Source organism: Nycticebus coucang, chromosome 12 (genome assembly GCF_027406575.1).
Source record: "Nycticebus coucang isolate mNycCou1 chromosome 12, mNycCou1.pri, whole genome shotgun sequence".
In the NCBI taxonomy this organism is placed as follows: domain Eukaryota; kingdom Metazoa; phylum Chordata; class Mammalia; order Primates; family Lorisidae; genus Nycticebus; species Nycticebus coucang.
Window position 1 is genome coordinate 69,589,157 of NC_069791.1, and position 137,146 is coordinate 69,726,302.

General features: G+C 41.6%; 5 protein-coding genes and 4 pseudogenes across 20 annotated transcripts; 5 read left to right on the plus strand and 4 right to left on the minus strand.

The window, feature by feature from the left end:
* Positions 1-1,133, plus strand: part of LOC128561983 (zinc finger BED domain-containing protein 5-like) — a 1,920-nt pseudogene extending 787 nt beyond the window's left edge.
* A 15,723-nt stretch (positions 1,134-16,856) lies between these two features.
* On the plus strand, positions 16,857-35,501 carry ZNF789 (zinc finger protein 789). 5 transcript variants are annotated; one of them, XM_053556719.1, is made up of 6 exons: positions 16,857-17,060; positions 19,684-19,759; positions 20,411-20,555; positions 22,885-22,970; positions 24,867-24,980; positions 26,119-27,235. In XM_053556719.1, the coding sequence occupies exons 3-6, from the start codon at positions 20,536-20,538 to the stop codon at positions 27,126-27,128; spliced, it is 1,230 nt and encodes a 409-aa protein (XP_053412694.1). In that variant the 5' UTR covers positions 16,857-17,060; positions 19,684-19,759; positions 20,411-20,535; the 3' UTR covers positions 27,129-27,235. The 5 variants fall into 5 exon arrangements, 3 of the variants coding, with proteins under 3 accessions (XP_053412694.1, XP_053412692.1, XP_053412693.1); XR_008373367.1 differs by lacking the exons at positions 20,411-20,555; positions 24,867-24,980; positions 26,119-27,235 and adding exons at positions 34,059-34,129; positions 34,218-35,501 and having other exon boundaries at positions 22,832-22,970; XM_053556717.1 differs by lacking the exon at positions 20,411-20,555 and having other exon boundaries at positions 22,832-22,970.
* A 5,631-nt stretch (positions 35,502-41,132) lies between these two features.
* LOC128561984 (zinc finger BED domain-containing protein 5-like) lies at positions 41,133-43,195 on the minus strand (annotated as a pseudogene).
* A 3,472-nt stretch (positions 43,196-46,667) lies between these two features.
* LOC128561985 (zinc finger protein 394-like) lies at positions 46,668-62,226 on the minus strand. The gene is made up of 3 exons (XM_053556621.1): positions 61,157-62,226; positions 55,074-55,200; positions 46,668-47,752 (listed from the first exon to the last, which is right to left on the minus strand). The coding sequence occupies exons 1-3, from the start codon at positions 61,610-61,612 to the stop codon at positions 46,668-46,670; spliced, it is 1,668 nt and encodes a 555-aa protein (XP_053412596.1). The 5' UTR covers positions 61,613-62,226.
* Positions 51,711-52,785, plus strand: LOC128562105 (ADP-ribose glycohydrolase OARD1-like; annotated as a pseudogene).
* A 2,323-nt stretch (positions 62,227-64,549) lies between the features above and the next one.
* On the plus strand, positions 64,550-86,524 carry ZKSCAN5 (zinc finger with KRAB and SCAN domains 5). Of its 7 annotated transcripts, XM_053555369.1 has the most exons (8): positions 64,550-64,692; positions 65,503-65,546; positions 65,808-66,325; positions 70,828-70,966; positions 76,698-76,780; positions 77,058-77,193; positions 79,593-80,201; positions 83,538-85,793. In XM_053555369.1, the coding sequence occupies exons 3-8, from the start codon at positions 65,912-65,914 to the stop codon at positions 84,644-84,646; spliced, it is 2,490 nt and encodes an 829-aa protein (XP_053411344.1). In that variant the 5' UTR covers positions 64,550-64,692; positions 65,503-65,546; positions 65,808-65,911; the 3' UTR covers positions 84,647-85,793. The 7 variants fall into 7 exon arrangements, with proteins under 7 accessions (XP_053411344.1, XP_053411342.1, XP_053411346.1 ...); XM_053555367.1 differs by lacking the exon at positions 65,503-65,546; XM_053555371.1 differs by lacking the exon at positions 64,550-64,692 and adding an exon at positions 85,921-86,524 and having other exon boundaries at positions 64,737-66,325; positions 83,538-84,530.
* A 5,436-nt stretch (positions 86,525-91,960) lies between these two features.
* Positions 91,961-92,276, minus strand: LOC128561326 (cytochrome c, somatic-like; annotated as a pseudogene).
* A 9,755-nt stretch (positions 92,277-102,031) lies between these two features.
* FAM200A (family with sequence similarity 200 member A) lies at positions 102,032-108,089 on the minus strand. Of its 2 annotated transcripts, none has more exons than XM_053555380.1 (2): positions 107,990-108,089; positions 102,032-103,947 (listed from the first exon to the last, which is right to left on the minus strand). In XM_053555380.1, the coding sequence occupies exon 2, from the start codon at positions 103,845-103,847 to the stop codon at positions 102,123-102,125; it is 1,725 nt and encodes a 574-aa protein (XP_053411355.1). In that variant the 5' UTR covers positions 103,848-103,947; positions 107,990-108,089; the 3' UTR covers positions 102,032-102,122. The 2 variants fall into 2 exon arrangements, 1 of the variants encoding a protein (XP_053411355.1); XR_008373237.1 differs by lacking the exon at positions 102,032-103,947 and adding an exon at positions 107,202-107,911 and having other exon boundaries at positions 107,990-108,087.
* Positions 108,090-116,656: 8,567 nt separating this feature from the next.
* On the plus strand, positions 116,657-133,720 carry ZNF655 (zinc finger protein 655). Of its 5 annotated transcripts, none has more exons than XM_053555376.1 (6): positions 116,657-116,787; positions 117,778-117,940; positions 119,141-119,226; positions 119,622-119,748; positions 129,310-129,414; positions 129,901-133,720. In XM_053555376.1, the coding sequence occupies exons 2-6, from the start codon at positions 117,805-117,807 to the stop codon at positions 131,292-131,294; spliced, it is 1,848 nt and encodes a 615-aa protein (XP_053411351.1). In that variant the 5' UTR covers positions 116,657-116,787; positions 117,778-117,804; the 3' UTR covers positions 131,295-133,720. The 5 variants fall into 5 exon arrangements, with proteins under 5 accessions (XP_053411351.1, XP_053411349.1, XP_053411352.1 ...); XM_053555374.1 differs by lacking the exon at positions 116,657-116,787 and adding an exon at positions 116,802-117,043; XM_053555377.1 differs by lacking the exon at positions 116,657-116,787 and adding an exon at positions 116,802-116,967.
* The last annotated feature ends 3,426 nt before the right edge of the window (positions 133,721-137,146 follow it).

Below are 137,146 nucleotides of genomic sequence, written 5' to 3' on the forward strand. Positions count from 1 at the left end.
CTGTTTTTGCAACTGTGCAACAAGTTGGATGCACCGAACAATGCTCTGCGATTTCACACTGAAGGGAGATGGTTGTTGAGAGGAAAAGTTTTAAAACGTGTTTTTGAGCTTCAGGATGAACTCAAAACGTTTTTTAATCAGAAAGCAAGACTGCAGTTCAAAGCACTTTTCAGCGATAAAAGTGAACTGCAGAAAATAGCCTACTTGGGTCTTTTGCCATCTTGAATGAGTCAAATTTATCACAGCAGACACCAAATGCAACATGCCTCGATTTGTCTGAAAAGATTCGATCAGTCCAAATCAAACTTCAGCTTTGACCAAAAAAATTGGATGAAAATAAAATTTACAGGCTCAGCGCCTGTGGCTCAAACGGCCAAGGTGCTAGCCACATACACCTGAGCTGGCAGGTTTGAATACAGCCTGGGCCTGCCAAACAACAACAACAGCTGCAACCAAAAAATAGCTGGGCGTCTGTGGTCGCGGCTACTTTGGAGGCTGAGGCAAGAGAATCGCTTAAGCCCAGGAGTTGGAGTTTGCTGTGAGCGATGATGCAACGGCACTCTACCGAGGGCAGCACCTTGAGACTCTGTCTCAAAAAAAAAAAAAAAACAGATAAAAAAATAAAATTTACATGTTGCCTACCTCATCAGCTTTCTTTGAGGAAAATGACATTGAACCAGACAAAAGGATTATGATGATAATTTCTGTGAAAGAACACTCGCACATGCTTGCAGACGAAATTTCATCATACTTTCCAAATCTACCTGACACCCCATTTGCTCTTGCCAGAAGCCCATTCACAATCAAAGTTGAAGCTGTTCCTGAAACAGCGCAAGAGGAGTTCATTGAACTTATTAACAGCAATGCGCCGAGAACTGATTTCTCTACAATGCCAGTTACAAAATTCTGGATCAAATGTTTGCAGTCATATCCTGTTCTGAGGCTGTGTTGCGCCTCTTCTTCCATTTCCAACAACATATCTTTGTGAAACAGGGTTTTCCTGCTTGTTGGTTATCAAGTCGAAATACAGAAGTAGACTTGTTGTGGAAGATGATCTTCATTGTGCTCTTGCAAAGACTGCCCCGAGAATTTCTGATCTGATGAGAAAGATGCAATCTCAACCTTCGCACTGACGTTGGCTGTTTACGCATGCTGTTGCAAAAGGTAGCAATGTAGTTTACTCTTGTTATATTAAGACTGTTACCCATGCTACACCACTCTTCAAGACAAAATGTCCTTTATGTATAATTAGAAATAAATATTTCACAATATATAATTATATACTGATTTTGTGATTAATCACTATGCTTTAATGATGTTCAATTTGTAACAATGAAAATATATCCTGAATATCAGATATTTACATTACGATTCAGAACAGTAGCAAAATTACAGTTATAAAGTAGCAACGAAGATAATTTTATGGTTGGGGGGTCACCACAACATGAGGAACTGTATTAACTGTATTAAAGGGTCCACGGCATTAGTAAGGTTGAGAACCACTGATCTAAGTGAATGTAACTTTAGCATAATTTTTGTTTTCTCTGAATTTTTATTCCTCCCATCCTTCTTTTCCTCTTCAACCTTCTGCTACAGATATTTGCTGTTGCCTTGTGTACCACTTGAATTCTCCATATTTCCATGTATATACCATTGGTCAAAGGGCTCCCTCTGTTTGGAATCTCAGCTCCCATTTCCAACCCGATAAACCACCAAATTAACAAAAGAAACATTCCACTCATAAAAGTTTTCAAATGTTGCTTCTCAATCATTCTGCCCTAAAATATTTCCTTTACTAAACTATAGCATTTGGCTGGGTGCGGTGGCTCATGCCTGTAATCCTAGTACGCTGGGAGGCCAAGGCAGGTGGATTGCCTGAGCTCAGGAGTTTGAGTAAGAGCAAGACTCTGTCTCTAAAAATAGCTGGGTATTGTGGAAAGCACCTATAGTTTCAGCAACTTGGGAGGCTGAGGCAAGAGAATCTCTTAAGCCCAAGAATTTGAGGTTGCTGTGAACTATGATGCCATGGCACTCTACCAAGGGTGACATAGTAACACTCTGTCTCCAAAAAAAAAAAAAAAACAAAAACAAAAGGCTTAGCACGTGTAGCTCAGTGAGTAGGGTGTCGGCCACATACACCAAGGCTGGCAGGTTCCAGCCCAGCCCGAGCCTGCTAACCAACAATGACAACTGCAACCAAAAAATAGCCGGGTGTTGTTGTGGGTACCTGTAGTCCCAGCTACTGGGGAAGCTGAGGCAAGAGAATCACTTAAGCCCAGGAATTTGAGGTTGCTGTGAGCTGTGACACCATGGCACTCTACCAAGGGCAACACAGTGAGACTCTGTCTCAAAAACAAAACAAAACAAACTATAGCATTGTCTTACTCCAATAGGGCTTCTACAACAAAACACCTTAGGCTTGAGAAGTTATTTAAAAAAAAATGTATTGCTTACAGTTCTGGAGGCTGGGAAGTCCAAGATCAAGGAGCCAGTAGATCAAGGTGTCTGGTGAGGGCTGGCTCTCTACCTCAAAGATAGTGCCTTGGTGCTGTGTTCTCACATGGAGGAAGGGACAAGGGAGCCCAGTGCAGCTTCTTCCATGTAGTATAATGCCATTTCTGAAGGTGGATAACTTCCCAAGGCCTGCCAGCCCACCTACTAACACTATTGCATTGGGGGTTAGGTTCCAAATACGAATGAGCTGGGGGACACCAACATTCAGACCATAGCCAACACTATCTTCATGCTTACCATGAATGTGAATATGCCATCTCTGATCTCTAGATTGTAAAGGATATCTCAGTTGCCAGGAGCCAAAACATCTCACAAAAATGCCCCTTGCTAGCCTGCTTGATTTGCGGTTTTACGAGCAAACTACTCTCAGGAATTCAACCATAACAGCAACGGTACTTTCCACTTGCGTATCTCTTCAAAAATGCACCCCCATGCCTTACGGACCTTCTCCTAGTAATTTTCCAGAAACTAGCCCCCTCCCCACCCTGTTAGGAATAGCCCTTAGTTACTTCCTTGTTTGTGTGCTTATAAGTCCAGCTGAAAAATAAACTCGACGGAGCTTGATCAGACTCTTGACTTGCTCTCATTCTTTCATGTCTCTTGTCCCCTCATTCGACTGACCCCTTTGTTTCCCAGGTCCCCGCTGAATTCCCCACGGGCCGGGGCACTCAGTCTGTTCATACATGTCAGTCTGTTCATGCTGCCATAACAAAATACCATACATGGGGACTCAAACAACAAACATTTATTTTCTTACATTTCTAGAGGGTGGAAGTCCAAGATCAATGTGTCAGCCAGGTAGGTTTCTCATGAAGCCTTCCTAGTTTGTAGATCACAGCCCTCTGGCTGTGTCCTCATATGGCCTTTCCTGTATGTGTATAGAGACATCTCGGATGACTCTTATGAGACAGCATATCCTATAAGGATCAGGGCCCCCTTATGACCTCATTTAATTTTTTTCTTTCTGTTTTTATCACATCATTGAACCTTATCTTCCTACTTAAGGCCCATCTCCAAATACTCTCCCACTGGGGGTTACGGGTTCACATAGGAATTTTCAGACAATTCGGTCCATAGCAGTGAGGCAACAGTCTTATTATTCGTTCTATTGTCTCACAGCATCTAGTACAGAATCCAGTTTAAGGGGACATCGAGAGTGATAAAAGACCTCACTGCCCCAGAAAGGGTTATAAAGTCACTTGCAACTACTGTCTTAACACATTTATTCTAATAATTTTAAAGTTATTGAAGATAAGCATGCCATGCTTTGGGCTTCTAGGTCCCAAGGGCAGTGGCTGAGAATTAAAAGGAAAGGTTGCAGGGCCCAGGGACAGGATCCAAGAGCTGTGAAGCCTTCTTGGTTCCTAGAGAGGCTGCTGGGTGGGGCTCTCCACTAGGCAGCAGAGGTGGGGAGGAGGCTGGGCTGGAAGCTCCCAGTCCCAGTTCCTGACCCCCTCTTCCCATCCTCCACCCTTGTGGAGACCACTGTGGTCCCCAGAGATATGACATGAATCCTGAGATTACTTGGTTGTTGACCAAGGCAGCATGACCTAGGGCCCTCATACCCATTCATCATGGGTATTATCAAGATAACTAATGACTTCATTTTAATGTAATTTCCTCTCTAAAGTAGTAAAAATGATAAAAACAGATTTTATTGAGGAATATTGCAAAAGGGGTCAAGGAGAGAACATTTGTCAGTACCCAGATAATGACACTGCCACTTTGGGTGGCTGGACTAAAAGCCTCTGTCTTGGCACTCCTGTCCCTTTCAGACTCCACTAGTGGAATCTGTTGGTGAGCAAATGACCTATCACACTTGGGCTGTCCCACTTTTAACTTTTGATCACTTTTAATTGCTCCAGGCATACTTGCCAGGCTATAAGGCTGATCCAGGGCATAGCCCAGGAATCCATTGAAGGATCCTCAGCTTTCAATTCCTAGCTCTTTATAGTCTTTAGTTTTCCTGTCTCAGTCCTCCTCAGTGGACTGTTTGTAATTCAGTTTTCCATCAGGCAAAATTGCTGCTGATTTCCAGGTCAGTTTCCATCCATATGGCTAAGAGCTACCATCAGCAAACCAAGCTGCCATTTTCTGCTCTATCGAGGAGAGACTTGTGGCTCTTACTTGGCAGTGGGGGAAAGAAATTCCTAGGTCAGGTAATTTTCAGTCCAGCAGTGACACAAGACCCTCTCTAGGTCTTTCTTTTGTGGGTATGGGGAGGTTAACATTACCTGTAGCTTTAATGTGCTACATACAGGTCCACAATCCCATATGGATTATAAAAGGCCATATGTCTTACAAAAATCAGAATTTCTTAGTTTTCAGAAAGATAAGGTATATTACATAACACTGCAGGGGGTTTGGCTAGTACTCCATAATTCAACAGTATTTCTGGAACAGCATGTAATTATGTATGCCAATCAGGTTAAAGACTAAAAAATCGTTTCACCAACAGAGGAGTTCAAGTCAGGTTTGATAACCTAATGGGTTATGAGAAAACATTGTTGCCCTCAAAAATTTCAGTATTTGCATTTGAAAAAAGAATGGTGGACATTATGTATAGAAACACAGGAACAAGGTCCGATTGTAAGGACAGAGTCCTCATCCAGGATCATCATTTTCCTATAATTCTCTAGGATTGTATCTTTATAGATGTTCTTCTGAGCACAGTTGAGTCTTTCCACTGGTCTCTGGTGAAGTACACAACCACTTCCTCAAAGGAACAGTGTGAAAGCTGGTCACATGAAAGGGTTCATTCTTGTCAAATCCTACTAAAACAGAGTTTAGACGCCAGGGAGAAAAGCACTTGAGTCACATAACATTGCTCCAAAAATGTCATTCTCTGCAGGTCCCAACTTGCATTGGTTCAGGATACAGCTGCATTTGAGGATGTCAATCTGGACCTCATGTAGGAGGAGACACCATTCAGAGAAAGATGTAAAAGGAATGCTACTGACAACATGGTCTTGCTTGCTTGGTTGGAAAAGGACATTCCCTACATGACCTAAAATCTACTTTTTAGCATTCTTTGTTTGCAGTTGCGAATTTTGATTAAGGTCACTTCTAGGCCCTCTTCTTCTATAGAGGGCCTTCTTAATATTTTTTTAATAAAATGTAAGAAATTTATTATCTTATTTGTTCTCCCGGACTTTCAAAACATTCCTCAATCTGCTCCTCTTTGCCACCTAAACTATGCTTGGCTTTGACCTGAGTCTAGCCAGTTTGAATCATGAAGTCCCTTTTGCTTTCCCATGAACAAGATTCTTATTTCCCATTTGTACCTGCTACGATCACTCAGCTAGAGCAAGGAGAGAGAGATAAGGGTCCTGCATATGCAGAGGATTGAAAACAGTGGGGTTGAGATAATGTCTATCCAGGTGACTGAGGAAGAGAAGTGACACAGGAATTGTAAGGACCATGAGGGCTTAGGTATTCCATGAGAAATAGATATTATTATAGTTAGCTTGACAGATTTTTTCCAGAGTCATCTTTGTTTTCTGAGAAGGTACATTAGTTTTTTTTTTTCTTTGAGACAGAGCCTCAAGCTGTCGCCCTGAGTAGAGTGCCATAGCATCACAGCTCACAGCAACCTCCAACTCCTGGGCTCAAGTGAGTATCCTGCCTCTGCCTCCCAAGTAGCTGGGACTACAGGCACCCACCACACCTGGCTATTTTTTGGTTGCAGCCCTTATTGTTGTTTGGTGGGCCTGGGCTGGATTTGAACCCGCCAGCTCAGTTGCATGTGGCTGGAGCCTTAGCCACTTGAGCCACAGATGCCCAGCTGAGAAGGTATATTAGTTTTCTAGGCCTGCCATAACAATGTGCCACAAACTTGGTGGCTTAAAGAACAGAAATTAATTTTATCACAGCTCTGGAGGTTGGGAGTCCAAGACCAAAGTGTTTGCAGGGTAGATTCTTTCTGAGGCCTCTCTCCCTGGCTTATAGGTGGTCATCTTTGTCTAATTTCCTCTTTTAAGACACCATTTATTTTGAGTGAGAACCCATACTAATGAGCTCATTTTAATGTAATTACCTCTCCAAAGACCCTATCTCCAAATAGTCACATTCTGAGGTGCTGGACGTTACGACTTCAATATTAGAATAATTCTGCTCATACCAACCAGATAGAAATCGCCAAAAGACCGAGTTGAGTTATTCATTCAATAATTTATTCAGTTCTTTTTTTTTTTGTAGAGTCTCACTTTATCGTCCTCGGTAGAGTGCCGTGGCCTCACAGCTCACAGCAACCTCCGACTCCTGGGCTTAGGCCATCTTCTTGCCTCAGCCTCCCGAGTAGCTAGGACAACAGGTGCCTGCCACAATGCCCAGCTATTTTTGTTGTTGTTGTTGCATTTTGAGTGGGGTCGGGTTTGAACCCGCCACCTCGGCATATGGGGCTGGCACTCTACCCACTGAGCCACAGGTGCTGCCAATTCATTCAGTTCTTTACTAAAATGCTTTTGATTGGCTGGGGGCCTGTGGCTCAAGCAGCTAAGGCGTCAGCCTCATGCACCGGAGCTGGCGTGTCAAATCCAACCCGGGCCTGCCAAACAACAATGACGGCTGCAACAGAAATAGCCGGGCATTGTGGTAGGCGCCTGTGGTCCCAGCTACTTGGGAGGCAGAGGCAGGAGACTCGCTTGAGCCCAGGAATTGGAGGTTGCTGTGAGCTGTGATGCCACAGCACTCTACCCAGGGGGACAGCTTGAGGCTCTGTCTCAAAAATAAGTAAATAAATAAATAAAAATGGTTCTGATCCTTTGGAAGAAACCCTAAGAGATATTGTTCTGGCATCAGATTAACAAAAAAAAATTTTTTGAGGCATGGTCTCACTGTTACCCAGGGAGGACTACATACCTCATTGCACCTACAAATGCCAGGTTCAAGCAATCATCCTGGCTCAGCCTCCCAAATAGCTAAAACTATTGCCATGGCCACTATACCTATTTTTTTTTTATAGTTTTTGGCCAGGGCTGGGTTTGAACCCACCACCTCTGGCATATGGGGCTGTTGCCCCACTCATTGAGCCACAGTCACCCTACTGTACCTAATTTTTTGTATTTGTTGTAGTGACAGGATCTCACTATGTTGCTCAAGCTCATCTTCAGCTCCCAGCCTCAAGCAGTCCTCTCACACAAGCCTCCCAAACTGGTGAGATTGCAGGCATGAGATTCCACACTTGGACAGATTAATGGAACATTTCTTAAACAAAACATGTAGTAAGTTAGCTTAAAGATAACAGCTCTGACAGACTCTAAGGTGTGGTTGCTTAAACACAATACAAATTTGGTTTTCATTCCTGTAACAGTTTGATGCAAATGTCCATGACTGAGAGTGGCTCTCCTCCAAGGAGGACATCTGATGGCACCTCTGCCATCTTCAATATATGGATTCCAAGATTTCCTGGGAATTTCTGACCTAGTCACCTGGAAGACAGAAAAGAGATTGGAGATGTGAGATAGTTATGAATATTATAGGCCAAACCAAGAAGTGGCATACATTCTTTGCACTCATGTTCTATTGGTTGCAACACAGGCATGCAGCCGGGTTTAACACAATATTGCTATAAAATGGAGTCACACCATCTGCCCAGGAAGAAGAAAAAAACTTTTGATAAATTTGTAGCAAACTACAACAAAACTGAAACAATATTAACTAGAAAAGATGAGTAAATTCAACTATATTAAAATTAAGAAAATACAAATAAAATGGGAAGGATAGCCCATTAAGATAAAAAGATGCGGTGAAGCAGGAGGGAGAGATTAAAGATAGCGGCCGAGTAACAGCTTCCCTGCAACTGGGCACAGTGAGTCTGGGGTGATAAGACTCCAGACATCTCTGGCTGATGGGATCTGCTTATAATCATCCCTTTGAGGATACAGGGAGTCAACAAGGGACTTCTGGACCCCAAGAGGAGGACAAAAACAGTGGGAAACTGGCAAGTGATTGCGTGTGTTCGATCGACCTAATCACGCTGGCAACCATAAGTACAAGCAGCAGTGAGACTGCAAACCAGGAAGGCCTTACCTGTGAACTGTTTCAGTGTTTTTGGACTTGGCACTCAGTTGAACTGCCTTGGGGAGAGCTTGAGCAGGAGTGCGGAGAACTTTGGGCATTTTCTGGGGCCCCAGACAGAGCCACTGAGCTGGGTGGCAGGGAGCCATTGTGTGAGAGAACTGCACCGGTAAGCTCTGCCCTCAGGGTCCCAGAGCAAGGATCAGGCAGGACCTAGTAACCTAGTGACAGAGCAGCTTAAAGGCGGGGACTGAGCTGCCTTATAGCCTTAACCCTTAGGGGCAGAGTGAGAGGGTTTTGGCACACTGGAGGCTCAGGTTGTTGGCCTGGGTAGAATGCCGTGGTGTCACAGCTCATAGCAACCTCAAATTCCTGGGCTTGGCAGTACCTGGACCTCCATAAGATCTGTGCCACGACCCCGCACCAACTGGGCCTCCACATGCCCTGACCAGGAACTGCGGGAGCTGTGCAACCCTGCGTCCTCCCTCCTGTTTCCTCCCAGCCTCCACACTGGCCCGCTTGTCTGGCCAGGGATACTGGTAGCTGCGTGCCCTCTGGAGCTCTCCGTGACTCTGTGCAGAGCCCTTCCCCTGGCCAGAGACTGCTGGAGCCTTGGGCTGTCTGTACCAAACTCACTCACTGGGTGCCAGGCACTCCCAGAACAGTGCGCACCACCTCTCGCCCTGTTGCTGGATCCAGGTATGTCCATGCCGGAGCTGCTTCCATAGCCAGAACTCCCTAGCTGGAGCAGCCCCAGAGGAACTACACAGGGTTGCTCCCTACAAAGATCAAGCAACAATAGAGTGATCCCGCTGGGATCTAATCTCGGAGAGACACCTCCCCAACTCTGAGGATGGCCAGAGGCAATAGTGAAAAACAATCATGCGGCGGAATCAACAGAAAAACTCTGGCAGTTTAATTAGAGTAGAATAATCAGAGTAGATCAACTCCCCCAGGGATCAATGGGGCAGACACAGCACAAGATCCCATGCACAAACAAATAGCTGAGATGTCAGAAATCGAATTCAGAATCTGGATGGCAAATAAGATTGAATTAGAACTCCAAGCAGGAACCCAAAAGATATCTCAGGAATTCAACAAATTCAAAGACCAAATGGCCAAAGATTTTGACACATTGAGACAAGAAGTTGCAGCCCTCAAAGATCTAAGAAACACAGTAGAATCCCTCAGTAACAGAATGGAGCAAGCAGAAGAAAGGATTTCTGACATTGAAGACAAAGTTTTCAAACGCTCCCAAACTCTCAAAGAGGATGAGAAATGGAGGGCAAAAACAGATCACTCTCTCAGAGAGCTCTGGGATAAATTGAAGAAAATCAATATTCATCTTATAGGGATCCCTGAAAGCGACGACGTGGCTTCACAAGGCACAGAGTCCCTTCTCCATAAGATTATGAAGGAGAACTTTCCAGACATGCCAAGAGATTCTGAAATTCAGATAGCAGACAGTTTCAGAACTCCAGCACGACTCAACCCAAATAAGACATCCCCGAGACACATCATAATCAATTTCACTAAAGTTAATATGAAGGAGAAAATTCTGAAAGCTGCCAGATGAAAGAAAACCATTACCTACAAGGGGAAGAATATTAGAATAACTGCAGATCTCTCTGCTGAAACCTTTCGAGCTAGAAGAGGATGGTCATCGACTTTTAATCTCCTAAAACAAAATAACTTTCAACCCAGGATCCTATACTCAGCTAAATTGAGTTTCATTTATGATGGAGAAATTAAATACTTCAATGACATCCACATGTTGAAGAAATTTACCATAACTAAACCAGTTCTCCAGGATATTCTCAGACCTATCCTCCATAAAGACCAGTGTAATCCTCCACCACAAAAGTAAACTCACCCAGAAAATTTTGATCAAATTCCAACTTCCACAGTCACAAAAGGATTAAAAATGTCCACTGGGGGCGGCGCCTGTGGCTCAAGGAGTAGGCCGCCGGTCCCATATGCCGGAGGTGGTGGGTTCAAACCCAGCCCCAGCCAAAAAAAAAAAAAAAAAAATGTCCACTGGACTCTCAAAAGGCTTATCAATATTCTCAATTAATGTGAATGGTTTAAACCGTCCTCTAAAGAGGCATAGGTTGGCTGACTGGATACAGAAACTCAAGCCAGATATCTGCTGCATATAAGAATCACATCTTACATTAAAAGACAAATATAGACTCAGGGTGAAGGGATGGTCATCTACATTCCAGGCAAATGGAAAGCAGAAAAAAGCAGGTGTTGCAATCCTGTTCACAGACGCAATAGGCTTTAAACCAAACAAATTAATTAAGGATAAGGATGGACACTTTATATTTGATAAAGGTAATACTCAATATGATGAGATCTCTATTATTAATATTTATGCACCCAACCACAACGCACCTCAATTTATAAGAGAAACTCTAACAGACATGAGCAACTTGATTTTCTCCACTTCCATAGGAGTTGGAGATTTTAACACCCCTATAGCAGTGCTGGATAGATCCTCCAAAAAGAAGCTAAGCAAAGAAATCTTAGATTTAAACTCAACCATTCAACATCTGGACTTAACAGACATCTACAGAATATTTCATCCCAACAAAACTGAATACATATTCTTCTCATCAGCCCATGGAACATACTCCAAAATCAACCACATCCTAGGCCACAAATCTAACCTCAGCAAATTTAAAAAAATAGAAATTATTCCTTGCATCTTCTCAGACCATCCTGGAATAAAAGTTGAACTCATAACAACAGGAACCTGCATACCCATATAAAAAATGGAAGCTAAACAACCTTATGCTGAAGGATAGATGGGTTATAGATGAGATTAAGAAGGAAATCACCAAATTTTTGGAACAAAACAAAAATCAAGACACGAATTACCAGAACCTCTGGGATACTGCAAAGACAGTCCTAAGAGGGAAATTTATAGCACTGCAAGCCTTCCTCAAGAAAACAGAAAGAGAGGAAGTTAATAAATTAATGGGACATCTCAAGCAACTGGAGAAGGAAGAACACTCCAACCCCAAACCCAGCAGAAGAAAAGAAATAACTAAAATCAGAGCAGAATTAAATGAAATTGAAAACAAAAGAATTATACAACAGATCAATAAATCAAAAAGTTGGTTTTTTGAAAAGATCAATAAAACAGATAAACCTTTGGCCAACCTAACCAGGAAAAAAACAGTAAAATCTCTAATTTCATCAATCAGAAATGGTAACGATGAAATAACAACAGACCCCTCAGAAATTCAAAAAATCCTTAACGAGTACTACAAGAAACTCTACTCTCAGAAATATGAAAATCTGAAAGAAATCGACCAATACCTGGAAGTATGCCACCTACCAAGACTTAGCCAGAACAAAGTGGAAATGTTGAACAGGCCTATATCAAGTTCTGAAATAGCATCAACTATACAAAATCTTTCTAAAAAGAAAAGCCTAGGATCAGATGGCTTTACGTCAGAATTCTACCAAACCTTTACAGAAGAACTAGTACCCATACTACTAACCTCTTCCAAAATATAGAAAAAGAACGAATATTACCCAACACACTCTACAAAGCAAACATCACCTTGATCCCCAAACCAGGGAAAGACCCAACAAGAAAAGAAAATTATAGACCAATATTACTAATGAATATTGATGCTAAAATACTCAATAAGATCCTAACAAACAGAATCCAACAACACATCAAAAAAATTATACACCACGACCAAGTGGGATTTATCCCAGGGTCTCAAGGCTGGTTCAATATACATAAATCTATAAATGTAATTCAACACATAAACAAACTAAAAAATAAGGACCATATGATTCTTTCAATTGATGCAGAAAAAGCTTTTGATAATATCCAGCATCACTTCATGATCGGAACACTTAAGAAAATTGGTATAGAAGGGACATTTCTTAAACTAATAGAGGCCATCTACAGCGAACCCACAGCCAATATCGTATTGAATGGAGTTGAATTTAAATCATTTCCACTTAGATCAGGAGCCAGGCAAGGTTGCCCATTGTCTCCATTGCTCTTTAACATTGTAATGGAAGTTTTAGCCATTGCAAATAGGGAAGAAAAGGCGATCAAGGCTATCCACATAGGTTTAGAAGAGATCAAACTTTCACTCTTCGCAGATGATATGATCATATATCTTGAAAACACTAAGGATTCTACTATAAAACTTTTAGAAGTGATCAAGGAATACAGCAATGTCTCAGGCTACAAAATCAACACCCATAAATCTGTAGCCTTTATATACACCAACAATAACCAAGCTGAAAAAACAGTCAAGGACTCTATTCCTTTCACAGTAGTGCCAAAGAAAATGAAATATTTGGGAGTATACATAACAAAGGATGTGAAAGATCTCTACAAAGAGAACTATGAAACTTTAAGAAAAGAAATAGCTGAAGATGTTAACAGATGGAAAAATATACCTTGCTCATGGCTGGGAAGAATCAACATTGTTAAAATGTCCATACTACCCAAAGCAATATACAATTTTAATGTAATTCCTATTAAAGCTGCATTGTCATATTTTAAAGATCTTGAAAAAATAATACTTCGTTTTATATGGAATCAGAAAAAACCTCGAATAGCCAAAACATTACTCAGCAATAAAAACAAAGCAGGAGGAATCATGCTACCAGACCTGAGACCGTACTATAAATCGATCGTGATCAAAACAGCATGGTACTGGCACAAAAACAGAGAAGTAGATGTCTGGAACAGAATAGAGAACCAAGAGATGAATCCAGCTACTTACCGTTATTTAATCTTTGACAAGCCAATTAAAAACATCCAATGGGAAAAAGATTCCCTATTTAACAAATGGTGCTGGGTAAACTGGCTGGCAACCTGTAGAAGATTGAAACTGGACCCACACCTTTCACCATTAACTAAGATAGACTCTCACTGGAGAAAATATTTAAACTTAAGACATGAAACTATAAAAATACTTGAAGAAAGTGCAGGGAAAACTCTTGAAAGCATTGGCCTGGGTGAATATTTTATGAGGAGGACTCCCCAGGCAATTGAAGCAGTATCAAAATTACACTACTGGGATGTGATCAAACTAAAAAGCTTCTGCAAAGCCAAGAGCATTGTAAGTAAAACAAGCAGAAAGCCCTCAGAATGGGAGAAAATATTTGCAGGTTATACCTCCGATAAAGGTCTAATAACCAGAATCCACAGAGAACTCAAACGTATTAGCAAGAAAAGAACACGAGACCCCATCTCAGGGTGGGCAAGGGACTTGAAGAGAAACTTCTCCAAAGAAGACAGACACACAATCTAGAAACACATGAAAAAAAGCTCATCATCCTTAATCATCAGAGAAATGCAAATCAAAACTACTTTGAGATATCACCTAACCCCAGTAAGAGTAGCCCACATAACAAAATCCCCAAACCAGAGATGTTGGCGTGAATGTGGAGAAAAGGGCACTCTTCTACACTGCTGGTGGGAATGCACACTAATGCGTTCCTTCTGGAACCGTTTGCACCTGTAACCCCACCCCCGTGGAAGGCTGAAGCGAGAGGATAGCTTGAGCCTTCAAGATCAGGAATTGGAGGCTGCAAAGAGCAGCGATCATTGCAACAAAAAATATGCTTTAAGGGAAATTTATAGGTGCCACTGCCCGCAGACCTGGGCGACACAGGGAGACTCTTCTCAAAATATAAAAAATTATAGTATGACTAAGGGTTGAAGTTTTATTTGGATGTGTTTTTAAGGTTGTATCTATTTTGGCAATGTCAACACGAACTCCTGGCTTTTGAGGGGGTGGGGGACACAGTCTTGCTCTATCACCCTGGGTGGAGTGCAGTGGCATCATCAAAGCTCACTGCAGCTTCAAGCACCTGGGCTCAAGTTATCCTCCTGCCTCAGCCTTCCGCGTAGCTGAGACGGCAAGGCACCGCCACCACGCCAACTAGAACGAATGACTTTATTTTATTTATTTATTTATTTTTACAAATATGTCATTTTAAGTTTTGTCATGAAACATTCTTACAACAGCATCACTTAAGTGACGTCTTAGAAGTTAGGAGAACGTTCTGATATTCCTCCTGACATTCAGAATTCAGCATCCAAAACTATTCTTGAAAGGAACTAGAGCTCCTGGTAGAATAGCTAACCCCATTCTTGTAAAGGGCAGGAAATATTCATGTTAGGGCTAGAGTATCTTGTTGCCTGGAATCTCAAGACAAAGGGAAGGAATAAAGCAGAATATCATTCAAGAAGCACAGAATGCTGTAGAGACAATGGTGCAGGAGAAACAGAAAGACTAGGTGACACAATTTCATTACAGAATCACAGAAATAAAGATGCTGGGTTTAACTGCTTCCAGATTTGATCAAAAAGGATATAAAGTGTTTCCAAATAAAGGCAAGTTGATGCTAAAATCATATATGTTGTACAGCTATTAAAAAATACTTTAACCAATATATTTTCTTCCAAATGACTTTTCTTATAAGTCATTTGTGAAGAGAAAAACTGCTTTGCCAACTATGAAAAACAACTATGTTATATGAATGATTTATTTAACCATTGTAGACTCTCATTTCCTGATAAAACTGACTTGTAAATTCTATAGAATTATGGAAAGAGAAAATTCTAGTAATATCATTGGAGCCATTGTTGTTGTTGTTGTTTTTGAGAGACAGAGTCTCACTGTACCATCCTCGGGTAGAGTGCCATGACTTCACACGGCTCACAGCAACTTCTGACTGTTGGGCTTACGCGCTTCTCTTGCCTCAGCCTCCGGAGCAGCTGGGACTACAGGCGCCCGCCACAACGCCCGGCTATTTTTTTGTTGCAGTTTGGCCGGGGCTGCGTTTGAACCCGCCACCCTCGGCATATGGGGCCAGCGCCCTACTCACTGAGCCACAGGCACCGCCCTGGAGCCATCTTTTTTAAGAGGAACCCCAATATAGTAGGTAGTGATTTGGGGAACCAAAGTATGGACCAAAACGTATATAATGGTACGTGTGCCCTTAAACCTGATGAAAAAAACCTAGACTGTATAAAATAATTTAATAGCCAAATCTGTGTGACTGTGGTTCAGGGAGCCATGCCCAAGAAGTCTTGAGCAAGTGGTTCCCAATGTGGTCAGGTTAAAGTTTGATTTTATACATTTGTGGAGATGTTAGTAGCTGCTTTTAGCCTGAACAGCCATTTCATGCAGGATGCTGCTGGTCAAGCCTTAACAAGGCCGATGAGTCTACGTGCCAATGAGCTTACACGCTGACATCTGAAGATTGGTTATTCACTTCTAAGGTCTACTGTCATGAAGAAGCTGAGAAACTGGACTCCATGATACCAGTTAAGACCCAGGGAACTCTGCGCACTCATTGAAGTGTTGACTCACTATAAAGTTAGTCTAGAGTAAATATGCTTTGAAGATATAACCACTTTAAGCTGGGAAGATATTATGTAACCTTGTAACCTATGAAGAAAAATCTGTTTAACATTTGCTATGATGAGTAATAACATTGCTGATGTTTACTTTTACCTTGAGAATAAAAGTAGCAAGGGTAAACGGGAAGGCAGAACAGCTCCTTGAAGAGATATTCTCGCTGTTTTCCAGAATTGCTGGCTTTTCTGTAAATGAAAATGAAACTGTTGATTTCTCATCCGTTGCTCCGTTGACTGGCTTGGGTGACAGGTGGACAGACTCCTTGGTCTTGAAGCTGCAGTGAGCTATGATGATGCCACTGCACTCCACCCAGGGTGATAGACTGTGTCCCCCACCCCCTCAAAAGCCAGGAGTTCGTGTTGACATTGCCAAAATAGATACAACCTTAAAAACACATCCAAATAAAACTTCAATCCTTAGTCATACTATAATTTTTTTTGAGACGAGTCTCCCTGTGTCGCCCAGGTCTGCGGGCAGTGGCACCTATAAATTTCCCTTAAAGCGTATTTTTTTGTTGCAACGATCGCTGCTCTTTGCAGCCTCCAATTCCTGATCTTGAAGGCTCAAGCTATCCTCTCGCTTCAGCCTCCCACGGGGTTGGGGCTACAGGTGCAAACGGCTTGGTCTTTTTTTACAATCACATAAGCCACACAATTATCCCTTTAACGAAATCTAATATTTCTTTCTCTTCTTTTATTTGAGAAATCTTCTCCCCCTCCCCTTTGCGCAGGCAAAAGATAAATTACTTTGCTCTCGAATCACTTTGAATGATTTTTTAACTCTTTTACAAGCAGAAAAACCGGCCCGGGCGGGGCCTGTGCGTCACGTGGCTGGCGCGGCGCTCTCTGCGGCTGTTGATTGGTGCAGGCCAGGGGGCGTGTGCGCGAGCCGGGAGCCCGGCCCCTCTAGGTCCCACCAGAGAGTTGCCAAGCTCCGCGATCCTAGAAGGGACGCGGGGAGAGGGACACTTAGCTTGGCGTCCGCGAGTCGGCCAGAGGACGCCTCCGAGACTGAGGGGGGATCTCCGGTCAAGCCAGGGAACCCGAGTGGGGAGCCCAGCCCCGTGGCTGCCGCGGTGGAGGAGGCGCGGCGGAGTGTCGAAGACGACGGCAGGTTCGGGGAGAAAGAAACGATTGTGCTGGGAGGACTGGGGTCCGCGGGAGCCCGCAGCGGAAAGACCCCCGGTTTTCGGGGGACTTTGCAGGGCTTGTGCGAGGCCCTTCGGGGACTGTGGCACCAGTTGTTGAGTATTTTGGGCAGTGTCAGGTCTTCAGTAGCGAGGAGGAACAAAATCCGAAGGATAAATGGCTGGTTTACGTTATTGTTTGGTTTTGTAATAGGGGAAAACGAGACGAGATTTTAAGTTTAAGGTGTTCACACCGTTGTGAGTGAAAGGTTCTGGACCTAAAGAAGAAAGATTATTCCAAGGCGCGAAACAAAGGAAAAAGGAATCCCCGTTCTGTAGAGATGATGTGGGCTTTATTTCCACCTGGATGCAGGTGGTGTGAAATCAAGAAAGGAATCCCCACGTGGGTTACGGCGGATGGGGATTTAAAGGATCCGGGAAGGCAGCAATTGGTGGCATTCCTATTTCCTGGGAGGGACAGGAGTCTGACCCTTCCTGGGCGGGGCAAATTTATTTGGGCTGGTACACTTGATTCTGCATTTTAGATTCTGTCAAAAGTTAAAATCACATCGAGATTCTAAGAGTTTATTGTGCATGGAAAGGAACAGTTGGTGAACTGTTACAACACAATTTATAAACCATAGTGAGGAACTGCGTTTATGTTGGTTGTTACAAACGTCCATAACTTTTAAGACAAGTAGAACTGTACAAGCCTTTCGTGTCTGACTAACAGGTTAACTTTTTATCATGCGGACAGGAAAAAGCTGCAGCTTCCTTCCTGGTCAGAACAGCTTTTTGCGGAAATCAGAATATTTTAAGTTTGTGTGCCGTGGTCTATGATGGTTGGTCTGGGAGTGTACCAAAACGTGACCTCCATTTGATTTTTTTAAAAAAGTCTGACTTCCAAATGCAGTCTTCACAATATATACTCAGCAAATACAGTTTAAAGAATGAAAGAAATGAGGCCTGTACCCAGCCTTGGGAGCCATTGATCAGGACAGTTTTTGAAGTGCCTGTTTGTTTAAGAAGCAAGGGTGGGTGGGGTCTTTTGAACTTTGGGGAAGGTAAATTGTGTCTGAGATGAAAGTAAGAAAGAGTCACTCTTTGTGAGAAGGCAAGTCTGTTATTGTTACTGTTGTCAGGTCCAGTGCATCCTTCCAGCAAATGACCAAACCAGAGAGTGCTTGAAGAATCCCAAAACACTTTTACAGGGGGCTTGTTAGTGTGTGGTGATGGCACAAGGAGCAGAGAATATATAGTGGTAGATGTAGAAAAACAAAATAAATAGCCTATGGTATTAATGGAAGTGAACTTATTCATGAATATAGGGGCCAAGGGAAATTTCCCCTTTGCTTTCTGAAGGTTAGCTGGAAAATCAACTGGATAAACCCTACTTGCAGATATGTAGTTATGCATTTATCTTAGAAATTATCTATTGAAAAAGAGAAAACAGGGTGGAAAAGGAAACATTGTTCTCCTTGGTGGATCTTTAAGATGATAGGGGAAAAGTTTCTGCACCATCTACTGATCTACAAGGGCCTTAAATTCAAAAAGTTCCTTATATCAATGGGCCATATTTTGGGGTAAAGTTCTCTGTATTGCTTTAGGAGTCAAGTTTGGAGATTAATGTCTCTTGGCCAAGATAAACGTATGGTTCAGATGTCACTGGAACAAAAGATAAAACCTATATATTATGTATGTGACTCTTGTTTGATGAAAGTAGAATTAAGTTGGATGCAGAATTAGGAAAATGTAGACAAACACACACAAAAAGGAAAATCACCAGTATTTCATCCTGTGTACTCCTTCAGAGCAACAGTATCAACAATGTTAATTTATAATTACTTCTTTGTGTGTGTGTGTGTGTAGTCTGAAATCTCTAATACCTGTCCAAAAATTGATTGTAAGATGTAGAAATAAATGAAGAGCATCCAAATAAGAAACAGCAAAGACTCTTTATTCAGAGCTTCCTATAGCAAGGGAGTTGATCACCATCACTTGTATTCAGTAGAGATTCCAAGTCAGGCAGAAGAAAGTATTATAATGAAAAAGGAGAAGGCTCAGATGTGCCCTGTTTGGAGGTTTTTGGCTTAGGGAAGGTGGTTAACTAGAAGTACATCATCCTATGTGATTGGGCAGGGGAACTTATTTGACTTTCTCCTGTTGGTTCTAAATTGAAGGGAGTTGAGGGTCAAAATTTGGGTTATCTGACAAGTCCTGATTTGGGGCCCACTGTTGCAGAGACTATGGTTGGCTTCCAGAGTTGGTTCCTGCTGCAAGTTGTAGATCAGAGTTCTATTTTTATAGGTGGTCTGCTGTTATCCCTTTGTATATGATGCAGTCTCCAAGTGAGGTACTGCAGAACATGTTCTAGGGAGAAGGAGAGGGCAGGGCCACAGGTTCTTTAGAGAGTGATCTAGCTTCAGAAATTCCTAGAAGACAGTTGTAGTGGCTCATTCATTTCATCATATGTTCCAGTACCAACCAGAGTGACTTTATATTGAGTAAGTTTTATCCGTGGGCCTCATTTGGAATTCCTGGTCCCAGGTCTGCCTAGTGAGAGAATTTCAGTGACGGCTGGCTTTACTAGTTATGTTTTTCTTCCTTCAGTTCAGCCTGACAGCCTGGATCCTACCCTTGTCAAAGAAAGGCCATGGAAACGATGTTCCCGACAGCCAAGAGGAAGGTGAGATGTGGTTCCTTCTCTGCTTCCTTGGTATACTCATTGCTGCCAAATAACTCCTTTGCTCAGATTGAGCCACATTTATCAATTTGGGGAATTTCCTTTTTAGAAAGTGTGATATAGGGTGGCACCTGTGGCTCAGTGAGTAGGGCGCCAGCCCCATATACTCAGGGTGGTGGGTACAAACCCAGCCCCAGCCAAACTGCAGCAAAAAAATAGCCGGGTGTTGTGACGGGTGCCTGTAGTCCCAGCTACTCAGGAGGCTGAGGCAAGAGAATCACCTAAGCCCAACAATTTGAGGTTGCTGTGAGCTGTGACGCCACAGCACTCTACCGAGGGCCACAAAGTGAGACTCTGTCTCTGAAAAAAAAGAAAGTGTGATATAAAGAGTCAGGTAGGTTCAAATCCAGGCTCTGGTTTAGAAGTGTTCCCTTGAGCAAGTTACATAAGCATTCCAGCTACTGCCACCTTATCTGTAAAATGGGATCATGTGCCTGTCACCAAGAGTTGGGAGGATAAAATGAAACGCAGCAAATGCAGCCCTTTCCATAGAATGCAGTTAGAGTTCAGTGTTCTATAAAGTGAAACTATTGCCACCATGGTTACTCATTGTATCAGTGAGCATTGCTGCATACCTGCTGCTGTATATTCCAGATGCTATCTTAGGTGCTGCTGGGAGATGAACTTTTACCTGAAGGAGATGACAGTTTGGAGAAGGAGATATGTAAAGAACTTCTCAGGATGCAGGAATAAATTCTGAACTGTTTGTTTCAAAGGGGATGGTCAGTGGGAATGGAAGGTCAGTGATTGAATTTGTAGCATTATGGAGGGTGATAAGAAGAGGTTGAATGTGACAGAAAGGAGATGGTTAGGAAGCCATTACAGCGGTTGTTATAAGAGGCAGTTGGGGACAGCAGCTTGACAGTGCTGCTCCTGGGAGGCCATATGCTCTGAGGGAGCATGAAACTCCACCTGCTCTTCCCTGACAGCCAGAGAATCTGCTCTCAGGAAGGACCAGTGACCTTCTGCCCTACCCATCTGTACATTCTATACTTTCCGTGCAACAGGCAAACTCCCACTCATGTTGTAAGATACAACTCAAAAATCATCTCCTCTGTGCAATCTTTCTGCCATCCCCATCCCTGTGTTTCTTGGGTAGGTGGTGCCTGCAGGCCTTAGAACAAAAGCTCCTGAGGAAGGATGAGGGCATAAGCTGGACCCTGGGGTGTGGAATGTTTGTGAGCTGAGGGGGTGGTATTCTTTGCAGAGGTGGGACCTGTAAGGAGAGGAAAGAGTGGGAACAGAGGAAGTAAGGGGCAGGGATGTTGTTATAAAGATAGGAGAGATTTTAGTATTTTTCCTGGCTAAAGAGAAGAAGCCAGTGGGCAGGGAAAGGAGAGCAAAGATGCATACAAGGAAGAGTCATCATATTTGGAGGAGATCCTGGGGGAGATGTAGAGAATGGAGTTGGAGGCAGAAGAGGAGTGATATCTAGGAAAAGGGGACCTCCTTCCTCTAAGGGAGGAGAGAGGGAATGGCTAAAAATTTGCATATTGTCTAGGGGAGTCTGGGGGGTGAGAGGAGTTGAAGAGCACCTGCCCGCTGAGACTCTGGGGCTCCGTTCATAGAGATTTGATGGAAATGGGGTCCTATAGAGTTGAGCTGTACACAACCTCAGTAGCTATATCCTGTGACCTCAGCAGGACCTGAAGCCTTTGTTTTATTACTGGCATATAGCATGAAGCCTAGCAGCCTATGGTGCTCAGTAAATGTTTACTGAAAGGAAAATGATGAAGGTGTAGATACCATTGAGAGGGCTATAAGAGAAGCATTGTTGAAGAACATGCAAGGTTCAACTACAGATGTGTAGAGATAATTCTGTGGTAAGTGAAGCCATTTGATTCCCCAGCGCACTTTGATGTAGGTGCAGAGGGGGCAGATGGTTGAGTAAGGCAGCTGGAGGACCTTGCAGGGCAGCTCTGGCAAAAGAGGGACATTTAGGATGGTGATGAGAAAGGGACTGAAACTTAAGCTGTGGAACTCAGGTTTGATAGGGAGGAAAGAAAGGTCATATCTGTTGAGAGATTCAGGTATCTATCTGCAGAGAGGAGCTAAGTGAAGCTTCTTAGGATGGGGTGGGGATTCCCAGGCTCTCTGTACCAGGGGCACCCTCAGCCCACAGGAGTAGAATGCACAGTTAATTGCATGTATGCTATGCTGACACATCTGTTTACCCCCTGTGGATATGCTTTCCACTCTTGTGCATGTTGCTCCATACCATTTATATTTAACAGTGATGGGATCCCTTGACGTCTGGCTTCCGGGTGGCCGTTGGCAATGGGGTGGAGGGGGTCAGAGGACACAGAACGGGGACCCAGAGGTCTGGAGGAAGTAGAGGTTGGGTGACCATTCCCACAGCTCCCTCCCTGCCAGGCAGCAGGATGGGGGTGGCTGCGTTCTCTGTAGCCCTAGCTCCAGTCTTCCTCCCTCTCCAATGGCTTTCTTGATTCCAATCCCTCTCCTCTACCCTACTCTTGCACTCCTGATGGGTGATACTTCCCCAGGACAGCCAGTACCTGCTGCCTCTACGTTCCATTGATCCTCTCCATCCCTGTGTAAATAGCTGGCGTAATAATCTGTCTGCAGTGACTCTATCTGTCACTGGGCAGAAGAATTAGAATATTTGTAGTATTGTATATAATAGGGGTCTGTAAGCCTCCCTGGACCTGTTGGTGAAGTTTTATTGGAACACAGCCATACCCATTCACTTACCTAAAGTGTATGGCTGCCTTCATGCTACAACAGCAGAGTTGCAGCAGAGACCAAATAACCTGAAAAGTCCAACGACCTGAAAAGTCCAAAATCTTTACCATCTGGCCTTGTAGAAGACAAGGCTGTTGACCCCATGGATAGGAAAACACAACATGTCTAGCCGGGGGGCCAGCAGGCCTGAGTGGAGCATCTATTCTTTATGAATTGAGTAACCTTGACCTCCTGCAAACTTTAGTTTTCTCATGTGTAGCATAATAATCATTGCTCACAAGTTATTATAAGAATTTCAGTTGCAATTATCAGCCAGTTTTTCAGGAGTTGCTATCATTTGAGGATGTGGCGATGTACTTCACCAGAGAGGAGTGGGGCCACCTTGACTGGGCTCAAAAGGACCTCTACAGAGATGTGATGCTGGAGAACTACAGCAACATGATCTTGTTGGGTAATGATTTGGCTTGAAGATAAGGCTTTGTGTGTTCTAAATGTTTATGTAAGTCCTCATTCCCTTATCTGCATTTCCAGAATCAGAAAAAAAATATGAAAGCCAGGAGCTTTTTTATAACTCACTTGGCTATAAACCCTGACTAGAAGTCACCAGCCTGTGAAACCTGATTTCATCCTGTAGGAAACAATTTGTCTTTATTTGTTCACCTCAGTGTGCATACATATGTACCTAGCCTTGGAAATAACAAGAGTGTGTGATTATGGGTTCAGCTCCAAACCCTATAAAATGTACATCCAAATCACCTTTCTGAAGTCTAGAAAAATTCAGAATCCTGAAACACATCTGGCCCCAGAGGGTTCAAGATAAGGGATTGGAGACAGTGCATAGTTGTGTTTTGTGTTAAGAGTCAGAGGTACTGAATCTATTTTTCACTCCACCCCATTGTCCACATCTTCAAGACCTCTATGAGTTGAAAAGATTATGGTCCATTTAGGTTCCAAAGGCTCATTTCTCATGGCCTTGAAAGTCTTGTTTCTTTCTTTTCTCTGGAATTGGGTAACTTCTTGTTTATAAGACTAGTGAGTGCCCAGAAAATGATTTTAAACTGACTTAATTTCTGAGCCTTTACTGTTTCCATCTTTCCAGGAATTTACTTTGTCTTATTATGCTACAAGAGTTTCCCACTATGGGAATTACTTCAATAAATAGGTTTCTTTGGGGGGCTACATGCCTCCCCACTGACACTCTCCGCCGTCTTGCCCACCTTTTACGTGATCCTCCACTCACTTCTGTATTTTTTATGTTACTTTTTCTTTTATAATCATTACAAGATGGTTCAGATGGTTCAGGATATGAGAAAAATAAAAAAATAAAGCATAACAAGGGCATTCTTGAATACATGGAAGGTATGGAAAATTAATGGGAGGGGGAAATGTTCAGGGGTATCACTTAATATTTTAGTTGTTTCTTTCCAATCTTTTTTCCACCTCTGCTTCTACAAAAGTAACTGAGCATATTCTATGTGTAATTCTATTATGTGCTTTAAACTTAACATTATTGCGTCAGCTTTTTTTTTTTTTTTTTTTGTGGAGATGGAGTCTCACTTTATCGCCCTGGGTAGAGTGCTGTGGCGTCACACAGCTCACAGCAACCTCTAACTCCTGGGCTTAGGTGATTCTCTTGCCTCAGCCTCCAGAGTAGCTGGGACTATAGGCACCTGCCACACCGCCCAGCTATTTTTTTGTTGCAGTTTGGCCTGGGCCGGGTTTAAACCCGACACCCTCAGTATATGAGGCCAGCGCCCTACCGACTGAGCCACAGGCACCACCCCAGCGTCTCGGTTTTGCTCAGGCTGGTCTGGAACTCCTGAGCTCAAGCAATCCTCCTGCCTCAGCCTCCCGGAGTGCTAGGATTATAGGTGTGAGCCACCGTGCCCAGCCTGCTATACATGAGTTTTATAGTCTGCTTTAAATTATACAGTGAGCATTTTCCTATCGTAATAAATATTTGAACACAATGATCTTTATTATCTGCCTAATACTTAAGCCTTCATCAAATTAATGTGCCACACTTGATTTAATCATTCTCTACTGACATTGCATTTACTTCCAGTTTTACACTCTTATGACACTGCTGAAGATCTCTGATATGTTCATCTTTGTCCTAATTGTTCAAATTGTTAGGCTACATTTATAAGAAGGAAATGATCATATCCAAAGGTATTAACGTTGTTCAGGCTTTCAATAAAGTTTGCCAAATAACAACAAAGATTGTGCCGATTTCTGTCCTTGTCCATCTTTGTGATTATTGTCCTTCTCTCTGCTTGCGTGTGAGCCCTGGGACATCTCCCTGTAACTCACTGACGGCCACATCCCATTTACTTCTCCTGAATAGGATTTCAGTTTCCCAAACCTGACGTGATCTGTCAACTGGAGAAGTGGGACAAGCCCTGGATCCTGGATCTACCAAGAGTTGGGAATAGGAAGGCTTCCCGTAGTGCTTGCCCAGGTGGGTGAGGCAGAGAGACCCAGGCAGGTAGAGTCAGGAAGAAACAGGGGAGTCATGTCCATGAAGTCCTTCTGTGGGCCAGATACTGAGGCAGGGTTTGGGCATGTGTGATCCCATTTCTTCATCCCCGTGGCCTTGTGAGGGTGGGAGGAAGATCAACATTCCCCACTTCCTGGATGAACCAACTAAAAGATGAAGTCATCTCACACAGTTAGGAGTGGATGGTGGGATTGGATTTCAAGTCTGCAAAGGTTGTCCTCTGTTTCCTGCATGATAAAATGCTTCTGCGGCAGCTGCTCGGGTGTTTTTCAAGTATGGCTCTCAAGCTACCCAGATGCTCCTTTGTTAAACCCTCGATACTTACCCTTTATCTCTGCTGCTTTCCTTGCTTCATTTTGCTTTTCATTTTCCCTCAGTATTTCTTGGTATATTATATTTTCCTACTTACTATGTTCTGATGCTATTTCCACTGTTTTTCACATCCCTCTGCTCCAAGTTTTCTCTACCTTGACACTAGTGTGACATCGTGGGCTGATTAATTCCTGGGGCTGGGGGATCTGTCCTGTGCATTTGTGGGATGTTTAGCAGCATCCCTGGCCTTCATCCACTAGATGCCAGTAGAAACTCCCAAGGTATGACAAGCAAAAATGTCTCCAAATACTGTCGAAATGCCAGGGAACAAAACCATGCCTGGATGAGACCCATTGCTCTCAAGTCAGTTGACTTTGGCTCTGGTTCCTTTTCTGTTCTATCCTGTGCTTTCTCCACTTTTAAGCCTTGCTTCATCCAGAATTATTAAAAACATGTATCTTGAAGCATGAGATGCTACCTGTCCAACATCTATGTGAACCTCCTGAGTACTTAGAGTAAATAGTTTTTCCAATAATGGTGATGGGTTTGTTCTGCTCTTCCTTTTGTACATACTGTTGTTCATTTTCAGTGGGTTTGTTGATACCAATAACTTTTTTACTATGGCAGGGCAGAGTCCTGTGAAATTGAGAATTGGGGCTTTTTGAGTCTGATGATGTAAATAAGTGAGCACTTCTCCTCTTCATTCGATTATCTTATATTCCAAACATTTGGCTGCTATTCCTTTTTTCTCCGTGGACAGGTCATTTACATCTTGTTATTTGGTTAGGTTCTGAACCCAGATACGAGATGATGACACTAACTTCAAAGCAGAAAGTTTCTGAAGATTTAGAGTCATGTAAGATGTCACTGACTATGCAGCAAATGGCGAAGAAACTTTCAGAAAAGTTACACAAATGTAAAGAAGTTGTGGACAGTTGCAGGCTTGTCCTTCCTACTGGTGGCGTTGAATACAAGAAAGGCTTCCTTCAAAACCTTAACCTTCAAGATCAGAATGGTCAAACACGGTGGAAGCAAGGCAGATACAATGAAGATGGGAAACGCTTCAATCAGAGGTCTTTGCTTTTGAGGCATGAGCTAATTTTTACAAGAGCAAAATCTTACGAATGCAATCAATGTGGAAAAGTCATTCGACGTAAGGCATGTTTTGATCAACATCAAAGAATCCACTTTTTAGAGAATCCTTTTGAGTGTAATGTATGTGGGCAAGCCTTCAAACAGCGATCAGCTCTTATTGTCCATAAACGGTGTCACTTGCAAAGCAAGCCATATAAATGTCCTGACTGTGGAAAGTGTTTCCGTCAGATTGCATATCTTGTTGAACATAGGAGAATTCATACCAAACAAAAACCGTACAAATGTAGTGAATGTGAAAAAGCCTTTAACCAGAATTCAACTCTTATTCGACATCAGGTAATCCATAGTGGAGAAAAACTCCACAAGTGCCTTGAGTGTGGAAAAGCCTTTGGTGGGTATTCAACACTTTTGTGCCATCAACAAACTCACAGTAAACCAAAGACCCATAAGTGTAGTGAATGCGGACAGTCCTTTGGCCAGAATGTGGATCTCATCCAGCATCGAAGAACCCATACAAAAGAGGAATTCTTTCAGTGTGGAGAATGTGGAAAAACTTTTAGTTTTAAGAACAATCTTTTTCGACATCGGGTCATTCATACTGGAAGCCAACCCTTTGGATGTGACATATGTGGAAAATCTTTCAAGTGGCACACAAGCTTTATTAAGCATCAGGGCACTCACAAAGGACAGATATCTACATGATATTAACTGGAAGTGATACCATTTAAAGACTATAACTTATCATTTACCGCCAAGTGTGTAGAACTTGATTGTTTCATCAAATGCAATAAACGGAACTGAAATGTGTTTTTCTTTGGGGACTCTTTTTGTAGTAAACTTTCTGCTATAATCAAGGATCACTTAATAGAAAATGTTAATAGGCTGTGGTTGCTGCTCTCTATGGAACCCTCTCTACCCTCATTTTCCCCAGTCTAGTTAAGGCAGAAGGGAGGCATAGAAACTTTACCTTATAGTCTTCCAGGCTGAGGACTGTTTACTGCATTGTGAATAGTTTAAGAATGCCTTTCCTGGGTTTCATAGAAAATGACCTGATAATGCACAGACTTAAAGAAACCAAACTAAAGGGGCGGCGCCCGTAGCTCAGTGGGTAGGGTGCCAGCCACATATATCCAGGCTGGTAGGTTTGAATCCAGCCAGCTAAACAACAATGACAACTGCAACAAAAAAAATTGCCAGGTGTTGTGGAGGGCGCCTGTAGTTCCAGCTACTTGGGAGGTTGAGGCGAGAGAATTGCTTAAGCCCAAGAGTTTGAGGTTGCTGTGAGCTGTGACGCCTCGAAACTCTACCGAGGGCAACATAGTAACACTCTGTATAAAAAAAAAAACCCAAAAAAACCCCCCAAATAAGCACTTCAATAAGTAGTGAGGAGGAAGAATTGCTAAAATTTATTCATAAAGTAAAATTAATGTGCTAATAGATCCCGGTGAGAGTACAAAGTCAGTGTACAGATGCTGCGGGTATACGTCCCTCTGATCTTACCTCTTCTGTGGGCTTCGTCTTTCAGTGTCTGCACCTCTTGGCCTATGGGGTAATAATACATGCTGGAAGCAGCCTCCAACCAATCATTGGTTGGAATTTGATAGATTCTGACTCTCCCTGTCCCCCTGTGTGGAATGTCTCGGAAGCACATGTCCTGACTGTTTCCAGAGTTTCCCTGTGGAATCACACACACTCTTTCGTCATGATAGCTACCTCATTAGCTGTCTTCCCTCTATCTCTTCTACCAGCGGTTCAACACCTCTGTCACAGATAAACTACTTGTACTCAGGAGTGTCCGTTAGTTCTAGAGGATCATATCCCTTTTGTTTCTGTAGTTCAAGCACATTCTGACATTTGGGTTAAATAGGGTGAGCTGAGTGTACAGTTTGCCTAGAGCTCAGCAATACAGGACATCCATGTGAAGTTATTTTAGTCCCAAACATCATCCTCAATCTGATTAAAACCTGCTGCTATTTGGTGTTATTATTTTCTTGTCCCTCCCCATTCCATGACTTCTTACCAAGCCTGTAAAATAATTTTTTTTTTTTTGAGACAGTCTCACCCTCAGTAGAGTGCTATGGCATCACAGCTCACAGCAACCTCAAACTCTTGGGCTTAAGTGATTCTCTTGCCTCAGCCTCCCAAGTAGCTGGGACTATAGACACCTGCCACAATGCCTGGCTATTTTTTGAGTGCAGTTGTCATTGTTTAGCAGGCCCAAGTTGGGCTCGAACCCTCCAGCTTCGGTGTATGTGGCTGGTGCCCTACTCTCTGAGCTACAGGTGCCAAGCCTAAAATAACATTTTTTAAAATATCTATTGGAAATGAGAAGAAAGCACTGGAATTTAAACATATGCCACTGTGACATAATGGCCATTGCATTTAAGACACTTATAAAACAAAATGTTAAAAGATCCCTCTGACCTTCATGCAGTTCATTAACAGCAAGATAGGAAATTCCCACATGAAAGGTGTCTGCCATGTACTATCTTATTAAGGATGGGAAGTTGAGAGTAAGGGAATGCTGTGCAGACCTTGTTAAAATAACTCATTAAGCTTCCTCACATAATGTAGGTGCTTCTTAACAACTTGGGATCATTTATACAATTCAGTATGTAATTAACTGGCTAATTGCTAATTTGGGCCTTCCTTTCCTTATGGAGGCTTCTGTGCCATGTAAAACATGTATTTATATGAATTAATGAATTTATATGCTTTTCTCCTTTTAATCTATTTTATGCCAGTTTATTCTCTGGTCCAGCTAGCAAGTCTCTCCCTATATAATTTGGGAATTTTAACTCCTTGCAGGAGGAAAAATCATGATAAGTGCTAGTTTGTATATTGGTCTCAAAAATACGTAGAATTTTAACTCCTTGCAGGAGGAAAAATCATGATAAATGCTTGTTTGTATATTGGTCTCAAAAATACGTAATCAGTATTTTTGTCTGAGTCAGCAAGAATTGCCTAGAGAAAATCCAAATTGGACTTCCCTAAACAAAATAGCTTGACCCTGAAGACAGAGGAAGAAATAGGCTGGTGAGAGAGGAGCTTGGCTCAAAATCACCATGAAGACAGGGGACCTAGGAAGAGCCAATCCAGGGCGGCTCCTGTTGCTCAGTGAGTAGGGCGCCAACCCCATATACCGAGGATGGCGGGTTCAAACCCAGCCTCGGCCAAACTGCAACAAAAAAATAGCCAGGCATTGTGGAGGGCGCCTGTAGTCCCAGCTGCTAGGGAGGCTGAGGCAAGAGAATCACGTAAGCTCAAGAGCTGGAGGTTGCTGTGAACAGTGTGATGCCACGACACTGTACTGAGGGCGGTAAAGTGAGACTGTCTGTACAAAAAAAAAGAATCGGAAGAATCAAAGGGTGGCATTCTCCAGGAAAAAAAAAAAAAGAAAAGAAAACCCAATCCAAGGCTGAGTCTGCACAAGTCTGGCTCAGGCTATTCCATCTGTTCTGCGTAGATACACATGCCTTGAGCTCTCTAGACAGAGGGGCATGATGAATTTAGACTCCAGAAATAAATGAGCACAGCTACCGTGAGCCATATCTGTCTCAAGAAGAGACACAAACAGATGCTATTACAGGAAATAGGTAAATGTCCCTGTTCCAACTTTCATACAAATTCAACTTACAAACGTACAGAACCTATCTTGTTTGTTACCTGGAGACTGCCTGTATTTGGTGGCTCTTCTCTGTTTACAACAAGCTAAAGGGACCTTTATAATGGCCCTTATAAAATATTCCATTCAACTGAAAATATTTTGTAGAGGCGCCTGTGGCTCAGTCGGTAGGGTGCCGGCCCCATATACCGAGGGTGGCGGGTTCAAACCCGGCCCCGGCCTAACTGCAACCAAAAAATAGCCGGGCGTTGTGGCGGGCGCCTGTAGTCCCAGCTACTCGGGAGGCTGAGGCAAGAGGATCACTTAAGCCCAGGAGTTGGAGGTTGCTGTGAGCTGTGTGAGGCCACGGCACTCTACCGAGGGCCATAAAGTGAGACCCTGTCTCTACAAAAAAAAAAATGAAAATATTTTGTAGAATTTCTTTCTTTTTTTTTTTTTTGAGACAGAGTCTCAAGCTGTTGCCCTAGGTAGAGTGGCGTGAGTCACAGCTTATAGCAACCTCAGACTCTTGGGCTTAAGAGATTCTCTTGCCTCGCCCTCCCAAGTAGCTGGGACTACAGGCACCTGCCACAACACCCGGCTATTTTTTTGTTGTTGTAGTTGTCGTTTTTTTAGCAGGCCTGTGCTGGGTTGGAACCTGCCAGCGCCAGTATATTGGCAGGCGCCGCCCTGTGTAAGATTTCTTGACACAAAGGAGGGAGGGGTGAGGTTGGTCTGGAAGTCTTGCTCAGCCAACTTGCTGTGAGAAAAAGGAGCCCCCAGCTCAAAGGGTCCTAAAGAGTGCCAGATTAGGCTTACTACTTTCCCAAGAGGCTAGATGGATGGCAGCCAAGAGTTGAGGTCCATATATGTTGATGTTTTTTAACAGTTGTCAGTATGGCAGGAGCTCCAAACTCCCCGGGGAAGGTAATGGGAAGAAATGCTAAAGTTTGGGGCTTTCCTGTTTGGCTATTGGGCTAGACCCATTGTCCTTCATACCTGAAGAGTTGGCCAACCCTCAGTTCAACCAGTGAAGATATCTATACCTTGTCAGTAGAATTTGACATCCACAAGTAGAATACTCCACTGGATTAGAAAAGGGGTGTCTTGTCTTCACAACACCAGTGAAGCTTTCCAATGATATTTGGGATAAAATTAAACACTGTTAAAGTAACTATACAATAAGATAAAGTGTGATAAGTGCTTTCATTTAAAAATACTTTTTTTAACCTCCTCAAGTTATACTTGCTTAATTGTAAAATGTCACAAATGGTAACCTGGTTTTATTATGCATGACTGGTACTCTGCTCACACAATATTAGAGAATGCTTGTATGGGTCTAAATCAGGTGTCCTCAAACTGCAGCCCGTGGGCCACATGAAGCGGTGTGAATTGTATTTGTTCCCGTTTTGTTTTTTACTTCAAAATAAGATATGGGCAGTGTGCATAGGAATTTGTTCATAGTTTTTTGTTTTAAACTATAGTCCCGCCCTCCAACGGTCTAAGGGACAGTGAATTGGCCCCCTGTTTAAAAAATTTGAGGACGTCTGGTCTAGACCTTCCACAAGTCCATTCTTAAATGTAGCTTTTATTTTTCATCTCCAAAAAGGTGGCTTTTTCACGTGTCAACATCTCAGCTAGTGCAAATGAAGCAGAGGAGAAATAGGGTACAAGTGATTATAAAAAATTAATTTAAAAATAGGGTAGAGACTCAGCGCCTGTGGCTCAAGAGGCTAAGGCGCCAGCCACACACACCTGAGCTGGTGGGTTCGAATCCAGCCCGGGCCTGCCAAACAACAATGATGGCTGCAACCAAAAAACAGCAGGGCGTTGTGGCAGGCACCTGTAGTCCCAGTTACTTGGGAGGCAGAGGCAGGAGAATCGCTGGAGCCCAGGAGTTGGAGGTTGCTGTGAGCTGTGATGCCACAGTACTCTACCCAGGGTGACAGCTTGAGGCTCTGTCTCAAAAATTAAAATAAATTAAATAAATAAATAAAATAAAAATAGAGTAGAAATAGATTATTTCAGCCAGGTGTGATGGCTCCCACCTGTAATCCTAGCACTTTGGAAGACTGAGGCGAGTGAATTGCTTGAGCTCAGGAGTTCCAGACCAGCCTAAGCAAGAGTAAGACCCTGTCTCTACTAAAAATAGAAAAACTAGTGGGTGTTGTGGCAGGCGCCTGTAGTCATAGCTACTCAGGAGACTGATATCTGAGGCTCTCTTGAGTCCAAGAGTTGGAGGTTGCTGTGATCTGTGCTGCCATCGCACTCATCCAGCGTGACAAAGTGAGAGTTTGTCTCAAAAAAAAAAAAAAAAAGAAAAGAAAAAGAAACAAAAGGTGACTTCTTGGGAAAATACAGAATTTTAGAAAAGTTGTTTTATTTTTTAAATGTTTATTGGTAAACATTTGTGTCATTATTGTAAATGTACATTTTTCTACTTCCATTCCAAAGTGCCTCCTGCTAGTACAGTGACTCCGTAGTGATATTGTTTTATAATTTTAAACTTAGAAAAAGTTACAAAAATAATACAAAGAACTCCTTTATAACGTCTACTGAGATTTGCCAAATTTAACACTTTGCCCCCTCCCTCTGTCCCTCTCTCTCTCAAAGTAGTTTAATGGCAGTTTGAATAAACAGAATCTATGTGCATTAACATAAAGCCATCTAAAAATGGTAAATCTAGTTGCAAAGTGACACCTTAAATTTCAAAACTGTAACACTCCATATAACTGATACAAGATTGTTTAAGTACAATATAAAATGTGAGAAGAGGATATATACAATATTTCAGGATGGTGATTCCTTTCAATGACAGAAGAAAAGGAATGGGATTAGGCAAGGCACGTGAGGGTCTTTAGTGGTATATATTGTTCTTTCTATAAAAACAATGTGAAATAAATATGGTAAGAACTGATACATCTAGGGCACAAGTGAATGTGGTTTAAAAATTATTCTGTATTTATTGTACTTGTCTGTATGTTAGCAATATTTTACAATAATCTTTTAATTGTGAAATAATGTAATTGAAAGTATATGAATTATATGACAGTAATATTAATATTCATAAATATTCATGAATCGGGCGGTGCCTGTGGCTAAACGGAGTAGGGCACCGGCCCCATATGCAGGAGGTGGTGGGTTCAAACCAGACCCTGCCAAAAACTACAAAACAAAAAACAAAAAAAAACCCATGAACCCACACCCTGCTCAAGAAATCTTTTCAGAGAAGCATCCTGTATTCTCTTCAGTCTCATCTCCCAACCTCTTCACCTAAAGTCACCAATACTCTGAATTTTATGTTAATCATTCCCATGTATTACATATACATACTACCTATTTATTTATGTCTAAACAATATATCGCTTCGTTTTGCCTTTTGTGGAATGTTACATACATGAACTCATATTCTGTTCTTGCCCTGAACATGTGTTTTTGATTTTATCCCTACTTCTGTGTTAAGTGTGGTTCAGTCATATTCACTGATGCTGAGTATTCCATTGCAGGAGTATCACACAATTCCTGCATTTATTCTTTGGTAGATGAAATCTGGTTTGGGATTAGTATAAAAACAACATGTAAACATACCTCCTGTTTCCATGTGAAAGGACCTAGAAATAAGATTTATAATTTTCGTAACGGGATATTTTCAACTTTAAGAAGTAATACGAAACCGTTTTTTATAAAAAAATGAAATAGTTTACACTCCCAACAGAAATGATGAGCATTCCCACCACTTTATATCTTTGTCAATATTTACAATTGACATATTTTTAAAGATTTGCTGATCTGCAATATGTGAAATAGTATCTAATTGTGGCTTAATTTGCATTTGTTATTACTAATGTAACTGAGCCTCTTCCTTTTTTTTGTATCTTTTTATCTTAATGGGCTATCCTTCCCATTTTATTTGTATTTTCTTAATTTTAATATAGTTGAATTTACTCATCTTTTCTAGTTAATGCTGTTTCAGTTTTGTTGTAGTTTGCTACAAATTTATCAAAAGTTTTTTTCTTCTTCCTGGGCAGACGGTGTGACTCCATTTCATAGCAATATTGTGTTAAACCTGGCTGCGTGCCTGTGTTCCAACCAATAGAACGTGAGTACAAAGAATGTATACCACTTCTTGGTTTGGCCTATAATATTAATAACTATCTCACATCTCCAATCTCTTTTCTGTCTTCCAGGAGACTAGGTCAGAAATTCCCAGGAGATCTTGGAAGCCATATATTGAAGATGGCAGGGCGGCGCCTGTGGCTCTCAGGGTGTAGGGCACTGGCCCCATATGCCGGACGTGGCAGGTTCAAACCCAGCCCCTGCCAAAAACTGCAAAAAAAAAGAAGCTGGCAGAGGTGCCGTCAGATGTCCTCCTTGGAGGAGAGCCACTCTCAGTCATGGACATTTGCATCAAACTGTTACATGGATGAAAACTAAATTTGTATTCTGTTTAAGCAACCACACCTTTAGAGTCTGTCAGAGCTATTATCTTTAAGCTAACTTACTACATGTTTTGTTTAAGAAATGTTCCATTAATCTGTCTAAGTGTGGAATCTCATGCCTACAGTCTCACCAGTTTGGGAGGCTTGTGTGAGAGGACTGCTTGAGGACGGGAGCTGAAGATGAGCCTGAGCAACATACTGAGATCCTATCACTACAACAAATACAAAAAATTAGGTACAGTAGGGTGGCGCCTATGGCTCAAAGGGCTGGGGTGCCGGCCCCATATGCCGGAGGTGGTGGGTTCAAACCCAGCCCTGCCCAAAAACTATAAAAAAAAAATTAGGTATTGTGGCCATGGCAGTAGTATTAGCTATTTGGGAGGCTGAGCCAGGATGATTGCTTGAACCTGGGATTTGTAAGTGCAGCGAGCTATGTACTCCTGCCTGGGTGACAATGAGACCCTGTCTCACAAAAATTATTTTTATTAATCTGAGGCCAGAACAATATCTCTTAGGGTTTCTTCCAAAGGATCAGAACCATTTTTATTTATTTATTTACTTATTTTTGAGACAGAGCCTCAAGCTGTCCCCCTGGGTAGAGTGCTGTGGCATCACAGCTCACAGCAACCTCCAATTCCTGGGCTCAAGCGAGTCTCCTGCCTCTGCCTCCCAAGTAGCTGGGACCACAGGCGCCTACCACAATGCCCGGCTATTTCTGTTGCAGCCGTCATTGTTGTTTGGCAGGCCCGGGTTGGATTTGACGCGCCAGCTCCGGTGCATGAGGCTGACGCCTTAGCTGCTTGAGCCACAGGCCCCCAGCCAATCAAAAGCATTTTAGTAAAGAACTGAATGAATTGGCAGCACCTGTGGCTCAGTGGGTAGAGTGCCAGCCCCATATGCCGAGGTGGCGGGTTCAAACCCGACCCCACTCAAAATGCAACAACAACAACAAAAATAGCTGGGCATTGTGGCAGGCACCTGTTGTCCTAGCTACTCGGGAGGCTGAGGCAAGAAGATGGCCTAAGCCCAGGAGTCGGAGGTTGCTGTGAGCTGTGAGGCCACGGCACTCTACCGAGGACGATAAAGTGAGACTCTACAAAAAAAAAAAGAACTGAATAAATTATTGAATGAATAACTCAACTCGGTCTTTTGGCGATTTCTATCTGGTTGGTATGAGCAGAATTATTCTAATATTGAAGTCGTAACGTCCAGCACCTCAGAATGTGACTATTTGGAGATAGGGTCTTTGGAGAGGTAATTACATTAAAATGAGCTCATTAGTATGGGTTCTCACTCAAAATAAATGGTGTCTTAAAAGAGGAAATTAGACAAAGATGACCACCTATAAGCCAGGGAGAGAGGCCTCAGAAAGAATCTACCCTGCAAACACTTTGGTCTTGGACTCCCAACCTCCAGAGCTGTGATAAAATTAATTTCTGTTCTTTAAGCCACCAAGTTTGTGGCACATTGTTATGGCAGGCCTAGAAAACTAATATACCTTCTCAGCTGGGCATCTGTGGCTCAAGTGGCTAAGGCTCCAGCCACATGCAACTGAGCTGGCGGGTTCAAATCCAGCCCAGGCCCACCAAACAACAATAAGGGCTGCAACCAAAAAATAGCCAGGTGTGGTGGGTGCCTGTAGTCCCAGCTACTTGGGAGGCAGAGGCAGGATACTCACTTGAGCCCAGGAGTTGGAGGTTGCTGTGAGCTGTGATGCTATGGCACTCTACTCAGGGCGACAGCTTGAGGCTCTGTCTCAAAGAAAAAAAAAACTAATGTACCTTCTCAGAAAACAAAGATGACTCTGGAAAAAATCTGTCAAGCTAACTATAATAATATCTATTTCTCATGGAATACCTAAGCCCTCATGGTCCTTACAATTCCTGTGTCACTTCTCTTCCTCAGTCACCTGGATAGACATTATCTCAACCCCACTGTTTTCAATCCTCTGCATATGCAGGACCCTTATCTCTCTCTCCTTGCTCTAGCTGAGTGATCGTAGCAGGTACAAATGGGAAATAAGAATCTTGTTCATGGGAAAGCAAAAGGGACTTCATGATTCAAACTGGCTAGACTCAGGTCAAAGCCAAGCATAGTTTAGGTGGCAAAGAGGAGCAGATTGAGGAATGTTTTGAAAGTCCGGAAGAACAAATAAGATAATAAATTTCTTACATTTTATTAAAAAAATATTAAGAAGGCCCTCTATAGAAGAAGAGGGCCTAGAAGTGACCTTAATCAAAATTCACAACTGCAAACAAAGAATGCTAAAAAGTAGATTTTAGGTCATGTAGGGAATGTCCTTTTCCAACCAAGCAAGCAAGACCATGTTGTCAGTAGCATTCCTTTTACATCTTTCTCTGAATGGTGTCTCCTCCTACATGAGGTCCAGTTTGACATCCTCAAATGCAGCTGTATCCTGAACCAATGCAAGTTGGGACCTGCAGAGAATGACATTTTTGGAGCAATGTTATGTGACTCAAGTGCTTTTCTCCCTGGCGTCTAAACTCTGTTTTAGTAGGATATGACAAGAATGAACCCTTTCATGTGACCAGCTTTCACACTGTTCCTTTGAGGAAGTGGTTGTGTACTTCACCAGAGACCAGTGGAAAGACTCAACTGTGCTCAGAAGAACATCTATAAAGATACAATCCTAGAGAATTATAGGAAAATGATGATCCTGGATGAGGACTCTGTCCTTACAATCGGACCTTGTTCCTGTGTTTCTATACATAATGTCCACCATTCTTTTTTCAAATGCAAATACTGAAATTTTTGAGGGCAACAATGTTTTCTCATAACCCATTAGGTTATCAAACCTGACTTGAACTCCTCGGTTGGTGAAATGATTTTTTAGTCTTTAACCTGATTGGCATACATAATTACATGCTGTTCCAGAAATACTGTTGAATTATGGAGTACTAGCCAAACCCCCTGCAGTGTTATGTAATATACCTTATCTTTCTGAAAACTAAGAAATTCTGATTTTTGTAAGACATATGGCCTTTTATAATCCATATGGGATTGTGGACCTGTATGTAGCACATTAAAGCTACAGGTAATGTTAACCTCCCCATACCCACAAAAGAAAGACCTAGAGAGGGTCTTGTGTCACTGCTGGACTGAAAATTACCTGACCTAGGAATTTCTTTCCCCCACTGCCAAGTAAGAGCCACAAGTCTCTCCTCGATAGAGCAGAAAATGGCAGCTTGGTTTGCTGATGGTAGCTCTTAGCCATATGGATGGAAACTGACCTGGAAATCAGCAGCAATTTTGCCTGATGGAAAACTGAATTACAAACAGTCCACTGAGGAGGACTGAGACAGGAAAACTAAAGACTATAAAGAGCTAGGAATTGAAAGCTGAGGATCCTTCAATGGATTCCTGGCTATGCCCTGGATCAGCCTTATAGCCTGGCAAGTATGCCTGGAGCAATTAAAAGTGATCAAAAGTTAAAAGTGGGACAGCCCAAGTGTGATAGGTCATTTGCTCACCAACAGATTCCACTAGTGGAGTCTGAAAGGGACAGGAGTGCCAAGACAGAGGCTTTTAGTCCAGCCACCCAAAGTGGCAGTGTCATTATCTGGGTACTGACAAATGTTCTCTCCTTGACCCCTTTTGCAATATTCCTCAATAAAATCTGTTTTTATCACTTTTACTACTTTAGAGAGGAAATTACATTAAAATGAAGTCATTAGTTATCTCGATAATACCCATGATGAATGGGTATGAGGGCCCTAGGTCATGCTGCCTTGGTCAACAACCAAGTAATCTCAGGATTCATGTCATATCTCTGGGGGCCACAGTGGTCTCCACAAGGGTGGAGGATGGGAAGAGGGGGTCAGGAACTGGGACTGGGAGCTTCCAGCCCAGCCTCCCCCCCACCTCTGCTGCCTAGTGGAGAGCCCCACCCAGCAGCCTCTCTAGGAACCAAGAAGGCTTCACAGCTCTTGGATCCTGTCCCTGGGCCCTGCAACCTTTCCTTTTAATTCTCAGCCACTGCCCTTGGGACCTAGAAGCCCAAAGCATGGCATGCTTATCTTCAATAACTTTAAAATTATTAGAATAAATGTGTTAAGACAGTAGTTGCAAGTGACTTTATAACCCTTTCTGGGGCAGTGAGGTCTTTTATCACTCTCGATGTCCCCTTAAACTGGATTCTGTACTAGATGCTGTGAGACAATAGAACGAATAATAAGACTGTTGCCTCACTGCTATGGACCGAATTGTCTGAAAATTCCTATGTGAACCCGTAACCCCCAGTGGGAGAGTATTTGGAGATGGGCCTTAAGTAGGAAGATAAGGTTCAATGATGTGATAAAAACAGAAAGAAAAAAATTAAATGAGGTCATAGGGGGGCCCTGATCCTTATAGGATATGCTGTCTCATAAGAGTCATCCGAGATGTCTCTATACACATACAGGAAAGGCCATATGAGGACACAGCCAGAGGGCTGTGATCTACAAACTAGGAAGGCTTCATGAGAATCCTACCTGGCTGACACATTGATCTTGGACTTCCACCCTCTAGAAATGTAAGAAAATAAATGTTTGTTGTTTGAGTCCCCATGTATGGTATTTTGTTATGGCAGCATGAACAGACTGACATGTATGAACAGACTGAGTGCCCCGGCCCATGGGGAATTCAGCGGGGACCTGGGAAACAAAGGGGTCAGTCGAATGAGGGGACAAGAGATACGAAAGAATGAGAGCAAGTCAAGAGTCTGATCAAGCTCCGTCGAGTTTATTTTTCAGCTGGATTTATAAGCACACAAATGAGGAAGTAACTAAGGGCTATTCCTAACAGGACGGGGAGGGGGCTAGTTTCTGGAAAATTACTAGGAGAAGGTCCGTAAGGCATGGGGGTGCATTTTTGAAGAGATACGCAAGTGGAAAGTACCATTGCTGTTATGGTTGAATTCCTGAGAGTAGTTTGCTCGTAAAACCGCAAATCAAGCAGGCTAGCAAGGGGCATTTTTGTGAGATGTTTTGGCTCCTGGCAACTGAGATATCCTTTACAATCTAGAGATCAGAGATGGCATATTCACATTCATGGTAAGCCTGAAGATAGTGTTGGCTATGGTCTGAATGTTGGTGTCCCCCAGCTCATTCGTATTTGGAACCTAACCCCCAATGCAATAATGTTAGTAGGTGGGCTGGCAGGCCCTGGGAAGTTATCCACCTTCAGAAATGGCATTATACTACATAGAAGAAGCTGCACTGGGCTCCCTTGTCCCTTCCTCCATGTGAGAACACAGCACCAAGGCACTATCTTCGAGGTAGAGAGCCAGCCCTCACCAGACACCTTGATCTACTGGCTCCTTGATCTTGGACTTCCCAGCCTCCAGAACTGTAAGCAATACATTTTTTTTTTTAAATAACTTCTCAAGCCTAAGGTATTTTGTTGTAGAAGTCCTATTGGAGTAAGACAATGCTATAGTTTTGTTTTTGAGACAGTCTCACTGTGTTGCCCTTGGTAGAGTGCCATGGTGTCACAGCTCACAGCAACCTCAAATTCCTGGGCTTAAGTGATTCTCTTGCCTCAGCTTCCCTAGTAGCTGGGACTACAGGTTACCACCACAACACCCGGCTATTTTTTGTTTGCAGTTGTCATTGTTGGTTAGCAGGCTCGGGCTGGGCTGGAACCTGCCAGCCTTGGTGTATGTGGCTGACACCCTACTCACTGAGCTAAAGGTGCTAAGCCTTTTGGGTTTTTTTGTTTTTTGTTTTTTTGGAGACAGAGTGTTACTATGTCACCCTTGGTAGAGTGCCATGGCATCATAGTTCACAGCAACCTCAAATTCTTGGGCTTAAGAGATTCTCTTGCCTCAGCCTCCCAAGTTGCTGAAACTATAGGTGCTTTCCACAATGCCCAGCTATTTTTAGAGACAAGAGTCTTGCTCTTACTCAAACTCCTGAGCTCAGGCAATCCACCTGCCTTGGCTTCCCAGCATACTAGGATTACAGGCATGAGCCACCGCACCCGGCCAAATGCTATAGTTTAGTAAAGGATATATTTTAGGGCAGAATGATTGAGAAGCAACATTTGAAAACTTTTATGAGTGGAATGTTTCTTTTGTTAATTTGGTGGTTTATCAGGTTGGAAATGGGAGCTGAGATTCCAAACAGAGGGAGCCCTTTGACCAATGGTATATACATGGAAATATGGAGAATTCAAGTGGTACACAAGGCAACAGCAAATATCTGTAGCAGAAGGTAGAAGAGGAAAAGAAGAATTGGAGGAATAAAAATTCAGAGAAAACAAAAATTATGCTAAAGTTACATTCACTTAGATCAGTGGTTCTCAACCTTACTAATGCCGTGGACCCTTTAATACAGTTAATACAGTTCCTCATGTTGTGGTGACCCCCCAACCATAAAATTATCTTCGTTGCTACTTTATAACTGTAATTTTGCTACTGTTCTGAATCGTAATGTAAATATCTGATATTCAGGATATATTTTCATTGTTACAAATTGAACATCATTAAAGCATAGTGATTAATCACAAAATCAGTATATAATTATATATTGTGAAATATTTATTTCTAATTATACATAAAGGACATTTTGTCTTGAAGAGTGGTGTAGCATGGGTAACAGTCTTAATATAACAAGAGTAAACTACATTGCTACCTTTTGCAACAGCATGCGTAAACAGCCAACGTCAGTGTGAAGGTTGAGATTGCATCTTTTTCATCATATCAGAAATTCTCGGGGCAATCTTTGCAACAGCACAATGAAGATCATCTTCCACAACAAGTCTACTTCTGTATTTCGACTTGATAACCAACAAGCAGGAAAACCCTGTTTCACAAAGATATGTTGTTGGAAATGGAAGAAGAGGCGCAACACAGCCTCAGAACAGGATATGACTGCAAACATTTCATCCAGAATTTTGTAACTGGCATTGTAGAGAAATCAGTTCTCGGCGCATTGCTGTTAATAAGTTCAATGAACTCCTCTTGCGCTGTTTCAGGAACAGCTTCAACTTTGATTGTGAATGGGCTTCTGGCAAGAGCAAATGGGGTGTCAGGTAGATTTGGAAAGTATGATGAAATTTCGTCTGCAAGCATGTGCGAGTGTTCTTTCACAGAAATTATCATCATAATCCTTTTGTCTGGTTCAATGTCATGTTCCTCAAAGAAAGCTGATGAGGTAGGCAACATGTAAATTTTATTTTTTTATCTATTTTTTTTTTTTTTTGAGACAGAGTCTCAAGGTGTTGACCTCGGTAGAGTGCCGTTGCATCATCGCTCACAGCAAACTCCAACTCCTGGGCTTAAGCGATTCTCTTGCCTCAGCCTCCAAAGTAGCCGCGACCACAGGCGCCCAGCTATTTTTTGGTTGCAGCTGTTGTTGTTGTTTGGCAGGCCCAGGCTGTATTCAAACCTGCCAGCTCAGGTGTATGTGGCTAGCACCTTGGCCGTTTGAGCCACAGGCGCTGAGCCTGTAAATTTTATTTTCATCCAATTTTTTTGGTCAAAGCTGAAGTTTGATTTGGACTGATCGAATCTTTTCAGACGAATCGAGGCATGTTGCATTTGGTGTCTGCTGTGATAAATTTAACTCATTCAAGATGGCAAAAGACCCAAGTAGGCTATTTTCTGCAGTTCACTTTTATCGCTGAAAAGTGGTTTGAACTGCAGTCTTGCTTTCTGATTAAAAAACGTTTTGAGTTCATCCTGAAGCTCAAAAACACGTTTTAAAACTTTTCCTCTCAACAACCATCTCCCTTCAGTGTGAAATAGCAGAGCATTGTTTGGTGCATCCAACTTGTTGCACAGTTGCAAAAACAGTCAACTGTTTAAGGTCCTCGCCTTTACAAAATTGACAGAACTTATGACGCTTTTCATCACTTCTTGTAACTCTTGTGGCAGTGTCTTCATTGCTAATATTTGCCGATGAAGCATACAGTTGAGTTCTGATGACTTTTGGTGAAATCCAGATCGACATCCTAGCATAGCTGGAGCACCATCTGTGCAAACACCACAACCCTTTCTCAAGAAATTGTATGCTCTTTCACAAATGAACCAACTGTGTCAAATACATCACGTGCAGTAGTTGTCGTTTCAAGAAGTTTGCAAAAAAGAAACTCATCTTTAACGTCGCCATCATTAACATACCTCACGTAAACCAGTAGCTGTGAACAGTTTGCAACGTCTGTAGATTCATCAAGCTGGATACTAAATATTGCAAGTGGAGCAGAGTCAATTTCCTGGATTGCCTGATCAAGAACATCAGCAGACATGTCATCTATTCTTCTGCGGATAACAGTGTCGTTAGATAAGGAAATTGCCCTCAATTTCGTAACAAATTCGTCTCTAATCATAACTTGAACAATGTCTTTGGCCGCTGGCAACAGTAAATCCTCAGCAGTGGTGTGAGGTTTCGTAGCTCTGGCGATTCTGAGTGCCACCAAATATGAAGCTTCAATGGCTGCTATGTTTTGTTTGTGGCACTTGCCACCAGTGTCAGGTCTGGCTTTCTTGAGTCCATCAGCTTTGCTTCTAAAATAGTTGATATCCTTGCTGGAAAAGCTCAGATGCTTGCTATCAAAATCACATTTTAGTTTGTTCGGCTTCATAGTTCCAGCTGTTAGAACTGCACAACAAATAACACATTGCGGTTTCTCAATTCCTGCTGTAATTATTAAGGTAAAACCATACTGTAAAAAGTCCTCACTATATTTCCTTTCTTAATGTTCCTCTCTACACCATCTGTTGTCATGGGATGGTTTGCTAATGAAAATAATTTATAACAACAGCTTTAATAACTCAAAAGATGGGCGGCACCTGTGGCTCAATGGAGTAGGGCGCCGGCCCCATATGCCTGACGTGGCGGGTTCAAACCCAGCCCTGGCCAAAAACTGCAAAAAGAAAAAAAAATAACTCAAAAGATGATATGTAGCATAGTTCAGTCAATATAATTCATTAAAGTTTCCTGCGATTTACCATTTGTATTGTTTTTTTATATACCTCTCACTATCACAAGGGAGCAGTATTCACATCAACCACAGCTGAATATAAAAAGACCAATCAGCATCCAGACTGAGTTATATATATATATATATATATTTTTTTTTTTTTTTTTTAGTGATGACTTTACAGTACGTTATTTTACATCTACCTGGTAATTATAATTCATGAAGTGTCATTTTACCTCTAATACTGCTGCTTTCAACACAGTAGCTGCTTTTAACAGAGTAGCTGCTTTCTACACAGTAGCTGCTCTGTATACATGTGTGACTGGTCCATGTAAGTACATTATGGAGCCAACCCTGTCACATACAGGGTATTGGTATGGGATGTATATGATGGGGTTGGCCCGATGATGTCATCATGCCAGGTACTCGTATGTGGGTGTATCTGCATGTGGGCGGACCTGCCTGGAGACAGGACAGAGGAGCGGTGTCTTGGTTCCTAAGACCATTGGAAATATGTACTTTCCGATGGTCTTAGGCAATCCCTGTGAAAGAGTCGTTCGACCCCCAAGCGACCCACAGGTTGAGAACCTCTGACTTAGTCTACGGCCATACCATCCTGAACGCGCCCGATCTCGTCTGATCTCGGAAGCTAAGCAGGGTCGGGCCTGGTTAGTACTTGGATGGGAGAACCTCTGACTTAGATATTCACTAAAGTACTATTTGCAGAGTTCTTGTAATAAGAGCTAGGATCAGTGCCCTGTGCCAGGTTATATTTATGACTGTTGCCAACTACGTATATGACCTTAGGCACATAACCCTGATAGGCTTGGGGAAAATACTGGCATACCTTACCATATTGTTATCTCCTTGAGTTCTCACATAAGAAATACTACAAAAATAGAGCTAAGAACCTGTGGCATAGAATTATTTAACTTTTTTTTTTTTTGGCCAGGGCTGGGTTTGAACCCACCACCTCCCACATATGGGGTGGGCGCCCTAGTCCTTTGAGCCACAGGCACCACCCTAATTATTTAACTATTTATCAGGTCCCCATCTTTCCTAAAATGTTACGGCTTCTGGCCTAGTTGAGCTGATACTATGTACCCATTTGCTCACCTTCAGCACAGTTCTCTTGATACCATCTCAAGAGTTAAGCTCTCAGCAGGAGCTTAAGACTTCAATGCACCTAGGCCAGCCTTCTCACAATTCCCTCCTGCTGGCTACAAAGAGAATCATAGGTAAAAACATGTACCACTATTCTACCATGTCTGAAGTCAGTGAGGTGAGTTCTGGAAGGCAATGCAATCGGTTGTTTTTGTACATTTAGGGAAAAAATTAGTACTGGGCAAGAAAAGCAAATGAGAATGTGCATTTGGAACCATAAAATAGCCCCTACACCAACTGAGAAATTCTAATTCTGGGTGTCTAGCCTTAGACGCTAGGGATTCTAGATTCCAATATAAATTATACTAAAATTATATTCACTGACATATTCACTAAAGTACTGTTTGTAATAAAAAGTTAGAAATAACCTGGGCACAGTGGCTCACACCTGTAATCCTACACTCTGGGAGGCCAAGGTGGGTTGATTGCCTGAGCTCACAGGTTTGAGACCAGCCTGAGCAACAGTGAGACCTGCATCTCTAAAAATAGTTGAGTGTTGTGGCTAGTGCCTGTAGTCCCAGCTACTCGAGAGGCTGAGGCAAGACAATTGCTTGAGCCCAAGAGTTTGAGGTTGCTGTGAGCTATGACATCTGGCACTCTACCAAGGGGGACAAAGTGAGACTCTGTCTCAAAAAAAAAAAAAAAAAAAGAAAAAAGTTAGAAACATCCAATAAAAGGATTGTGATTCAATTGTCATATTCACTTGATGGAGAATGATGCAACCATTAAGCAATAGAGTATGAAGACCATGTTAACATTCCTAGGACATTACATTTAATGATATAAATGTACTATGACTTTTGTTATTTAAAAATATGCATGGGGGAGGGGACTTAGGAGCAATGAAATCATTTTATTGTGAAGTGTCTAATGTGAGCCTTAAGTTTTCTGCTTTGTAAATGGAGATGACATAAGTTCCCACTTACCTCAGAGGGATGCTTAGAATTCAGAGATAAATGTATGATTTTTTTTTCTTTTTTTGAGACGTCTCACTTTGTCGCCCTTGGTAGAGTGCTATGGCATCTTAGCTCACAGCAACCTCAAACTCTTGGGTTCAAGTGATCCTCTTGCCTCAGCCTTCCAATAGCTGGGACTACACGTGCCTGCCACAACACACAGCTATTTCTTTAGGGGGGGGGGTGTGTCTCCTTCTGGCTCAGGCTGGTCTGGAACTTGTGAGCTCAGGCAATTCACCCACCTCAGCATCACAAGTGCTGGGATTACAGGTGTGAGCCACTGCACTTGGCGAGAAATGTATGGGTTTTATGAACAAAGTATTAGATAACGTCAGTAAATATTCATGTTTCTGTGCCTAGTGTCCTCTTCTGGAACATCCCCGAGGGAGTCTTGCACGAATACCTCTCGTGTCTCACACAGGAAGCAGCCTCTGTATAGCTGGCATGTTTAAAGCTGATATCACAAGAGCCCAAACACACACAATTTAGTGAAAGGTTTAGGGATGACCTATCACAACCACCAGAAGTAGTCACATGAAAGACCCTATTTGATAAGCTGTGAAATGGATGCAATGATAAGAATTAAGAGTGTGTGCTAGGGTGGGTTTGTTTTAAAATAAGTCAAATTACAAAACTGAATTCCTAGATTACTAGAATGGGAGAATCTGCCAAATTATGTTTTTTCCTTTATTTTCCCCAAATTATGGCTCTAGGTCACAAAATTTTTTTTTAAAGTAAAAAATGTAGTGCCTCTTGTATGTACTGAACTTTACCAGAGGTTTTGAGGATTATGAAGTAGTGTGAATCTTTATCATCCAAGGAAAAAGACAACTAAAGTGACTAAAATGCATTGTTAGGAAAATAATGGAATTGGGCAAGATTTGGTTCAATAGCAGATATCAGAAGAGTGCAGATGACAAGGACAGAAACCTGTCACATGTTAGTCTTGCTCCTACCATCAGAAGTCATCTCTTGAAGGGTTCCCTAATTCTTCATTCCTGTTGACTGAAATACTATCAGAATATGTCTTAAAGCTCAAGTCAGACGGAAACCATTGGTGTGAGATGCCTGAGGAAAGATGACCCACAACTGACTGAAATACAATGCCAAAGAATGTAGTTCTGGACAATGAAACAACAGGGCACACAGAAGCAAATCAAAATGATGAGACTTTATTTTGATGGATTCTTTGGTGTCGGATAAGGTGTGTACTTTGTCTAAATCTTTCCCCACATTCAAGGCATTTATAAGGTTTTTCTCCAGTGTGAGTTCTCTGGTGCTTGATGAGGGTTGCACTCTGACTGAAGCTTTTCCCACAGACAGAACATCCATAAGGCTTCTCCCCAGTGTGGATTCGCTGATGTTTAAAGAGGTCCGAGCGCTGCTTGAAGCTCTTTTCACATTCTTCACACTTATAGGGTCTCTCCCCTTTATGTAGTCTCTGATGTCTAAAAAGGTTGGAAATATGGCAAGTTTCCCCACATTCCTCACATTTGTAGTATTTCTCTCCATTGTGAGTTCTTTGATGCCGATTTAGATGTGAACTCTGTCTAAAACGTTCCCCACATTTTAAACAGGTATAAGGTTTTTCACCTGTGTGTGTCCTCTGGTGTTTAATAAGGGCGGCACTCTGACTGAACCTTTTTCCACATTCTTGGCATTCATAGGGTTTCTCACCTGTGTGGATTCTCTGGTGTTTAAAGAGGTCAGAACGTTGTTTGAAACTCTTCTCACAGTTGTCACATTTATAAGGTCTCTCTTCTCGGAAGCACCTTGGGGTCTCAGACAGCCTAGAATGATGTACATTTTCTCTACTGTCAGTAGACTTGTGAGGTTTCACCACATGATGTGTCACCATATCTAAACTCTGTTTGCATTTGTTCCGAAGCACATCACCATCAATAGGCCTCTCTGCTTTCTGGATGTGCTGAGAAAAAACAAAGTTGGAATATCTGGCATTGTTCCCAAATTCATTATTTTTAGAGTCTCTCCCTGCTGTGGAACCATTCTTGTTGAGATCTGAGAGGCAGGTGAGTCCTTGCCTTTCAGGAGAATTTTCAAGTTTCATTGTTGAGAGGCTTCTTGACTGCTTTGCTACCCTGTCCTCACAGGTGTTACCATGTTCAGAAAATAGGGAGGGCTTCCCCTGGCACACTTCTTGTTGCCACTCCTGTGGCTCTGTTTCTTCTGATATTTGTTGCTTTAGAATCAACTGTTTGTTCTCAAATGTGCTCTCCAAACCTGAAACATTAAAATATAAATTGTTAGGCCTGGTGCAGTGGCTCACGCCTGTAATTTAGCACTCTGGAAGGCCGAGGTGGATGGACTGCCTGAGCTCACACGTTTGAGACCAGCCTGAGCCAGAGCAAGACCTCACCTCTAAAAATAGTCAGGCGCTGAGGCAAAAGAATTAGTTGAGCCCAAGAGTATGAGGTTGCTGTGAGCTATGACACCACAGCATTCTACTGAGGGTGACAAAGTGAGACTCTGTCTCAAATAAACAAAAAAATACAAATTGTTGCATCTCTGTGCAAGAGTGACGTTAAGTAGTGGTAGCTGAAAAAACACCATGCCAAACCCTTTAAATATCCTCCATTAAGCCCTCCTAAAATCTTATTTAACCTGTAGATGTGCTCACACTATTCCTCTCCTTTGATACCTGTGCCTAATCCCAGCAGCCCATCTCTTTCTTTTCCTCCTCCCTTACTCCACTGCTGAGTCACTGTCTCATGAGAGGTCAATTTGGAAAAGTGTCAAGAAAAAAAAGGCAGTATAGCCTTTATCCCATGAATGAAGGATGGTTCAACAAAAGCAATCCTATTCATAGAATGAGTTGTAGTAATAGACATAGCTTGTGTTTCTAATTTCTGAAGGTTAGGTCTGGGGGAAGATCAATCCAGCACTGGTTGAAAGTCCAAAAAGAATCAAACCACCAGATTCCATCTCCTAGTCCAGAAGTTCTGCAGTTTATTCTCGAGGAAGGCTGAACTAGATAAATAAATCCAGGATTGGGCCATCAGGCATGGATAAGAATGGGATGGGTACCACTGTCAAAGTGAAAGCTGACACAGAATTGACAGACCTCAATGCACTTTCCTCTGCTCAGTCCAAATTGTTGGTTCCAAAGCTTCCAATCACCAGGTAGAAAGGTGAGGCTTTATTCGGTTATATTCCCAGCACAACAACAGCACCCTGGCTCAGTGTGGATACTCCATAAAGTTTTGTTGAAGGAATCTCTGTATGTAAAACTTACAAGCCAAGGCCCAAATACCTACAGATGCTGACATATGGAAATTCTCAAATTAAATACTACTTGCTGACCAACCTCATAGTGAAGATCACTAGTCCACCCTATTGCAAAGAATTTTTGGACGGAATTCTTATTTTGACAATTAAACACAAATGGAAAGTGAAAGGTTACCAACTTTTTGGGAAAAGCTCTAATATAAATGCTGGTGAGACCCAGACTACATGAAACAAAAGAAAATTTAATATTCTTACATAAATAAGATACTACATCCAGGAAACAAGGTAGCTATAAGAAAAGAAAAAGAGGCTCAGTGCCTTAGCTCAGTGGTTAGGGTGCTGGCCATATGTACCAAGGCTAGTGGGTTCGAACCCAGCCCAGGCCTGCTAAATAACAATGACGACAACAACAACAAAATAGCCAGGTGTTGTAGACACCTGTAGCCTCAGCTACTTGGGAGGCTGAGGCAAGAGAATCGCTTAAGCCCAAGAGATTGAGGTTGCTGTGAGCTGTGAGAGAGCCACAGCACTCTACTGAGGGTGACAAAGTGAGATTCTGTCTCAAAAGGAAAAAAGGAAATAAACAAGAACAATGTAGGATAATATTTAGAAATAAACATATCCTACATCAAGCACACAAAGTGAATTCAGTGTGAGTTTAAAATGACTTGCTTTTCTTCCAGAGGCTTAAGAGACTTGGACCCCCCTGGGTTACACACAGAGTTACGCTTTTTTGGAGTTGTAAATTCCTTAGGCCTTTTCTCTGAAGCTGTACACCCCATGAAGCCTGAGATCAAAGGGCATGAAGCCCTTCCTTAGAGATACGGGCCAGAGGGTTGACTTATGTTTACAACATATTGTCAGAGGTCTATAGGTGCTCTGCCCTGAGGAGAAGACACAGTCATTACTTCATACTGAATAAACTGAGTGAATGCTTGAAAATATTTTTCCATTAACTCTGTTCCCCTTTACTTTCTTCTTTATGATTTTGTTTACCCATCTACCCAGAGATTAGTCAGTGTTCAGAAAAAGATGTTTACTACAAAAGTGATTGTGTTGGGCAGTGCCTGTGGCTCAGTCGGTAGGGCACCGGCCCCATATGCCGAGGGTGGCAGGTTCAAACCCTGCCCCAGCCAAACTGCAACCAAAAAATAGCCGGGCGTTGTGGCAGGCGCCTGTAGTCCCAGCTACTCAGGAGGCTGAGGCAAGAGAATCGCTTAAGCCCAGGAGTTGGAGGTTGCTGTGAGCTGGGTGAGGCCATGGCACTCTACCGAGGGCCATAAAGTGAGACTCTGTTTCTACAAAAAAAAAAAAAAAAGTGATTGTGTTGATGTAGTAACAGAATATTTCCTTTTCAGTTGATCTCAGATAGGTAAATTCAGGTAATGGTGAAAATAACAGATAATAGATTAAGTGTTTACGTGACTAGAAGAGTATAAAGTCAAAACCTGAAATAAAGATTTTCGCTACATGCCATCTCATAGTGTGTAGCCTGTTTCTTGATGTAATAATTACAGGAGCGAGCTTACACCCACGGCAAAGCTGCTGTTCGTTCGCGTCTCTGGTCACGCAACAAACAAAAAGAACAAAAGAAAAAGAAATGGAAAATTAGGACAGTGGTAGTGGTGCTTAAAGTACAAGTCTATGAGCTCCAACAACCAACAGAAATTCCAGAAAGGGAATAGAAACGTTTATTATACTCACAAGTCCTAGAGATAGGAGGCATACATGTCACACCCCACAGGGCCACATGGCAAAGACCCTAGGGTGACTAGGAGGTAGGAAGGCAGGAATAAAAAGACAGCATTAAGCCAGAGGCTTTATTGAGGTTTCCATAAGAAAAACAAGGCAGAGAGAACAGCTTAGGACTGCCAAATTTGAATAATTTCAGCAGGCTCTAAGCCATAGGGGTGATCCATAATTGTCTCCTACCTGGCTCTGGGGTAATTAAAGCAGAGGAGTATGGCCTCCTAGGGTATATGGGCCAGGTAGAGGCGGTGGAGTTCTGGGATGGTGAGTTTGCATAGCAAAGACTTGCATCAAAAGTTGAACCCTTTGCCTTCTCTAAGAATTGGCTACTGTGGGAGGGGTGGGCTCTCTCTAGCTGGAAAAGTTTTTAAGATGTCAAAACACAATATATATATAATATTAAAAATAAGAAAATACACATAACCAAGGATAAAATACCAAAGTGGCATTATTCAGTAGCTACTTTGGTAAACCTAGCTAGAAAATACACTATCTTCAAAATAACTTCTAGCCTAGAATGTTCTATCCAGCCATAACTTGATCCAAATGTGAGAAATAAAGACATTTTCAGACATGCAAAGTTTCAAAGATTTAGTTCCCCAGTACACATCCTCTGGAAGATACTACAAGATGTTCTCCATCAAACCAAGGATGTAAATGAGGAAGAAAATGTTATGAGATCCAGCAAAAGAGAAAAGGAATTCCTAGCAAGATGGTAAAGGATGTCCTAGGTAGCAGCTATGTAACAGGCTGGGGAAGAAGCAGCCCACAGAGCAGAGGATGCTTTGGGAGGCATCTCTCTAAGGGGAAGAACAAAACTGATAGCATACCTGATATAATTGAACATATTGAGGGGATTTTACTTTTTTTTCTTTTTCTTTCTTTCTTTTTTTTTTTCACTCTGTTGCTCTGGGGTTGAATGCTGTGTTATCAACATATCTCATAGCAACCTCTAACTTTTAGGCTGAAGAGATCCTCTTGCCTCAACTTCCTGAGTAGCAGGGACTACAGGTGCCCACCACACCGACCTGCTAGTTTTTCTACTTTTAGTAGAGATGGGGTCTTGTTCTTGCTCAGGCTGCTCTCCAACTCCTGAGCTCAAGTGGGTCTCCCACGTTGGCCTCCCAGAGTGCTAGGATTATAGGTGTGAACTATTGCACCTGGCCCAGGAAGTGAAACTTCTTAAGACTCAAAAAATACAAACCACCCTTTTGCAGATGAAGGGTAACCCGGCTGAAGAAACACATTCTGGAAATAGCCAACTCAGTATCATGGCCAGCAGCCTTAATGAAGATCAAGAAGGAGGCAGAATCACGTATGTGAAAGGAGATCTTTTTGCATGCCCCAAAACAGACTCTTTAGCCCACTGTATCAGTGAGGATTGTCGCATGGGTGCTGGGATAGCTGTTCTCTTCAAGAAGAAATTTGGAGGGGTGCAAGAACTGTTAAATCAGCAAAAGAAATCTGGAGAAGTGGCTGTTCTAAAGAGAGATGGGCGATATATATATATTACTTGATTACAAAGAAAAGGGCTTCGCACAAGCCAACTTATGAAAACTTGCAAAAGAGTTTAGAGGCCATGAAGTCTCATTGTCTGAAAAATGGAGTCACGGACCTCTCCATGCCCAGGATTGGGTGTGGTCTTGATCGTCTGCAATGGGAAAATGTATCTGCCATGATCGAGGAAGTATTCGAGGCAACAGATATCAAAATTACTGTGTATACACTCTGAACAGATGAATGTCTTAGATGTGTCCATGTTCTCCTGTATCATATCTTCTGGGCCATATGACTGGGCAAACTGACCTGAAGATGGGAAGAGGAAAGTTTCACGTGAAGTAGTGGGTGTCACAGGACAGACTTGAGTTGCTCTATTCCAGTATTTGCACTAGGACTCTGGGAGGAGGGATTGCTTTGGATATGTTTTGATATTTTTGCAAAAAGGTAAGGAGTAAGTGGCCTGATAGGTGTCAGTCTGGGAAACCAAATAGTTGGGCCTATGATCGGTTTTGCTCAAGTATGCTACCTGGTTTCGCAGCCACTAGGTGGCAGCATTGATTCTACTTCTCTGCTTTTTAAGAGGAAATTTCAGGAAGGATGATCATTTCGTTAGTTTGGAATCTTTTGTCATTTGTACACTTGGTATTATCCTTATGTCATCACATTCACTCTAGGAGAGAGTTATGGGTTGTCTTGTTTTTGTTTTAATTACAGATTGAATTCTGCTTTGTTAACCAGGAATTTGTGGTGACAAAAATGGAAAAATAAACCTTTTTCTTGGGGTTCAAAAAAAAAAAAATACAAACCATACAATAAAAATTTGAAAGATTTGACTATATTAAAATTTAAAAATCCTATTTAACAAAAGATGCCATAGTGAAAAGATAAACTACCTAATATAGCCAATAAAACAACAAAGGATTAGTATCAAAAATATAAAGAACTGCTACAAAGCAATTTTATTTTATTTTTTTTACTTATTTATTTATTTATTTTTTGAGACAGAGTCTCACTTTGTCGCCCTTGATAGAGTGCATCACAGCTCACAACAACCTCTAGCTCTTGGCTTAGGCGATTCTCTTGTCTCAGCATCCTGAGTAGCGGGGACTACAGGTGCCCGCCACAATGCCTGGCTGTACAAAGCAATTTTAAAAAAGATAATGGAATAAAACAAGGGAGAGAAAGGATATAAAGAGGTATGTCATAGGATAGGAAGCCAGAATGCCCATGAAATATTTGCAAAGATGCTCAACCTATAGAACTCAGAGAGATGCATGTTAAAACAGCACTCATCCATTAATCCATCTCGTTTTTATTCAGTACCTACTGCATATCTTGGAATATATTAATCAACAAAACAATGACTTCTCCTTTGTGAAGTCTACATTCTACAAGGAGTAGTCAGACAATAAGTAAACGTGAAGGAAATCACAGGATGTTGGATCGGGCTAAATGCTGGGGATAAAGCTGAATACAGCAAGGGATGAGCAGCATGGGGTTGGGGCAACAGACAAAGCGGCTTTGGCAGACAAACTGCACCATTAAACATGTGGTCAGGTGGGCAGGTCTGACTGAGAAAGAGCAATTTGAGCAAAGATCTGAAGCACATCAGGCAGTTTGCTTTGTGGAGAGTTGGAAGAAGAACATTATAGGCACAGGGATCAATCAGCACAAAAAACAGGAGGCTGGATGCCTGGCATGTTCAGAAGCAGTGAAGCAGTGTGGCCAGAGCAGAAGGGCAAGGGGCAGAGCAAAGGATGGGTAAGCATATGGTGAGGCCCTGGCATCACAGGCCAAGGGCTTTCACCCTGCATGAAATGGGAGCCACTATAGGTTCTGAGCAGAGCTGTGATACGACTCAACACAGAAGGAACACAGAAGCTACTGTGGATAGATGGCATGTGACCAGCTGACACCACCAAATGTTGATGAGAATGTGGAGAAAGAATAATTCTCATACACTGCTGGGAGGCCACATACATACATTGGTTATGAGCTCTTTGGACAGAAAGATGAACACACAGGTCCCCTCTTATCTGTGAGGGATATGTTCCAAGACCTTTGGTGGATGCCTGAAATTGTATGAAACCCTAAATACACAGTGTCTTTTCCTATACATTCATCCCTGTGATAAAGTTTAATCTATAAATTAGGCATATTAAAAGACTAACAGTGACAATAGTACTAATAAAATAGAACAAATCTCCGTCAAATAATTATTGTATTGTACCATGGGAAAGTGAAAACTTGGGAACATGAAACCACAAAGGGAGGACTATTATATATCTCATCTCTAAGTATATTTTCTTCAGAAACTCCAATATATAAATAAGTATATAGAAATATATAATAATGTACAAGAATGTTTAGTGTAACACTGTAATGGTGAAAAATTAGATGTCTAAATGCCCATCAACAGAATGGACAGATAAATTTTAAGAGTATTCATACAGTGAAATACATGCACATATTTGTTACACTAGGACTATATGTATCAATATGGATAAATCTCAAAAATGTAATGTTGAGGAAAAAAAATCATACAGTAATACCAATAGTGTATAGCTACATGTATATGTAAAAAGAAAATAAAACATGAATGGAAATGTTAAGTACCACAATTATAAACTAGTTGGGTGTTGTGGCAAGTTCCTGTAAATCCATTACCTTGGCAGAAGAAGCAATGGTAACAGTTACAGCTACAGATTTCACCTATAGCTGTAACATATTTCTTTGGAAGAGAAAAAAATGTAGCCAGTATGGCCAAATATGAAGATTTCATAAATCTAGGTGGTAAATATATAGGATGCTCATTATCCTTTTTCATACTTGTTTATATGTATGAAATACTAAAAATTAACCAAAATAAAAAGCTGAACCTGGCACATAGCAATACAGAATACAAAGGTCCTGCCAGGATTACAAAGAAACTTGGAGGCTCTAGCCCCAAGTCTGTGAATAGCAGAGTGTCTCAGGGGTAGTGGACCTAGCCCTTGATACATTTCTCTCTCTCTCACACATATACACACACACACACAATGTGAACCAGGAGAATAACAGCACTCACTGGGCCGAACTGTGCTCCCGTATTCCTTCTGTGTGCTCTCCTTGCAGAAGTCTTTCTGAGCTGAGTCGAGGTGCTCCCACTCCTTCCAGGTTAGAGCCACAGCCATGTCCTCAAACTTCACCATCCCCTGAAACAATATGAGATCCCCATTTAGTATCTGTTGCCCCCGGGTAGTGCTACCACTAGTCTTAGGATGAGGCCAGACTCCAGAAAGTAAAGGAGGAAGCACTGAAAATCTAGTAACAAGCAGGCTGTAGAGTTTTGAACTATTACTTCTCTGCGTTTTGGCTAAGATCAAGTGGGGAGTCTTATACTGACCAGGGAGTGTCAAAGGGACCAAAGAGAGAGACTGAAATTCTCTCATTATCCTGAAACCATCTCTGTGGGCTGTTTACACTATTTTGGGATACGTAGGAGCACAACGTATGAATTATATCACTATGTTTTGTTAAAATGGAAACATGATGTAGATTAAAAATAAACACTTAACCAGCAATATACTGAGTTGCAATGCTGGCTCTCTGAGATGCCGATTTTCACAACATTCAACTTTATTTTTATTTATTTATTTTTTATTATTAAATCATAGCTGTGTACAGTAATGCAATCATGGGGCACCAGAGATGCCATTTTCTTATGTGTGAAACAGATACAGATATCTGAAGCAGATGCTCAGTAAAAATGCCTTTCCCTTCCCTTGACCACTTCACAATAAGATAATTATCCAACCAGGTGATCTTCTGAGATGGCTTATTCAAATGTAAGTTGACCATTCATAGAGGTTAAAGTCATAATTCATAGAAAGGGAAGTTTCTAAAACAAGTGACAGAGATGTCTGTCCAGATTCTAGTGGGGTCACAAACTGTCCCCAAGGCTTTCTCGTTCACTGTACTACTGTATTATTCATGTATATATGTATATTTTACTTTCTCTGTATTATAATACTTTGACATCTTTAAAAACCTTTCTGGGCTGGGCGGCACCTGTGGCTCAAGGAGTAGGGCGCCAGCCCCATATACCAGGGGTGGCAGGTTTGGGCCTGCCCTGGACAAAGCTGCAAAAAGGGCGGTGTGGGGGGGAAGAAAGAAAGAAAAATCTTTCTGGGAGCACAGTGGCTCAATCCTATAATCCTAGCACTCTGGGAGGCTCAAGTGGGAGGATTGAGCTCAGGAATTCGAGACTTGTGTAAGCAAAAGTGAGACTCCATCTCTACTAGAAAAAAAAAAAAAAGAAGAAGGAAAAAATTAGCAGAGCAGTGTGGTGGGTGCCTGTAGTCCTAGCTCCTAGGGAGGCTGAGGCAGGAGGATCACTTGAACCAAGGAGTTTGAGGTTGCTGTGAGCTATACTGAGGTCAAGGAACTCTAACCTAGAGTAACCTAGAGTAAGACTGTTTAAAAAAAAAAACCAAACAAATAAAAAACCTTTCAGCTTGGCGCCTGTGGCTCAAGCAGCTAACACACCAGCCACATACACCTGAGCTGGCAGGTTTGAATCCAGCCCAGGCCCGCCAAACAGCAATGATGGCTGCAACCAAAAAGCAGCCAGGAGTTGTGGCAGGCACCTGTAGTCCCAGCTACTTGGGAAGTGGAGGTAGGAGACTTGCTTGAGCCCAGGAGTTGGAGGTTGCTGTGAGCTGTAATGCCACATCACTCTACCCAGGGCCACAGCTTGAGGCTCTGTCTCAAAAACACCACCACCACCAAAAAACAAAAAAAAACCTTTTTGGCTGGGGAGAGATTGCTCCTTCCAGGGTAGCCAATTCTTAGAGATGGCCAAGGGTTCAGCCTCTGATGCAAGCCTTTGCTATGCAAACTCATCAACCCAGAGCCCTGCCTCCTCAATCTGGTCCATATGCCCCAGGACCAGTCATACCTCAGTCACCCCAGGGCCAAGTACCAATTAGGAAACCTATAGCTTAAAGCCTGTTGAAATTATTCAAACTAGCCAGTCCTAAACTCCCCTCAGCCCAGCCTTTCCTTTCAAGGGAAACTTCAATAAAGGTTGTGGCTTGAGCCCTCCCCTCACTCCTGTCCCTTCCACCTATAGCTGGCACTTCCCCATGCGGTCCCTGCATGGTGTGGCAAGCCTCCTCTTTTAGGTCTTGAGAATATAGCAAGCTTGGTTTTCCTGAGCCCTCTGGTGTCTCATCTTGTGGTTACACTTGATTGACCATCTCATAAAACACCATCTTTTGATGGTTCCCTTTATCCTTCAAACGCCAGGACCTATGATCCACCACCTCTTACCTACATATTAAAATCCACAGAAAACACTCAATATTCACTACAATATGTCAGACATGACACTAGGAAAAGTACAACCGATGCAAAAGTCCTTCCTGGACTCTTCCCTGCACATCAGATGGGCAAAAATGAGGTGGTTGGTCTTGTCCTTGGTCTCCCACTAGCCCAAGCAACTTGTACCTTTCCTTAGAATTTGTTTCGTGCCATGCCTCCCTTAGGTCTAGCTTAAATTACATCCCGTCCTTCTTGCTAGGGAGATGATGACTATTGACAGTATGAAGGAGACTGGAAACCAGGAGGCAACCTTAAGAAGAAAAAAAAAACATGAATAACAAAAAATAAAAAACAAACAAATAAAAAAAACTAAAAAAAAGAAAAAGAGGCAACCCTGCTCGCATTTCACTGTTGCAGCATGGCACTAGTGCATTGAATACAGGACGATCACCTGGGTTTGAATTCTAGCTCTCTACATACTACCAAGGGACCTTCGGCAAGTTAAAAATCATCTTCTAGGTTATTCTCACAATTTTACCTTTCTCTTCCTAAACCTACTTCCTTTTATTTTAGCAATTTCAGGACTTTCAGAGGAAATGAAAGATGGACTATATACAGAGGGTGCCAAAAAAAAGTATATACATTTTAAGAAAGGAAAAAACTGTATTAAAATTGTAATACTCAATATATACTGGTAACAAAATATGAACACAAGTCACGTTTGATTTATGCAATTACAAGAAGAACTTAAAATATATACATGATACATAGGTAATTATCTTCTATAACATGTACACATTTTTTTGGCACCCCTGTATCAAGTATCTAGTGGATACAGGTTTGGATCCTGCTAAATATCCTACAATGAACAGGACAACCCCCTCCTATAACAAAGAAGCATTTAGCCCAAATGTCAATTGAGTGCTGAGGTTGACAAACTGCCTTTAAATGTGTCCAAATATGAAATAGCCATTTTGGATAGGAGCAGTGGCTCATACCTATAAACCCAGCACTCTGAGAGGCCAAGGCGGGTGGACTGCCTGAGCTCATGGGTTTGAGACCAGCCTGAGTCAGAACCAGAACCAGAGCCAGAGCCAGAGCCAGAGCCAGGCTTCATCTCTAAAAATTAGTGGGGTGTTGTGGCGGGCACCTGCAGTCCAAGCTAGTTCGAAGGCTGAGGCAAGAGATTGCTTGAGCCCAAGAATTTGAGGTTCCTGTGAGTTACGACACCATGGCATTCTACCCAGGGTGACAAAGTGAGACTCTGTCTCAAAAAAAAAAAAAAAAGAAAGAAAGAAAAGAAAAGAAAAAGAAATAGCCATTTTTACTTGGAAAATATTTTAAGATTCACTTTTCACAGTGACAATGATTGTGAATTTATCTCACAAACAGCATATCCAAATTATACTTCAACAGTAATAATGAAGAATCTTTCAGAGTACTACTCTATTTTTCCAAGTACTCTCCTAAAGAGCCTTACATACTTTTGTATTTTAATATCTGCAAAATCAAAAAATAGTAGGACTGTAAATATATACACAGGGGCTGGGCACTATGGCTCACACCTGTAATCCCGGCACTTCGGGAGGTTGAGGCAAGAGGACTGCTTGAGGCCAGTTCGAGACCAGCCTGGTCAATGTAGTCAGACTCCATCTCTATGAAAAATTAAAAAAAAAATTAGCCAGGTGTGGTGGTGCATGTCTCTAGTCCCACCTACTCAGAAGGCTAAGGCTGGAGGATCGCTTGAGCCCAGGAGTTTGAGCTTGCAGCAGTCTATGATTGTGCCACTACCCAACCTGGATGACAGAGTAAGACTGTCTCTAAAAACAAACACAAAAAAATTTTTTTTAAGTTTATAAAATAAAAGTTATAGTAAATTAAGATCAAGTTATTATTAAAAGAGAAGAAATTAATAGATTTAATATAGCCTAAGTGGCATGTATACAGCAGTGTCCTAGGCCTTCACATTCACTCACAACTCATCCAGAGCAATGTCTAGCCCTTCAAACTCCATTCATGCTCTATACAGGTGTACCATTTACCATTTTTTATCTTTTATATCATATATATTTTTTTTTTTTTGTAGAGACAAGAGTCTCACTTTATGGCCCTCGGTAGAGTGCCGTGGCCTCACACAGCTCATAGCAACCTCCAACTCCTGGGCTTAAGCGATTCTCCTGCCTCAGCCTCCCAAGTAGCTGGGACTACAGGCACCCGCCACAACGCCCGGCTATTTTTTGGTTGCAGTTTGGCCGGGGCCGGGTTTGAACCCGCCACCCTCGGTATATGGGGCCGGCGCCTTACCGACTGAGCCACAGGCGCCGCCCTTTATATCATATTTTTACTATTCTTTTTCTGTGTTTAGACATGTTTAGATACACAAATAATTACCATTGTGTTACAACTGCTTATAATATTCAATATGGTAACATGCTGTGCAGGTTGTAATTCAGCTTAGGAGAACAGAGCATGTAGCCTAGCTCTAGAGTGTTCAATGGGCTATGCCATCTAGGTTTGTGTGAGCATACTCTATGATCTCTGTACAATGACAAAATTACTTAATAACACATTTATCAGAACGTATTCCTGTCATTAAGTGGCACACATCCGAACTAGGGATCCTTGGAGTTTACTGGATAACCTATAGCTGGGTGATAAAGTCAATCTGCTGCCTCTCTTCCCACCTTTAAGATCAAAAGAACTTAAAGAACTGTGAACTGTGAACAGTGTTTAACGGTGCTGATACCTACACAATAAAATGTCATTTGAATTTTTTGTTTTTCATGGAGGACTGATACAGAATTACGTGCTGAAGTATGAAAAGCCTGAAAGACTGACATGCAGCAATGAAACAAGATCATATGTTATCTGATAATGTCTTGACATCATTATTCTCAATATGGGATTCTCTCACTTGCTGTACAGTATTTTTTTTTTTTTTAGAGTCAGAGTCTCACTTTGTCAACCTTGGTAGAGTGCCAGGGTGTCATAGCTCACAGCAACCTCAAACTCTTGGGCTCAAGTGATCCTCTTGCTTCAGCCTCCCAAGTAGCTGGGACTACAGGTGCCTGCCACAATGCCTAGGTAGTTTTAGAGACAGGGTACAGCTCTTGCTCAGGCTAGTCTGGAACGCCTGAGTTCAGGCAATCCACCCATATGAGCCTCCTGGGATTACAGATGTGAGCTACTGCGCCTGGCCTTGCACAGTAGGTTTTTGATGAATAAAATTATTTCGCTTTTGCTTTTGTTTGATCCAGCAGCAAGTAAATGGTAAGTGATAAGAAACAAAAAGTACATAATTAGGTACACGTGCTGTCACTCAGTGAAACAAGGCTCATTTAAAGTTCAACACTATTCTATGAATTACAGTTACACCGACTCTGCTTTGGTGAAAGCTCACCAGTGCTGCACTGCACGGAACGCCAGATAATGTTTACAAATTGAAAAATAAAAAAGGACAACCATTATCAATGTGGGAGGAGGGGGTCGCCAGACTGTTAGAAAGCAAAAAGAGATCCTCACATTCAAAATGGTGGGGAACTGCTGTTCTAAAAAATGGCTATGAGCCCACTTTCCTTGATGACACCTGTCTTCCCCAAATAGTCAAGTAAGGCAAAGAGTGTGCCTTACAATGGATTAACCGTAATCTATGTTGGCTTTATGTTGACAGGTCATTATAATATAAAATAACCACGTCATTTTCTGGATAGATCCGTCACTGTTCCCTGTGGAAAGGAAAGTTCATGAACATCCTAAAGTTTACATAAAGTGTAATAAGGAAGGAAAGAAGACGTGTGTCAGAGCACCCACACTTCCAGCACCACGAACAGGCCTTTCACTTCTCACCTGGGGCGAGGTCCCATCAAGCGCTCTCTGAAGAGCCCGCACGACGGTTATAGCCTCCTCCCCGCTTTCCGGGCAGTGCTCCCGCACCCAAGACTGCAGCTCCTCGGGCAGGATGGTCAGGAACTGCTCCAGCACCAGTAGCTCCAGAATCTGCTCCTTCGAGTGCACCTCAGGTCTCAGCCACTGACCACAAAGTTCTCGAAGCCGGCTCAGCGCCTCTTCTGGTCCAGCCACCTCTTGGTAACGCAACTGCCTAAAACGCCGTCGAGAAGCTTCAGGGCCCTCCCAGGCCACGGGCCGGTCAGACTCTCCACCTCCGGGTGAGTCTTCCTCCACTTTCACTGTCAAAAGTCCGTCACACAGGGGCGACCCGGCGTCCCTGGACCTTCCAGCCATTACCCAGGCTGCTGCCTCGGCGTCACTACCGCGCCTCTGGGCGGTTAGAGTCGAACGCATGTTTCTCCAGCATTTGCCCACCTTCTCGGACGCTCGCTTTTAGAATAAAAAAGAGCAAACCTAAGGCCCTCATCCACTTTCCCCAAAGCTGGGGCGCTGTTCGCTGCTCAACCACCCGGCCTCGATGCGCCGGGCCCCTCGCTCCGAACTCCCCTTTTCCACAGCTATACGCTTTAATGCTGCGACAGAAAGTAATGTCCCTGGCCGGAAGGCGTCACCGACTCCGGTCCCCCACACTTCCGGGACTTCTCTACGCGCCACAAGGAGATGCGTTTCTGTGCTTTCCAGTCTTTGCTTAGCTTAGGGTAGCTGGACCCGCCGCTGCTTGTCGCGCAAGAAAATAATAGGTTTCCGAGCCAGTGCCCGAGCGCGCAGGAAACCTTTAGGGTTGGGGCAGGAGGGGTGAAGAAACAGTTTTTTGAGACAGAGCCCCAAGCTGTCGTCCTGAGTATCGTGCTGTGGCATCACAGCTCACAGCAACCTCCAACTCCTGGACTTAAGCGATTCTTGTGCCTCTCAAGTAGCTGGGACTACAGGCGCCCGCCACAACGCCCGGGTATTTTTCGGTTGTAGTGTCATTGTTATTTGGCAGGCCCGGGCTAGATTCGAACCCACCAGCTCTGGTGTATGTGGCTGGCGCCTTAGCCGCTTGAGCTACAGGCGCCGAGCCCGAAAAAAAAAATTTTTTTTAACCAAGTTCTCCTAACAAAAATGAAGAAATTGAGGCTCAAAGAAGTTGACGTGAAAACTTTCTAGAGTTGTTGGAAAGTAGTCTTGCATTGCTGGCGTAACTTGGGCAGAGAGGAGATAAAGTGCCACTACATATTTGTACTTAACCTCTCTAGATGTCCTTGTGCTGTTTAGGGGACTTAACAAGATACGTGTACACACACACACACATCTATATACATACATACACACATGCATATGTATATATATACACACACATAGATGTATAGATATCTGAAAAAAATATATATAGTGGGAAAAATTCCTCATGACCTTGACAAGAATACAGCCAATATCTTGTATTTTGTCTGATAATTTCACTAAGAATTTGTCCTACAGTAGGTGCACCTGTCTAAAAGGACATATATACAAGGATATTTATATAGTGGAGCACTGCTTTAGAAAAAAATGGAAATAACCTCAGTATCCTCTAGTAAGGATTAAATAAAGTACACTGTATTTGGATAATGCTATACTATACTACTCAGTAAGCAGATTGAGAAAACTATTGATAGGGAATAATCTCTAAGATTTATTAAATAAAAACAGGTGAAGAAAATATAAATTGTGTTATCATGTACACATAAAACATAACACTTGCTTGAATATTCATGTAATATACTTGGTAAGGTCATGAAAAACTAGTTATCTTAGCTACCTCTAGGGAGAAAAATGGATGCAGAAATACTTTACTCTGTATATCCTTCTCTGTATACCCTTTTAAATTCTGACTCATGCAAATGTGTTATTTATTTAAGAAAAAAGAAACCATTAAAATGTAAAAGGCGGCTCTGCGCCTGTAGTTCAAGTGGCTAAGGTGCCAGCCACATACACCAGAACTGGCAGGTTCGAATCCAGCTGGGGCCTGCCAAACAACAATGACAACTACAACCAAAAAATAGCCGGGTGTTGTGGCGGGCGCCTGTAGTCCCAGCTACTTGGGAGGCTGAGGCAAGAGAATCGCTTAAGCCCAAGAGTTTGAGGTTGCTGTGAGCTGTAAGGCCAGGCACGCTACTGAGGGCGACAGAGTAAGACTCTGTCTCAAAGAAAAAAAAAAAATGAAAAAAATGAATAGTCACCTTAAACAACTTTTACATACATTAAACAACTAGGCTAATTCTAAAAGAACAGTAAAATTAAGCCACAAGCTGCAAAATTCTGTGCCACGTCCCTTTATAGGTTCTTCTATTATTGTTTTTAAATGTTGGTAGGTGCGATGGCGCGACTATAGTTTCAGCTACTCAGGAGACCAAGGGAGAGGATTACCTGAGATCAGGAGTTCTAGGCTGTAGTGAGCTGTAACCGCCCCTGTGAATAGCCACAGCACACCAGCCTGGGCACCACAGCGAGGAACATCTCGAAAAACGAAAACAGCCAACTCGCTAACACACAAAAACTACAATGCCAATATTCATCAAGGGCTCCGTCCTACATACGAAGCTACCTACATGATGCATGATTTTTTTTTTTTTTTTTTGTAGAGACAGAGTCTCACTGTACCGCCCTCGGTAGAGTGCCGTGGCGTCACACGGCTCACAGCAACCTTTAACTCCTGGGCTTACGTGATTCTCTTGTCTCAGCCTCCCGAGTAGCTGGGACTACAGGCGCCCGCCATAGCGCCCGGCTATTTTTTTGTTGCAGTTTGGTCGGGGCTGGGTTTGAACCCGCCACCCTCGGCATATGGGGCCGGCGCCCTACTCACTGAGCCACAGGCGCCGCCCCATGATTCATGATTTTAGACGCTCGTAAAAGAGACCTTTTACCTCTACAATACCTTCTCTGCAGATGCTGTAATTCCACAGCAGGGTGCTCTTCCTTAGCGTCCCTAAAGTGGCTATAGTAACTCTGGTCCTGCCTGCCCTCTTTGTAAACTGAGAAAGGCTTGGAAAACCGTTAAGGGACCACACAAAAATGAGAGATTAAGGATGGGACCCCGTGGGCTAGGGATGCTTTGCACGAACTACACGTATTCGTCGGTGAAGTCGCCGGGCCCCGGCAGCACTCCGGGGGGCACTAAAGGATTACACACAGCCTTCCGGGCAGGAGCCCAAGGACACACCCTCCGTGCCCCGCCACGTTCTGATAGGCCTGCGAGACCGAGGATGCAGAGGCAGCTCTGATTTTTATTCGTCAGCCCGCGAGGCCCGCGCGGGGCTTCCTGGGAGATGTAGTCCCAGGAGCCGCTGGCTCTGCCCCTAGTAGGTTGACGTTGAGGATGTCGGCCTTGGGAGCTGACTACAGTGGAAATGCAGTGGAAGTGTTTGGAAAGGAGGTGGGAAGTGGCGAGGATTCGGGTGAAAATACCCAAGAGCCCGAAATAAAAGATGAGAGGGTTGCAGGTTCGCAGAGAGGTACGTACCTATTTCGAATTGGGGGGCAGAGCGTTGAGGTGTGCGGGGTGGGGGGGACGCAAGCTCCGCGGCCAATCAGACCCTAGCAACTGTTGCCAGGCCCCTAAGGCCCTGCCCCCACCCAAAGAGGGGGAGGAGCTCGAATGGTGTAAATGGCTTTGGGGTGGGGTGGAGGAGAGAGCAGCTCCTTTGGCTTCTCAGCTGTAGTGATGCTGTGCCTGCGGCTTCGCTGGAGTCTGGGGGCAGCCGGGTCACGGCGTTGGGCTGGGGTCCCGAGCCCGCGCCGCGTCTCCCCGCCGATTGGTCCGCACTCCCCTCGCCTCCCCCCCGGGGCGGGCGCCTCCCACCCGCTGCGAGGCGAGGACCTCCGGGATTCCTAGAGAGGACTCGGAAGTGTTCTCTGGGGTGGGATGTAAGGTTTAACCCGGTTGGACAGGGAAAGCTTGGACTTGCTTACTTCCGGCGTGGAAGTGTTGGCTTCGGTTTTCTCCCGGTTTTAAGGAGAGCCCCACCTTCCCACTCTTGACTGCGGGGAGCTTGATCTTTCATGAAAGCTCCCCGAGACTGGGGCCTTGATGGGAGAGATAGGCTTTGTGTCCAGACAGAGGTCTTTTCCCTAACCTTGAGCGGGCCGATCTTCGAGTCTCCGGGTCAGGGGCGATTCCAAGGAACCTAGGTCCAAATCTGTACCGGTAGCGCCGCTTCTCATCGGGATCAATGAAGTCTCCCCTTAGCTTGTCAAGCTCTGGTAGCTTGAAGAGCAGCACCAATTCTGACGATTGTAATGTTTTTCACTCCTATTCTGAAAAGTTTGGCTTATGATTAAAGAGGAGCGGCTGCATCTGGACTAGTTAGTAAGTCTTGTTCTTTTATTTATTTGAAATGTAAAGTTCACCTCTAAACTGTTTTAGGACAGGCCTGATGTCAAATTTTTATGGCTCTCCTTTATATTTCTTTAAGTATTGGAGATATTCTCTGTTAATCATTTTATGGGTGGAGTGACGGCTGCCTTGTAGTCCGTATTTGTAAGAAAATTAATTTGTTGAGTGTCTATCTCTACTATGGATAATCTCTTTGCTGTCTCTCTTTGCTAATAATGATTCCCAATACTTCAGTATCAGGTTTTGCGCTACCGAAAGCATCCTTCAGATCTTAAAACAAGAAACAAGTTCGTTCAGTATAACACAGATAGCCTCAAGAAACCGCCCTCTGAGTTGAAATGATAATGACAGGATCCCGGGAAGTTATAGACTTAGACCCTCCAGCTGAGACGTCACAAGAGCAAGAAGACCTTCTAATAGTAAAGGTGGAAGAAGAAGACTGCACCTGGATGCAGCAGTACAATCCACCCACGTTTGAGACTTTTTACCAACGCTTCAGGCACTTCCAGTACCATGAAGCATCAGGACCCCGGGAGGCTCTCAGCCAACTCCGCGTGCTCTGCTGCGAGTGGCTGAGGCCTGAGCTGCACACCAAGGAGCAGATCCTAGAGCTGCTGGTGCTGGAGCAGTTCCTGACCATCCTGCCTGAGGAGTTCCAGGCCTGGGTGAGAGAACATCACCCTGAAAGCGGGGAAGAGGCAGTGGCTGTGGTAGAAAACATACAGCGAGAACTTGAGGAACGCAGACAACAGGTAAGTCAGAAAAGAGACAGGAACAATGAGGAAAGAGAAGAAACTGTTAAGGAGCTCCTGAGCAGGAGTGAGATTCTGAGCCTGCTAGTGCTTCATTCATCTTCTTTTGTTCTCCTGGGATTAGGTACACTGTGGAGATTTCCTGCCACTCCAGCAAAAGAGAAGCAATATCCAGTATGTTAACCTGTAGAAGACAGTCTTGGATCTTATTTATTTTTTAGGTTACTGTATTTATTTTCTGAATGACATGACACAAAATTCAAAAACTTTCACAAAGTTGTAATGAAAAGTAAGTTTAACTCTTTCTAATTTTGCAACTGCCCCTAGTTCTCCTCACCAGAAGCAACCACTGTTACATGATACCTGTATATCCCTAGAGAGAGACACTGTGTTTTCTATATACTGGTATAAGCATATATGTACATGACTTTTTTTTTTTTGGTAGAGACAGAGTCTCACTTTATGGCCCTCGGTAGAGTGCCGTAGCCTCACACGGCTCACAGCAACCTCCAACTCCTGGGCTTAAGCGATTCTCCTGCCTCAGCCTCCCGAGTAGCTGGGACTACAGGCGCCCGCCACAACGCCCAGCTATTTTTTGGTTGCAGTTTGGCCGGGGCCGGGTTTGAACCCGCCACCCTCGGCATATGGGGCGGCGCCTTACCGACTGAGCCACAGGCGCCGCCCTGTACATGACTTTTTTTTTTGTTTGTTTGTTTGTTTGTTTTGTTTTTGTAGAGACAGAGTTTCACTTTATGGCCCTGGGTAGAGTGCTGTGGCCTCACATAGCTCACAGCAACCTCCAACTCCTGGGCTTAAGCAATTCTCTTGCCTCAGCCTCCCAAGCAGCTGGGACTACAGGCGCCTGCCACAACGCCGGGCTATTTTTTGGTTGCAGTTTGACCGGGGCCAGGCTTGAACCCGCCACCCTCGGTATATGGGGCCGACGCCCCACCGACTGAGCCACAGGTGCCACCCGTACATGACATGTTCTTAAGTTATTGTGCACTCTGCTTCATTTTTTCCCCATTTAATGTATCTTGGTTTGTTCATGTCAGTGCAGCCAGAGCTGCCTCATTCTTTGAATCCACATTGTATTAATTCCTATTAAAGGAGTTTTTACTATAACAAACTTTGCTGCAGTGAATTCCCCACATACATGCTATATATAATCTCAGTAATTGTAGAATGAATACTTACAAACCAAATTGTTGGCTCAGAAGTACATTTGTAATTTTGATGGCTGTTGACAGATTGACCCCCATAGAGATTATACCAATTTATATTCCCACCAGCAATGTATGAGAGTAATTTTTAGGCCGTTAGCCTGATAGCACAATGTTATCAAACTTTGTGATTATCACCAATACAAAGGTGTAATATTTCATTTCTTTGCAATTTTAATATACATTTCTCTTGTGAATTTGACCACTACACGTTTTTAAGGGCTATTTGTACATCCTTTTGAATTATCTGTTTATATTCCTTACCTATATTTCTTACTTCATAGAAACAATAATCATTATGTCTGTCATGTGAGCTGCAAGTGTTATTTTTGCAGTTTGCTGTTAGTCTTTGCATATGAGGTTTTTGTTTGGCAGGTTTTAAATTTATTTTATTTTATTTTATTCTTTTTAGAGACAGGGTCTCTCTCTGTCACCAGCCTGGAGTGCAGTGGCATGATCAGAGCTCATTGTAACTTTAAACTCCAATAGCTGGGATTATAGGCACCTACCACCATGCCTACTTAATATTTAATTTTATGGGGGAGACACAGTCTTACTATATTGCCTAGGCTGGTCTTGAACTCCTGGACTCAAGTGATCCTCCCATCTTGACCTTTCAAAGCACGAGGGTTATAGGTGTGAGCCACCACACCCAGCCTTCAATTTTTTTTTCTTTTTTGAGACGGGGGTTGCTCTGTTGTGTGGGATAGAGTGTAGGATTGTGATTTTAGCTCACTGCAACCTCACTCACATTCCTGGGTTCAAGCCATCCTCCTGTTTTAGCCTCCTAACTGCAGAGCACGCCACTGTGCCTGGCTAATTTTTCTATTTCTAGTAGAGACTAGATCTCACTCTTGCTCAGGCTGGTTTAGAACTCCTGACCTCAAGCCATCCTTCCATCTCGGCCTCCCCGAATTCTAGGGTTACAGGCACGTGCCATGGTGCCTGGCTTCCAACCTTCAATTTTTACTATTAGTTAACTATTTTATTTTATGGTTTCTGGGTTTTGTGCCATACTTAGATAGACCCTCTTTACTACAATATTATAAAAGAAAAATTTTTTTCATGGCTTATTCTCCAATGTTATTCTTTTCTTTTTTACATTTTTAAATGATTGTTCTGTCTGGAATTTATTTTGGTGTAGGGTGTTTGGTGTGGTTACAACTCATTTTTTTGCACATTACCTATCCAGTCACCTCCAGCAAATTTTATGATAATCCTTTTTTTCATTTATGTGATAAAACGCCACCTTTATTACATATCAGATTTTTGTGTGTATTTGGGTCCATTTCTAATCTTTCTATTCTATTTTATTGTTCTTATTGTCCATGTATCAGCATTTTAATTACTTGAGCTCTATGAAATGTTTTGGTGTCTGGTAGGGTTAACCCTTATCCCCTCCAAATCTTTTTTTTCAGTAATTTCTTTTCCTTTTATGAACTTTAGAATTACTTATTTAGTTTCCATCACCCTAAATCCTGTTTGTATTATTATTGAGTTTGCTTTAAATCATGTATTAATTTAGGGAGGGTTAATATATGTATGTTGTTGCATATTCTTATCCTTTCCTTTGCCCATTTATAACTTCTACCTTCTTCTTGCTGCTAGGCTCGTGTTCTAAGATTTAATTTCCTTTTTTTTTTTTTGTAGGAAAGAAACAAAAATCATGTGATCATGGGCTTATAAGACTTTAAAGCTAACTAGAGAATTTCTCTCATTCTTTTTATTTATTTTTTTATTGAGAATTTCTCTCATTCTTTAGAGCCCTGGCATTTAAGAGTAAGGTACTAGGCTCATTGTTCTTACTCCTTGGGTAAGGGCTACCTCAGTGTCTCAGAGCTCAGGCTCTTGGACTGGTCGAGCTCACTGCATCATGCAGTTAGCAGCAGAGTGGGTGGCTGCTGTCCTATGGCCAGGCCCTATAGTTGTCCTGACAAATTCTGCTGCTGATGGGAATATTTGGGCCTTTCTATTACTCTGTCAGGGCACAAAAATAAAGGTTCCTGGTGACATTCACATTTATTCTTTTAACCTAATTTGGGACAGTAATGGAAAAACTTTTCCTTGCTGTTTTACAGAAATAGATATTCAGAAGCGTAGTTTAAAACCAAAAGGATTTTTAAGGTAGTAAATTTACAGCAGATATTACACATTTACCTCTTTTATTGTGATCTGAAGTCTATCTTTGGAAAGAACATATAAAAATCATTTCTTGGTAAAAGTTAAGGATTTCAGAAACAGGATTTTTCCAAGGGTCTCCACTGCTCACTTTTGTTTGCCTTCTGGTATCCCCAACATTGTTCTTCAACTTTATCTCTGAGCAGTTTTGTCTCTGGCAAGTGTTTTCTCAGGCTCTATTCTTACTCCTCCTGGCTTCCTTTTTCCTCATCCCAGTGGGCCTCAAGGGCTGCTTTGCTTCTTTGGTACCAAGTGCCCTTTAATATACTTGGAATCTTAACTTTTATTCTGAGCAGGTCCACTGGGATGCACACTCTTGCATATAGAATGGTATTTGCCACCATCACTTTGCAGCTGCCTTTAATGTAGTTCCTGTACCACATTCTGCCAGCACTAGGAGGATTAAAATTTTAAAGTGCTCTGAAACCTAAAGGAGGGGCAGGAGGAATTAACTCTATCATAATACAGGATCTTATTTCTTTCCAGTGTGCTTATTATCTTCTAGAATATGCAGATTCTAGGGAGTGGTTGTGGCAGAGTAATTATGCACCTAATGAGCAAGAGCCAAGAACAGAAAGGTGGACAACTGTAGGACATTGGCCGTGAACTGGCTTTAAGTCTTAGTGTTGGACTGTCCCAGTGTAACTTCCCGAGTCCTGTGACAACATTTCTAACCTCCTTTCATACCTCTCTCCTGCCTTTACTGAATTTTACTCACATTGCCTGCCTTAAGGTTCCTTGGTTGTTCCAAACACCTTCTTTCTGCATGAGGGTATTTTCCAATGTTCTCTCTGCATGGGTCACTTCTACTTTTTTTCTGGCTGGCTTCTCCTTTAGGTGTTTACTTAAGTGACATTTCCTCAGAAAAGCTTTTTCTGGCCTCCTAGTCTCATGGCACCAGGTTCTTCTTTCTAACATTTAGTGCAGTTCATAATTATTTATTTATATGTTGCTATGTTTAATGAAAGTCTTTTTACGTTTATTAAATCCATTTTACATACACATTAAATGTTGGCAAGGGAATGAATGAAAGTCTCATGTGACTCAACTGGATTCTTTATGGTCTTCCCTGTAACTGTGCTGACTGGTTGTGGTTGTTAGATTGTTGCACGTCCTGATGTGCTTCCTCAGAAGATGGTACCACCTGGAGTAGTGCAAGAGTCCTTCAGTCACCAGCTCCTGTCCATGGACACCCAGCCTGGACAAGAGCCACAGAAGCCTCATCTCCTGGAGGAAAATGGTGAGCCTCAGTGATTCAGTGGGACGGATGTGGATAGCGAGTGGGTGCCCTGGCCACATGGCAGGCACCATCTGCAAGAAAGCAATGGGAGATGGGGAAGGGCAAGGGACCCAGAGCTGAGTCCCTGTTGTTAAGAGAGAGATCAGGTGATAGGATGGATGGATGGAAACTACAAAAGTTTTATTCAAAAGCTATAATGTACATAATGACAGTTCTAAGTATGGGTACTGTTAAAATATCTACAATATTTAATATAAAATATCTACAAAATTCTTCTATAAAAGTATTACAATCCTCTTAAAACAGTTTTTCACCTTTTCTTTATAGATTTGTTATCTTAATACTTATGTTAAAAAAGCTCTCTGGTTTCTAACTGCATTCATTTCTGACTGCTCAGTCATTCATCTCAAAATCTTTTTTGAAATAGTTTTTCACGGTGATCTTTAGAACTTATGTTCTCTCCACTCCCTCAATTTTATTAACCCACCTTCACAACGAAGACAAGTTAACAGGTATCATATGTCTAAAATTCCATATGCCCTTTTCAGAAGCATTTGGTGTCAGATATATTTTAGAATTCAGAATTTTGCCTATTTAGTAAGGTGATAGGATTCGTATATCACACTTTACAGTACTAGTCACAATCACACACATTTATATGTCTATAGTGAAATGTATGCATATTTACAATAAGTCAATTAAATAAAGATGTTATATAGCTTCACATCACTTCAGGTCAGTTCTTGCTCTCAAGTTAGTTCAATTCCTAGCTTAATGAAAAAAGAGCCATTGGTATTTAGAGCTTTTGGATTTCAGAATTGTAGATAAGGGAATGTGGCCAACAGACTGTATTTTCTATTTGGTTTCAGACTTTATTCTAGGCTCCCTATTGCAGACAGGTTTTCTCCTGACATGCCCCACTGTCCTAACCTTTTCTAGCTTTGCTTTCACTGTGGTAAAAATGACAAACAACAGTGGCAGCAACTTTTACTTATATAGTGTGTACTGCATGCAGGAACTGGTATAAGCATTTTACCTGTATGAACTCATTTAACCCTCAGTATACCAGGAAAAATAGTTTTTACTGTTTACCATGTAGGGCAGAGGATCCTTTTTTTAAAAATATATTTTTTAGTAATTTTGTGAATAATTTACAGAAGAATCAAAGACTAGTAAAAAACACCTTTTTAAAATAAAATATAATATATCAAGTATATTTTAATGAATAAACATCATAAAAGGTGAAAGAATGCTGTCATAGTACTAGTACTATCCTTTTAGCAAAATGGGGTGGTCCAGGATCTTTTTGCAAAATACTGTGTGATGAAGTCCTGAAGTCTTCCCTGCTGAGTGACTCATTGGATAAGCATGCCATATTTCCCTTTTAAAATTAGAAATAAATCACCTAAGCCCAAGAGCTGGAGGTTGCTGTGAGCTGTGATGCCACAGCACTCTACCAAGGGTGACAAAGTGAGACTCTGTCTCTAAAAAAAATAATAATAAATAAATAAAATTAGAAATATATTATTTGGGCTGGGCAAGATGGCTCACACCTGTAATCCTAGCACTTTGGGAGGCCAAGGTGGGTGGATTACCTGAGCTCATAGGTTCGAGGCCAGTCTGAGCCAGAGTGAGACCCATCTCTAAAAATAGCCAGTGTTGTTGGGAGGGCCTGTAGTCCCAGCTACTTGAGAGGCTGAGGCAAGAGAATCACTTGAGCCCAAGAGTTTGAGGTTATTGTGAGCTATGACGCGAGGGCACTATACTGAGGGTGATAATGTAAGACTCTGTTTCAAAAACAAAGAAATATATTATTCACAATTGATTATTGAGTTTGAGAAAATCTACCTACGATGTTATTTGAAAATTCATTCTAAGATCTCTCTTATACTTTCAGTCTCATCATTATCATTATCCTTAGAGACTGCCACTGTCTGTGTCATCTTCTGAATTGCCTAATAATAATGAGTATCATTCCCTGCAAATTTCCTTCTCTTTCCCATATAGGCAGCAAATTAAAAATTCTGAATTCTCAACTGTGTCCAATGAAAGCTAGATGTAGATGTCAACAGTCTTTCCTACTTTCTTGAAGAATGCTGTGATACATTGGGCAACACATTCAGTATTTTGAGACTAGTAAAAAATAATTTTATTCCCATGATCCTCTGTCTTGTCTTTTCTTTTTCCTTTCCTTTCTTTTCTTTTTTTAAATGATTTTATTTCCCATGATCCCCCATCTTTTCTTTTCTTTTTTTTTTTTTGAGACAGAGTCTCACTTGGTCACCCTTGGTAGAGTGCTGTGGCGTCTTAGTTCACAGCAACGTCAAATTCTTGGGTTCAAGTGATCCTCTGGCTTCAGCCTCTCAAATAGCTGGGACTACAGGTGCCTGCCACACACCTGGCTCTTTTTTAGAGATGGTGTCTTGCTCTGGCTGAGGCTGGTTTTGAACTGCTGAGCTCAGGCAGTCCACCCACCTTGGCCTCCCAAGTGCTGAGATTACCCAAGTGCTGTGAACCACCACGCCTGGCCGTATTTTCTTTATTCCCCCATTTTATTAGTCTTTTTTGGCATTGTTGGGAATAATTAATGAATAATGATTAATAATCATGAAATGATGCTTAGAATGATAAATAGAAAAATGCCTCAGGGTTTAAGAAAAATAAGATAATACAGATCCTTTCCTTTTTTTTTTTTTGGCCGGGGCTGGGTTTGAACCCACCACCTCTGGTATATGGGGCCAGTGCCCTACTCCTTGAGCCACAGGAGCTGCCCCGATAATACAGATCCTAAACTGTATCTTACATTTGTATAAGTATCTGATGGATCTGTATAGAAATTACAACATAAAAGCTGGGCATGATGACTCACACCTGTAACCCTAGCACTCTGGGAGGCTAAGATGGGAGGGTCACTTGAAGTCAGGAGTTTAAGACTAGCCTAAGCAAGAGTAAGACCCCCATCTCTACTAAAAATAGAAAAATTATCCCAGCATTGTGGCAGATAACCATATCCCAGCTACTCAGGAGGCCGAGGCAGGAAGATTGCTTGAGCCCAGGAATTTGAGGTTGCAATGAGCTAAGATGACACCACTGTTCTCTACCCAGGGTGACAGAGCAACACTCTGTCTCAAAAAAAAAAAAAAAAAAGGCTTGGTGCCCATAGCACAGTGGTTACGGCGCCAGCCATATACACCGAGGGTGGCAGGTTTGAACCTGGCCCAGGCCAGCTAAACAACAATGACAAATGCAACAAAAAATAGCCAGGCATTGTGGCAGGCGCCTGTAGTCCTATCTACTTTGGAGGGTGAGGCAATAGAATTGTTTAAGCCCAAGAGTTTGAGGTTGCTGTGAGTTGTGATGCCATGGCACTCTACCAAGGGCAATGTAGTGAGACTCTGTCTCAAGAAAAAAAGAAAGAAAGAAAGAAATTACAAGATGAAATGAGTTTTATTCCATTTCATGAAATAAAAATAAATGTCCCTGTTCTTCAAAAGACATCAATAAGGGAGGCGCCTGTGGCTCAGTGGGTAGGGTACCAGCCCCATATACCGAGGGTGGCAGGTTCAAACCCAGCCCCGGCCAAAACTGCAACAAAAAAATAGCCAGGTGTTGTGGCGGGCGCCTGTAGTCCCAACTACTCGGGAGGCTGAGGCAAGAGAATCGCCTAAGCCCAGGAGTTGGAGGTTGCTGTGAGCTGTGTGATGCCACGGCACTCTACCAAAGGCGATAAAGTGAGACTCTGTCTCTACAAGAAAAAAAAAAAAAAGACATCAATAAAAGGCCTCATAATACTGATGTTAAAAATATTTAAAACTGCTTAGAAAAGAAACTGAAAAATTAAAATTGTGTCTAGTATGCTTTATCCATATACCAAAAGTTAATCCTTATAATAACTGAGTGGAATTGCTATCCTCATGTTAAAAATTGCTATCCTCATGTTAAAAATTAAGGATCCCTGGCTGGGCACCTGTAGCTCAGCGGCTAAGGCGCCAGCCACATACACAGGAGCTGGCAGGTTTGAACCCAGCTGGGCCCTGCCAAATAACTACAATGACAACTACAACCAAAAAATATCTGGGCGTTGTGGTGGGCACCTGTAGTCCCAGCTGCTTGAGAGGCTGAGGCAAGAGAATTGCTTAAGCCAAAGAGTTTGAGGTTGCTGTGAGCTGTGATGTCATAGCACTCTACTGAGGGCAGCTTAGTGAGACTCTGTCTCAAAAAAAAAAAAAAAAAGAATCCGTGGTCTGAAGTTGAGTAATTTGCCCAGGGTCACAAAGCTATTAAGTAAAGAGCTGGGGTTTTACCCAAGCAGTTGATTTTAAATCCATACTTCACCCTATTCTGAGCTATAGAACCTCTGCTTTACCAAGTCCTCCCAAGCACAGGCAGCCACCCTCCCTGAAACACTCATGTTCCCTCCCTTTCAGTCTCATCAGGTCAGGCTCCTCTTTTCTTCTAGTTACTGCTTATCTTCTCTGCTCTGTTAACTAGATGCTAGCTAGTTTCTTCATTTAAACAAAATTACTGATCACTAAGATATGGACTCTCACCACTTTTGTGAAGTTCTGTTCTATTTGGACTCTTTAGACTGTCGAGGTTTCAGATCCCTTCTTTGTTTTGGGCTTTCATCTCCAACCATTATCATTTCCTTTATATCCTTCTTATTTCCCAGTCACTGGAAGTCAGCAAACCACATGTGCACATAGATCTCCAGGACTGGGGAAACATAACAGGGTCTAAACAGTTGGATTAAAGGTTAATCCCAGATAGGTCTGTCCAAGTCAGGGCACACAGACAGTGAGATCCAGAAGAGCCATGAATCTTAGACAAACAACAAGCAGAGCGGGACACCAGAGGGTCAGTGGTCTCAACTTCCAGAGATGAGGCATTGCTTATGCTATTGCTTATGCTATTCCTTCTGTGGGGAAAGCATCCTATCTCCCCCCATCCCACCTAACGTCCCATGGTCACTTTCTGGGCTTTTCTGCCACTCCCGTCGCCCCTTCTGCATTCTCAGTACTCCTGCTTCTGTTCCCAGAGGAACTTGTGTGGATTTCGGTTATAGTGCTCTTCACACTGTGTTGTGAGTTAAGGCTGACATATCTGTCCCATTAGACAACAGTTTTTTTAATGGGAAAATGGTTTTATCTGTCTATTCCTATAATACAAAGGAGACGTAATACATACTTCTTGATGGAATATAAACTAACTGAGGAAATTCTTTGAAGGGAGACTGGACTGGGGCCTTGCAAATTCAGGTATAGTCCAAGGAACCAGCCAGCAGCACCTGGGAGCTTGTTAGAAATGCAAAATACCTGGTCTCACCCCAGATCTCTTGAGTCAGAATCTGCCATGTGCCAAGATCCCCAGGCGATAAAGCTTGAAAAGCCCTGAGCTATAGGGAATGCTTCAGCTTCATGGAAGATGAGGGATGTTGGTGGTTCTTTGAGATAATGGATTTGCTGTTGGTAGAGCCGAATGCATCCTTTGTATGGGAATGGCAAGCAGTGATTAGCCTGACCAAAGTAGAGAGTCTGGTTTTTTTGTGGGAAGGAAGAATAAGGTAGATATGGGAAGATCCAGAAGGTAGAAGGTTTTGAGAGCCAAGAAGAGGAATTTAGCCTTGGTGCAGCACCCAGCCATTGTAGATTCATGAGCAAGAGAGGAGCATGATGGCAGTGAGAACCAGGCAAAGATATTCTCACTTAAACCTCTTTTTTTCCTCCCTCAGCCCTTCCTGTTCTCCAAGTTCCTTCCCTTCCCCTGAAGGACAGCCAGGAGCTGACAACTTCACTTCTCTCAGCTGGTTCCCAGGTAAGCTGGTGCCTCTCTGTTCTCAGTGGGGACCCAGGTCTTGTCTCTGACAAGTAGCTACCTTAATCCCAAACCTTTCAGGAGTTTGTTTCTTTAACCAGTAACCAGCCTAATCCTAGGTTGGTGCCATTATGAGCTTTTGTCTTTTCCCTTCTGCCCAGTGCTTCCTTGTCCTCTTTGAGGCCTGGTCCTTCCTCCTGTTTTTTCCTTAATGCACCCAGTTCTTCCCAAATTTGAACCTAGGCAATGAGAATTTAGTGGAGATCTCCTGTTTCAGAAGTTGGTGAAAATTGAAGATGTGGCTGATGTGGCTGTATCCTTCATCCTGGAGGAATGGGGACATTTGGACCAGTCCCAGAAGTCCCTTTGTAGGGATGACAGGAAGGAGAATTATAGGAGTATTAATTCCATGGGTAAGAATTACTGCACCTGCATGGATTAGGACAGCTTAATTTTGTTATTTTGTAAAGAATATTTCCAGTACAGCCTATAAAAGCGTGTATATTTTAATTGCTATGAGTTCCTTATTTTTTTTTTCTGTGAAAGAGTAAGTCAATTTCTTTTTCTCTTATTCAGCCTATTCTGATTATTATATTTAAATTAGGGTATGATTAACAATCATAGTAGTGGGGGTGGATAGTTTTTACACTCTAGCAAATATTAACCTTTTTATTGCTTTAAAATAAAAGGGCTTAAACTCTTTTCAGGTTTGGATTTTGACAAATGTTTAGTAGTTATTATACTCCTTGATAAATTGGATAATTTTTAACAGAGTAACTGTGATTTATGAAAACATCTCAGACTTTGCTGAATAACTCTTCATGGCAGTAGTTATTAAGTATCTCAGTAGCATTATCTTTTTTCCTTTCTTCCAATGCATGGATGTCTAGTTGTTCACTACATTATCATTCTCAGATCACCTAACTTATTTTATGATGTTTTCCTTGGCATCTACATTTTACATATCACATTGGTTGTATTTTATGCCCCTATTTCCAACTAAGTTTTGATCCTGAGGATAATTGTTAATAGCTCCAAAAAGGTACATTGGGCAAATCTGATTTTTTTTTTCAAATTCACTCCTGGAAAAAAGAGAGCCATATGCTTGTTTTATTTGTTAAATGGGAGAAAATAATAAGAATAAAATGTGGGGGGTACAAATAGATGTGAATAAAGGAAAAAAATAAGTGGTGATGGTATTACCTGTCCAGTTAAATGGGTGAGAAAAAAAAAAACATTTTAAAATCTGTGATAAGGTTTTTTGTTTTTTTTTTTTGGCTGGGGCTGGGTTTGAACCTGCCACCTCTGGCATATGGGGTCGGCTCCCTACTCCTTTGAGCCATAGGTGCCACCTGTGTGATAAGGTTTCTTGTTTATTAAAAAACAAACAAAAAATGTGTTAAAAATATTTTCACTGTCTTTTTAAGGAGAGAATTAATGAAAAATAGCTATATGATAAATTAAAATTGTCTTCATGGTATAAGAATTATAACTCTGTGTCAGAAAAGAATAATGATACAGTTATCATAAGGATTAAATATGCCATAAAATTGTAAAGTGCTTAACATAATGCCTGGCCCATAGTACCTGGCAAATATTAGCTCTTATTACTATTATTATGTAATATTGAACACTCTTTTTCTTTTCATAAAAAAATCTTATTAGGAAATTCTCAATAGGCCATGATCTCTCTAGGCTTTAAAAAATAATATTCTCTATTTTTTGTTAACTACATAAGATTTGTCTCTGAAACTATATTAAACTTCATTGTCTTGAGTTAAACATCTGTTGCTGATTTGGGTGCACAAAGGCACTGATTACATTCACTTAAACATCTGCGTTCGTCAGTGACCACTGAATGCTAACCTAGCCCTTGAAAACAATAGGTTCTTCTGTGGGTATAAAGAGAATGTATTTTTTTCCCTTAGAATAATTCATACCCAACCAAAATCCTTTGGGGATTGAAAAAACTGGAAAGAACATATTCTTCAAGCTGTGAATTCCCAGGAAGAGGAAGGTGAAGACAGATTAACTGCATAACCTAATAACAGATTTCATCAAGAATATTTAACAGGGGCAGTGCCTGTGGCTCAGTGTGTAGGGCGCCAGCCTCATATACTGAAGGTGGCGGGTTCAAACCTTGCCCCAGCCAAACTGCAACAATAAATAGCCAGGCTTTGTGGCCGGCGCCTGTAGTCCCAGCTACTCGGGAGGCTGGGGCAAAGAGAATCACCTAAGCCCAAGAGCTGGAGGTTTCTGTGAGCTGTGACATCACGGTACTCTACTGAGGGCAAAAAAGTGAGACTGTGTCTCTAAAATAAATAAATAAATAAAATAACTCCAATGTGCGTGTGTTTAAAAAAAAAAAGCGCCTGTAGTCCCAGCTGCTCGGGAGGCTGAGGCAAGAGAATTGCTGAAGCCCAAGAGTTGGAGGTTGCTGTGAGCCGTGTGACGCCACGGCACTCTACCGAGGGCCATAAAGTGAGACTCTGTCTCTACAAAAAAAAAAAAAAAAAGAATATTTAACATTGCACAAGTACTAATGAACAGGTACTGTATGTAAGTACCTGCCAGACGAGGAGGATATCCTCTTCATTAAACAGAATGAACGCTCCCCAATCTCTTTCTTCTGAACCATTCTTCTTCCCTAACCTGCCTCATTTTTCTGCCTAAATGTTTTTTATCCCGTACCTATATTGTAAAGTTGTTTTACAAAGTCCTAGCACATGTTGGTTTTATTTGTTATCCCATCATTTTCTTTCTCCTAATTCAGGGAATAGCTAATTTTTTCACTTTCCTTCTGTTATTTCAGATTATGAGTCCAGGGACAACAATATGGAGCTCATAGTAAAGCAGATTTCTGATGAAGCTGAATCACATTGGATGGCATCGGGAAGCACTGAAAGGAATGTTCCCCAAAGTCAAGAGTTTGCAGAAGTTAGTGACCTTAAGAGCATGGTACAAAGGTGGCAGGTAAACCCCACTGTGGGGAAATCAAGGCAGGCTCCTTCCCAGAAAAGAGATCTTGGTGCTATCACAGACATTAACCGTAAGCAGAACACAAATGGTGAGAGAGGTCACAGATGTAATGATTGTGGTAAATTTTTCCTTCAAGCCTCAAACTTTATTCAACATCGGCGCATCCACACTGGAGAAAAACCATTTAAGTGTGGTGAATGTGGGAAAAGTTATAATCAACGTGTGCACCTCACTCAACATCAGAGAGTCCACACTGGTGAGAAACCCTATAAGTGTCAGGTGTGTGGAAAAGCTTTCCGGGTGAGCTCCCACCTGGTTCAGCACCACAGTGTCCACAGTGGAGAGAGGCCCTACGGATGTAATGAGTGTGGGAAGAACTTTGGTCGGCATTCACACCTGATTGAACACCTGAAACGCCACGTCAGAGAGAAATCCCAAAGATGTACGTGTGAGGGCTTTGTATTTGGGAAGTGGAGAGAAAAATTGTTTTATTAGCTTAGTACTACAAGACAGATGGGTGGTGATACTGGTAACAGTAGGAAGAGGCCAAGATTACAATTTATTTGGTTCTTGTTTATACTTAAAATTAAATACCTAATAGACAAAACTCTATAGGGCCTACCTATAATGTTCCTTTTTCCAGAGATAACTGCTCTCAGCTCTTATTTGTTTCTTCTGGAAATTCTGCATTTTAAAATAACACTGCCATTGCTCAGCTCATCAATTTTAGGTGTTATCTGTTGACTTTCTATTATAGTAAATGAAAATTTAGCTCTGTTCCACAATTATTTCTTTCTTCCCTCTTTCCTGATTTAGTTGTTTTACTTATTTTAAAATGATAAAATAACACTAGTGCAGAAGTCTGGAGGAAAGAAAAGAGGGAGGGAGAAAAATCACACCTAACCCCACCATCCTAACTAATAGAACTATTATTATTATTTTTTTTTTTTTTTGAGACAGAGCCTCAAGCTGTCACTCTGGGTAGAGTGCCATGGCATCACAGCTCCCAGCAACCTCCAACTCCTGGGCTCAAGCGATTCTCCTGCCTCAGCCTCCCAAGTAGCTGGGACTACAGGCATCCGCCACAATGCCCAGCTGCTTTTTGGTTGCAGCCGTATTGTTGTTTGGCAGGCCTGAGCTGGATTCGAACCCGCCAGCTCAGGTGTATGTGACTGGTGCCTTAGCCGCTTAGCCTTAGCCTCTGAGCCACAGGCGCCGAGCCTAGAACTATTATTTTTTTCCACAAGCCTATTTTATGTAGTTGTAGAGTATATTTAAATGTTAAACACACATTTTCCAGTGTTGCTCAGTCCTCCTGTTTGTTATTTTTGGCAACCAGTCATTGTATGGCGACATCATGATTTACTCAACTATTCTTTAGTTGTTGAGCTTGTGATTTTTTATTCCTTTGTCTTGACAACTGTGTTATACCTATGACTTTTCTGTACTTAGGATTATTCCTTATAATATTTTCCCAGAAGTAGGATTAGTGTTGAAAGCATAAAAATATTTTTATGGTCCTTGATACATATTGCCAAATTGCTTTTTTTTTTTTTGTAGAGACAGAGTCTCACTTTATGGCCCTCAGTAGAGTGCCATGGCATCACACAGCTCACAGCAACCTCCAACTCCTAGGCTTAAGCGATTCTCTTGCCTCAGCCTCCCCAGTAGCTGGGACTACAGGCGCCCGCCACAACGCCCGGCTATTTTTTGGTTGCAGTTCAGCCGGGGCTGGGTTTGAACCCGCCACCCTCAGCATATGGGGCCGGCGCCTTACCAACTGGGCCACAGGCGCCGCCCACCAAATTGTTTTTTAAAACAATTGCACCACATATGAAAGTGTTGGTTTTATTGAATTTCTGCCAGGGTTATTAAAAAGCTTTTTTTTAACCAAATGAATAAACAGAAGAGAATTCTTTGTTGTATTTATTTTCATTAATTTGGTTATGAATAAGGTTGAGTAATTTTCTTATTTATATATATTTTCAAATCTGTTTGGCAACAAACTTATATGTGGATGAGATCATTGTAAACTGTGCTATGGGCTCAGTGCCTGCATATAGTGGTTAGCACACCAGCCATATACACTGAGGCTGGCGGGTTCAAACCCAGCCTGGGCCAGCTAAAAACACAGAAACAACTGCAACAAAAAAAAATAGCCAAGCATTGTGGTGGGCGCCCGTAGTACTAGCTACTTGGGAGGCTCAAGCAAGAGAATGGTCAAGCCCAAGAGTTTGAGGTTGCTGTGAGCTGTGATGCCATTGCACTCTACAGAGGGTGACATAGACTCTGTCTCAAAAAAAAAAAAACTGTGCTGTGAACATAAAGCCTTTTTATTAGTATACTTTGGACAACTCTAAAACTAGCCAAAGATATACATTTTTTAAATTATGCCTTTCATGCCCCAAGCCCAGCTACTTAAGATTCACATTAACAGCCACTGCCATGTCTCTCATTGTGGTGTAGAAATTTATCAAGCTCCTATTATCTTGAAAGTTTTGGATTGAGCTATCTGCTGTGCCAGCTTTATCCCATCCTCCTCGACAGCTTTCTCATTTGGGAAACCCATCTGATAGTTCTCAGGACTTGAAAAGCCATTCCTTTAAAATACTATCTTTTTCCTTTATATCTTCCCTGTAGTTCTTCCTTGGCTTGTTTCCCAGTTAATACTTATCTACCTGTCCCAATTTTTTTGGATTAAAGGAGGAGCACTTTATATACTTATCCAGCCACATTTACTGGGAGTCTCCAGTCTTGGGTGCTTGTGCTGTGCATTGAACAGAACAAGAGAGACAGTTCCTGCCCTCTTGGAGCTGGCAGTCTGTTGAGGGTAGCAGACAGTAAAGGTGACAAGCATTCCCAGAGGAGAAGTGTGAACTGCTGTGGGAGGGAAACTGAAGCTAGAATACTGGCTAAGAGTGAGGAGTGCAGGGTTGCTATTATCACCCACCCTTTAAACAGTATTTTTGGCTGGCCTATTTCTTTTTTCCTGGCTCCTAATCAGGTATTACCCTGACTTCCCTGAATAATTTTTTGCTCCTATTTTTCCAGTTTTTTGGAGGGTTTTATTTTATTTATTTAATTTTTTTTTTTTTTTTTTGAGTGAGAGTCTTACTGTGTTATCCAGGGTAGAGAGAGCTGTGGGGACAACAACCTCAAACTCCTGGGTTCAAGTGATTCTCCTGCCTCAACCTTCTGACTAGCTGGAACATGGGACTATAGGCACTTGCCACAACACCTGGCTAATTTTTCTATTTTTTTAATAGAGAAGGGGTCTCTCTCTGGCTCAGGCTGGTCTTGAACTCCTAAGCTCAAGTAATCCTTCCACCTCAGCTTCCCAGAGTGCTAGGATTACAGTCATGAGCACAGAGCCTGGCCTGTTCTTCCAGTTTTTGTCAGTTCTCATCATCCAGTTGTGTGTTCTACCTAATTCTGTTTGCCTAACTCCTCTTGGGATAACAAGTCCCTCTACATTTCCTATCTTCCCTCCCATATCAGAATTCCTTTCTCTCCTGCCTATGTAATAAAATCTTTTTTACTTTTCCCTATTATTGCCTAACTACAATCATTCTCACCACCCACCTAAGGAAGCCTCTTTTTCCTCTTGTTCTTTTCATTGGGCACTCAAAGTTAGTTCTCATTCCTGTTGACATCAAATACATACATGCTTCACCTCTGTTGCTCCTGTTATATCATAGGCTCATCTGCCTGTCCTGATAAGTTATTTTTCTTCTGTAAAAAAACTGAAGGCATTTGCATTTTCTGTTCATTTCTTTAGGCAGTGACAAAAGAAGTAAGAATACCAAATTGAGTGTTAAGAAGAAAATTTCAGAATTTTCAGAAGCAGACATGGAACTATCTGGAAAAATCCAAAGAAATACTTCTCAAGTTCAAAATTTTGGAGAAGGCTGTGAATACCAAGGCAAGGTGGATAGAACTCAAATACTAGGACAACCTTCTTCAAAAAGGATGAATTGCAGTGAAGTCACATATGTCCACAAAAAGTCCTCCACAGGAGAGAGACCACACAAATGTAATGAATGTGGGAAAAGCTTTATTCAGAGTGCACATCTTATTCAACATCAAAGAATTCACACTGGGGAGAAACCATTTAGATGTGATGAATGTGGTAAAAGCTACAATCAACGTGTGCACCTAACTCAACATCAGCGAGTCCACACTGGTGAAAAGCCCTACACCTGTCATTTATGTGGGAAAGCATTCAGAGTGAGGTCCCATCTTGTTCAGCATCAGAGTGTGCACAGTGGGGAGAGACCCTTTAAGTGTAACGAATGTGGGAAAGGCTTTGGGAGGCGTTCACACCTTGCTGGACATCTTCGTCTACACTCCAGGGAGAAATCCCATCAATGTCATGAATGTGGAGAAATCTTTTTTCAATACGTCAGTCTAATTGAACATCAAGTGCTCCATATGGGTCAGAAAAATGAAAAAAATGGCATTTGTGAGGAAGCATATAGTTGGAACTTGACAGTGATTGAAGATAAGAAGATTGAGATACAAGAGCAGCCTTATAAATGTGATATATGTGGAAAAACCTTCAGTTACAGCTCAGACTTTATTCAGCATTATAGAACTCATACTGCAAAGAAAACCTATAAATGTGATATATGTAGAGAAAATGTCGGCCAGTGTTCCCACATTAAACAACATCAGAAAATCTATTCTAGTACAAAAGCCCATCAGTGTAATGAATGTGGAAGAGGCTTCACTCTGAAGTCACACCTTAATCAACATCAGAGAATCCACACTGGTGAGAAACCTTTTCAATGTAAAGAATGTGGAATGAGCTTCAGTTGGAGTTGTAGCCTCTTTAAACATCTGAGAAGCCATGGGAGGACAGATTCCATAAATACCTTAAGTGTATAAGTGTATCTGTTGTTGAACATGTCTTAATCAATTTTAGAGAAGTCTTCTTGAAGAGAAACCTTACTCCCATAATAAGTGTAATAACAAGTTCAAGCATTTTTTCAGCTTAAGCATCAAACCTACAGATAGATTGAAATCCTTCAGTTAGAACTCAGCCTTTAGGCACATTGGAGTATCCACAGTACATAGATACGTGTTTGATTTCCCTATTGAGAAATGGTTCAGTTAGCATCTTCATGCTTAAGAGTCTAGACAAAAGTCTAGACATGGTGGATAACACTCAGAAAATTGACACTGGGAAAAGCCTCATGAATGCAGTAGAAATAAGCTTTATTTGTAGCTTCTGCCTTGACAGCCTATCTATTCAGGGAAGAGCACAGTGAAAGAATTCTTCAGCATGGTATCTGTTTTGGTACATCAGCAATGCCCCTTTTCTAGAAATGGTTATCCTAACCACTAGAACACTCCAGTCATCATTCCCATCTTGAGTATTAACCCTATTATAAGGAAATTGACTTAAGGTATCTATATTTTGTAAGATTGGGGTTTAGAGGGAGGAAAGTATGTGTTCCTGCTGCCTTATTCAATCTACAACTTCTCCATGAGACACTGACCTTGTTTCTGTTTTGATTCTACTAGCATCAAGGTTAGCTAAGAGAAGGAAGAGTTGAATTGGTAAATTTAGGAGAGATTCTGATGGTCAGTCTCATCTCAAGGTGAAGGGAGAGGACCTTAGGGGCATAGGGAAGACAGGCAAAACTGTGGTTTGTCTTAACAGCTGCAAGAGTGAGGGCAGCTAAATTCACAGGCAGAATTAGACTAAGGTGAATGAAGATCTTGGTCTACCCCTATGCCTGTTGATTCCTAGGTGGCCTGGGGATAGACCTCCCCTGTAGGGTGAGAGTCCATGGAATGAGTTTTAGTTTGCTTTGTAGCTGTAAGGGAAAATCAGCAAAATGAGTAACAGGCTGGTATGTTGTCCAGTTATCCCTGCTTCATGGAAGGTCTGGGCGAGAGTTCTGAGGGGAAAGAAGATGTGGATAAGAGTTCACTTGAGCCTTTTTTGCTAGAGAGAGGGAACTGGGGCACTTTGAGGCCCTGCTTCTTCTGACTTGCTTGGCTTACAATAAACGCCCAATAAATACTTGTTGGTTGTATGTGTTATACACTATGGTACCCTATCCAGGCCCTTTACCAACTAAGGGGTTACAGTCCTCTCCAGCTGCTCTCAGTTTGGCCAGCTAAGTGCTCACAGCTCTCCTGCTTCTCTGCAGATTGGAGATTTGCCCTCAGAAGATGGGAGCTGCTTCACCCAGAAGTTATCTTCTCTCTGTGCCCTCAGTTGATGACAGATAGATAAGGGGTAAATGGGCTGGTTCACTTGCTTCAAGGGGAGTTTATGCTTCAGAATCCTGGGATCATGCCAGACTTTATCTGCACCTACATCCACTGGGCTCCCTTCTCTATCCTGTTTGATTCCTGCCCTCAAAGGCTTTTCCTGAATTAGTCATGCCCTTAATAAATCACATGGCACTGAATCCCTGTCTCAGGCTCTGCTTTAGAGAACCTAAGACATTTGGTGCTGAGAGTAGTCCTAGGAAGCTGACTGTAACTGGGCTATGGAGGTGCTTACTAGCCATGCGGCAGTGAAGACCACAGTTTGATACCTGAGATTTAGTAAAAACAGCATTTTTAGTGTCTGATTGATTATATGAGATCTGACAAAGTTTGTGAACTTGCCACCATGCACTTAGATTGGCAGCACTGTACAAACAACTTATGTTTCATAACCTTGGTATATCAGTGTGTGTGTCAACATGTGGTGGTGCCTTGCTGAATGGTGTTCATTATTGTTTGTTTTTGTGTGCTGTTGAGAGAATGTTGGAGCTTGAATTAGAGCAATGAACAAACATTAAATTTCTTTTTAAACCTATCAAGAGTGGAAGTAAGGGGGGCGCCTCTGGCTCAAGGAGTAGGGCGCTGGCCCCATATACCAGAGGTGGTAGGTTCAAACCTGACCCTGGCCAAAAACTGAGAGAAAAAAAAAAAAAAGAAGTGAAATCAGGGACACATTAGTCTAGGTTTACGGATATAATGCCACAAAGGAAATAGCAGTGTAAAAATGGATTAAACATTTTTGTTTCTTTTCTTTTCTTTTTTTGAGACAGAGTCTCAAGCTGTTGCCCTGGGTAGAGTGCAGTGGCATCACAGCTCACAGCAACCTCCACCTCTTGGGCTTAAGCAATTCTCTTGTCTCAGCCTCCCAAGTAGCTGGGACTACAGGCATCCACCACAATGCCTGGCTAGAATTAAACATTTTTCTGAGGGGAGAGAAAGCATCACTGATGATGAGCAGTCAGGGCAGCCAGTATTGAGTAGAACTGAAAAACATTGCAAAAATTCATTGAATTATGTGTCAAAATCATTGGCTGGCTGAGAAAGCATAGCAGACGAAGTAAACATTGATAGAGAAACAGGAAAATCTTAACTGAAAATCATGGCAAGAGAAGGATGTGGCTCACACAGTACAGTCTGTGAGGGTTATTTTAGCCAGTAAACATTAAATTTATTGAAATACTCTCCTTAACCTGTTCTGGCACCAAACGACTTTTTTTTTTATCTGAAGATAAAGGAAAAATAAAAGGAAGACATTTTGCGGACATTGAGGACATCCAGGGCAATACAATGACAGCTCTGATGGCCATTCCAGAAACAGTTCCAAAATTACTTTAAGGGTGGAATAGACATTGGTGTCAGTGCATAGCTTCCCAAGGGGAGTACTTCAAAGGTGACTGTAGTGATATTCAGCAATGAGGTATGTAGCATTTTTTCTAGGAGTTTGTGACCTTAGTTGTCAGACCTCACATAATGACATCATTATGATATACACAGTAATTTTCACTGCTCTAAAAATTCTCTGTGCTCCACTTTTTTACTCCTCTCTCCTCTCAACGCGTGGAAACCACTCACCTTTTAGTGTAATTTTTCAGTAAGTGATAGAAAAAGCAGACAAAAAGGGGAAATGTATAAAATGTGAACAGCATAATAAACTTGACCTAATTGACAGGTATAGAACAATCCATCAGACAACTAACAATACACATCCTTTGTGAGCACATGCAGAACATTAACAAAAACTGACCATATGCTGAATCATAATGAGTCTCAACAAATTCAAGAAAATTAAAATCAGAGGTCTCTGACTACAGTAGAATTAAGCCTAAAATAGATTTTAAAAAACAACTAGAAAAAATAATGCTGGGAAATCAAGCAATACATTTCTATGGAACCTATGGATCAAAGAAAAAAATCAAAGGGAAAATTATATTTTTACCTAACAATAATGAAAAATGGCATATCATAATTAGATGTAGCTAAAGCCACAGAAAAATATATCACCTCAAATTCATATAGTAGAAAAAAAACTTGAAAATCAATGATCCCATTATAAACAATTACCTAAAAGAGATGGGGAAAGAACAGAAAATTATACCCAAAGAGAGTAGAAACAAAAAATAATAAAAAGAATAGACCAATAAGGTCAGACAAAAAAAAAATTCTAAAAACTAATAGAGCCAATAATTTTGGCCAGGTGTGGTGGCTCATGCCTGTAATCTTCCACTCTGGGAGGCTGAGGTGGGTAGATTGCTTGAACTCAGGAGTTCAAGACCAGCCTGAGCAAGAGTGAGACCCTGTTTCTACTAAAAATAGAAAAATTAGTGGGATGTGGTGGTGTGTGCTTATAGTCTCAACTCCTTGGGAGGCTGAGGTAGGAGAATTGCTTGATCCCAGGAGTTTGAGGTTGCTGTGACCTACGCTGATGTCGTGGCACTCTAGCCTGTGCAACATAGTGAGACTGTCTCTAAATAAATAAATAAATGCTAATAAATTTTATGAAACACTGACGAAACTGACCAAGATGAAAGATGGTCCAAAAAACTGATATCAGGAACAGCTTCTCTCAGTTTTAATATGTGTAGTTGCACAGTTTAACAGTACCTACTAGCACGTGTGGCTATTTTAAATTAAATTACACTAATTTAAATTAAAAATTCAACTCAGTTAAACTAGCCACATTTCAACCACTCCGTATCCACACATGGCTAGTGGCTACCACAGTGGAGATCTCAAATACAGAACTTTCCTGCCATTGCAGAAAGTCCCGTTGGACTGTGCTGTTCTGGACACTGGTGAGTGACCACTGCTGGGAAGCAAGATTTTAAACATGTTTTAGAATCTCCTAATAACTTGCCACCAGATACTGGAGACCTGTCTTGGCAGTGTTCGTTCAGGACTGGAAAGAAGAATTTGGGATTGTGGTTAGAACTAGCCATTGAAAAGCTTAGGAAGTACCACGTGTCAGAAGCAAAAGAAAGTAAAATGGAGTTTCCAGAGTGTGACATCATGTACTGTATGTGAAATCTAAAGTATACTTCTAGCTCTGGAGTAGACTGTATGACAAGAATGAAGCAGGTACACTCTACAGAGGGCGATAGGGTGAGACTCTCAAAAAAAAAAATGAATGAAGCAGGTACAGTGTGAAGAGCTGCCAGAACTACTGTTAGTTTCTTTTTCTTTTCCTTTTTTTTTTTTTCCTTCTTTTGAGACAGTCTCACTCTGTTATCTTGGGGTTGAGTGCTGTGGCATCATCATAGCTCAGAGCAACCTCAAACTCTTGGGTTCAAGTTCTTGCCTCAGCTTCTCGAGTAGCTGGTACTACAGGTGCTGGCCACAACTCTCAGCTAGTTTTTCTATTTTTAGTAGAGATGGGGTCTCATTCTTGCTCAGGCTGGTCTCAAACACCTGAGCTCAGGCAATCCACTTGCCTTGGCCTCCCAGAGTGTTGGGATTACAGATATGAGCACAGCACCTGGCCCATGTGTTAGTTTCTGACCATGAAGGAGTATGTTAAAGAATACACTGAGAAAAGAGTATAATGAACCTCCGTAAACTTGTCACCAACATAGAAAATTATGAACACTTTTTTCTTTTTTTCTATTTTTTTTCCACTGGAATATAAATATATGTATACTTTTTTTTTTTTTTGAGACAGAGTCTCACCATATCACCCAGGGTAGAGTGTTGTGGCGTCACAGCTCATAGCAACCTCACACTCTTGGGCTTAAGGGATTCTCTTGCCTCAGCCTTCCATGTAGCTGGGACTACATTGTTGTTTAGCAGGCCTGGGCTGGGCTTGAACCCTCCAGGCTCAGTGTATATGGCTGGCGCCCTACACACTGAGCTACAGGCGCCAAGCCAGGAATATACATATTTTTTGAGATAGAGTCTCACTTTTTTACCCTCTGTAGAGTACTATGATGTCAGCTCTCAGCAACCTCAAACTCCTGGGCTGAAGCGATTCTTGTGCCTCAGCCTCCCTAGTTAGCTGGGACTACAGGTGCCTGTCACAACATCTGGCTATTTTTTTTTGGGGGGGGGAGTTTAGCAGGCCTGGGCCAGGTTTGAACCCACCAGCCTGGGTGCACGTGGCTGGTGCCCTAACCCCTGAGCTATGGGCGCCCAGCCTTTCACTGGAATATTTTAAAGCAAATCTCACATACAGTATTTCATCCCAAAATACTTCAGTATGTATCTCTGATAGGAAAATTGGTTTTTAACATTGCCACAATACTATTTTCACAATTAACAAAATTAACAATAATTATTTAATATCACCAAGTTAATTTCAAATTCTCCCGACTTCTCAAAAATTATTTTACAGTTAAACAGTACATACATATTTCATTTGGTTGATATGCTTCTTAAGGTTCTTTAAGTCTATTGTAGTTTGTTCTTCTGCAACCTTCTTTTTTTGGCCAAGAAACTTCTACATTTCACTTATGGTACTGTTCAATATGTTTCCCTATCCTCACTGTTTTTTGAAAATGTGTAGTTAAAACTAAAATCCTAATTAAATATGGGTTTAATTCTTTTGACAAGAATACTTCCCACTAAATAATGTCTCTTTTTGTGATGTTGAGATTCTTTTCATTGGGCCCTGGTGTTATTAGCCTGATATGTCCATTATAAAATTCTCCATTAAATTTTCTCTTTCTTTTTTTTTTTTGAGACAGTCTCACTTCATCATCCTTGGTAGAGTGCTGTGGTGTCACAGCTTACAGCAACCTCTAACTCTTGGGTTTAGGCAATTCTCTTGCCTCAGTCTCCCAAGTAGCTAGGACTATAGGCACCTGCCACAACGCCTGGTTATTTTTTGTTGCAGTTTGGCCGGGGCAGGGTTTGAACCCGCCACCCTCAGTATATGAGGCCGGCGCCCTACCCACTGAGCCACAGGCACCGCCCTCTCTATTAAATTTTCACCTACGTGTTTAAGCAGTCACTTAAGATCATTACCTAAATACATAATTTCATTGAAAGTTGCAGAATGATGAGTTTCTAATTTTATTGTTCTTTCTGATTTTACCTGGAACTATGAAATAGAACTTTCTCTTATCAACCAAACTCTGAAACAAATTGTACAGGTGAGCCAGGATAAGTGTTTTCCTTCATTTATTAATTTTTAGATTGCATTGGCACATTAACAATCTCCAAAGCTGACCAGTAAGGCTTCTTTTTGTTTGTTTTGTCTCATCTTGAACTCATTTTTCCTTTCCATAGTTTTTATTTGTTAGATTTGAGAAACTAAAAAAGTAATGAAAAGTCATTTTAAGAAGTGAAATGACTCAAAAGTTTTTTTAAAAGAGAAATGTTAAATATTCTTTTATTTGACATTACACATAAACCACACTAAAATGCCTTTTAATAAATAAAAGGCAGCATTTTAGTAGACCCAGGGAAATTAGATTGGCATAATAAAGATCAAAAGTACAAAGTAAACATTGTTACCTTCTCTCCAGCCCTCACCTTTAACAGGTTAATGAACACCAATTAAAACACCAGTGAGTCTTGCTTGGAAATCCCCAAGCAAGTGAGGGGATTTCCCCAGGATTTAAATATATTCACATAGTCACTTACATAAATCTTAATATAAAACCAATCTTCAATAAGTTTGGGGATGGCAATTTACTATCTTTGTGAAAAGGTAAACATCACTAATTAAATCTGAACATATCTTTAGAAATGGAAAACAGTGATAGCATTTACTGAACTGGAATCACTATCAAAATCCAAAAAGCCGATCATACTCATTTAACCACAAGCCAGTCTTAGTTAAACCGGGATTGTCCAACAAAAATATTCTGTCGCTCATTCGTGATCTGAATTCTGGTAAATGAGACCAATCAAATTATGGTACACATAAAAAAAAGCTGTGAGATATTTCTCTTTTGTAATAAATAAAGCAGTGGCCAACTATTACTGATTTGCAGCTTTTTTGAGATAAGCTATCAAGTCTGCCCTTTCTCCCTTCTTCTTAATGCCAGCGAAGATCATTTTTGTTCCAGGGATGTACTTCTTGGATTCTCCAAATACTCCATCAGTGTATCTTCTCCCCAGGTTATGCCTTTGTTCTTATTGGCGTCTGTGTCAGGAAGCCAGCAGCCTGACCTGTCTTCCTCCCAAAGAGACCATGGAGATTTGGCCCAGTCTTGTGCTTGCCTCCTTTTTCCACAGTATGGCACTGGGCACACTTCTGAACAAAAATCTTCTTGCCTTTCTCAATATCACCCATATTTAATCCGCTGTTTGGTTGCTGACAGTACCAAAGTTCCGAGCTCCAGCCAAGTCCAAGGACACGCTGGGCTGGACCTATTGACTCAAAAGTTTTGTAAAAGAGTTGGCAGTCTCTCTCCACATCCCACTTCCATTTCGATTTACAATTAACTTTTACTATTTATTTATTTATTTTTTGAGACAGAGTCTCACTTTGTGGCTGTGGTAGAGTGCTGTGGTGTCATAGCTCACAGCAACCTCAAACTCTTGGGCTCAAGCAATTCTCTTGCCTCAGCTTCCCAAGCAGTTGGGAGTACAGACACCCACCACAACGCCTTTTTTTTTAGAGATGAGGTCTCACTCTGGTTCAGGCTGGTCTCAAACTTATGAGCTCAGGCAATCCACCCGCCTCAGCTTCCCAGAGTGCTTAGGATTTACAGGCATGAGCCACAGTGCGCAGTCTACAATTAACTCTTAAAAAATAATTTCAAACTTACAGAAAATCTGCAAGAACATAGAGAATTTTCATATACCTCATCAATTTATTAACATTCTACATTTGTTTTATCATTCTGTGTACCACATACACACATATACACATTTACATTGTTTTATATAGAGGTGTGCAACACAATGTATGCTATGTTTTTTTCTCTTTGTCTCTCTCTTTTTTTTTTTTTTTTTAGAGAAGGGGCCTCACTCTTGCTCGCACTGGTCTTAAACTCCTGAGCTCAGGAGGCAATCTACCCGTCTCAGCCTCCCAGAGTGCTAGGATTATAGGCGCAAGCCACCATACCCCGCCTATGCTGTGTTTTTTCCCCAGCACATTTGAGAGTAGATCGCATACATCACACCTCCTACTTCTTAATGTTTAATACAGTCAGGAGTCATTTAATGATGGGTATATGTTTTGAGAAATGTAGTTTCACATTTAGGTGATTTTATTACTGTGTGAATATGATAGAATGTACTCACATAAACAAATGGCACAGCCTACTACATACCTAGGCTATAAGGTTATAGCCTATGACTCCTAGGTTACAAACCTACAGAATATTACTATAATGAGTATTGCAGGCAACTGTAGCACAGTGGTAAGTATTTTGAGTCTAAACCTATGTAAACATAGAAAGGAGACAGTAAAATTATAATATAAAAGAGAAAACATGGCATACCTATATAGAGCACTTTGCCATAAATGGAGATTTCATGACTAGATGTTTCTCTGAGTGAGTCGGTGATGAGTGGTGATTGAATGTGAAGGCCTAGGACATTGTTTCTTTTTGAGACAGTCTTGCTCAGTTGCGGGCGCTTAGAGTGCCATGGCCTCAGCGTACCTTACTGCAACTTGAAACTCCTGGGGTCAAGCAATCCTCCTGCCTCAGCTTCTCAAGTAGCTGGGACAACAGGCACCTGCCAACATGTCCTGCTAATTTTTCTATTTTTATTTTATTTATTTATTTATTTTTGAGTCTCAAGCTATCGCCCTGGGGAGAGTGCTATGGCATCGTAGCTTCCAGGAACTTCCAACATGGGCTCAAGTGATCCTCTTGCCTCAATTTTCCTATTTTTAGTAGAGACAGGGTCTCGCTTTTGCTCAGGATGGTCTCAAACTTGGCCTCCCAGAGTGCTAGGATTACAGGCATGAGCCACTGCACCTGGCCAATTTTTCTATTTTTAGTAGAGATGGGCTCTCACTTTGTTCAAGCTGGTCTCAAACTCCTGAAACTCCTGACCTCAAGCAGTCTTCCCACATTGGTCTCCCAGAGTGCTAGGATTACAGGCATAAGCCTGTGTGCCTGGCCTCTAGGACATTTTGTACACTACTGTCAACATTATAAAAATTGCACACTAAGGCTGGGTACCCTCCCTCCCTTCCTTCTTTTTGACAGAGTCTTGTTTTGTCACCCTGGCTAGACAGCAGCATCACAGTAGCTGACTACTCCTGGGTTCAAGCAATCCTCCTGCCTCAGCCTCCCAAGTAGCTGGGACTATAGGCACAAGTCACAATGCCTGGCTAATTTTTCTATTTTTTGTAGCAATGGTTCTTGCTCTTGCTTTGGCTGGTCTCAAACTCCTCATCTCAAGTGATTCTCCTGCTTGGCTTCATACCACCTCTTTTCAAGACTAACTAAAAAGCTACACAAATCAAGGTAGTAGGATATTGGTGTAAAAGTAGACATGGACAAAAAAAGAAAGTTCTTAAACAGACCTACAATAGTTAAAAAGCTCAATGGAGGCTCGGCGCCTGCCTCTCAAGCAGCTAAGGAACCGGCTACATACACCAGAGCTGGCAGGTTCGAATCCAGCCCAGACCTACCAAACAACGATGACAACTATAACTAAAAAATAGCCGGACATTGTGGCGGGCACCTGTAATCCCAGCTACTCGGGAGGCTGAGACAAGAGAATTGCCTAAGCCCAGGAGTTGGAGGTTGCTGTGAGCTGTGTGACTCCATGGCACTTTACTGAGGGTGACAAAGTGAAATTCTGTCTCTAAAAAAAAAAAAAAATTCTATAAGAAAAGAGGAGAAATTTGCGACCCTGTATTAGATGAGAATTTCTTAGATAGGTTACAGAAAGAATAAATGACATTTTAAAAAAATTGATAATTGAACTTCATCAAAATTTAGAAATTCTGCTCTTCAAATGCTGTTAAGGAAGTAAAAAGATAAGCTATAGATGGGGAGATTTTATCAAAGATATCTAATAAAGAATTTGTGTCTAGACTATATAAAACCAACTCTTATTCCTAAAAAGCCACTCTGTTTTTTAAAATGAGCAAAGGGTTTGACCATAACCAGAGGGTAGATATGGACAGCAAACACTTGAAAACATGCTCAAAATATTAATCATTAGTGAAATGCAAATTAATGCCACAATGAGATACCATTTCGTATTTACTACACTAGTGAAATAAAACCCTGAAAATACAAGGTGTGGACTCACACAGAACTAGAACTTTGCACATTGCTGATGGGAATGCATAAACATAAATAAATATATATTTACCATTTGACCTAGCAATCCCACTGCTAGCTATTACTAAGATAAATGAGATATATGTCCATATATAAGTTCTTATATACAAGTATTTATAGTAGATATATTTAAAATAAAAGCTGGAAAATGAAATACCCATCAACTGGATAAGCTCACTGATATGTGTATACATACTTGCACTATTACTCACTACCTTGATCTCCTTATTCCCTGGGTTTGCTCTTTGGAGATTCTTCCTTGTTCTTTAGCCCCCATGGACCTAATAAAATTGAATGAAATACTGATATGTACAACAATATGGACATATCTCAAAAGCAATATGCTAAGTGAAAGAAGCCAAATACACAGCATTTGGAAAAGACAAAACCATTGGTGGTGTAGGAAAAAAGTGACTGTAAAAGGCATGAGGGGCTTGGTGCCTGTGGCTCAAGTGGCTAAGGCACCAGCCACATACACCTGAGCTGACAGGTTCAAATCCAGCCCTGGCCCGCCCAACAATGATGGCTGTAACAAAAAATAGCAGGGCCTTGTGGTGGGCGCCTGTAGTCCCAGCTACTTGGGAGGTGGAGGCAGGAGAATCACTTGAGTCTAGGAGTTAGAGGTTGCTGTGAGCTGTGATGCCCTAGCACTCTACCCAGGGCAAGAGCTTGAGGCTCTGTCTCAAAAAAAGAAAAGGCATGAGGGAACTTTATGGAAGGAAAGAAATGTACTGTACATGTAAGAAGTGTAAATTTTCTTGCATGTAAAGCGTACCTCAATAAACTTGATTTTTTAAAAAGGAAAATACTAGCTCAGCGCCTGTGGCTCAAGCAACTAAGGCACCAGCCACATACACCTGAGCTGGTGGGTTCAAATCCAGCCTGGGCCTGCCAAACAACAATGATGGTTGCAACCAAAAAATAGCCAGGCGTTGTGGCGGGTGCCTATAGTCCCAGCTACTTGGGAGGCGGAGGCAGGAGCATCACCTGAGACCAGGAGTTGAAGGTTGCTGTGCGCTGTAATGCCATGGCACTCTACCCAGGGCCACAGCTTGAGGCTATGTCTCAAAAAAAAAAAAAAAGAAAAGAAAAGAAAGAAAAGAAAAACAAAATACTAGCAAAAAACTTTATTGAAAGATACAAAAGACAGCTATATCATGTTTCTAGAAAGTAGATAGTAAAGCTGTCAGTTTCCTAACTAATCGATAAATTTAATATAATCTCAACAGATAATTCCTATGTGAATTTTTGGTGGAACTATTTCTAAAGTTAAACCAAGAAAAATAAAGGTATCAGAATTGGCATGAAAGTTTTGAAAATTTAGTATGAGAATCTATTAGGTTCTCATACTACTAGATATTAAACATACTATAAAGATACAATAATGAGCATATTATTGAACTGTTATTAAATCAGGAACAAATAGAACAATGGAGCAGAATAGCATCAAGACTTCCTAGGCACACGTGTGGATCTATTTTACAATTAAAAGTGGCATTTCAAGCCACATTATGATTAAACTGGTAGTTTGTTTAGGGAAAAATAAAATATTAGGTCTATTCCTTATACCACACATAAAATAATTACCAGATTAATCAGAAGTTAAATGCAAAAAACAAAAATCTTAAAAATACCGTTAAGACCGGTAAAAAAAACATGTAAGTTAGATACTGTATGAATTATAAAAAAATAAAATGGCAGTTGAGAGAGAGTTTTTTTATATTATGGAAAACCAGTTGATAGAATAGTGGCCTATGAAAACTTGGAAGGTAATCTATATGCCTATTGAACAAGAACTCTATGGGAAGTGGGTGGAAGGAGACAGAAATTTAGCGTATCTTAATTGCTTCTTGCTGACTTTGTCCAGGTATTATAAGAAAAGCATGAACCTGGTAAATAATTGACCAGTTTACAAGCAGAAATGGAAGGTGGCTCGGCGCCTGTGGCTCAAGCAGCTAAGGTGCCAGCCACATACACCTGAGCTGGTGGGTTCGAATCCAGCCCGGGCCTGACAAACAACAATGATATTTGCAACCAAAAAATAGCCGGGTGTTGTGGCAGGCACCTGTAGTCCCAGCTACTTGGGAGGTGGAGGCAGGAGAATCGCTTGAACCCAGGAGTTGGAGGTTGCTGTGAGCTGTGATGCCACATCACTCTAGCCAGGGCCACAGCTTGAGGCTCTGTCTCAAAAAAAAAAAAAAAAAAAAAGAAAGAAAAGAAGTGGAAGTTAATAAAGAAGGTCCGCAGGTTAAGAGTTTTCAAGATTGGGAAGGTAACTGTTTCTGTAGCCTATGGGTGGAATGGACCCTGAGCAACAAACCTGTCCTGCTGTCTTGCTTTCCAAACCTAATGTTTTAGATGGCCTTAAGGTAGCCACCATCAAGTTGAAAGAAAGGTATAGAGAGAAGAAATAATAATAAGAAGAAAGCAGACATAAGAGTTACAATCTAAAACAAACAAAAAAAAACCTTTGGGTTTAGTAACTGACACATGGGAAATGACTGGAAGCAAATAGACCAAACATTCACTAAATCTGAGGGCAAACTATACACAGAAACTAGTACCTTGACTTGAAAAAGCCCAGTTGCATAAAAACCTTGGGACTTCATTTAAATCTGCCACAGCAGGAGTCTGGAAAAATTTAGGTTCCCTAGGAAACCATTACTTTTCAACACTCATTTCATATTGCTACATGAAGGATAAAAGATAAGAATCTCCAAAGGGCAAATTTAGGGACCATAGAGTTCAAGGTCAAAGGAGATTACACTCAGAAAATAGGTCTTTTTCCCTTCATGGAGACTGACTAATCCCTCTCTCTGGAATGTTAAAAAAATAATATTCAATTTAAAAATATTAAAAAGAAATACATATATGTAGAATATATATAGAGAGAACATATATATATATATATATATATACACACACACATATATATGTAGGGTTCTCAACCTTATCATTCTAGAATGGGAGTTTTCAGGGGTTTTTTTTATTGTTTCAGGTTAATTTGAAGGTGCAAATAATTAGGTTACAATGTTTGCATTTGTTAGGTAGAGTCCCTCTTATAATTGTGTCCTGCCCCCAAGAAGTGTGCCGTACATCCTAACATTGTGCACATTAAGTGGGAGTGGGAGTTTTTGCTGCAGTTACCTTGCTCCTGCTTCACTACTGTAAATTGGGTGTATCCTCGGAGTAGAGAAAAGAAGAGCAGATGAACTGTTCATAGGTCACTTCGAAGGACCAAAAGGAATCACATGCAGGCCTGCTGGACAGAAGTGTGCAAAATCCAGAGATCCTGGACCTTGAACTGAAGTTCCTGGATGGGATTTTGAGTTCTCTTTCTTGGAGAAGAAATAAATGTATTTAATCCACATATGGGGAAGATACTAGGGTCAGAGGGAATAACCGTGGCAGAGGATGCTGGATTTGGACAATTCATTCTCCCTTTTTTTCATCTATCTGGCTTTATTACATTTCCTAGCTTTTTTTTTTTTTTAGACAGAGTCTCAAGCTCTTGCCCTGAGTATGGTGCTATGGCATCACAGCTCACAGCAACCTCCAACTCCTGGGCTCAAGCGATTCTCCTGCCTCCACCTCCCAAGTTGCTGGGATTACAGGCACCCGCCACAACGCCCGGCTATTTTTTGGTTGCAGCCGTCATTGTTGTTTGGTGGGCCCGGGCTGGATTTGAACCCACCAGCTCAGGTGTATGTGGCTGGCGCCTTAGCTGCTTGAGCCACAGGCACCGAGCCCATTTCCTAGCTTTTACTGCAATTAAATGTGGTCCTGTGATTAAGGTTTTGCTAATGGAGTATAAGCAGAAAGTTGGTTCGAAACTTGCAGGTCAATCCCATAAAACTTTCTACATACATTTCTTCTATGCTTGGAATTCCTCCCATGAGTTGGAAAGGTCTGCCATAATCAGGATGACATTGGAAACCATGTGCTGAAGAGAACAGAGACCTGGATCTCTGAATGACTGCATTTGAATAGAACTCACCTACCCATCTCAAAGTAGAACTGCCCTGGGGTAGAACCTCTATCGTTGACCACCTACCTACAATGAGCGCCTCTTAAAGTTGACCTAATTTTCATAGACTGGACATGCACCACATGTACATGTCAGTACAGTAGGTTAAGTTTCTTATGTTGACCTTCTCTGTATGTTGACCAGTTTGTTACAGTCTCTCTGATGGTCAACTCACAGAGGTTCTACTGTATTTATTTTGTTAATGAAATAAACTTCTATTTTATTTGGACCATTACATTCTGGGCCTACATACTTTGGCTGCTTTTAATGCATTTATGTAGGGAAATCTCTATTATGATACAAAACCCAGAAGTCACAAAGGAAAAGACTGACAGATTTTGCTACATCAGAAATGCCATTTTTTTCTATATGGAATATAAACAAAGATAACATAGACATGAAGAATATGTTTACATGACACATAGTAGGCAAGAGATTAATATCCATTCTGATGAGAGCTCACACACATTAAAGAATAAAAATGGATAAAGAATATTAATTCAAAAATGCAAACGGATAGTACACATATAAAAATGCTCCATCTCATTAGTAATCAGGAATATGTAAAAATTTTTCTTAAAGCAAAATAAACATTTTAATCTTTTTATCTTAGGTTTTTGTTTTCTGAAACAGGGTCTTGTTTTGTTGCCTGGGCTAGAGTGCAGTGGTATCATCGTAGTTCACAGCAACTTTAAACTCTTGGGCTCAAGCAATCCTCTTGCCTCAGTCTTCCTGAGTAGCTGGTACTATAGGCACATGTCCAGCTAATTTTTCCAATTTTGTAGAGACTGGGTCTCACTATTGTACAGGCTGGTTTCCAAGTCCTGGCCTAAAGCAATCCTTCTACCTCAGCCTCCCGAAATGTTAAGATTACAGGCATTAGCCACTATGCCTGGCTTCTTTTAGTTGTTTTAACTATTTATCTTGAATAGATGTTTTTTTTTTTTTTTTTTTTTTAGTTTCTGGTTGGGGCTGCATTTGAACCCGTTACCTCCGGCATATCGGGCTGGTGCTCTACTCCTTTGAGCCATAGGCACCACCCTTGAATAGATGTTTTTAGAGTATAATATAGAAGTGACAGCCTGGTTTTCCCTCATTAAGTAATCTTTAAAAGTTTCCCAAGAAGGGAAAAATGAGGCAAAAAGAAAGAAAACAAAGTAAGGCAGAGTCAGCTTTAGACAGTTAAGATAGTTAAGTTAAAACATAGAAAACGAGGAGGGTATGTCTACTATATTAAGTAAAGTGATGTCTTCTAGACACAAAACAATCTCATGAGGTTTATTTGCCTTTTTGTTTAAGGAACTTCTCAAATGAACCATTTCATCACATCCAAAGTTTTCTGCCAAAGTGGCCATTGTAATTCCAAATTGTACCTGATGAAACTGTGCTAGTGAGATACTTAAGAGTTATATAATAGTGAGAAAACACGAAGGAAGCAGGTATTTGGTCCAGAAGAGGCAGGATTTTAGAATGAGAAGACCCTGTAAAATCTGTCATGGTCCCTAAAGATGGTGCTCATGCAGAAACATGCATCCCGGAACTTGACCAAAGGCCAGTTGTCAGCAATCAACAAGATAGACAAATCTTAATTCTGGGCAGAGGAAACTAAACAAAGCAGTCCTCAAGGGTACAAAGATACCCCTATCTTCATTCACCTTGGATTCTATTTCACAGGGCCCACACTGTTCCAACTATACCAGTAACACTTAACACTTGCCCTGTACTGAAGCGTGGAACTCCCTTCAGTTTCAGTTGTGATTCTCAACATAGCTCATGGAATTTTTGCATTCAGTACCCGTTACTTATTTTGCAGTTCTTAGATCTGTTAGACGTGTGCTGCCTCTCTCTTATATAATGGCTGGAGGTCATGTCAGTTCATAACTCTTGATGGTTCCCCATCACCTGGCTTTTCTGTAGATGCTACCCACGGGTTTCAATTTTGCAATCCTATTTGCCATGTATTTTTAGGGAGAGACTTTGGGATATTAAAAAATTATGCTACTATCATCACTATCTTCTCTCTTGTATCCTTTTTGGTAACAAGGAATACCACAGAAATAGCCCAATGGACTACCTAAACATCTCATTTCCTAGAATTGTAACACATGCCCCTTGCTTAATAAACAGTGCAAAGGAGGATGGTGTTAATCCTCCTTGGATGGCTAAACCTAGATTAGCATCAAGACTCACTTCCTGGAATGAGAACAAAAAGAGAAAAGCACATAGACAACTAGAGGGTGAGTAACTGGGTATAAACAGAGCTCTGCCAGAGAAGAAAAAGCACAGCAGCAATGGTAGCCAGGGTAACAGACTTTAGTATAAAACTAAGATGTTAAGAGCACTATTTTCCAAAGTTCTTGACAGTAGGCATCATAGAAGTATGTATCATTGGGCTGGGTGCTGTGGCTCACGCCTGTAATCCTATCCCTCTGGGAGGCTGAGGTGGGTGGATTGCCTGAGCTCACAGGTTCGAGACCAGCCCAAGCAAAAGCAAGACCCCATCTCTAAAAAAAAACCAGCCAGGTTTTGTGGCAGGTTCCTGCAGTCCCAGCTACTTGGGAGGCTGAGGCAAGAGAATAGTTTGAGCCCAAGAGTTTGAGGTTGCTGTGAGCTGTGACACCACAGCACTCTACCGAGGGCAACAAGTAAAGACTGTCTCAAAAAAAACAAAAAAAGAAAAGAAATATCTATCACCTTGTACTCACACATACATTTATGTAACTAAGTTTCATGAAACAACACTATGTGGGAAAATAAAAACCTAGTTAATTACAAGTATAATTTTATTAACATTTAAATACAACATACCACAAAATCCCTTAAAAAGTACAAACACAAAATTTTGTGAAGATTTTATTTAATGTGATGGGTGTGCTTGCCTGTTCATAAGTTCCTTCCAGTCAGGAATGCACGAAGATAATGCTACCCGCATGTCTGGTGCACTATTGAGCCGATTTCTTTTCTTTGTTTTTAATCGTGTCAAGATTGAAAATCCTAGTTCACACAAATAAGTAGTTGTGAATGGTAACAACAGCAATATGCTCTTTCTACTTAGCAATGGAAATTCACCTTTAATCTTAATCCAAAATGTTGATAAACTTAATGTCTTATAATAATTCTTCAGTATGAATGAAGAAGTAAGCTGTAATAATTCATTCTCTTCTTCAGGCTCCAAGTTTAATTCAATTATTGATTCTGGGTTTTGAAAAGCAAACGGATCTTTCATCCAAATATTTTTCTTTAACAATTCAAATTTCTCTTGTGGAAAGTAATAATTAAAGGTTTGAGACAAAGAGTTAAGATGCAGCAATATCTCTAATTTTACTTCTTTTAAGCAATCTTCATTAATAATGTTCTCTTCAATGTGTTGCAACAAAGTTGGGAACATATAGTAGCTAGGGTGATCGCTTTTAAGTCTTACTTGCCACAATGACAATGTCTTTTGGAATCCTAGAATATGTTCAAAATATTGAAATATATCATTGTTTTTCCCCTGTATTTTCAAACTTAATTCATTGAAAACACCAAAAATATCACTTAAATATGCCAATTTTGTTATCCAAATGCCATCTTCAAAAATATTTGCCAAATGAGATTGCTTTTCAATAAGAAAAATGTAAATCTCATTCCTAAGTTCATATACTTTGCGCAATACTTTTCCTTGAGATAACCACCGAACTTCTGTATGCAACAGTAAGTGGGTATGGTTAATTCCAATCTCTGAACAAAATATTTCAAGGAGTCTGCTGTTCAGTGAACTTCCTTTAATAAAATTAACAATTTTCACTGCATTTTTCAAAACATGCATGAGACTTGGTGGAATTTCTTTGGATACCAAAGCTTCACAATGAATAAAACAGTGATTCCAAAGAGCATTGTTATGGGTGGCTTCTAACAATTTTTCAATAACTTTGCTATGTTTTCCAGTCATATTTGCTGCTCCATCACTTGAAATTCCTTTACAATTTTCCCAGTTTAATTTATATTGACCAATAATGCACTTTTCTAGTTCAGCAAATAAGTCTAATCCAGTTATATGTGAATTTAAATTTAAACAACACAAAAGATCTTCTACAAAATCATCTTGCCACACATACCTGACATAAACTAAGAGTGTTGGACAACTTGCAATATCAGTGCTCTCATCAAGTTGGATCGCGAAGTCTATACCGGACTGTAGCCGTGTAATAAGCATTGCTTCTAAATGTTTTGCAATAGTACAGATCCGACGAGATATTGTGTTATCACTGAGAGGTATAGTTCTTAGTTTATCAGCTGATTTATCATCAAAAATTGTACGTACCATATCCATACATGCTGGAAGAATAATTTTTTCAGCAGCTGTGTGGGCCATTTTCTCCTTTGCCACTCGATATGCAACTAAATATGATGACAGTAAGGCTCTCTCATTCATAGTTGTAGAGCGACTAAGAAACTGTGGTGATGACTCTACATTATTTTTTACCTTTTGAAAATGGTCTTCATTTTCATCTTCTTCCTTGACCTTTGCTATAACTATGCCTTCCATCTCTTGGGTATTCTGGGGGGACAAATCTTTAGTAACCCTTGAGTCAGCAGTCATTATTCAGGTTGCAGGAACAGGCTCACTTGATCCAAATAGGGTGTTTTGTAGGGCTGTCCTTTGTGATCTAGGAGGTTTTATGCGATTGGTTTTTGCTATCCTGCAAAAACCAGGTAGAAAACTTTAATAGCAGTACTAAAAAGCAACATTGTATTGCTATGCTACTAACAACTCATAAGTTATAATAGCTAGAGTGAGACCCTGTCTCTAAAAATAATTATCATTCATGTTAGCTATATGTCAGGCAGATTTGGTGCAATACATATATAGCTCCTTCTTAATATTCATGGAAACTTAATGAGGTACACATGACTATTATGACTATTTTACAGATGAAAAGTAGAAGTTGAGAAAAATTAAATGTGTCTAACAATACAGTGTTAACAGAACCAGTACTCAAACTCTGAAAACAGTGTTGTAAGTATGCTGTTACATAGCCAAATCAAAAAAGGTATCAGGTTACTTTTAAAAGTAATCACAGGGTGGTGCCTGTGGCTCAAAGAGGTAGGGTGCCGGCCCCATATGCCAGGGGTGGTGGGTTCAAACCGAGCCCTGGCCAAAAACTGCAAAAAAAAAAGAGTAATCACAAAGGAGGGTGGACAAGATAATCCATTGGAGCACAGGGAAAAGAATTAGAATTAAGAAGAAATTAAGTGTTTATTGCAAAGTCAAACAGTAAAAAAAAAAAAAAAAAAAAGAAATTAAGTTGTATAATTATATGAATACTGGAACATTTAGTGTTACACAGATCCATGAGATATTCTAGAGCAGCACTTCTCAATCTGTGGGTCATGTATTAAAGGGCCATGGTATTAGGAAGGTTGAGAACCACTGTTCTAGAGGAAGAATGAGATTGTGATAACAGATGGGGGCTGACAAGATATCTTCATTTGCTTGCTTTTAGTATATTGCAGTATCTCACTGTTTATATGAACCTGATGGATTTATGGACATTATTTGGTTTTACTAAACTAACCTTCAAAATTTGATCAGATGGCTTAAATGACTAGTGTGAAGAAATACATACCACATAATACCAGGTATGTCAAGGATGGATTGAATTGTCCTGAGAATAGCTAGGGAAAAGGATGCTCCAAGGATTCATTGCTTTGACTAACTTTATCCAATACTGGAAGCTAATGCAATTCCTGCACATTTTTATTTATTTATTTTTTTAAGGCAGAGTCTTACTCTGTTGCCCTGGGTAGAATGCCACGGCGTCCTCATAGCTCACAGCAACCTCAAAACCCTTGGGCTCCAGCGATTCTCTTGCCTCAGCCTCCCAAGTAGCTGGGACTATAGGCACCCACCACAATGCTTGGCTATTTTTAGAGACAGGGTCTCGCTCTAGCTCAGGTCGGTCTTGAACTCCTGAGTTCAGGCAATCCGCCCCCCTTGGCCTCCCAGAGTGCTAGGATTACAGGCATGAGCCACCTCGCCTGTCTAATTCCTGTAAACCTTAATTTCATTCTCTTATTCATTAATGTATGAGAACCATTAGAGAAAATGACTCTCAAATTTATCCCCTGCCCCATGTCCATTTCTAGACTAGAATTCAGGCTCACATTACCTCTAGCATAGATCACTGCAATAATCTACTTAGCTGCAACTTCTCCCTATTCCAAATCAAACTACATAATAGAGTCTGAACAGTATTGCTAGAGCATAGCTCTGACGGGATCCCTTTCCTCTCAAAAATTGAGCATAAATCCCATTACAAGGTCACCATACTACGACATTCTTCAAGTCTTTCCTCCCATTTCCTCACATACTCTACACTTGAGCCAAACTGGACTCACCAATCAACATATGCTGATTTCCCATCCACTTCCCTTTCCCCAGAACAATCTACTTCTCTAACTCTACCTTTCAAAATTGTACCCCTTCTTGAAGCCCATTAAGCCCTTCCTGACAGCTCTAATTTGTTTTTGTCCCATCTTACAGCATTTCTAGTCTTTGTCATCATTTGCATTGCCATTTTTATCCTCATCTTCCTACTACTACATTTTCTGTGCTTATTTCCCTTCATTTTTAGTGATACAGCTCCCCAAAGCTCCATTCTGTCCCTTACTGTAGCAGTATAAATCAGAATGAAGGGAATCCAAAGAGGAGACAAACATGAAAGAGACAGGGCTGTGGCCAGGAGGAGCATAATTACTACTCTTTAACTTGGACAGTCCCTCACAGAGTATTACCCTGCTCCAATTCAGGTACAAAACCCTGTAATGGGTTTTGTTAATTTTTTTTTTCTTTGGAAACAGAGCCTCAAGCTGTCGCCCTGGGTAGAGTGCCGAGGCATCACAGCTCACAGCAACCTCCAACTCCTGGGCTCAAGCCATTCTCCTGCCTCCACCTCCCAAGTAGCTGGGACTACAGGCACCCGCCACAACACCTGGCTATTTTTTTGTTGCAGCCATCATTTTTGTTTGGTGGGCCTGGGCTGGATTTGAACCCGCCAGCTCAGGTGTATGTGGCTGGCCCCTTAGCTGCTTGAGCCACAGGCGCCAAGCCTTGTTAAAGTTTTTGCCTGTTCCCAGTACCCAGTCCTCTCTTGACTTTAGACTCACGGTCTCCCCTACTTGTTTGATATATAATATTTTGACAGCTCTTGCCCTAGAATTTAATTTTTAACACCTTCATGCCTTACCTCAGCTAGACTACTCCTTAAAGATGGTCTTTTGCTTTCATTGTTGACTGTAAGTCATTTAACATAGTTCCTTGCAATGAGAAGCTATTTAAAAAAATTTTGTCAGAATGAAATAACAGACTTTTCCTGCTCATTTGGAGAAAGTTCAACAAATTCATCACAGGCCTATAATTTCAGGACTTGGAAGGATATGTCATTTATAAATTAAGAGAGTTCATTATAATATGATTGTCAGATTTGTAAAACATCTGAGTGAGAATGAGAGGTGTATTATATACCAGTATAGGTTTAAAATACACAATAAAGTTTATGTCCATGGGTAAGTTATATAAATGTTTCCCTTTATACCTCCCTGTGTAACCAAACTATTTCCCTGGCAAATAGTAAGGTTTCATTGATCTGCTTACAATGTATTCTCCACATTTGTTAATTAATTGCCCGTGATCTACTTAGCACTGGTCTGTATAATGTTTTCTTAGATTACTGTCACTTAGCCATTCTCAATAATGGGAGTAACTTTTTGTATGCTGGTGGCACAGCAAGAAATGCGGGTGAGGCATTGTGTTTTGCCTAGCTAAATTTTTGTTTAAATTAAGTCTATCATTGAATTCCAAAGTTGGAAGGGCCCTTGAGATAACCTATTTTATTTATGACAAATTTGAGACCTGAAGGGTCTATGTGTTTCTTCAATGAACATCCTGCTTATCAGTGGCAGAGGGCGCTCCTAACTGGCGTCCTAATGGCCCATCCCGCTTTCCACTGCATCACCCACAAACTCCCTTCACTACTCACTTCTCCAAGTTAAACAAAGTCACTTCCCACAACTGAACCCTCCCCATATCCAAAATTACTCATTTTAAAAGTCTATCAACTCCAGAAACTGAAAGAAAAAGAATGAAATGTGTATGATCCTTTTCTATTGCATCCAAATCACTTCTTTATTCAATAGGCTTCAGACACACACTCAGCTCCACCATAATGGTGGTGGTTTGAGGGTGAACAGATATCCGCGAGACTTAACAAGCCCGTCCAATTAAAAAAAAAAAAAAGCCAGTGAAATTTGGTTTCCTCTAAGGTCCCCCGAATTTTAACAACTGGGGAGCCCTAGGAAGCCGGTAAAAAAAAGCCGTCACCGGCAAGAAAACAAATGGGGACAAGTGGTGAACACAAAAATTGGAGTAGGGTCATTTTCTCCGCGACTCCTTGGGGGCGAAAACCAAGGACTGAGGACCCAGAAGGCAAGTGCAGGTGTCCTCTCCCCAGTCTCAGGAGTATCCATCCCAGTGCACAAACCGAAACTTGGCTCCTTTCCCGCCTGAACCCCGGGACGTCTCTGCTGGGACACAAAGTGTCGTACCGCCGAGGCTGGGACTAGGGATGAGGACATGGGCCCCAGTTCATCCCATTCGGGGGCATCCTGGAGGGACAGAGGAGCACAGCCGCACATATCCACCTTTGTCCCCGCCCGTGCTCCCCGGCAGCACCCACGTCTCACCGTGAAACTCAGAGAAGTCTGGGGTGCTAGGATAGAAAAGAGGTGTGACTCGGGGAATCGAAGGGCATTGTACTCGGACACAGATGGTCCGGTCGTCCAGACAGAGCTGCTGAAGAGCCGGAAGTGCGTCACACCCGCCTTCCGGGACAGCGCTTCCCTTGAGAGTTCTCTCTAGGACGCGGGAGGACTTCGCGTCCCTGTTCCCAAGTAGCTGTGCACTTTGGAGGATATTGCTTCTGGGCTTGTTGGCTTCAAGGATGCACTGGGACGGGGAGAGGAGAGGTTTCCCTTCACTCTGCCCTCTCACACATTTATGTTTCTTTTATTTTTCTTATCGATGGCAATAATTGTAATGGTTATACTTATCAAACAACAGTAATACTTTAGTGATTGTGTATCTGTGGTGCAAGAAGTGAAACAAAGGTGTAGACAGAGGAAGATAAAGCATAAAAGATCTCACAAACCTATGTGGTTGCTTCTCCTGGACCCTGATTATTTTTCACTGACAACTGAATGAACAGTATTTTAGAATACTTGGTCTATGGCCAACAAACTTTCTTTCCAACACTAGATATAAGATTTTGTCTGAGCTTGGCTAATGTTTCCAGGGAGTTTTCTGGGTAACGATACTGAAATTAGTACAGTAAGTTGAATTTGAGGCATTTTTGCTGTCAAAGTGTTATTACAATAATATGGCTTCTACCATTACTTCCTGAGTAGGTCAGGAATAATTTTTATAAAACAATAACTGGGGCGGCGCCTGTGGCTCAGTGAGTAGGGCGCCGGCCCCATATGCCGAGGGTGGCGGGTTCAAACCCAGCCCCGGCCAAACTGCAACAAAAAAATAGCCGGGCGTTGTGGCGGGCGCCTGTAGTCCCAGCTGCTCTGGGAGGCTGAGGCAAGAGAATTGCGTAGGCCCAGGAGTTAGAGGTTGCTGTGAGCCATGTGACGCCAGGGCACTCTACCCGAGGGCGGTACAGTGAGACTCTGTCTCTACAAAACAAACAAACAAACAAAAACAATAACTGAAATTTTGAATGGCTGTGACATGACTCTATGTTCTGAGACATTTGTGGCAGAGCTCACCAATGGAAAAGCCACCTGTTATAGAGCTTACCTATGACTAGTTGGTATCCTGAATTATCTTCTAAGCTGTGACCAATGTCCCATTTCTTATTTTTTGTCTTACTACTTCCCCATAACTCTTTCCAGTCATCCATTTGAGTGTGTCTTCACTCCTAAAGCTGGCTTTCTAACTCCTTGATGACATCGCATTCTCAGAACTTATTCCTCCTGATACATTCTATTTTCTTCCAGTATTCCAAGTCATCTCTAAGAGCATTATTGTGCATTGTATTTTTCTTCTTTATCTAAACCAGTCTCCCTCCCCACCTCTGTCTCCATTCCTACACTGAAATGCCTAAAGGGTTCAAGAAGGTAGGTTACTGAACGCAGCTAGCTGGGTATAAGTTTTTGTATTTATGTAATGTGTGAGGAAGGTACTGTGGGGTCTCATAATAACTTTTCTTTGCCTATAGATCTCCTGGCACAAGAAACTCAAAGTGGCCTGGTGGTATTCTGTTTCCAGTTCAGTGGAACACTTAATGTGTTTGCCAGAGGAACTGTTCTTCTTGGGGATGAAGACTATAACTCAGCTCACTCTAGATTTTGGAACTAGAAAGGACAAATTCTACACGTGGGTTACTGGGTACAATGGTAATAGGTAATATGCCTGTTTCAAGACCTTGGTTTCTGTACACATGTAGTCTTTTTGTTGGAGACACAATAGTATATATCCTTACTGGTTCCATGCATATTAATGCATATACTGTATCTGGAAGGAAAGCTCCCCAACGTTGCAAGACATTGTACTGTAGTCAGCATTTTAGTTGAGTCTTTGGTAGACCATTCTGTAGTTTATTGTCATACTGACCATCAAATGGGTTTCCTGGTTTAAGGCATGTCAATGGATAGGGCATCCTGTAAGCCCTCAGGCTTACAGGTTGGTTGTAAGGCCATAATTATAAGTTATGGGTGAGGTAACAGTGGGGCAGAGGTAAGTGATATGGGTGTTCAGGTGGTGCTGTTGGAGGCAAAACAGTCAGGGAAGGAAAGCCTGTATTTACAGCATGTATCAGTTCTGTTAAGTACAAATTGCTGCCTCTTCTAAGGTTAGGTAAGTTGATGCACTCAACTAGGTGGTAGCATATATCCCCAAGGCTCAGCATTGGTCTCTAATACTGGCAAGTTTCTAGTGCTGGCAGGCTGGACACTCCACAGTGGAGGAATTTATATCACCGTTGGTAAGTGGTAGTCCATATTGTTGGGACCATGCTCAGAGCCTATATCTGTTTCCATGGTCTCTCTGTTCATGAGCCTGTTGCATAAGCACTGGATGGCCCTTGACCAATAAGTTAAGCTGTTCATGCTCAGAGCCTGTATCTGTTTCCATGGTCTCTCTGTTCATGAGCCTGTTGCATAAGCACTGGATGGCCCTTGACCAATAAGTTAAGCTGTTCATTACGTTCATTAGGCTGCCTCCCTTGAAATACAATATGGATGACAAAATGTATCATTGCTCAGTGAGAGAATTTTTCTTCACCACTATACTTCAGAGAAACCCCTGAGTGGGGCTATGATGAAGGCATGATCTGTTTCTACTTCCTTCACACAATGGATTGCTGCCAAGTAATAAGGTACTTGCCATACCTTATTATTTGGTGTATCTAAAAACACACAGCTCATGATAGGTAGCTGAGGTTATATAGTCAAAAAATTTGTCTAGGTTTAAACTTTCAGCCCTTGTGAAGCTTGTTAGCACACCAGAGCCTTTTTTAAATGGAAGGTTTTGTTTTGTTTTGCCTTAAAAGGCATGTCTTTACTTCAGAACCTTAGTTATTTGTGCCATGACTTTGTTATGGGTTGAATTGTACCCCTGCCCACCCCAATTCATATGTTCAACTCCTAGCTCCTAACACCTCAGAATGTGATCATATTTGAGCACAGGATCATTGCAGAAGTAATTTCAGGATGGGTCCCTGATCTGTTATCTTTTTAAAATAAATTCTTATTTATTTTTATTTTCTATATTTTTTGGAGGGCACCTGGATGTGAGCTGTAATCCTTACATAAAGGGGAAATTTGGACACAGACAGCACACAGAGAGAAGGCCAAGTGAATCTGAAGGCAGAGATTGGAGGGATGCTTCTACAAAGCCAAGGAATACCAGACTGCCAGCAAACCACCAGAAGCTAAGAGAGAGGCATGAACAGATTCTTTCTCATAGCTCTCAGAAAGAACCACATCTTTATTTCTCACTATTAGCTTCCTGTGAGCCAATAAATTTCTGTTGTTTAAGTTGCTTGGTATGTGGTACTTTATTGCGGCAGTCCTAGCAAACTAATACACTCTACTATTGGGGCTTGCCAGGGACTCCACACAGAATCTGTATCCACCAGAGATATTTCTGGAACCATTGTATTTGTAAGTAAACTTGCACTGTTGATTAGACTTACTATAGAACCCTGTCTTGCTCTGAGCCCTACTGAAAAGTTGAAGACATCAGGTCACCTGATGTGTGGGTTTGAACAGTTTTCCCATATGCTGCCTCCAAAATCCAAAGAGGCCCACCAAGCACTGTGGCAATTTCTTTGGGATCAGAGGAAACAAGGTGAAACAACTTGTCCTTTACCTTTGGGTGATGTCCTCACAATGCCCCAGACCATTGGAGCCCCCTAAAATTTCATCAGCTTGACAAGTCCTTGAGTTTTTAGGATTATGTATTGGCTCAGAAAGATGTCTTACTGGGACACCTCTGATCCTTGTCACTTGCACTCACTGGGTACAGTTAGCATTTGTCATCAATATGGTTGGCCAACACGATGGTGAGTAATGGTTCCTGTAGACATATTGTGATACAGAACAGGTCTCGGGATCCTACTCTTTGCCAGTCTGAACCCTGACTGGTCCTGTTGAGGCTGCACAATTGGTTTCCTTTGCATTATTGCTACTGTTATAGACAGATTCTAGGCTTTATTTTCAGCTTGGCCTTTCTAGCTGCAGAATTACCTGGTGATTTATCAGAAGGCAGCGACCATATATATCTATGTCTATTTCTGGACTTTCTATTCTGCTCCATTGATCTGTTTGTCTTTATGCCAATACTGTCTTGATTACTCTACTTTCATACGTGTTTTTTTTTTTTTTTCTGAGACAGAGTCTAACTCTCTGTAGCCCTAGGTAGAGTGCAGCAGCATCTTAGCTCACAGCAACCTCAAACTCCTGGGCTCTAGTGATCCTCTTGTCTCAGCCTGCTGAGTAGTTGGGACTATAGGTTCCCACCACAATGCCCAGCTAGTTTTTCTATGTTTAGTAGAGACAGGATCTCATTCTTGCTCAGGATGGGTTTTCATATGTCTTAAAATCATGTAAGTACTCTAATTTTATTCTTCTTTTTCAAAATTGCTTTGACAAGTCTAAATCTTTAGCATTTCTATGTAAACTTTAGAATCAGCTTGTCAGTTTCTGCCAAAAAACCCTGCTGGATTTGGGTAATTTTTGTATTTACAGATCTATTTGGGAGAAACTGACATTGCTCCAATATTGAGTTTTTAATACATGAACATGTTAGATCTCTTCATTTATTTATGCCTTTAAAATTTTTCCCTTTTATAATTTTCAATGATAAAGTCTTGTTCATATTTTTTTAAAAATCCATTCCTGTAGTCCCAGCTACTTGGAAGGCTGAGGCAAGAGAATCACCTAAGCCCAGGAACTGGAAGTTGCTGTGAGCTGTGTGACACCACAGCACTCTACCGAGGGTGATAAAGTGAGACTCTGTCTCTACTAAAAAAAAAAAAAAAAAAATCCATTCCTAAGTTTTTTATATTTTGCTGGTGTTAGTGTAAATATTAATACTATTTTTAAATTTTCATTTTTCATTTGTTTGTGGCCAGTATGTATAAAGATGATTGATTTTTGTATAAGGACTATTAGCTCTTATTGCTGCTATAGTAGATTACCACAGATTTAATGTCTTAAAACAACATAACTTTACTGTCTTACATTTTAGAAGATCAGAAGTATAAAATGGGTCAGCAGGACCATGTCCTTTAGTATAATCACTTTGCAAAGTCTTTTTTTCCCTGTAAGGTACATATTCATAAGTTACAGCAATTAGGACATGGGCATGTTTGGGGAGCCATTATTCTGTCTACCATAATGACCTTGTATATGACAAACTTGATAACTGACTTTTTACTTCTGATAGAGTCATTTTTGTTTTGTAAATTCATTACAATTTTCTATATTTAAACTGCCTTTTGGAAACAGCATATCATTGGATTCTTGACTTTTATCCAGTCTGACAATCTTCTACTCAGTGTGAAAGCTGGCCTAAATGTCCTTATCTGGAATAACTTGGAAATGGCTCCCTCTCACAATCCCCTAAACTGGCCCTTCCACTCTGACTAGGTTACTGTAGGCTAGCTGGCCCTCAGTGGTGGAGGTTCAAGTGATCCTCATGCCCAAATTTAGCTGCACTTTGAAATCATTTGGAGATATTTATTTGAGATATGGTCTTGCTCTGTTGCTGAGACTAGAGTGCAGTGGTATCATTATAGCCTAGTGCAGTCTCAACTTCTGGAATCAGGAGATCCTCCTATTTCAAGCTCTCTTGTAGCTGAGAGAGGTGGCACACCACCATGCCCAGATAATTTTTCTTTTTCTTTCTTTTTTTTTTGAGACAGAGTCTCACTTTGTCACCCTGGGCAGAGTGCTATGGAGACATAGCTCACAGCAACCTCAGACACCTGAGCACAAGTGATCCTCTTGCCTCAGCTTCCAAGTAGCTGAGTCTACAGGAGCCCACCACAATACCTGGCTGTTTTTGTTTTTACTATAGATGGGGTCTCACTCTTGTTCAGGCTGGTCTTGATCTCCTGAGCTCAGGCAATCCACCCACCTCGACCTCCCAGAGTGCTAGGATTACAGGTATGAATCACCACTCCCAGTCCCTGGCTAATTTTTCTACTTTGGGTAGAGATAGGGTTTCACCATATTGCTCAGGCTGGTATCCAACTCCTGGGCTCAAGAGATCCTCCTGCCTCAGCCTCCCAAAGTTCTGGGATTTACAGACATGAGCCACTATGCCTGAACTATTTACTTTTCTAGAGACAGGGTCTCATTCTGTCACCTTGGCTGGAGTCCAGTGGCACAATTATAGCTAACCGTAACCTCAAACTACTGGGATCCTCCTGCCTCTGCCTCCCAAAGCATTCATTGGGATTACAGATATAAGCCACTATACTTGGCTTTGGAGATAAATACTGATACCTGCTCCCACTTACAGACATTCTGATTTAATTGGAATGACATTTGACCTGAACACTGATTTTTTTGAAGGCTCTCCAGGTGATTCTCATGCATAGCAGTTTGGGACTCACTAAGCTGATCTCTGTACCTACCAAGTTCATTTCTCTGTGTCTTTGCATATAATCTTTCTTCTCTCACTTGCCAAGTGGTCCATTTAAAGTAGCAGTCAATACTGTATTCAGGTTCCAACTCAAAACTTTTCATGAAGCTGTTCCAAACTGCTCCAATTATTCCATGTTTCCTCAGTATTAAGTTCAGCTTCATTTTAGCAGAGCATAGTGGCAGGCACTTGTAGTCCCAGCTACATGGGAGGCTGAGGCAGGAGAATGGCTTGAGCCCAGGAGTTTGAGGTTGCTGTGAACTAGGCTGAGGCCATTGCACTCTGCTCCAGTGACAGAGCAAGACTCTCTCAAAAAATAAAGTTTAACTTTATGAGAACACAAAAGCTTCTATCTAAAACTACCAAGCTAGGGCTGGGCGTGGTGGTTCATGCCTATAATCCCAGAACTTGGGAGGCCAAGGCGGATGGATTGCCTGAGCTCACAAGTTCCAGATCAGCCTAAGCAAATGGGAGACTTCTTGTCTAAAAATAGCTGGGCTTTTTGGTGGGTGCCTGTAGTCCCAGCTACTTGGTAGGCTGAGACAAGAGAATCACTTACGGCTTGGTGCCTGTGGCTCAAGCAGCTAAGGCACCAGCCACATACACCTGAGCTGGCGGGTTCAAATCCAGCCCAGGCCCACCAAACAATGATGGCTGCAACCAAAAAAATAGCCGGGCATTGTGGCGGGTGCCTGTAGTCCCAGCTACTTGGGAGGCAGAGGCAGGAGAATCGCTTGAGCCCAGGAGTTTGAGGTTGCTGTGAGCTATGATGCCACAGCACCCTACCCAGGGCGACAGCTTGAGGCTCTGTCTCAAAAAAAAAAAAAAAGAGAGAGAGAATCACTTGAGCCCAAGAGTTTGCTGTGAGCTATGATGCCACAGCGCTCTACTGAAGGCAACAAAGTGAGACTCTGTCTCAAAAAAAAAAAAAAAAGTTTCATCCTGGAGCTGTCCAGCAAGGATTAGACTAAGCAGTGTATTTCTTTTTCTGATCCAGACTCCATTGTGACAGGGATGCTGTAACAAGACTGTGTCATAGTATGAAGTTAAATTATATCAATGGCACTGAAGGAGAAAGAGAGGAAATGGATATCAGAATTTCCAAAAAGCTGTAGTATGAATAAGCATATTCAATACCACACTTCAGATTTTTCTTACACGTATATTTAATTTGAAAAGTCAAGTAAAATTAAAGGACAGTATTTGATTTGCTTAAATAAAAGGGTAACATTTAAGGATCCTTCCAAATCACCGTTTTGATTCTTTAAGAGGCTTGCCTGTGCCTAACAGATCTAGTTTAATCCGTAAGACATCAGATTCTCTAAGAATCCACGTTGGGTCACAATGCCCTATTGGTTTCTGTCCCAGGGCTGGTGGGCCCCATGCACCATGCTTTATTTATCCCTGTTTCTGCATAGTTTAATCTTTCCACCACGAACGCAGCTGTCTTCCAGTCTCGGTCCTCAGCCTCTCTTTCATTCCAACTTGTTTAATGGCACCCTGGCTTTCCCTAAAGACTTCAGTAGTTTTCGATCCCAGATTTTGTGGTCCTTGTATTAATCAGCGTTATTATTATTTTTTTTTTGTAGAGACAGAGTCTCACTTTATGGCCCTCTGTAGAGTGCCATGGCATCACACAGCTCACAGCAACCTCCAACTCCTGGGCTGAAGCGATTCTCCTGCCTCAGCCTCCAGAGCAGCTGGGATTACAGGCGCCCGCCACAACGCCCGGCTATTGTTTGGTCGCAGTTTGGCCGGGGCCGGGTTTGAACCCGCCACCCTCGGTATATGGGGCCGGCGCCTTAACGACTGAGCCACAGGCGCGGCCCAATCAGCGTTATTTTTACACTCTGCACAGGAACCCTTCTGCTCGTTTCCAACCTGCCAACTGTCAGAAGTCGAACAATTTACGAAGACCATTGCTCCCCCTCCCCACACGCACCCACTCGGGCCGGCCACCTGTCTGTGGGGGCTCCCAAGGGATGGCTGGTGTCAGAGAAGGACCACAGGGCACTTTCCCAAAGTCACTTGCGGTCATCACTGTTGTAATGGCTAGAGACGCCTGGCGAATTAGCAGGGAGGGAAGTAGAACCGGAAAAGGACGTGGGAAAACCAAACTCAGAAGCCCTAACGCACGGATCCAGCCCCCACATCCGGGGCCCTCGCTGGACCCCGCCTCCCTCACCACCCTCCCTCCTCCGCCGCCGGAAGTGACACCGAGAAGCGCCGGCCTCTCCTCAATCTAGAGCGGCCCTGGAGAGGCTCGGGTGGCTCTGGGAGAGGGTGTTTGCGACCTGGCCGCTGCCAGGCCTTCCCCTCCGCTCGGGTGAGTGCCCGGAAGCCATTCTGTGGTCACAGTGGGGCTGCCACTTGTTTGATCTACGGAGTAAGAGGAGGCCTGGCCCTGGCCAGCGGCGGTTCCCTTCCCCAGGAGCACGCGGAGGTCCGGAGGCCTGGAGGCCCGGGTGCTGAGGCCTGTCTCTCCCAGGAGTGCGCGGAGGCCCAGGTGCTAGTCCTGGTTCGCCCGGTGCGCTGAGGGCCCCCCCGCCAGTACCCGGTGACCGTGCTCTAATTTGAGCTGGGTCTGTATGGCGCGCCTACCCTCTTTGGGACTGTGTTTCGTCTAAAAGGGAAGTGGGAAGAGGACTTCGCTGGGCCAAGCCTTCTGAGGACCAAGCTAGGAGCTGGGCGGGGGCCCTTTCTGAGGGTTTTGGAAGGAGCACGCAACCCTGTCACGTCCTTGGGTGTGAAGGACGCCAGTCAAACCTGTTTGAATCGCAGCTCTTCCCTGTGTTACCTTAGGATTGTGGGGAAAGGCCTGCCCACCTAGTCTGAGTTAGCAAAGGATCTGACCCTACAAGTAGAGTTTTATTATTAGTCAAGCCCATATAGTAGTTTAAAGTGGGCTGACAGACTGTTACCAAGTAGTCCTAAGGGGCCTGCTTGGGAAAAAAAGCAATCCTAACGAGTATGTCTTTCGGTACAAACTTGAGTTTCCAAAGAAGGCTGTAAATTTAAATATTTTAAAATTTCCAGAGAAAGCTTTACATGTTAAATTGTACTATGTTGATTTTTCTAATACCACAAATTCTGAATTAGTGGAGTTCAATTCAACCTGCATACTTGGGTCATATGATTTGGTACTTAAGGATTTGAAACCTAATAATCATTTTTTTCTGTTATTTATTTTGGGTGATTAATCAACTATTTTTTATTGAGTGCTTACAGTGCATAAAATACTTTGCTAAGTCTGAGGATATAAAATGATGGAATATTTTAATTTATTACAGTAATTTCTCTTAATCTCACCTTGCAGTGATGGTCATTGTCCTCCAGAACAGTGATGGAGGAACTGTCCGCCCAGGAAGCAGCAGCATCGCCTAGGGTCTCGTTTGAGTCTTTGGAGACCCAGTCTGAGGGTCTTTCCCCAGAGCCTCAGTTCGTGCAGGACACCGACATGGAACAGGGACTCACAGGGGGTAAGGCAGAGACAGCACTTTAACGCAGGAGAACTGGCATGTAGAGGGTCTCCTGAAGGGGCTCCTGGAACTGATACGAGAGAGGCCAGGAGCTTGAATAAGAAGATGGCCCCTAGAGGGAGGACTGGAAGGGAGGGACTGATGTGACTCAGATGACTCCTGGTCTGGGCCTCTCTATTAAAGGACAGTTTATCCTTAATTAGCAGAGTGTTAGTCACTCTCCTCTGGCTATTTTTCTTTCAGATAACCTTTACTTCATCCTACTTACCACATTCAGAATGATTTCTAAGCTGTGCTGCTTTTGCCACATCTCACAATCCTTGCCCAGCTCTCACTTCCTCTTAAATTCAGTACCTTTCCCTTCTCCCTCTTCCCCTTGCTTAGTTTCTCTTTCCTTTGCTACCTGCCATTCTGTTGGTTCTAACCACAGTGTTTATGACTAATGTAATTTTGGTCAAGAAAACAACCCTTTAATTCCTTGGTTGACCACAATGCCTGTATAAATGTATACATATAAATGTATTCATACTATCTTTTGATTGTACAATCACATTTTTATGTATATTATTAAGTTGTTCTTTTTCTTCCTTCATTTTTAAGAAGTGTCTTAGATAGCTTGTGGCCAACTCCAGTGCTTGCAGTAACTTGTGTGTCAGCAACGTGGATTAAGTGCCACAGTGTGTAGAATGCTGTTGGGCATTGTGGAGTGTGGAAAGGATTGTGAGGAAATACCACCTTTCCTTGTTCTTGAGGGCCTTCAATATTGGTTACACAGACAATGAAAGAGAAAGGCTTAGTGGAGTTTACAGAACAGTGTGTAGGAAAGAGTCAAAAGTATACTAAACAGCCCTGGCCCTGGACTAGTCACTGCAAGTCTTTTTGCTTTGCTTTGCCCATCTGCAAAACAGGTATAGTACTTAACCCTTTTGTGAGAGGAATGTTATGCCATGAGGATAAAGTGAAATATGAGATTTCATAATAAAATCCTGTATCACAGGTCTAAACTTGCTTAAGTAGGGCATGCAAGTACTGAGAAGGAGCAGGGTAGACCCATGCAATACCTGATAATTGCTCATTTGTCTTACTGGAATATTGATATGAAGGTGGGTCCCACTGACACCCTTGGACTGGAGAGGCCTTCTCTGAAGGGAGCCCTGGGGAAGGGCTACTCTCACTCTTGGCTCCTTTCTCCTCCCTCAGCTCCACCTGTTCCCCAGGTGCCTGCTCTTCCCCATGAGGGAAGCCTAGGAGACCAGGCAGCTGCGCTCATGACAGCCAGGTACCAGGTGAGCTGAGGATCCCTCTGTTTTTCCTCAGGGACTGTTGCTGCTGATTGAGTGTGGCCTCTGCCTCATCCCATCTGTAGACCTTGTCTAGAATTTTTTTTCAGTAGTAGATTCCAGTTTTGGAATTGATCTTCTTCAGAGATCTGGACTTCACACAGACCACCTTCCCATCTCCCCAACACCACGAGCAAACACTGGTCCTTCTTCGTTGATGGTTCTGTGATTGGCACTTATTAGCTGTTTAAGGGTTATGGGATTTATTCCTTAGGTTATAATCTGTTCTCCCTCTTCCCCAACATAAATATACATTGGATATACTTTCTGTCATCTTCATTTTCTGGCCATGTTGCTACAGTGGTCTCATTCCCCATAGCAGCCAGGATGTGTTATTTCAGGAGTTTGTGACATTCGAGGATGTGGCTGTGCACCTTACTCGAGAGGAGTGGGGATACCTGGACCCTGTTCAGAGGGACCTCTACAGAGAAGTGATGTTAGAGAATTATGGGAACATGGTCTCACTGGGTAAGGACTACCTTATTATTCAATTTACCTATTTGGATTTCTTTACTTTTCTTGTTTCTGTGTGGTCTTTGAAAAGGTGGGTAGAGTATGGCTTTGATTCCAGTCTTAATACCTTTGAATCCTCTATCTTTAAGGTTGTCTTCTCTGGGAGGGTGAGTAAGGTTCTTTTGAGGGTGTCAGGAGGAGACACCCACTTCTTACCCCCAGTTTTTATGTCCTGCTTTTGAGGGGCATCGGTTCTCTGTTAGCAAAGGGAAACTTTCTTGTGCTTTGCTTGAGTTCTTATCTTCCTTATCTTTTCCTTTTTTATAGGTGAGACCCCAGGGTGGCCTCCTAACCCCCAATCAGACACTTTGCTCTAGTGTCTCAGTGTCCCTGTGCCTGAGAGTTTCCCATTTTCCTAGGAAGAAGAAATACCTTTTAAAAAGATGACTTAAAATCTTTCTTGTTAAGTAGCCCCTCACCTCTTAAGATCCCTACATTTATCTCTGAGCAGGCAGAATTTGAGAGACTTCATTTGAAGAGATCACTCACGGAGTATATTTCAGTGAGTCACCCAGATGGTAATCCAAGAAACAGACCCAGGGCAGCAGAAGTTTCAGACACTTACCCTACATTAAGGTGGGGTACAGTAGGCAGCTGTATAGTGTTGAGATGCATCAGTGGGGTTACTTGGCTGCCCACTTGATGAGAGCATTGTTCTTTTTTCTCTCTTTTTTTGCCTGTTTCTGCTTCTGCACTCTCCTTTTTGTGTATATGTATATTTAGAACATTTTTACTTTTTTTTTTGGTCTTTTCCTATGCTGGTGGCATCCAGGGCGTTACCTTATATCCCTGGTTATAATCAAGATTCAAAAAGTGTTATCCGTGGGGAGGTAGCCTGCCTACTGGGAAGGTTTTTTTAGTGTGTTTTCCATTCCTGGCTCTTTGATCTTTGTAGGCATACTTCTCCGCCTTCCTACCACCCGGATTCATAGTGTGAATTCCTGCCCGGCCCTGAGTCATACCCAGGCAAGTGCTTTCTCTGGAGAAACACTTGCAGTCCTTACAGCAGGAATCTCCAAGAGATGGCCCAAGTATCGGCTTCCCATCGATATTACTCATCCTTGCTCGGAAACTCCTTTTCCACGATTGTAAGATATTAAACTTGACTGATGGAATAGAAGCTTCTCAGGATGCCACCATTATGCAAAATTGCAGCTCCTCAAATAACCTTTGTTAAATTTCTAACGTAAGGGGCCAGGAAGCCCTTTGTTGCAACCAGATGCATTTTGAAGCCAGTTGATTCAGAAACCATGGTTGGTGGGCATCTACTTGTGTTCTGAGAAACCACAGTGTTCAACTTCAGCCCTTCAGTTATGATCTTTTCGTGTTATTTTAGAATGTGGAACATATGCTATGTGCCATTCCTTTTATTTAGTGGGCATGACTGTCCTTTATATCAGCTAACTCTCCTGTGATCCCTGGGCTTTCTTCATGTTTAATATTCTAGTTTTCTTCCTCTTCAAAGTCCTACTTTCTTCCCCTTTATTCCTGTGGTTCTGTACATATTGATGCATTTATATTACCTTTCCTGATTAAGTGTTCCTTAGCTCTGTCCTTGATGGAAGGAAAAAGGGAAAGCAGAAAAGTTACATTTCTTTATTTCAGGATATCAAAAGGATTGTCTATTTAATAACTTTGTAAACTGTAAAGTGATGTATTTGTAAACTATTGTTAATTTTCCCTAATAATAACAGAATTTCCAACAGTTAATCTGTCTACTTTTTGGAATAAAACTTTGTAGTAATTTAATACAGTCTGATAGCAAAGCATGCTATAGACTGAACTTCATCCCGTCTTCTCCCGTCATTTCTGCACGCACATATGACATGCATGCACACACACATACCAGGCATATACATGCACATAAGAAACTCTCCTAGGGCGGCGCCTGTGGCTCAAGGAGTAGGGTGCTGGTCCCATATGCTGGAGGTGGCGGGTTCAAACCCAGCCTCGGCCAAAAACCACAAAAAAAAAAAAGAAACTCTCCTACTCAACTTGCTTTTGTGATCAAATCTGCAGCATCTCCTTAGTAATTATTTTTACAGTCTTTGGGAAGTAACTTTCCTATTCATGGGTTTAGCAAACTCCACCTGAAATTTAAGTTTATACATTTGTTAACTTACTGTTTGGGATTGTAAAATAAGACTTTATAATTCAGCCCCCGATTTAGCAATCCCACTTTTCCAGTTCACTTCTTTTTCCATGGCAGTAACTCTGCATTATATTTTTCTTTTTTTTTTTTTTTGGCCGGGGCTGGGTTTGAACCCGCCACCTCCGGCATATGGGACCGGCGCCCTACTCCTTGAGCCACAGGCGCCGCCCTATATTTTTCATAGACATCAGAACTTTGGTCCTTTGTTTAAGTGTTTCCACTACATAGTATACACAGTATAAACAGTTGGGTAAAAAAGTAGATAATAATTTTCATTACCAAATGGAAAAAGAAGTATATTCTGTTGATAGTGAATGAATAACTCGCTTGAGGGTCATATTCATAGAGAAATTGGCTGTGACTTAGTGCTAGAGACTCAGAAAGGGAGCTGGGTTGCATTTCACATGAGTCAATGTGGCAGGTACCCTATCAGATGATGGCATTAGAAACATGTTTGTCAAATACTAGTTCATTTTAAGTGAGTTGATAGGTTGGGAGTGTTTGGCACATGCCTCTTTTTGAACTTGATGTCATGGATGATGACAGTAATTTTGCACTGAATATTTTCCACTGGATCACAGCTATTTACTGGCTGAGCAGCCAGTGTATTACTAGGTACTATCTGTTTCTCTTGCATTTAATTCTTAGAATAACCTTGTGAGCAAACAATATTTTTCCTATTTTTTATCTGAGGAAACTGAGGCTCAAAGCAGTTAAGTGATCTTTGCACAGTCAGTAATAGGCTTGGGGCCCAGATAATGTGTAAAGCCCATGTTCTTTTTCACTGTTTTGTGCCTTTAGGACAATTAGTCTACCCATGTATGGAGTTTTTTATATTTTTAATGACTTGTCTGTACTCTGATTATAAGAAAATTATTATCATTTTTTTGAGACAAGAGTCTCAAGCTGTCACCCTGGGTAGAGTGCTGTGGTGTCATAGCTCACAGCAACCTTCAACTCCTGGGCTCAAGCGATTCCTCTTGCCTTTTCCTATTTTTAATGGAGATGGAGCCTCGCTTTTGCTCAGGTTGGTCTTGAACTCCTGAGCTCAAGCAATCCATCCACCTATTTATTATAAATAAATAAACCTGCCTAGGAATACATTCCAGAATAGCAGATATTTACAAAAGAATGATAATGCCAAGGAGAGATTTTATTTGTGTATTTATTAAGGACAAGGAAGAAAAGCATGACCTTCCAGATAGCTAAAATCTTACCACACTCTGCTAAAAGAAGCAAACTAAACAATAAGGTAATTGTAAATGTTATTTTTAAAGACCAGATTAAAGTAAATCTCATTAGAAAACTCTGAAGATTTAAATAAAACCAAGAGGTTTTAATTAATTTTAAGGCTCGGCCCCCGTAGCACAGTAGTTACAGTGCCAGCCACATACACAGAAGGTGGTGGGTTCGAACCTGGCCTGGGCCAGCTTAACAACTGCAACAAAAAAATAGCAGGGTGTTGTGGCAGGCGCCTGTAGTCCCAGTTGGGAGGCTGAGGCAAGAGAATCGCTTAAGTCGAAGAGTTGGAGGTTGCTGTGAGCTGTGATGCCATAGAACTCTACCGAGGATGACATAGTGAGACTCTGTCTCAAAAAAAAAAAATTAATTTTAAATAGGAAAACTATAAAGCTAAGTACATATTTTGAAAGCATAGTGTTCTGAGTTAAATTTAGGAAAAAGGCGGGTCAGTGGCAAGAAAATCTGCTATTAATGCTTTCTGTGACAGGCAATATGGTAGATTGGAAAGCATATAAACTGGAATCAGACTTGGGTTCCACTTACTGGCTATAATATGCTGAGCGAATTATTTAATCAGATACTTTATTCAGCTATAGCACATATCCCTCACCTTTCTGGGATATGTGAGGATTAAATTACATGATGTATATAAGTACCTGGCTCATGATAGTTATATTAATATTTTGGAAAGATGGCTCAGTGCCCGTAGCACAGTGGTTACAGCGCTAGCCACATGCACTGAGGCTGGGGGGTTCAAGCCCAGCCTGAGCCTATTAAACAATGACAACTGCAACAACAAAATAGCTGGGCGTTGTGGTGGGTGCCTGTAGTCCCAGCTACTTGGGAGGCTGAGGCAAGATTAGGCCCACGAGTTTGAGGTTGCTGTGAACTGTGACGCAACGGTACTCTACATGGGGCGATGTAGTGAGACTACCTCAAAAAAAAAAAAAAAAGTATTTTGGAAAGAACAAGTGATGTGAATTATAGACCACATCTTAAAATATAAATAAAAATTTCAGGTGTGTGTACAAATTATTTCTTTTTTTTTTTAAATTTCAGATTGATATGAGGGTTCAAATGTTTAGGTTACCTTGTTTTCATTTCTGTGGTAAAGTTCAAGTTGTAGTTGAGCCCTTCACCCAGGAGGCTCACTGAACAAATCGTCACATTGTTCACATTTGGTGAGATCCTTCCAATCACCCTCCCCCTAGCTAGACTATACTTGTGATTTTTTTGTGTGTGGGCTTGTAGTTGTTTATATATCGGTTTCACATTAGTATTGAGTACATTGGATACTTTTCCATTCTTGTGATACTTTACTAAGAAGACTGTTTCAGTTCCATCCAGGTAAACACAAAAAATGTGAAATCCCCATCTTGTCTTACGGTTGAATCATACTCCATGGTATACATATACCACAGTTTGTTAATCTGTTCATGGGTTGATGGGCACTTGAGTTGATTCCACGTCTTGGCAATTGTGAATTGAGCTGTAATAAATATTCTAGTGCAAATGTCCCTGTGGCAAAATGATTTTTTTTTCTTCTGGGTAGATACCTAGTGATGAGATTGCAGGATCAAATGGAAGGTCCACTTTTAGTTTTTTTGAGAATTCTCCATACTTCCTTCCACAGAGGTTATGTTAGTTTGCAGTCCCACCAGCAATGCAGGAGTGCTGAGTCCTTTGCTAACAGTCCTGCCTTCTAGGGAAGTACAAGACCTAAATGAGTTATGAATTGTTATGAGGCAACAACTTGTAACTATTTTCCTATTGCCAGATCTCTTCACTATTATTGGTTGGTGGGCCCTTTGCTGGTTGAATTTATTTTGTTCATTCTTTTCTGCCCTCTCTTAAGCAGTTCTTTCACCTTTATTCTTTTCCTTTTACCTTTTTGTCTACCTCAAATTCTTTCCCTCCTTTTGAGTGAGAATTCCAAGTATTAAAGTTTGTTGTGGGGCAGCACCTGTGGCTCAGTGGGTAAGGTGCCTGCCCCATATACTGAGGGTGGTGGTTTCGAACCCGGCCCTGCCCAGCTAAAACAACAGTGACAACTGCAATAAAAAATAGCCGGGTGTTGTGGTGGGCACCTATAGTTCCAGCTGCTTGGGAGGCTGAGGCAAGTGAATTGCTGAAGCCCAAGAGTTGGAGGTTGCTGTTGAGTTGTGACGTCACGGAACTCTACTGAGGGTGACAAAGTAAGACTCTGTCTCAAAAAAAAAAAAAAAATTGTTGTTACAAATTAAAAGTTCTTTGTATCTTGGGCGGCGCCTGTGGCTCAGTCGGTAGGGTGCCGGCCCCATATACCGATGGTGCGGGTTCAAACCCGGCCCCGGCCAAACTGCAACCAAAAAATAGGCAGGTGTTGTGGCGGGCGCCTGTAGTCCCAGCTGCTCGGGAGGCTGAGCCAAGAGAATCGCTTAAGCCCAGGAGTTGGAGGTTGTTGTGAGCTGTGTGAGGCCCCGGCACTCTACCGAGGGCCATAAAGCGAGACTCTGTCTCTACAAAAAAAAAAGTTCTTTGTATCTTGACTTCATAGGAAAAATGTTACTTTAAAAATATTTTTAATGAAATAAATATTTTATAAAGCATGAAAAAAATGCAATGCACTTTTGCAATGCAAAAGTGTTCCCTACTCTCCATCTATGCCAGTATCTGCAGATTTGGGATTTTATGATGTCAGCTAATCTCACTGGAGTTAGGTGCTATCTCAGAGTGGTGTTTTTGTTGTTTTTTTTTTTCTTTTTGAGACACAGTCTCACTTTGTTGTCCTCGGTAGAGTGCTGTGGCAACATAGCTCACAGCAACCTCAAACTCTTGGGCACAAGAGATCCTCTTGCCTCAGCTGCTCAAGTAGCTGGAACTATAGGTACCTGCCACAGCGCCCAGCTATTTTGAGAGACGAGGTCTCACTCTTGCTCAGGCTGGTCTTAAAACTCCTGAGCTCGCGCAATCTACCCACTCAGCCTCCCAGAGTGGTAGGATCATAGGTGTGAGCCACCTGGCTGGCCTCAGTGATTTTGATTTGCATTTCTCTGATGATTAGGGATGATGAACGTTTTTTCATGTGTTTATTGGCCATTTGTTTGTCATCTTCAGAGAAGTTTCTGTTTAAGTCTCTTGCCCACTTATAAATGGGTTTGTTTGCTCTTTCCTTGTTGATTAATTTGAGTTCTCTGTGGATTCTAGTTGTCAGCCCTTTGTCAAATTTATAGCATGCAAATATCTTCTCCCATTCTGAAGGCTGTCTCTTTGCTATAGTTGTGGTACCCTTAGCTGTGCAGAAGCTTTTTAGCTTGATCATGTCTCATTTATTTATATTTGGTGTTGCGATAGTTGCCAAGAGGATCTCATAAAGTCCATTCCAGGCCAATTTTGTCAAGAGTTTTCCCCACACTTTCTTCTAGAATTTTTGTTGTTTCACGTCTTAAATTTAAGTTTTTTATCCAGTGAGAGTTAATTTTTGTCAGTGGTGAGAGGTGCAGGTCCATTTTCAGTCTTATACAAGTGGCTAACCAATTCTTCAGCACCATAGAAATTATTTCTTGATTTTTTTTTCTTTTAATCATAAACCTATCCATAAATTATTTCTTTATAGTGGAATTTGCTCAAATTGAATATTGCTTGGGCAGTTGCCTGAAGATTTGGATATTTGTTATAAAAAGATTTGCATTTCTTTGACAAAGAATGATCTTTTAGATTTCTGTAGTTAAAACTGACTCCAAATCCATAGGATCCTGGCTCTCTCTGTGTTATTCTAATCACCTTTTCTCTGTTATTTATATTGTTTTTACCTTTTACTCCATTGTCAGTATGTTGGTCTTCTTTTTATCTCTTTCTGTAAGTATTTTGGATGAAAGGATGGATTTCATTCACAGTCATCATTTTTTACTGATAGATTGTTTAAACGTCAGGTTCTGAAATAAGGCTGTGTTTGGTAGCCTCATTAGTTATTATAACCTTGGGCAAGTTACTCCTGAGTCTCTGAATCTTAGTATTCCCATTTGTAAAGTGGGTATAATAATAGTTTTTACCTTGTAGAGTTATAGGAAGTATAAAATGAGTGAAAAAATTTAAAGCTCTTGGCATGGTACTTTGCCTACCAGGTGCTTAGTAACCTTAATATTTTGATGGTACTGATGGTACAGGTGACTTTAAGTCTATTTCTTGAACTTGTTATTTCTTTTAAACTATTTTCTTGTATCTCTAATTGCCTGCACATTTCTCTTATACCTTCCTACATTATCTTAAACACAAGCTGAAATCAAACCCCTCGTCTCACTTGAAGACAACCTTTTTTGTTGTGTGTGTTTTAAATGTAGATATGTTGTAAATAACCAAAATTTGTTTCAATTATCAAATACTGAGAAATACTTTAATAAATATCTCAAGGTTAAAAGTTGCAAATTATTTGTTAGAATTTTGAGACAATATTGCTGCTTTGTGTCACACTCTTTACTTTTTTTTTTTTTTTTTTTTTGGTTTTTGGCCGGGGCTAGGTTTGAACCCACCACCTCTGGCATATGGGACCGGTGCCCTACTCCTTGAGCCACAGGCACCACCCATACACACACACTCTTTACTTTTTAAACTTGCAAAACTGATGTATTTGACATGAGAACTTTAGTAACTGTCCAAAAAGAGAACTAACTCAATGCCCAATAGGAATTCAGAAACACAATAAATGCTGTCCTTATATCTGTTCTGATCTCCTTGCTCATAGGCCCTCACATGGGATCCCAGGGGGGCAGCTGTTCATCATATTTTCAAGTCCAATGTCCTTTTTATAAAATTGGTAGTTCTTTATATATTGACACTTGATTACAAATTGGCACTTGATAAATAGCTATTAAGTAAAGGAATCATAAGGAATGCAAGATAAACGATACATGTCCTTGTTATCAAAGAGTTTGCAAATCAAGTAGGAACAATAATTATCTGAAACCACTTAAAAAAACCTATATAAGTGCCATTATATGATGACATGTCAGGATAAGGGAAAGAAATAATAAATATTATAGATCTTCAGTAAATGGAGAGGTTGGAGATGAGGAGCTTGAGTTAGACTTTATAAGTGTGCTACTAGAAGCTTTCTAAGCTAAACACGTAAAAATTTCCCTTTGATAACAATTAATTGTATTAAGTTTTGTCCCCTCAGAAGCAGACTGCCTGTTGCTTTAGCTTTAAAAGAGAGTTAGATCCGGCCAGCACTTGTGGCTCAGTGAGTAGGGAGCCATATACGAGGGTGGTGGGTTCAAACCCAGCCCTGGCCAAACTGCAACAAAAAAATAGCCGGGCATTGTGGTGGACGCCTGTAGTCCCAGCTACTTGGGAGGCTGAGGCAAGAGAATCACCCAAGCCCAAGAGCTGGAGGTTGCTGTGAGCTGTGACACCACAGCACTCTACCGAAAGTGACAAAGTGTAAGAATCTGTCTCTACCAAAAAAAAAACAAAAAAGTAGATTCAAGCAGTTCATTGTACAAGTCATAAAAGACCATTTCAGGTGAAGATGCACTTTTATGGCACTCTCTTCATTGTACCTTATTGTAGTTAGTTTTATTGCTGTCTCCAGGGAGTGAGGTCCTTGAGGTATGGACTTTTTGCCTGGGATCTTTATTCCCTTAATATAGGAGGCACTCCTTAAATGTTTGTTGAATAAATAATTCTAAAGGGTAAGGGTATATTCTATGTGTTATATTATTGTTTCCTCATCTGCACTGAAATGAATCGTTTCTTGAGATTGGTCCCTTGGATATTTATTCAGTTTTCATTGCTTCTCTTGTTACAGTGATTCTGTCTAATACACAGATTGATCTTTAGGCAACAGATGGAGAGTTGTAATGATAACTTCTTGAAGACAGGTACACAAATTCCCTTGTCAGAATGACATTTAAATGACTGGCTTCTGCTTCTACGTCATCAATGTAACTGTTAACACACCTTTCTAGAGCACAAATTTGAGCTCCTTGTAGAGCCTCTTTGTTCTCCTCACTCTCCAGGCCTTCCTACTTAATGTCTTCTCAGAACTTACTGTCTCTCTGTTTTAACTATTAGTTACAATAAAAAGTGGCTGGTGTAGCATTTGGGGATAAATTGCCACATCCCATTTCCTTCTCTGTGATCAGGATTTCCAATTTCCAAGCCTGATGGGATCTCCCAACTGGAACAAGATCTACAGATCTTTGATCTGGAAACTAAGGATAGAGAAGTCTTAAGAGATAACTGCTCAGGTGAGTAAGGCAGCATCAATCAGATGGAATTAGTACAGAAGCAAAGTGCAGTGGTGGAGCCAAGTTGTAGCTGCTCTGGCACTCAAAGTGGACAGCTCCTTCCTTTTCCCTTCAGTTTAGGTTGACCTTTTCCACTTCTTTAGTCCCTTATGCACAAGTTGTTCTAGATCCCTATTCAAGTTGCTTATCTAAAATTTTTTTAAACTATTTCCCTATAATCTCCTTTGGTGCACCTTAAGTACTTATCTTACTCTGCTGAACGTGTCCTCTGTTGCTACCACATGCTAACCCATTTGGATCCTATCTCACTGCTATTCATGCCCATACATCTGCTGCTGAGATTTTGTGCCTGTTTTTCAGAGTAAATAAACTTTGCTTATCTTCATAGATACTACATTGTTTCATTTTCTGCTCTCTTTGAATTTTTTTTTTTTTATGTACAGGATACAGATTACATTTGCATTTTCTATTTATATATTGTATCAGATGGAGAGACCAGAGAAGAGAAGCTGTTGATTCCTAAGCAGAAAATTTCGGAAGAAGTACATTCATACAAAATGAGAGTAGGAAGACTCAAACAGGATATTGCCCATGTTCCTGACACTAGAGAAGTGTATAAATCTGAGGACAGATTAGAAAGGCTTCAGGAAATTCTAAGGAAATTTCTCTTCCTGGAGAGAGAGTTTAGGCAAATAACAATCAGTAAGGAAACCTTCACCAGTGAGAAGAACAATGAATGCAGTGAACCTGAAAAAAACTTCAGTCTGGACTCTACCATTGATACAGATCAGAGAATTCTTAGAATACAGAATACTGATGACAGTGATAAATACGACATGAGCTTCAAGCAGAACGCAGCTGCTGGTAAACATGAACACATAAATCGAACACAGAATTTTCAGAGTAGTGAGTACAAGGAAAGATTAATGGATTTCTCCCACCTTAATAAATGGGAGAGCATTTCTACCACTGAGAAAGCCTATAAATGTGATACATGTGGAAAAATGTTCCACCAGAGCTCAGCCCTTACTAGACATCAGAGAATCCATACTAGAGAGAAACCCTACAAATGTAAAGAATGTGAAAAATCTTTCAGTCAGAGCTCAAGTCTTAGCCGGCATAAAAGAATACATGCTAGAGAAAAACCCTATAAATGTGAAGTATCTGATAAATCCTGTGAAGTGTCTGGTAAGTCCTGTAGTCCAACTTCAGGCATAATTCGGCATAAGAAAATTCACACCAGAGCCAAATCTTATAAATGTAGCAATTGTGAAAGAGTCTTCAGTCGTAGTGTGCACCTTACTCAACATCAGAGAATTCACAGAAAGATGCCCTGTCAGTGTACTGTATGTGGCAGTGACTTCTGTCATACTTCATCCTTAGTTGATCATCAAAAGGTCCACCAAGAGGTGAAATCCTATGAGTACGATGAATGTGGGTTGGCCTGTATTAAACATCAAGGACTTCAATTCAGAGAAAAGCCCTATTCATGTAATGAATGTGGAAAAGACTTCAGATTGAATTCACATCTTATTCAGCATCAAAGGATTCACACAGGAGAGAAGCCACATGAATATAATGAGTGTGGAAAAGCTTTCAGTCAAACCTCATGCCTTATTCAGCATCACAAAATGCACAGGAGAGATAAATCATATGAATGTAATGATTATGAGGAAAGTTTTGATTACAGCTCAGATCTTATCCTGCAACAGGAAGTCCTCACGAGGCAAAAAGTCTTTGATTGTGATGCATGGGAAAAGAACTTCAGTCAGAGTGCACACCTGGTTCAACATGAAAGAATTTGTACCAAAGAGAAACCTTATGAATGTAATGAACATGGGGAGACATTTAGTCAAGTTCAGGCTTCATTCACCATTTGAGAGTTCACACCAGGGAGAGATCACGTAGGTACTGAATATGGTAAGGCCTTCACTTATAGCTCAACCCTTACTCAGCATCAGAGAATTCACACCAGGGAGAAATCCTCTTGAATGTGACAAATGCAGGAAAGGTATTATTGTTAAACTCTTAATTCCTGCAAGTCAATACCAGTGAGAAAATGCACGAATGTATCGAATGTGTTAAATTCTTCATGGTATTTTCATACCTTAGTCACAAATGGAAAGTTCATACTGGAATAAAATTCCATTACTGAATTGAATGTGAAAAAGCCATCAAACTACCTTGTTTGGTATCAAATTCTTATACAGAAAGCTTACAAATGTAATAAATGTGTAGGTGAGGAGATTCAGTCATAATGCTCATTCAACATCAAAGAATCTATCCCTAAGAGAAGTCATTTTTGTCTAGTAAGTGTGGCAAATCTTTCTGTAGGAGTTCATCAGGTCTTTGTCAAAATCAGGATATTGATACTGGATGAGAATTTGATATTGCAAATGGAAAAATTTGACACTGTATTTCAGGCTTTACCCAACATCAAAAGATTGGAGAGAAAATTGTTGATTATTTGTATATGAAAGTGTTAATATGTATAATCCCAACCTTCATTGAAAAGAGTCTAGTCTGGGGGTGACTTGGTGAATGCAGTGTCATTATCTCATGGCATTCCTTTCTTTAATAAGTTCTAAGTAGGTATGTATATTTTGTAGGATCAGTGATTTTTATTTTAATATGTCCTATAAACATTTTAATTTTTCTTGAGATTTGTTCTTATTGTTCACAACTTCTGTAAGATGTCATTAATACATCATTTTTAAAACATCAGCTTCAGGTAGCTCAATTAGCTTTTTCTGCTGTTCTTCGCCCAAGTTCTCTCCAAAACAGACTCCTAGGCTGGTTCTTCTTAAAGGACCCTACATACAGTATTCCTTTACAGCCACAACACTTGGATTCCTGATATTTCTCCATTCTCTTAAGCACCTTCAAATATTGGTTTCCTAGCTTTAAGCTTTTCACCAGCAGGTATGCCATCCCTGTGTTACTGGTCTAAGTGTCTTTCTGAAAGCAAAGCATCTTTTTTAAAGGATTTGGATTTCCACATCCAGTCCATTTATAAGTATGAAGGCTTCTGTTTTCCCTGAGTTTGTGGCAGGCAGCTAAACATTTCATGTGACACACAAAACAAGCTGCCTTGTCTGCATGCATAGCCTGAGAAGAGAAATAAGGACATTGGGAAGCCAAGACTCCTGGTGGTCTAACTACATTCATTTAGTGCCTATTCTGCATGCCTATGTTCAAAATTCTTTATATACCTCTATTTATGGCCAACAAAGTGCTCAGGTCTGCTTTTGATAGGGCAACATATCATATATGAAAAAATCAGAGCTTCACTAGGAAATTTAGTGTTCCAACAAAGAATGCTGTTTTTACATAGGATCTTTAGAGATAGTATTTCAAAAGTGTGGCAGGTTTTTTCCTGGTAAAATTTGAACCATTAGGATTACTGTTTTATCTGTTTGGATCTCCCTATCCCTAGGGTCCCCAATCAATTCAGGGTAGTAATTGAATTATGGGAGCTTTGTATATAATTATCAAATATTTGTATTTTAATGGAGTCTACACAACATATAAAAGAACATGGCTTCTTTGATAAAAGTGATGACAGATCTTGGCTCCAAAGTTCAGGGTGAATGTCATACATGGATCGTTATAAAGTTTTGAGATGCACAAAAATCAAGAAATTAAAATCGACGCATACAGAAGCAAATGAAGCCTGCCCAGCAACACCGATAAACTGAGCAAGTTAAAATTTGCACAGGTGAATCAGGACACTGTCAACTGTGTTTCTTGGAAGTGAAATAATGGATCATACCACAGTCTGTCTCAAAACCTTTGTAGTGGCTCATGTATACCTAGCAAGAGATCATGATTCTTTAGGTCATGTCAAAGCATTTTATTGTATTTTTCCTACTGAAGTTTCATAACGTTTAGTGAATAAGATGAATGTTATTAAAAATTCGAGTTGTCCAGCAATTGAGGCTTTCATAGTTCAGACGTTACAATATTCACTAGGGATTCTCAACAAATATATGAAAATTTATTGCTCACTCTCCAAGCCTCTTGTGGTTAACCTCTAGGATAGTTTTGCCACTATATTTTACTTCTTAGCTATCAGCAAGAATAAGATGTCATCAACTCAAGGTAGGGATCTAAATGTAAAATCAACGAAAAATGCATGTTTTTTTCCCCATCAAATATGTATACTCAGACCAAGTAGCCACCTGTGCTGTGAAACAGGATTACATAATCCTTAAAAAGCAGAATATGTAAAAATCACATGTATGCATTTGATGTAGGAATGTGCTTTTGTACTTCCACTTGAATAAAGGTGTGTTTGATATTCTGAGAATCTGTTTCAAACAAAATTTGAAGGCGTCAGCCAGAAGCATTTGGCAATCTTGGAGTCGCCTTGGCTGCAATTCAGTTCTCTGAAATTTGGTTCACAGCAAGTGTGGATTATTCTCCTTTGTACTGATATAAAGCTTGCTTTTCCACAGACCTCTGGAACAAATGCTGAATTTAGGATTTAAAGGGTTGATTGCGATATTATTGGTACATAAAATGAGAGTTAATAGTTTGAGATTTCAGTAGAATGAGGAAGAACGTGCTTGCTTAATAAGAAACACATTTTTAGGGCAGCGCCTGTGACTCAGTAGGTAGGGCGCTGGCCCCATATACCTAGGGTGGCAGGTTCTAACCTGGCCCTGGCCAAACTGCAACAAAAAATAGCCAGGTGTTCTGGCGAGTGCTTATAGTCCCAGCTACTCAGGAGGCTGAGGCAAGAGAATTGCTTAAGCACAGGGGTTGGAGGTTGCTGTGAGCTGTGACGCTATGGTACTCTACTGAGGGCAATAAAGTGAGACTGTCTCAAAAACAAAAACACATTTTTACCTGGACGCGGTGGCTCACACATGTAATCCAGCACTGTGGGAGGCTGAGGCAGGAGGATTGCTTGAGCTCAGGAGTTTGAGGCTTGTCTGAGTGAGAGTGAGACCCCAACTCACAAAAAAAAAGAAAAATCCAGCCGGGCATCCTGGTGAGTGCCTGTAATCCCAGCAGCTTTGGACACTGAGTGCCCACATGCCAAGTTTGAGGTTGCAGTGAGCTAAGACACCATTGCACTCTGCTCAGGGCATAGGGTAGAACTCTGTCTACCCTATGTCTTTGTTTGTCAAAAACAAACAAAACCCACATTTTAAAAAATGAGAAACCAAAGTAATCCTTGAGGGTAAGTAACTTGCCTTTTTAAGCAGATTATGTAATTGATCCAATATAATAGGAGTTGGTGTTCTTAGTCTTTTTGGTTTCAAAGGGGTAGGGAAGAGAAGAAATCTTAATAGTAGAGGGACACCTAATTTATTTATCTTTCCACCTACCTGGATGGTACATGGTTTGTGTACCATTACATGCTCAAGTGATCTTCCTGAAACTTCATTCTCACAACAATTCTGCAAGGGAGTTAGCTCCATTTTACAGAGGAACTGAGGTGTAGAAGAGTTAGAGGACTTAATAGGATCTCACAGCAAGTTAATGCGTCAAAGTCAAGTCTGTTTGACATCAAAGCTTTTCATTATAAAGTTGGTATTAAACACATCTTGGAACTCAGAGAAGTTTTCTTTGATAGCCAGTGCTTCATTCCTTATATCCCTAGTGATGTCATTATTATCAGTTTCCAGCTGATCCCATATGCTCCCAAAGCTATTTGGGATTTTAGGTGATGATATCCTGAGATTTTGTAGGGGCTAGTCAAATCCCCTTCTTGAAATACATATTTATTTATTTATGATACAGGGTCTTTGTTGCCCAGGCTGGAGTGCAATGGCAGGATCGTAGCTCATTGCAGCCTCAAACTTCTGGGCTCAAATGATCTTCCTGCCTCAGCCTCTCAAGTAGCTAGGACTACAGGTGTATGTCACTGTGCCCAACTAATTTTTCTTATTTTTTTGTAGAGACAGGGTTTTACCATGTCACCTAGGGTGGTCTTGTGCTTCTGGCCTTATGTGATCTTCAGTCTCCCTAACTTCTGAGTGAGATTACAGGTGTGAGCCACCACACTCAGCAGCTTAGATTAATTTTGAAAATGACAGGTCATAGGTCAAAGCCCCCAAATTCATACACGCTATCAAGAGACTCCTGCTTCCAAAAACAAAAAACAAAACCTCCCATTATTAGATTTCTATTTCCATTCAGTGCCCCAAATTTGTTAATTTTTTCCTGTTAACTAGAACTTGCTGATTGGCACATGTCCTTAATGTTAACTAAAAAAAGATTAATGTACTTTGGATTAAAGGTCCAGGTTCAGTGGTTCATGCCTGTAATCCTAACACTCTGGGAGGCCAGGTAGAAGGATTGCTTGAGCTCAGAAATTGGAGACCAGCGTGAGCAAGAGCGAGACACCCATCTCTAAAAATAATTGGGTGTTGTGGTAGACGCCTGTAGTCCCAGCTACTTGGGAGGCTGAGGCAAGAGGATCACTTGAGCCCAAGAGTTTGAGGTTGCTGTGAGCTATGACTTCATGGCACCCTACTGGGGCAAGAAAGTGAGACTCTGTCTTAAGAAGAAAAAGTTAAGGAAAATGAACCCTCCTCACTTTTCCCCTTTTAATAAATTAAAACGTTTTTAAATGTACTTTGGAAAAAGAGCTTTATTTCTTATAAAGGGTAGCAGCTTATTGGCCATTCCAGCAGCTAGGGAAGCAGAGCCGTAGCCAGAAGCCAGACACATACTTCAAAGAGACAAAAGGGAACAAGATTTTATTCTGAGTGGTCAAATATACATATTTAATAAGCTTCAGGAGGAGTGGCGAATATTTATGAAGGGAAATCATGTGCATGTAATTGTGCTTTATCTTGCTCAACCTGACATGGCTGGGAACTGAGCTTGAAGGTGTTTCTGGGGCCTCTGTGGCTTGAGAGGGGTCCATTCAGTTAGCAGAGGATTTAGAATTTTATTTTTGTTCATGTAAGATTTATTATCACTTCTACTTGTGTTATAGCAGTGGAGCACAGTGGTTATGGGAAGAATCAAGTTTGATTTCCAGGTTTTTGGCTTGAGCAAAAGGGTGGATAGAGGTAGACTGGAAAGTTGGGGAACACTGGAAGAGGAGCAGGGAGAGTATTTTAGGCAAAAGGGATGGCATGTCAGAAGGCCTACAGATGAAAGAGTATGGCATTTTTAAGGTAATGAATAAAGGAGCTCTCTGGAGAAATGCCTCACTCTAGGAAATATAATATGTGGGCAACTGGAGAGGTTTAAAACAAAGTTCAAAGGAGGCCCTTAGAAAGCTATCTAGAGTGCAAAGCACTGGGATTCCCACAGCTAAAAATGTACCCTCATCCATTAATTTACTAGTACAATTTCCAGGTACTACAATAGATAAATAGTGCTAGCCAATGGATACAGTTAACCTAATGAAATGAATTAAACTGCCCATCTGATAAAGATAACTACAGGTCAGAACATGTAATGACTGGAATTAACCATACCTGTTTTTGGACTGAGCATTATATTTAACCTCCCTAGTTTCCTTGTCTATACAATAATGCATTGTGAAAGTTAAATGAGATAATTCAAGGTACTGGTCATATAGTAAGTGCTCCAGATGTGATGACTACAAATACTAATATAAAGACTGATCAGTTAGAAAGGAGACTATATAAAATCAAAAAGTATTAGCGAGCAAACAGCAGTGCAGAAGCAGCATCATGTGAAAACCCTGGATTTGGAGAACTTATGTACGACTGGAGAAAAGATCAGGCCTCCTGGGCTGTGG

Coding starts and splice junctions, on each gene's coding strand:
- ZNF789 (XM_053556717.1), top strand. CDS start 19,727: ATGGAAACGATGTTCCCGACAGCCAAGAGGAAG. Junction 19,760..22,831: donor TCCCGACAGCCAAGAGGAAG/GTGAGATGTGGT, acceptor TGCAATTATCAG/CCAGTTTTTCAGGAGTTGCT. Junction 22,971..24,866: donor CAGCAACATGATCTTGTTGG/GTAATGATTTGG, acceptor TCTCCTGAATAG/GATTTCAGTTTCCCAAACCT.
- LOC128561985 (XM_053556621.1), bottom strand. CDS start 61,612: ATGCGTTCGACTCTAACCGCCCAGAGGCGCGGTAGTGACGCCGAGGCA. Junction 55,201..61,156: donor TTGATGGGACCTCGCCCCAG/GTGAGAAGTGAA, acceptor ATATTGTTTCAG/GGGATGGTGAAGTTTGAGGA. Junction 47,753..55,073: donor CGGGAGCACAGTTCGGCCCA/GTGAGTGCTGTT, acceptor TTAATGTTTCAG/GTTTGGAGAGCACATTTGAG.
- ZKSCAN5 (XM_053555369.1), top strand. CDS start 65,912: ATGATAATGACAGGATCCCGGGAAGTTATAGACTTAGACCCTCCAGCT. Junction 76,781..77,057: donor TTCTCTCAGCTGGTTCCCAG/GTAAGCTGGTGC, acceptor CTCCTGTTTCAG/AAGTTGGTGAAAATTGAAGA. Junction 77,194..79,592: donor TAGGAGTATTAATTCCATGG/GTAAGAATTACT, acceptor CTGTTATTTCAG/ATTATGAGTCCAGGGACAAC.
- FAM200A (XM_053555380.1), bottom strand. CDS start 103,847: ATGACTGCTGACTCAAGGGTTACTAAAGATTTGTCCCCCCAGAATACC.
- ZNF655 (XM_053555376.1), top strand. CDS start 117,805: ATGGAGGAACTGTCCGCCCAGGAAGCAGCAGCATCGCCTAGGGTCTCG. Junction 117,941..119,140: donor GGAACAGGGACTCACAGGGG/GTAAGGCAGAGA, acceptor CTCCTCCCTCAG/CTCCACCTGTTCCCCAGGTG. Junction 119,227..119,621: donor TCATGACAGCCAGGTACCAG/GTGAGCTGAGGA, acceptor GTGTTATTTCAG/GAGTTTGTGACATTCGAGGA.